Here is a 143,129-nt window from a genome sequence, read left to right on the forward strand (position 1 = left end):
GTGTTGTATTTTCTTCAATTCAGTCCTGATCCAGGTCTAGGAAAAAATTATTATACATGTCAGTAATTATTAAATAGAATTTAATAGAATTTAAGATTGTATGAATAAATTCCATCCAATGTTTTTTATTAGATATGTGCAGAAAACCAGGATTTGCCCAGACTGAAAAGTTACCATCCTTATTTTCTGAAAACCAAATCTGAAACCTCAAAAGTAAAGAGTTGGGTAATTTTGAAAGCTGCAAATATTTGAAATGATAGTAAGCTTGCAGTAATTGAAGGAGAGATGGCTCTTGTAAGTAATGTGCAGTGAGTAAGTCACTCTATTTCGTTGCCAAGGAAATAAAATGAGGCTCTTGGTAAAGGGAAGCAAGGAGGAAGACATTGCAACTGGGACAACTGTTACCATTACATAATCCACCTGGCATGGTGTGGAACCTTGTGGATGTAAGTTTGATAGAAAATATCAAATAACTCCTGCATTTCAGTGAGAGTTTGTACTATTGATATGGTATCTTGGAGATTCTATAGCCTTTGTGTGATTCCACCAGTCAGATCATGTGTTCTACCACAGCTATAGATGAGGATAAACTGGGCTGTCCATTTGAGTATATAATTAGTTATGATTTTTTTTATATTTTAATAAATAGTTGAAGGCTTCCAGAATTCTCAGAATATTTTCCAAAGGAAGCACATGATTCACTTGCCTCTTCCTTGCTGACTGATGATAATGAAAAAGTAAAACCAAAATTATTTCATATTTGTCAAATCCCTTCTTTTCCTGCAGAATAGGGTACACAGAAATTTTGATAAGCTTCTTGGAAATATATTTGTGCAAAGCTTACAGACCATCGCTGTTCTTTACTCACTTCATTTAATAGCAATGGGTAGCTAATCTGTCACAAGCTCAGGGCCAAAGATCACTTTGTGATGGCTGAATACACACAGGCAGAGAAAGAAATACTTACATGCAGGTGTATCGAGCACCCAAACAGGTATGTGGATGGAAAAGAAACATGATCTGAATTTTGAAGTTGTGAAAAATCTGCCAAAGTTTGGAGGTCCCAGTAAGACACATCATGAACACCACATAATTCCCTAGAATTCAAGCAAGCTTGAAATCATGGGACGGTCTTCAGTGAGACATGAGACAAAATTTAATTGCCATTTTATTTACTGCCTCTCCCTCTTTCTGAATAGCTGATTCTGGACTAGACAGACAAAGCTCTCAGCATTGGAGCCTTCCCAGTGCTATAATACTAATTTTTTTGGTGGTAATTTTAGTGTGTTTAGAGCATGAGAAGGGTAACTTGGGTATCGTGTTCTGTTTCTCATAAACGGTAATGGAGAGATTCACCAGGAATTGAGTGTTTGAGAGATGTGGGAGAGAACACCTTCGGACACTATTTTTAAATCAAAGTTCTTTCATGTTGCTCTTGTTTTAAAGGACACAATATGTAATCAGCAAGTTCTTATCTGTTATTTTTATGGCAGAAACTTCCTGATTCTTCCCTGCCCCTTTCTTCGGGAGAACAAAGGGGGAGTTTGCAAGAGAATATAGTCAGTCAGAAAGGAATTCTAAGGCAAACTAGATAATAGTGAAATTGATAGCCAAATTACCCTGACAATGTTATCAGGTTAAAAGACAGAAGTCACCTTTGCAAGCTCTTCTGGAATTCTGTCCCAGAAGAATGCATGATCTGCAATGGAAAGAAAAAGGCAGGCAAGGTTGGAATTAGAACTTGATTAGATTTTGTATATATTATATTTAGTGCCATTTGTTGTTTTCAAGATGTTGGATTTACTGTCTTAAGTTAGTCCTTCAACTGACATCACTAAAGTAAGAGAATGGTGCTGCAGGGAATGAGGCCAGCTGACCTGTAGTGTTAGAGCCAGAGTTACTCAAAAAAAAACTACACATCCAAACAACCAGGTTGTTTAATATCTGAACTCCAGCTTTGAAGACCCATCTTGCATTATGTGAGTACTTGGGGTGAAGGGCTTTAGAGTTCTTCAAACAGCTTACTGAAAATATTATTTAGTACAAATATAAGAATTTAAATAATTCAATAATGATATATTTATATTTTCCATTAATATTTAATTTAGTGAATTCTATTAGATATTTTCTAAAAACTGTAATTATACACTTAAAATAAGAACTACTTACTGAAAAGAGACAAAAATAAATTCAACCAGCTTTTAATCCTCTTTGACACTGGAACAGAGAACATATACTTCTAGTACCATGAATAGTAGAAACCTCTACTGCTGTAACTTCAGAATTATTTTATTTAAATGAATTGGATTATACATGAAAGATTTTGCCATCAGTAGCAGGGAAGATTTTATTATCACAGCTTGTATTTTTAAACACACAAACTACAATTAAAAAGTTCAAGTCAGAAAAAAAAAAAAAGAATTTAATGAATACGCTGGAAGTCACTCTTTGAAAAATAAATTTTTATACAGTTTAAATTACTAATCATGAAGAAAACATCCTGCTCCCAGATGGACAAAACTGGTAAAACAGGAATACTAATAATAATGAAAAAAAGAGCTGGAACAACAATTTCTGCAATGAAGGGAATAAATTGTACCTAAGCTACAAAATAATAGACTCCAAGCCAGCGAGCATTTAAGCATATGTTTAATTGTAAACAGGTGAACAGTTCATCTCCCTTTAATGAGACAACTGAGAAGTGAAATGCACTTATGGGGCTGAAACCTAACATAGTTATTATTGACTAGAGTATTAATCAATTAAGAAAGCCATAAAAAAGCAGTGGTGGGTATGTACGTGTTAAATATGCCTGTTTGTGCTAGAGTGTTTGACAGATTTGCTTTTTCCCTCTGAACTGTGGAAATGAGTCATCCTGTCACCAGGGAGATGGACTACAGGTGGGTTTCATAACCCATCTGGCTTTCTTAACTTTAGCAATTTAAGCTATTCAGATAATCTCCCTCTGTAGCTAAGGGGGGAGATGTTTCTGGTTTACCTTTTATCAGCTTTGGAGACACGGATTCCTCTCTTTTGACTATAAAAGGAACCAAGGTGACTCAGCTTAAATTAAACATATTTAGCTGGTTACAGTCAGGTGAAATGATGTGTTCTGGGGTCTAGTGTTAGAATAGATTAGACAGCTATGCACATATTGAACTTAAATGAATCTCATTGCGGGAGATACTCATAAGCATTGAGTTTGATTTATTTTAACTCCATTTGTGCAGAATCTGTCACTAATGGCTTCGAAAAGGTTTGACATCTCTGTCTCACCATGCCACAAAGCATAAACAAATATAAGCGTATGTTGATAGCCTGTATGTTACTACATGATTGCACTGCAGTCTAATTGAAATAATTTACATTTATAACCTTGTGAAACACAGTAAACTTGAGATAGAACAACGGTGGATAGATGTGGGACTGAAGCCACCCTTGTTCACAAAGGAACAAACTCCTGCATATATTACCTGGCTGAAATGGCTTATGTGGTCATTCTGTTGCATGGCCACTCATAACACAAGGGTCATGCCAGGAGAGTACCTTTTGTAATACACCTGGAGCCCAGCAAATGCTTTGCAGCTTTGGTGCTGATCCAATCAAGCACAGAAATAACTGTGAAGTGACTCATGCTGAGAGGTGGATACTTGCTGTTAATCCCAGCTTTTAAAGTGTACACAGTTTGTCATCATTTTTCATTGTGGTGAACGTGTGTGTCTGGCGGCTTTTGTTTCACGATTGTCTGATGTTTGCTGTGGACTCTCTTTTCAGCTGCAATCATTTGCTTTTCACTTGAAGGGACTTAATCAGACAAAAAATCCCTTCGAAATCGGTTTTACTGAAGAAAAGACTTAAGCAGGAGAAGTAAATATATGAGGTAAGGTGGAAAGGAATGTGTTCAGACCCTGATACATCTGCTCTTTTAAACCTGATGTTACAAATGTTTAACCACATGTGCATCTTTCAACCTGAAAAGCTCAGCTAAGATGGGGGAGGTGAGAATGAGAGAAAAATTACAGATGATACCCAAGAAGAAAGGTAATATGAAAATAACTAGTAAGGCTGAACTTATGGAAAAATCAGATGCATTTGGGACAAAAACTAAGAAAATGAATACTAAATTAATACTAAATACTAATCCTACAGAAAGATGCATGCTAAATGTAAAGCCAGGAAGTAATTGAATAAATTTGCAGTTTCCAATACAGATTGGCATCATGGGTACTCACACATTGAGTATGTCTTGTATCACTGCACTTTGCTCATCCACAATTGAAACACATGCCCAAATATTTTATTAAATGGGAATAGCATATCTACTAACATAATTGAAGTATATTTTAACTGGATTCAGAAGGAAGGTTTTGTCATTAAAAAAAAGCCATTGTCAGAACAGGCAAGAAATGCAGAGGCACTGTCTCATGAAGCCTTACAAAGAGGTGTTGACAGGTTCTCTGCCCACAGTTTCTAAGGGCTCTGGCAAGACAATGGTTTTTATTTTGTTTTTATTTTTATTTTTCAGAAAGAGTACTGAAGCTGAAATGGGAAACAATAAATAACAGACATATATGTTAGAAGACCTGGCCTAGCTCTCTTAAGTTATCACCTTCAACATTTATCTGTTGCTTTACGTTGGAGTAGTGCATGCTATGCTATTCCCTGTGTGTGTGAAACTGGAGATAACAGTCTTCATCTGGAAAAGTAATGACTCTGTGAAATGGTCTGGGGACACAGGGAGGTTTTGGTCCCATTGTTTAAGTAAAATAGGTGTTTCCATCTTAAACAAAGGTAAATGCAAGTTTGTTATATATCTCCATTTTCTGCAGAGCACTGGACTGGTTGGCACTGTACAGAGTACTGAGAGCACATAGTCCCAAGCTCCCATAAAGAACTGGGATGAGCGTGCAGAAGCAGGATGAGAAGGAAGGAAGCTTCCCTACCACTCACCCAAGCCCTGGTGTATGGTACTGACGGAAGCTTGGGGGCAAGTATTAGTATGTGAATAACAGTGCTGAGGTGGATTCCTGTATTCCAGGAAGCAGAACTTTGTCCTGACGTGTAAAGGAATAAAGTTTCACAAAAGGTATTTGCCCGGTAGATCTAGCAATGCAAAACCAAAGCCAGGTGGCCAGGAGGGCCAATGGATGGCCAGTGTGGCCACCAGGAGCAGGGCACTGATCATCTCCCTGTACCTGCCACTAGAGAGGCCACACCCCAAATCCTGTGTTCAGTTTTGTGGCCACTCAGTTCAGGAAGGATGTTGAGGCGCTGGAGTGTGTCCCCAGAATGGTGAGAAGGCTGGTGAAAGGTATGGAGGACAAATCCCACGAGGAACAGCTGAGGGAGCTGGGAGGATTCAGCCTGGAGAAAAGGAGTGTCAGGGAAAACCTCATCACTCTGTGGTCACCTGAAAGGAGATTGTATCAAGGTGGAGGTCATTCTCTTTTCCCAGGTAACAAGTGACAGAACTAGAAGAAATGGCTTCAGGATGTGCTGCGGGAGGTTTAGATGGGATATTGGGAAAAAATAGTTCACTGAAAGTGTGGTCAAACATTGGAAAATGCTGCCCAGGGAAACTGAAATCACCATTCCTGGAAGTGTTCAGAGGATGTAGGGAATGTGGCATCTAGGGATAATGGTTTAGTGGTGAACACAGTGATGCTGGGGTAATGGTTGGACTCAATCACCTGAGAGGTCTTTTCCAACCTTAATAATTCTATGATTAGAGGATGGAATCTTCTGAAATTTCATGTCACTTTTTAAAATCAGGGGTTTGATTCACTTCTAGGTACCTCCCCTCAAGGAGTTAAATTTCCCCTTTGTACTTGCAAAGATCCAGGAGTAATTTGAGAAGTACCTTTGTCCTATGAATTTGGACAATCGGAGATGACGATTAGTGGTACAGATTTCTCAAAAGCGTCGTTTTGCTGCGGGATGAAAGACGACCGCAAACTCACTCTGCCACCTGAGATTAATCCCTTGCGATGCTTGCCAGACTTTCCCACCCTGTTGGCTTCCTCTGGGACAGGCGGCGGCGGGGACCCGGAGGAGGCAGGCAGGCAGGCAGGGTGGGGGAAACCCGTCCAGAACCTGCCCCATCCCTGTCCGTGTAAGGCAGCACTATCCCTTTAAAAGGCGGCCGGCGGGCGGCGGCGGCGGTGACGGCCGGGGCCATCGCCTGCCCGCCGGCTTTTCCCCCCCTTCCTGCCGGTCCGTCGCTCGCAGCCCGTTAAAAAGAGGAGGCAAGATGGCCGAGCTGGGCAGCAAGGGGGTCACGGCCGGGAAAATCGCCAGCAACGTCCAGAAGAAGCTGACCCGGGCGCAGGAGAAGGTAGGGGAGAACGGGGGCATCCCCGGGATGCGGGGCCGGGAGGGGGCCGCGGGTACCGGGGATGACAGCGCTCCCCGGAGCAGGGATGCGTCTCGCAGTGGGCGCTTCGGGGGGTGGCAGCTGCCTGCCGTGCCTGCGGAATGAGGGCCCCTTCGCCCCCCGGGAATGCCGAGTGTTGGAGCGGGGAGCGCTCCCCGGCCGCCTGCGGAAACATGGCATCGGCTTCGGCCGGGAGCGGGAGGGAGGACGGAGCGCCGCTCGCTCGTGTTGGATCGGCAGATGCTTATTGTTTCAACAGGAGGAGACCTTCCCGTTGGGGCATTTAGGTTGTGCTTTAATGCAGCATCTTCCAGAGCGGCTCTGTGTTTTGCCATAGCGCTAAATGCGTAACCTCAAGGATGGCGAGGGGAGGGAGATGGACGCTCGCCCCTGATCTTCCAGCAGCATCGCGTGATAGCCGCTGCTTGCTGCGCTGACCTTGAGCTCCTGGCTTTGGAATGCTGCTGCAGCCAAAGCCACACGGCCTTTAAAGATTGTGCCGATCCGCTGAGAGACGGGGGGATTTTTGAATCCCGGGAGCCCTTTCGCTGCTCTCCGCCCACCCCTGTGCCAGCAGAAGGTGCCAGGAATATGCAATGGATACTTTTCCTGTTCATCTCTCTGGCATGCTGCATCTGATGCCAGATGCCTGCTCCGTGTAGGGATTATCGGGCGTTTTACGCAGGGACATTGATCAGCTGCTTTTATTGCAGGCACGCTCGTCTTGGTTTTCAGTGGTTTGCTGTGAGATGACATTGACTGAATAAGGACTGGTGCATCTTGGTGGGAGGGCGGGCGAGCAGATCTGCCCACTGCTGCTCGTGTTTCCTGGGAGTTATCTTTAGCAGCTAGATTTAATCTAGGAGGGTTGGGATTAAATGCAGTGCTGGCCTGAGCCTTGTACCAATCTCTGACACTGATCAAAAACGCTGCTGGGTCAGAATGGCAGCCCAAACCACTTGGATTTAATGTTGTATATGCTGCATCCAGTACTTTTAGCTCAGTCACTGAGACTAGGAGCATCCCTTCCTTCAGCTTGTCCGACTGCTTGGAAAAAAACCCCAATGACTAGCAGATCCAGTATGGAGCTGCAGCAGCAGGGTCCTGCCTTCACTCTGTACACAAGAGTGAGCATGGCCACATCTGTAGTTTTCTTTACCTTACTGTTGTTCCAAAGGGGACAGGACAGGGAAGCTGGTCCACCTTGAATTCATCACAGATGCTATCTTCATTCTGTGTTAGCCACCAGATGGCAACCAGATTTGTAGTTAATATTAGGGTAGGTGGTAGAGGCTGAGCTTCGGGGCCTGTTGATGAAGTTATTGTATTTAGCAGCTTGGAACCAAGTGTGTCCTGCCAAGCCCTGCCCTGCCTCTTATCAAACATACACAGGTTCTTTTCCTAGCGAGGATTTTCCACACATTTCTGTCAACTGTTGATCTAGCTCACTTCCTTGCTCACGCCCTGGTGGTGTTTGGGGATGTGGGAATGACAATAATAATTGAGACTCAGCTGTGTATTTGCACGATCTGAAAACAGTTGTTTGTCTCTTTGGGAAGAGAAAAGCACAGCTTGTTTTCCTCTAAGGAGAAAAGGAAAACAATCCCAAAGCACTTGCTAACACAAATTCTAGACCCTTCACCTGTTGTTATCCTGATTCAAACAGTATAACTTTAATCTCTGGGCTCTCGAAAAAAAAGAAAAAAAAATGGCATTGCTTACTTCATCACCTCATTTGCCTCTTCATACTGCTACAGGATTGTCTGTAACAATTCCTCTTTGGTGAAGCATTCAGGATTTTACCCATAAGGGACAGACTTTCACTGAGGAATATACGTCCGTGTTAACTTTCAGGTCGTGAGGAGAGATACAGCTGAATATGAAGTGATGTGGAAGCACCAGTGGTTATGACACTCTACACTTGCAGTATTTAGTTATAAATTGAGATACTTTGTTTAGCAGGAAAGCTAAACTCTGTGTCAGGAGATAAGGACCAGGTGTTAAATAATTTAAAAAAAAAAAGTAAACAGAAGTGTGCAGACGTGGATCTGGTAACAACTTAAAAATGTGTTCAATTTTTGTGAATATATTTTGGCTAGAGTAGAGCTTTTCCTTTTTGAGGCTTAAACCAGCTGACTGTTCCTTTTCCATATTGTATTTTGATTTGAATCAAGGATAAAAGCTATTGCCTTGAGAATATCTCCCTCTCAACTTAAGCCCTGAGGCTTTGACCTCAGCAGTTTTCTTCATGGTGAATTTCAGCCTTGTGTTAAGCAAAGAATGATGTCTTTTTGTTCAGTGCAGAATTCACACTGAAAAGCTGTACACATCCTTTTTTCCCTTCTGAGATGCCTATTATGTAAACTATGTAAGATACTCCTTCAGTAGTGTTATTTGTTTTGAGCCTTTCAGCAAAACTGTTGGCTATTTTTGGAAGACACTTGTGCAATTCCACAGGAAACATACGATGGAATGGTCAACAATGCTTTTTAAAATGGGATGGACACACATTTAACATCCATCTCTACTCAGAGGTAGCCTGAAGTACAATACTTGGAAATAATTTGCCAATTGTCCAGTGAAAGGTATCAAACAAGTTGATGCTGCTGTCCAGGTAGGAACATACCTTGCAGAAGGAAGTCATGCAACTGTTTCTAACTCATATAACCTTTTTCAACTAATTAAGAAATTTAGGCTGGAAATTGTGATCTAGTCGTCCTAAACTTAGCTGAAGGATTTTCAGACTGAGATGTTGAGCTCTGGACTTTTCATAATTCTAAACTTCGTAAATATGAGTAAAAATGTAATGCCCCCAATGTCAGGGTATCTTAGAGGAGAGCCTGATTTGCAGCACTTTTAAACTCTTCCACTGAGGCTATGAAATTTTTTTATTCTTTATGTCTGTAATCCATCATCTTGGTTATAAAGTTTGTTTTTCTGCTTTGTGACCAGTTTTTATCTTAACACTTGTGAAAATTTAAAAAAACCTCCCCAATTTCCACAATTCCCGTTTTCCTCTAATAATGTCCTGTTTCTGAATGTGTCTATCTGCATATGCACGCTTCTGCTTTGGACAAATTCAAACAGCTTCTTGGTGACTTGATGCAGTCCTGGTGTGAGGGTAACTCCTCTGTGAGGTTTCAGTAGGGAGCTGAGCTCAGGGAGCAAAGGATTTGGGGTTTAGTAGCTTGGCTGGCAGTGAGGGTCCTTGTCACAGGATCAGGCTCTTTGCTTTCCTTCTGCATGTTAGGCTGAGGTTCAGTGTGGAAAGAAGTTATTGGCTGTATGGGCACCAACTATTGATTTAAGCTGCATACAGATTTATAGCTTTGTCTGAGGAGGTGAACTGTAAAGTTGACATCAGAAAGAAAGATTTTTTAAATTTTTTTTTTCCTCCTAGGGAGCTTTTTTTTTGCGTGGAGTAGAAAGGAATGAACTTATTTTTACTTAGATTGAATGTGGGGAGTTCTTACATGGTCGTGGGGGTCTCTCACTCTCTTTGTGTTATAAGGCTGGGCAAAATGAGGAGTCTGTGTTCTGTGACATGAATAGACTGTTGTATTTTGTCATGGGTTTCTGCTGATGTACCAACAAACCAAGACATCTCCTTTTTTTCCCTCTCCATCCCCAGTCAGAGGGGAAGGCTTTGTTTTCCATTCAGGACCTGGCAAAGTTTAGTTTGGACATCCAAACTCCCTTGTGTTAGGGGGTCACATTTAGGTCATAGACTGCGTTTATAGTCATGGACTCTGACTTGCCGTGTTGCCATGAAATATCACTTCTGCTCTCTGTTCTTGGCTTTGTTAATTCCACAGATGTTTGCCCACATCTGTTTGAAGTTCTCCTGCTTAAACCATCTGTCAGAGCAAAGTTCTGCTCTCCTCTGGCTGCACCGTTCAAGGAGGCTGGACTGTAGTCTTGGTCTCACAGATTGTGGTTTGGGTGGAACAGGGTTTGCAGAAGGCATGGTTTGCATTTTGAGTTTGCCCTGATAAGATATTTTTCCTCCTTCTAAGTCAAGCTCCAATAGGTGGAGTATCGCAGGAGGAAACACCTGGAATGAAATTTCAGCCCTGTTGAAGCAGGAGAGAGTCCACACTAAGGAGCAGTACCCAAGAACCTTAAAGCAAATTTAAATACAGCTATTATCAGGATTCACCTATCAGAGGCTCCCTGCTCTCTAGAAACTCTGCAGATGGGGAGGGAGCCTTTCTATAAAAATAGTAGATACAGAAAGCTCTCTTATTAAGAAGTATGTCTTGACTGAAGTTCCTTATTGGTTTTCCTTTGGGAGGGTTCCTTTTATCTCTTCAAAGGTTCTATGGTTTTTTCTTGCCTTTGCATAGGGTAGTGTGGTTTGGTGGAAGTTTGCCTTGTTGTGTCAGTGAAGAACGAATAGCCTGAAGAGCTACAAGTATTGTTCACCTACTGATCTGGCAGGAAAATTGATGGTTTTGTTTTTTTTTTCTGGGGGACTCTCCAGATGACAAAGATGGGGCTTTTTACTTTGTTAGCTTGCTTTCTCAAGAATGCAGGGCTCAGGGGACGGGTAGAGTCTCAAAGGTGCTTCATGCTTAAAGGTTGCTGGAAAACAGGCACTGGATACGAGAGGAAGATCTGAATTAATGCCCCTAATGTTCAGATGATTCCAGTATGAGCTCAGACTGTATTACGGGTATCAGATAATCTGCATGGTACAGGGAGGAGGTGAAATAGGAAACCAGGCTCCACATGTCTCCTTGCCCATGGAACGGTTTGGTTGGCAGGGCACTTACAGTGCCGTGCTGAAGGTGCCCTTCTGTCTGGCTATTGGCAACAGATTTCTTATATGAGGTAGAATCTCATGGATGGATGAATTTTCTGATTGGAAAAGGCCCAGCCCTATTCCTTGTCACTTTCTTTCCTGTAAGTTCTAGTCTTGCAAACAGTCCTCTTCAGTGCAGTTCTTGTGAGATCAGGTTTATAAAGCAGGATCTGAAGATCTCTTTTCACTGTGGACTTTTAAAGAGGCTCTAGGCCATACAGAGTTACAGACCTCATCTCTCAGAGGGTGGCATCAAAGCTTGTCTGGCCTCTCCCTCCGTCCTGCATGCTGTTAGGCAAGGTTTGTATTTCCAGGCACAGATGTTTGTTTTCTGTGCAGCATCCTGGTTGCTCTTTGCAGGTGATTAGCAAATGACAAGGCTCTGGCCAAGGCACTGGGGAGAGCTGGGTGCATCCTGAGATGTTCAGCATCTAGCCTGGACTGGGGTCTTTGGGAATAATGCAAGTTTCCCTTTGTTCATGACTCTTTAGACAGAGACACAAGACCCTTTTGCTTGGGATCAAATATATAATAAAGCTCTGGTTCTAGAAACATTTGGAATGACAATAGGGTCCCTTAGGTTTACAGGTATTATTAGGGTGCCTGTTTTTCCCTCTGTAGTGGTGGTGGCCAGACACCTGAGCTGCCTGTTGTGCGGGTTCTGCAGCTTTGGAAGGATCATCTTACAGTCCTGGCTGTCTACCTGTACACAGAGGGATCAGTCTGTCTTCCCAGAAGTTCTGTGCTGGCGACCTGACATGATCACAAAGCCAGTCTCAATTTGCCAAGCAGAGCAGGCAGGTCTGTCACCCTGAGCTGGCCACAGCTCAGCCCCCTGTATGGGCTGGCCCATTCTGGGTGTGCACACCAGCAGCTTCTAATGGGGGATGTGATTGTGTTAATGTTGACCAGGAGACTGTGCATTCTCTACCCCAGAGCAATGAGATGGGAACAAATATTAAAATAAGAATAAAGCCTCCTTGGAGCACTCCTGGCAGGTAGAATAGTGCAACAAGGTCCATTCTGACTTCAGTCTCTATTTTAGCCTTCTCTTGAGGGAATAGTAGTATATAGTGAATGCATGAGTTCCAGTAAATCCGTACCATTCTGGCATTTCTACTGCTGAGCAAAAGGGGACATCTCTTACAGGAAGGGGTTGGAAGAGGGAATACATTAATTTTCATTGTCTCACTAGTCAAAATAATTTTTAAATATGGTATTAATTAAGTGCTTAATACTGTCAGAACAGGAGAGAGGAACCTCTGCAGATTTGCCTGAACTATTGGACGTGGCACAAGGATGAATAAATCTTGTCAGGTGTCTTTTCAGCAGGTGCATCCAAGTGACTGGTGTACCTCAGACAGTTTAGGTTTCCCTGGGCAATTTCCTAGCTTCTGAAGCTGCTTGATCTTCACAAAGCTGGCAAGTACTGCAGGGTAGGTCCTGTGCTGCATTCCTGGAGAAAAACTTGAAATATATTTATTAGCAGAAAATAGGATTGATGAGTTTTGGGTTATATTTTCATCATGCCATCTTGCTTGCATAGTTTTGTTTCTTAACTACTACTCAGAAAGTACCTCTCTTTAGATTTGTAGATTTGTGATCTGGAGGAACAGAAGAAATCCTTCAGCCTGCTGAAGCTGTACAGTTTAATTTATTTTTTTTCTCCCTTTTTCTCTCTCTCGCTTTTTTTTTTTTTTTTTTTTTTTTTTTCCCCTGGGTTTTTCCTTTTTTTATGTTGGGAGCTTGAGATCCTGAATAGGAAGGGTTTGCCAGAGCAGGCAGTTGCATTTTGTGGAAAACTTGGAACCCAGAGCTTGGGGCATTCACAGACCTAGACAGAGGTCTCACAGAATCAGTATGAAGCAGCTTTATGAAATGAGGAATAGGTACTGTGTTTGCTCAGATCTCTGCTAGTACACATGTGCAACACTGAATTTTCTATTGTTTAGGCTGGGTTGGAGTGAACTTTACTCAGAGCTGTGGCTGGGAGGTTGAAGTTGCCGAAAGTCGGCGTTTCCACAGAAGTGCTGTTGGGGGAGTCATGAAAGCCAGACAGTGTCGCCTTTCTTGTTGTCCCATCCTTTACAAGAAAGGAGAAGTCTGGATGGCAGTGTGTTCTTAATATAGGCTGCCAGGCAGGATGGAGAGTGCAAACTTCACCAGTAAGGAGGAAAGCAGCGCTTAACAGCAACTAATCCCTCTATGAAAACCACGGGCTGTATTTAATCTCTTGATATGCAGAAGTGCTGTCCTCTCTGCAAGGATTTGACAGGCAGTTTCAGAAAGCTGGTAACCTGTTCTGAAATTCATTATTTTTTGGTGATTCTGCATTGATCCTGTTTAATTTGTTTATTTTAAATTGGTTTAGAACTTTTTGTTAAGCTTGGTTTAAAAGCCGCATTAGTTTCTCAGTTGTTTTCAAAGTTAACTCTTCAGGAGGGAGATTAGAGGTTGATACAGCTGAAGTACAAACATTTTTCACTGGGCAATTGCTAATGCTCTGCTTTGGAACTGTATTAGACAGAGCTGATGCTTGTTTGCCAGCAGGGATGGAAAGGGAACTTCAGTGGTACGGAAACGACAGTGTTTGAAAACACAGCTGAAGTGTTTACTCTTTTGTTTGTTTTTTGTTGTTTTTTTTTTCCTTTGTACTACTACTTTGTACTACTTGGCTTGATTGCACATTTTATCAGGCCAGAAACAATAACATGTGACTTAACCAACTCAGTTCTGAGTTGGATGGTATTTGCAGAGTGAAATAGCAATTCTTCCTATTGGATTTACTTGGAATGGTGTAGCAACAGATGTAAACTTTTACCTAGGAGAAGTAAAGACTGACATTTGAAGAAAATGTAGATCTCTGCATCTTTTTATTTAACAGATATGCTGGTTTTGTAGCTCTCCAGTACCATTGTAGGTGAAGTTAACTATTCCTGTAAGTTGTTACAACTTCTTAAGTCTTGATCCTGCCAGCTCTGTGAGTCTTGAGTGTGGAAGGACCAACCTTATTTCCATTCTTGCTTCTTCAGTCATTGTGGAGAAAAAACGGGCAAAACCTTGAGGGGAAAAAAAGAGTATGTTTTCTACAAATACAGGAAATTCCTTTCCTGGAATTTGAATGTTCAGCTGATTAATTTGGAATTTTCAGGCAGTAAAGTGTTGTCTTGGAGAGCTACTCTCTTTCCCCACCGTGAGTGCAACATGAACCCTTGGTCCAAGAGTTGAGTCTGACACGCAAGGCACAAAAGGGGTTTGAGTTATTGTACTGAGGGACAGCATATTTCAAAGGTTGCTTGAAAATATGTTTTTGAAAAAATTCTGTTGAGAGAGATGGCAGTTTCTGTAAGAGGAACAGTGCTCAAGGAGAGTGTAAAATCATTCAGACAGAGAAATACACTTGGGTTCTGTACTGAAACACTCCTTAAGGTACAGTTTCCTCAGCAGAGGATTGAAATGGCTATTCTTCAGCGTATTAAACCGACCTCTGCAGCAGAAGGATACTAGGGATTTTTCTTTTTTTTTATCTGTTTAGACTGGACAAACATTGTGAGAGGCCAAGCTTAACTGTGTGTTAATAAACTTGAGCTATTACAAGTGCTCACTCTGATAATGTTTCCTACATCATGCATGCAGACAGTATGATTATTTATTAGTATCTGCAGTGTGATTGCATTATGTATTGCCAAAAAAGGCCATTCCCTATTCTGAAACAATTCCAATATAAATATTGGACAGTCTCAGTTAATAAAGATAATTCTGGTTTGTTTCAGTAAAAGTGTATTCCAAAAGACTTAAAAGGGTTTTCAGATATTTTTGCAATAGTTTAATATGGATTGTTTTGTATGCAAAGGTGCAGGACTCTTTGAACAGTAATATTTTTGTCAAAATAGCTGAAGAAAGTGGAAAGGAGATGGTCTTTCTTTGGAGAGGAAGAACAGTTTATGTGCAGGGCTGTGAGGGTGGGGTTTGGAGACCTGAGTGTGGTGGGAGTCAGAAGGTCAGAGGGGTGACGTGATCCATCAATCACAGAGCTCTGGAATTGTGTGCTGCACCCAATTGCTCATGGTCTGGGACTTCTCTGTGAATGGATATCAGAGTCAGTTGCCAGACTAGAACTTTTTGCCAAGCTGGAGGCTTTTGCTCTCCTTATTCCATGACCCTTGGTGGCCATAAATAATTCAGGGTGGAAGTGTGTGTTATCAAGGCTGGATGCCCTTACCATGAGGCTGTGGATATAGTAGGTTAAAAGAGCTGCTTTGTCATGCTGGATGAAGGTGACTTAGAGCTGGAGTGTTTTAGCTGGAATGTCTTCTGAGCTGGCAGTCCCAAGTCCCCAGCTGAGGTCTTAATGTTTGAGGAGGCTCTTTGGGGAGCACTTTGTGGTGATTTTCCTCTCCAAAACCAGTGTGGCCCAGATTCTTAACAAGTGCTCTGGCAAAGAAGCAGATGGACTTAACACTCATTCACTGCTGAGAACTTGCCTTATCAAGCCTGGTTCTCTAATTTGCTGTTCCTTGTCCTTCAGCTCTGCCGAAGGAAAAGCAGTCCTCTTGGGTGAAAAGGAGAAGAGCTGTTCAAAAGCTGCTAAGGAAGAACCAAGAGCTGATCATCTGTTGATCCATATGTTCACACTTCAATGGGACAAACCACATTCTGTAATTCAACCTGGCCCTGGAGGGCACTGTTCTAAATCCCCCATGGCTGATCCCTTGCAGCTATCGCCTTCCAGCGTAGGGAATTCCAATAGCTCATCCAAATGCCTGTGTCTTTCCTTTGCCCCATTGTGCATGCCACGTGTTCCAAATCTTTTGTGCATTTGAGAAGCTCTCATTGTTCAGCAAGGTGGTTGTGAACCCATGAAGGAGCTTCACTGGCCTCTTAAGGGCTCTGTGTCCAGCCTGTCCCTTCTGGAGTCCCCCTCTAGCGTTGTTTTGCCTTATAAGAGCTCTTTGGCCCCTCTCCCTCCTAGCATGCACCTGCTCCTTTATCTCTTTCTCCAGCTCAGTCATGGCCTCAAATGCCTTTTATGTTTTTTCCAGATTTGGTTGCTTCATTTTGCATCAGGGCCTGTGTAAAAATAAAAATACCTCTTGCAAAAGTATCAGCATTTAAAATGAGTGTTGCAGAGGGGGAGGAAGAGGAATTGAGAAGGGGAATTTGTGCAAACAACACTATTTATACTATCTATTCCTCTTGCTAGTGTTACTGTTGGCTATAGATAGGGTTTAATTAAGCTATGTTAAATGCCTACCCAAGTAATAGACGTTGATGTTGTTGAAGTCCTGTTGCCTGGAATGTCACATTGATGCCAACTGAATTAAATGATGCCATTTGGCTTTATTAACTACAGAGCTATGATGTAGTTACTGTCTAGCTCCACAGTTGTGCCACTTTTTTTGGTCTCTGATTGGTGTCTGCTTAAGGCTGGGGCAAGACAGAAGGGAGGGTGGAAATTTACCTTCTTTCTCAAGACTGAAATTTCCTCCTTCTTTATTTTCAATATGTATAAATACATATTCTCTCCAATTTCTGCTTTGTTGAATAGCATGAACTCGGGAATGCAGCATTTTTAACTGCATTCCAGCTACTTAATTTTAAATGCTAATTTTAGCATTTTAGCTACCTGCTTTGAATAAGAGTAGAAAAAAAGTAGAAAAGTAGAAAAAAATTGCCCCCAAAGTTATGAATTAGGCATACAACTGCATATGGTTAAGATGGCCAGGTGTCACCAGCACACCTGAGAGCTGAGAGGTCGTGGTATGTCTCTGGGGCAGTTATGTGGCAGAGTCTTGGTGGAGGGGTACTTATGTGCAGTTTGTGCACCCAGACTTGACAGACTGAGGCTGACCCTAACAGAGCCTGTGTCTCCTGCTGAATCTGTGTTTTCAGCACCTCAGGAATTGGGCCATCTGCTTAAGGTGTCAAGGTTAAAACATTCAAAGTCTGAAAACTCTGGCTTAAGCTCTTAAGATTCTTAATCTCCCACACTTCTTGATGCAGGTGCCTGCTTGTGACATTGGTGTGTTCTGGTGGGAGAAGTGACCACTTCTGAATGGTTATTTTGCTGCCCTGTCTTCTGCTCTATGCAGCTGCTGCTGGAGCACTTTCTATGTGTCTGCATCCCCCTGCCTTAGATAAAATCTTCTCTTTACAGACTGAAGTTTAAACTGACCCAGCTATTCCTGCTGAGGTAGCTGCTTCACATCACTCTTAAACCACCTCTACCACTGAGATGTGTCATCTCTAGCTGTACCTCTTCCTCTCTTCTGGGGGACCAGAGGGCAACAAAAAGTGTGGGAACAGGGAAAAGACTAGCAATCCACAGGGCAGTGGGATGGTTCCTGAGCTGGGGCATTGGCCTCTGTCCCAGCTCAGCTCAACTAGATGTGTAGCTATCACCCAGCTTCTTAATTTAATATTCTCTTTAGCTTATATTTTGACACTCTGAAACCCCTGACTGAAGGCTATAAAATAGGTGAGGAAAAAGTTGGAAATAAAGTTTAAATCACATTTGCCAGGATTTGTTTTTATTCTGAAAAGCCTGGGTGGTGAAAAAGCGGGACATTTTCATGTCCTTAAAGATAAATTTGGGGGGGAGGGAAGGTGAAGAGTAAAGGGTAGAAGAGGGGAATATCTATATCTATATATCTAATATATATATCTATAGAGGGGAATATCTAATATCTAATATCTATATATCTATAATCTTTTTAACTGCTAAAATCTGTAAAGAAAAGGAAAAGATAAATAAATAAAACCTTTTTTTTTTTTTTTTTTTTCCTAATAAGCTTTTCTTTAGCAAGGCAAGCTCATGCATTTATAGAAGGGAGAAAAAAAGTCCACTAAATAACACAGTGAGTTAGACCTGGAGGGAAGATGACGTATCAGTTGAATAATTGGGGATGGGTGGAAACATAGATATATTTAAGAAAGAAAAAAGCAAGAAATAATTCTTGTTTCAGTTTGTTATATAATGGTTTTAACTGAGAACCAACCCTTGAATTCATGCTGGAGTACAAACATAGTGTTTGGGCTATACCTACAGGGCAGACATAATGCAAAATGACCTAAAGATATGAGAGAGAGAGAGAGAGGAGTAACATAACAAAATGAATCAACTAATGTAGGAGGAGCCTTTAGAAGGAACCTGCTTTTGAAGGTGCTTGGATGGCCTCGGGGTAGGCAGACACTGAACTGCATTGCAAGTGTGTGAGTGTAGCACAGTGTGACTGCAGGGACCAAGCATCCTGTCAGGAAGGAAGGGAACTGCTTTTCCATGCTGTCTGCCACAGCTCCACTCCTGCTGTAGCATCACTTAATTTAGACCTGACTGACGATAGGAGCTAAACTGCAAAAACAGTGGGTGAAGAGGGAGGGAGGAACAACCTAAAATGTTGAACATAGTGGAGGGACTAAAATCTTCATATAAAAAAATCCTGTAATGTCAGGATTTGTGTCAGTGCTAGACACACACCAGAGGCCCCAGCCAGTTTACCGTCTCGAGGCTTGTCTTGTTTCTAAGTGCCCTCTGTGGAAGAGGAGATGCTTGGTTTGAGTCTGTGGTTATAAAAGAACCTTTAATCTTAACTGATTGGCCACGTGCAAAGAGTGCTTGCAAAACATCCGGAGAGACGGGGATTTATTTGTAGCTTTCTGTAAACATGCTGTAGATTGCTTTGAGGAAAATAACTCTTGCATCCTGGAGGTCTGTTCTTGTGTTTTCATAAACTGTCAGTATGGCTGTCTTCTAGAGAAAAGTGGTCCTTATAAAGGCTGCTATTGGACATATAAAAGGTACATTAATTTTCTCTTACAACAGTGAATACAGACTTTTAAGAGAAATCTTTGCTTCTATACAGATTTCAGTTTAGGTCAAACTATTCACCTATTTCCAAGGCTGGCTTTTTGTTGCAGTGCTGTTGGGCCTGTCTTTCACTTGTACTGGCCTTTTTGTTGTTGTTAGAGCAGTTTCAGAGGTTAGTGCTATATCTCAGTCATTTCTGAAAGTCACTTGAGTGATTTTCATGTAAGAAGCCACATCCTTAATGCTAGTGTCCTAACCTAATTAGTTTTGGTTTGTTTTTAATGTTATGTGGCAGTAGAAATAAATTTTTACTGTGGGATGAAAAACATTGTTTTTATCTTTGGTTGTTGAATTCACTGAGTCTGAGCTCCTCAGGCTGGCAGGAATGGGTGAAAAACCTGCCCCCCTTCCAGACTATTCATGCATGTGGTGAGCTGACTGAGACCTGCTGCCCAGAAGGGGAATGAGGGATGAGGATACAGTGGCATTGATTAATGAAATCTAACTGTCTCTTTTCCTGGGACAAACCAGAGAATTAAATGATGTTACAGTTCCTTGCCACCTTAATTTCAAGGTATTTGATAGGTGCTAATAGCTTTCTGTTTCTGCTGGTTCATGGTGCACCAGTTTGGTTTCTCCTGCAATGGGTGCCAAAGCCTCCTTTTCAGTTCCTGCTCCAAGGTCAGTGCTGCCAGGGAGTCAGCAAAGCAGATCGTTGTGATGGGGAAGAGTCCCAGCGTCCTTGGTGTTCCAGTGCACTGACTTTTTGGCAGCTTCTGTATAGTATGGATGCTAATAACAACTTACCAGGTAAGGAGGGGAAAACAGTGCTTCTAGCTCTTCTCAAGATGATAGTCTTTCACACAGACAGAAATTATTCATCCAGTGTCACTCTTAAATTAGGTGAGATGTCATCCAGGGTGGTTGGAGGAAGGGAGGGAACACTTTGATTTAGGACTGCAGTAAGTTGCTGTCTAGCCAGGTGTATTTGAGTATGCCAGGAGACTCAGCAAAAGTGCCTTTTCTGCAGTAGTCATGTCCTGTTCTGGGGACTCCTCTCCATAAATGGATTATTTGGAGGCTCTGGAGCATAATATTCCCAGTCATGTTACCTGCAGGGTCACCATGCCCTCTAACACAGCTTGCAGACAAGAGAGTGGATTTGCCCTGTGTTATGTGTTTAAAGAGCATTACTCTGAATCCAGGAGGGTGGATTAATGGGAGTTAATAGATACTTGAGGAAGGAAGGAAGGGAGAGGTGCTCAGGAGGTGAATTTGAGCTGGCAGACTTGTTAGCAAAACAGTGCAGTCTGCTTGGGAAAAAATCAACCAGAGAAGCAGCTCTAGGGAGCTGATCTGCCCTGAAGAACGTGAGGGAACAGTAAGGTGCTTGTGTGGGAAGCTGGGTCATTAAAACTGTCACTAGTGAGTTGTAGTGATGTTTGAGGCACCCAGTAGAGTCTCCTGGAATAAAACAGGAGGAAAATAAAAGATCCTTCTGTCCTGACAAAACTTGGAAGCTAAACTGGAATTGCTCTTAAACCTCTGTTTCCTATTTCCAGCCCTCTCCCATGGTGTAAGGAGCATAGTCTTACTTGGGGGGACACTGGGATCTCAAATGGGGGGCAGTTGGATGCTACACAGAGCCAGATCTCTGCCACCTGTGAGTGGGCAGGGCTGGTGGGGAGCTGCCCATCTCTGGGGTGGACAGAGGAGGGAGGCCCTGTGGCAGAAGGGGGTGAAGGAGTCACCTGGCCATCAGAAACGTTCTGATGTTCAGTGTCTGAGAGCAGCACACTGTGTTGGGAGTTGCACAGGCTGCTTGAGGAAGGGACTGGAAATGTTCTTGTCACAGGAGAAGATCTGATTGTGTAAAATGAACAAACGTGTTTTAGGGAGAGGAATAGAAAAAGAGGGTCCAACTGCACCAGGGGTAACGAAGAACAGGAGAGAGCAAGGGCTGGAATGGGGCTTCCAGGGGAGGAAACGAGGCTTTTTTCTTTAGGGTAAGTGTCACTAGTGCCAGCTCTTATCTAAAAAAGTGCTACTTTAGAAGGACAGGAAAGAAAGGGATTGCCAAAGAAATCCCTAGAGTGCGATGGTCTGCCTTGTTTTTCTGCAGCAGGTGGTGGTGAGGGCTGCGTTCTGCTCTTGAACGGGTCCTCAACACCACTGCTGCCCTTGGCAGAGGCTGCCTGTGCAGTGCCCCCCGTGCCTGTCCTCACAGCCCTGTCGACACAGATGCTGAGCTCCACAGTCAGCAAGGAGCAGCAGCACAGTTTGGTTGCCTGGGTGAGTTAAGGTTTCACCACCATGAATGGAGGAGCTGTGAATGAAAACCAGGATGGGACAGTGGAGTGGCAGGCCTTGGGAATAAAGGCCTCCTTGAGAGCCTGCAGTGTCTGCCTGCCAGCCTGCAGTGGTGGGCTGTGGGAAGGAAAGGGACAGCTGACCTCTCTGTTGAGGGAGGAACCCTGCAGCACATTCTTCGAGCCCAGGGATGGCGTGGGCCCGAAGCCAGTCATGCTGTAGGTATGGAACAGTATCAGAAGCCTCAATGGATATTTTTAGCCAGAATGAGTAGGGGCAAGGGTTGAAGGGGCCAGAAAAATATGAACTATTCCTGCATTTTCAGTCTCCTGATGCTGAGGAACCAGGTGTCCTTTTTAAAGGATGACTAATTCCTTGTTTCATGGAATGAAGAACAGAAAGAAAAGCATTTTTTTTCCTCATCAGATGAAACAAGTACTTGTTTTTAGAGGTGAATTTGTCATGTTTGGAGCCTGCTGCCTTTAGAGCTTCCTCCTCTGTTCTTCCTTGAGCTGTTGGTGGATCTGTGGCACTAAGACATGTCTTTGTAACATAAACATCAGTTCCCTCCCACATGGAAAATCAAAAGACTTGAGTGATGTCCCTTTCTTTTTAAAAAAAAGTAGGGTTGGAGTTGGAGGGAAGGCTGTTCAAGCAGAGAGCATCATTCATTTGCTCTGGTCTGTTACTGTAGGGCTGGTTATCAGTGCTGGGCTGTGCATAAGTCCTAAGTCCTTCCTGTTCCCTCCCTAACCTGACCCCTCCCATTCTTCCTCCCATCCCTAAGATTTTTTTCTGTGATTAAGCTATTGGGGAAGATGCAAAAATGGGAAACCTGGGGTCTGAAAGATGTTCAGTCTCCCGTGCCATGCTTAAAGCACTCACTTGTAAGGAGTCTCTGGATGGTGGGAGATTAAAATGTGGAAAGGAGGGTGTGTGTTGAGACAAGAAACTCTTCTTTAATTTCTTCCTTCTGCTGCTGCCTCCCTTAGTTTTCTGACTATTGTAACCTTCTGATGATATTTTTATTCACACGATATTTTCGCCACTAATCATGGTAGCCCTCTAACCCCATGTGCATGTACCAACCCAGACAGATTTTTAGTGTGTTACACTGAAACTGTGGCCAGGATAAGCAGGGATGCTCCTTTTACAGCTATGGCCAAGTTACTTGTTCTCTAGAGGTCTCATTCTGACATCTTCAAATAATGAAGAGGAAGTGGTTTTATGTTGTAGTGGAAAAAAGTCTTTGAACACACGTGTGTGCCGAACCTTCTCACGTAGCCTGTTCTCCTGCTGGCAGTGCTGCTGTCATGTGGGTGAGACTGCCCTGCTCTCTGTAGCAGAAATGTACTGGGTTTGTGTTGTCTGTGCTGGTGAAGATTGGCAGAGACAGACTGCCTGCTTTCAGTGAGCATCTTTGGTTTATTTGTGTCCCTGCTCTGAAGTCAGAGATGAGAAAGAAAGTGTTTTGTGCTTGCACTGGGGCAGTACCAGTGCTGTTGTGTGATGTGCTTGTTTCTTTTGATGCAGAAGAAGGTTCTGTGTGTGTTTCAGAGGAAGATGTCCAAGCATTTTACACTCGGCTGCAGGTGCATGTGGAAAAAATAGCTGCAGCTGGATCCTCCCCTTCACAAGAAACTGATTATCAGCTCTGATTCTGAGTTATTTCTTCCTTTCATCTGCTTAGCTAAGCACCTAAAGCCTAGATAACATCAACTGTGCATCATTCAAGTTCCTACTTCCAGTCTCACCTTCCTTTGGATCCCCCATGGTAATCCCCAGCCATCTCTGCCCCTGGCAGAAAGCCAAGGGCTTAAGGCTCAGATACCCTCCTCAGCTCCTGAGAAGGGCTTTCCCCACAGAGATCCAAGGGGAGCCCTGGGAGCCTGGTCCTGTCTGTGCTCCCAGCTCCTTTTCCATGTCACAAAGGGTGCCCCTGCTCCAACTGTGTTTTCCTGCTCTTGGAGAACCTGAAGCTGTCACATCAAACAACTCCTCAGAGCTTTGTGTCTTCTAATCATTGACTAGTCAAAACACAGGCAACCCTTCCTCTTCTAAGTTAAGATTTCTTTCTCAGGATCTGTGGTGTTCCACAGTAATATCTATTTAGTTATTATTCTAGGTCTTCCTTGTACTATTTTTTTCTTTCTCTTCTCATCATCTTTAGCCTTTGCTTATGGCAGCTGTGCAATCAGATCAGAATCCAGATGAAGCTGCCTCTTTGAACCTAGCCTGCATTTAATAAAAGGGCTCTGGTTCTTACTGAGGAAATGACATTACTGGGTACATTGGCTATTCTTTCATTCAAAAGTTTAATTAGTGATTTGGGCAATATAGAGTCATTTTAAGCTCTTAACTTCTTTCCAAAGTACATCCTGACAGCAGCTACCACAATTGCAGAATGTTCTCATCAGCCTGAGAAACTGTCTGAAAAAGCTGCATAATTCTAAAAACTTTTTAGATATAAGAATAATTCTGTACTAATTTAGATGATACCTCTTTAAAAATCTGATAATAATGAAGTCTCAGAAACCCAGTGCTCAGTTTCTTGGAAGGTTTGTCCTGAGTGGCTAACAAAACCTACCCCAGAAATGACATGAACTGTAAAGATATGTGGTAAAGTTGGTTTGGAGCTTTGCCATTACAGTTTTATCTCCATAATATTGGGTCATACTCTGTGTGGCTTAGAACAGTAGATTAACACTTTTTTTTTTTTTTAAACACTTGAATCTCAGTGAGAACTTCGAATCTTATAGAATGTGTAAATACTGAGGTTTGGAAATTACTCCTAGTGAGCAAAGCCAAAGTTTTCAGTCAATTAACTGGTTCCTAAACCACTGAATTTGAATGTCTCAAATTCATCGTCTCAAATTGTGGCTGACTTATCTCTATTTTCCTATAATTAAGAGTTTAAAAAAATTTGAAATGCTGAGACCAGAATTCAACATCTTATCTTGAAAAATAAAAAGGCTTGGCAGTGATTCTCCCTCTTTAGGAATGGGTGGGAAATTTTTAGTGTTGAAATACAAGTTTATACGAGTTTAACAAGTCTGAAGCTTGTTGTTTTCCAGATAGAAGCAGGAGACATTCTGCTGAAATAGCCCAGCCTTTCTAGTCCTTTAGCCCAAAATCCACCCTCACTGGAGTGACAGTGAAAACAACGGCCCAACAATTTACGAGAGGGTCTAAGTGCAGCAGTGCTACTTGGAAAATCAGTTCCACCCCTTGTGAGCCAGGCTGGGACATCAGAAACCATTGGTTACTTTCAACCCAACCTGTATTGCTATTTTTAATTGAAGTTTATTTCTCAATCCTGTTTCAGCATTAAGCCCTTGTATTCTTGGGCTAGCACAAGGAGGGACAGTGATACAGAGGCAGGAGAGGGAGTGGGAATTGAGGCTTTTTCAGTAGTCTTCTTGGGAAAGCTTTTAAGTATTCTTGGCCTTTGCAAACTCTGTGCTTTGTTAATTTCTCCAGTCTAAGGCAATTTTCTTTCCATCCCTTGAGCAGGATAGTTCCATTGTGGAGATGAGGATGGAGGGGATGCTGTATACATCTGTGCTGGAGAATGTACTTCAAAGGAGGGTCCTATTGTTTCTTGTAGGAGATGGATTAAAGCAGAACTTTGACCCTGGTAACTGCTACCATCGGGTCTCTCAGAAGTGATTAGGTGGCAGTATTTATGAATGTTTTGTATATTTAAACTGTCTACAGAAAATGGATCCCATGTCTCATATCCAGTGCCTGAATGTTTTTAGGCTGGTATTTTTCTTAAAAGCCAGGTCCCTTTGATATGCAGCTCCCCCAGTGCAAGTCAGAGGTGCACAGAAGGTAGGAACAGCCCAGCCTATTCTTTCCTGCCCCATCCTGTTTCCCAGCGCTGCTGGAATCGATCCCTGTTGATTCTGGCACAGTTGTGTGAAAGCCACCAGGGGACAAAGGCTCCTTTTGTTGGGAGCTGCAGCCGGGGCATGGACGTGCTTCTCAGCACTTGCCTCTTGCTGGGGCATCACGCAGTGGTTTCAGTGTGATTTCAGAGCCTTCTGGCATACTTCTGTGTCTTAGCTTGGAGTTGCCACACTGACCTGAGAGTGTTTCCTGTTGTTATATTCTGTGAGAGGAGAAAGGGCATGAGTGAGGTCGAGGTTTGCACAGGAGGAAGCTGAATATCAGGTGAGTGTGACCCTTTGTGGCAGGTAACAAAACAGTGAATTGACAGCGACAAATAGATGTTGTTCCCTGTTCCCTTCTACCTTCACTCTTAAAGATACTTTATGCAGCTAATCTCAGTTGTGTGTGGTTTTGGGGTTTTGTTTTTCCTAAGCCCTCTCTTTGTTCAGTATTGTTTTTCACTATTGAAACTCTGCAGGCTGCATATCACTGAAACTGAAGTGTGGTGGCTGGTGGGGAGAGGTGTTGGAGGAGCAGGCTGGGACTCCAGGAACGAGCTGGGGAACACCCACCTGTTAGAAGTTCTCCTCCCTTCTCATGTTTCTGTTCCCCTCCATGGGAGCACTCCAGTTCCTGTCCTTGCTTGGCTGTGGTCACACAGAGCTGTTTAAGGAGTGGGAAGTGAAACCTGTGACAGGATAGGATCCAGCAGGGAGGTTTTGTTCTGTGCCCATGACTGATGAGGAAGAGAGTCAACAGAACACCTCTCTTGCCAGTGAGAGCTCAGAAGCTTATGTTTAATCTTTGAAACAGTGTCCCATGCCCGTGAGGTATCTGCAGCATTGTCCAGTATGGTGGGGAATGGAGCAGCTGCTGACAGCAGCCTCAATGCCTGCCCTCATTCTTGCAGGTGGTAGCAGAAGTATTTTAGGTGATGGCACTTGCCTCATGGGAACAAAGGCACAGACATGTGTGCACATGCCATTTTTGTGCTCCTGAGCTACCAGCACGGATAGCCGCAGCCATGAAACGCTGGTTGCTGTCATGACTCATTTTTATTAAAACCATGCTGAGCCAAAATTAGTGTGTAGGAGCTGCCCTGGAGGCTGGTGTGACTGTGCTGGAAGGACACCCGTGTGAGCCAGCTCACACTGATGCCTGCAGCACCGAGGGCTGAGGTGCAGTGGCCACAGCCATGACACTGGTGTAGCTGTAGCTGAATGCTGCTGAATGTGGCTGAGGCAGGAGCCTTACTGGATGTTGTGTTGTGTTAGTCTTAATGAGGTGCTTGTTCTTTTGTCAGACACACCAGATACTGGCTCCTGTTGGAGGGGTTAGACCTGGAAGATTCTGAGTTATGTCTAAGATGAAGGAGGTTTTTTCTGTTCCCACAGCTGAATTGTATGTGTCAGTGGTATTGAAGGAGGTTCCCTTAGAACCATGGAGGAGAATGTACTTGATAAAAAAAGTCTCATCCATGTATTAGATGAACTAGGGCAGGGCTTCAAACCTTTTCTTGAGTCATGGGGCCTTAATTTTCTTTTCCAGGGATCTGGCCTTGTCTGTAAATGCTGGATATACAGCTCACTTTCCATAGTTGTTCTTCATTGGCCTTGAAGTCTGCAGACCACATGCTAAAAATCACGTGACATTCTTTTGTATTTATTGCCAGATCTGTAGCCTCAGCCGAGTATCATCTGGCCTTGCTGTCTAACTCCTTGTGATGTTTACAAGAAAAAAAGTTGAACCACCATGCTGCAATCTAGCATGACTGTTACAGTGAGCTCAGACATTTTTTTCCTGACATCGTCTCCTGTATCTGGAATCCTGCACTGATGTAACCGATTCGTTTGTGACAATGGTCTGAAAAGTCAGTGTGATTCTTTTCCCATTCTGAAGAAGCTGGATGAATGACAGTGTACTTTTCATGTGTCCTTTGTATTCTTGGGATACCTTTTAAGTAAACCCTGGCACCCCCCTCCTATGCTGTGATGCTGTGTTGAACCACTGGAAGCACAGTATGTTGGTGAGAGCTGGACACTTCGATCCAAACATGAGTAAAAGCAAAATTGCCTGCTCAGATCTGGCTCCCAGAGTGGTGAGATGCCTTTGCACTGAGTGCCTCCCTCGTTGATCCCCTTGTCTCTTCTGAGAAGGGTGATTTTTGGTAATATATGGTGGAGGTTGTTTGCCTGGCTGTCACTGTTCATCTCACCTCCTGACTGACAATCGCTTTCACAGATAATCAGAGAAGTAAATTCTATAGCAACTCCCATGTGTCATCTGTGGCTGCTTTCTGATGCTTCCTACAGTGCCAGATAATTTGTTGTGGTTTCTGCCTTATTTCATGTATTGAACCCTTGCCCTTCCTGTTCCCCTTGAGCATAGATCTAGACTCTCCTCTGCAGGGTTTGTTCTCTGGGAATTTCATTTTCTGAGTAGGTGAACAAAACCTTAAATCACTCTAGTCACTGAAATCTTAGATCCCTTCTTTTGCTGGTTCTTGCTCTTCCCTGACTTCAGCAGCAGCAAGAACAGAAGCAGGCTCAGGAACCACCTGGATAAGGGGGTCTATGTCAAAACAAAAGTTAATCTTAAATTACCTATGGAAAAAATCCATTGCAAGGAACTGAGCAAATGGAAAAGGCCTGTGTTGTATTTCATGTGTGGGATTAAGAAGGGCAAAATCACTTGTGTGTAATTATCTGGAATAAAAATGCTTTAGATGTTGACTTTATAGTAAAGATGCAAACATGGCTCTATTCCAGAGACAAGCTTTTCAAAAAGCTGTTTGAGAGACTGATCATTACACAAAGTTGTACATGACTGTCTGGAGACAGTGTTTAGATTAGTCAGGTTTTAGGATAGATAACTTGCCCTGTTTGTTGTAACAAAGCATTTAAATGTATCCTATGGGACAGAAGTACAAAAGCTTGTTTGGGTCCTTCTTTTTATTTGGCTTTCACAGTAAATTTTGTGTAACAGAATTGAGTGGAATGAAGTGCTGGCATTTAAGTGGCCCTACAGTGGTGAATCTACCTGAAGGTCACAGCTTTGGTGCTTTTGTCACTGTGGTGGTGACCTGTACTGACAGTAAAACTCAGAACACTGGACAGGGTTGTAATGCATCAAAGTGTGAGTTAGAAAGTAGACTATGCTGAGATTGCTCTTGTTCCAGTGTGTGCAATCAGCTGTTTGTGTCTTTTTTACAGTGCCATTGAGTCTTTCAGCAGCATTGCACAGCCAGCACTGAACAGAAAAGGAGTCTGGCCACTTTGCTCTGAGGGCAGAGTTGCTGCAAGGCTGGGACATACATGTCAGTACTGCTGCAGAGTGAGTCCAGGACTAGAGATGTATTAAGTTCTTTGGTCCAATTTCTTAAGTAGATTGTGCACTTGAATCCTTCCTGGTCATCCAGCGTAGTTCAGGGGTGTCTATTGCATGTCAATTCAACATTTTGGATATTAAATGTAATGTAAAAAGATGTGAATGCTCTTAGATAGCAGCAGGGACTTCTCTGTTCTGTGTGTGTGATGTAAAGTGTGTAAGGTGGGGTTTCAAGGGACTGGCTTTTGGCACTGCAAAGGGAATCCAGAAAAAGAAAAACACAGAAATCTTGGCATAGAAGATTTAGTGACTTTAGACTTGAAGATGTCCTGATGGTGTTCTTGCAGCCCATGTTGAATGTTAGAGGGGACTTTACAAAGCTGTGCAGTTGGTGGTGGCATAACCAAAGGTGGGCAGCAGTGAACATGCATGAGAACTAAACAGGAGTGATGTGGCTTGCTGTGATCCAGAGACAGCTTGGGCTGTATCTGGACTTGCTGGCTTCTGGTAACCCTTTACAAATAAACTCTTTTATCTGTAAAGGAGGCAAGAGGAGATAAAAGCAACTAGATGCAGTTTCAGCCTTCCTTTTGTGAGTGCTGCTAGCAATGGAATAAATGTGCTTTAACCACAGAAGGTCAGTGAGGCCTTCGGGCTCCAGACAGACATTATGATTTTATTGTTAGTCTGTATAACAAGATTAGCACCAAATGACTCACAGAACAAGCCAGGTGGTCTTTAATCTTCTGTATCTGGGTTGGTATGAAGACATTTTCATTATCATGACAAATGTTGTGGCTGAAAACTTTGACAAAATCAGGTCTTCAGTGACAAGTGTTTTCTGTGGGAACTCTTTATACAGTATGACTTTAATAAACACAAATAATTGAAAGACTAGGTTTTATTTTTGTTGTTTCTGTTTGTTTGGTTTTTGTTTTGGTTTGTTTTTTTTTTTAAAGATGAAAATTCCCACAGGGAACCCATAAAGTTTTTGAAATTTTTGGTGGGAGAGAAATCTCTGTGATGAATCCAGAGGTGGTGCTGAACTTCCTGACTGAGGGGGCAGTGGATATCACAGCTGAAGCTACAAGTTCTGTGAGATTTCCTTCTGGAATGCAGGTTCCTTTCTGATTCCTGGGATGCTTTCACCTGTGTGCCTACAGCCTGCAAGCTCCTAGTGATTGCTCCAGCATGAAGATAAAATGTTTGTAGTATTAAAAAGTAGGTGAATCCTCATAATAAATGAAGTCTATGCTAAATAGTTTTGCTTTAACAACCTAGATATGGCCCTTTCTATTAACTGTTCCTATGATTGTGGCTGACCTTTATGCTGCAAGACTACACAGCAGTTTTCCTCCATGCAGGAGAGAGCTCAGATCCAAACTGGAATATCTTTATTTTGTCTCCATTTCTGTCTTCCTGTCAACAACACAATTGACAAAGTCAAAGGAAAAAATCAGAACCACCCTGAAAATACCAGTTTATATGTCATGTTACAACTGTTAGGAAGTTTTGAAGTGAAGTTAATCCCATCTTTTTTAAATGAGAAGTATCAACCCATGCAAATACTGTGTGGCTTTTGCTTATCAAATACTGTGATAGAATGGGGAAAAGAGTTGTATTTTAAAAGCTGAGAACCTGGGTTGACAATGAAAATTCAATTGGAGTTAATAATTTCTTGCCAAGGTAACTTGGCCTCCTTGTAACTTTACCTCTTTCCCCTTTTCCTTATTATTTGGTCATGGTAACTTTATGGTTCATTGTAACAGCTCAAGAGGTATGCAAAAGACTTCTATTTTTATAGCTTTTGTGGGAGTGAACAGGGAAACCCAGACTCTGATCCCTGATTTTCCAAGAGGCCCCTTAAACACCTTTTGGAAGTGTGCTGAGGGCAGAGCCAGCTGTGCAGGAAGGATGAGAACTGTGTGCTTGTCTCTTCTTGCAGGAGATGGTGCCATTTAGAACTGTGGCACCAGAGGTACCAGATGTATACAAAAAGCATGTGAAGATGGTGAACAGAAGAACACAAGCAAGAGGGAGGCCAGGACAGAGTAGTGGGGGGGTAGCACTGGGCATGTGGGTGTCTTGGCAACTGTTATGATTCTGACTGATATTAGTATAATTTTAATTATGACAGAGGATTGAAGGAATGGTGATGGTGTTTGTAGGTGTACAGGTGCTTTTTGGTGGATAAACAGAAAGATAAGTAATGTGGTGGGCAGGGAGTGCTCAGGCCCTGGTGGCTGTAGTTCCAGTGATATACATGCCTAGGGACCAAGGTGAGAGATGTAACTCCTCTCCTTAGGTACTACCCAGCTTTGCTCCATGCAAAAAAACACAGATCATATCTTCTGGTTACTCTGCTTTTTCTCTAGGTACTGTCTCTGCTCTGCTTTAAAAGGTCTGTATTGGAAATTTTAAGTCTGTACTGTATAACAACACATCCCCTTCTTTATGCCCTTTCATATCCTAGATGCAAAATAAGGATAGTTTTGTCCACAAGCACTGCCACAAAGCTGCAATCAAGTAAAAGCAAGGGGGTTTGCTCCCAGGTTACGGAGTACCCACCAGCTTTCCAGAGAATCTTACGTTTTCATTGAGCCCATTTTGAGAGATGAGAGATTGCAGGTGCCAGGCTGCCTCCGTGTTACTCTGTAAAATAGGATGTGACTGGGATGGTGCAAAGTGAATTCTGGTTCTTTGTGATGCCCCCCTGAGTGATGATGCAGGTGAACTGAGCCCGTGCTCAGCTCAGTCCACTCATGTGCTGCTCTACAAACCAGGGGTGGCAGCTGCACTGGTTCTTAAATTAAATGTTCTTGTTTTCTATGAATCCACTTGAAATTTCAGGCTTTTCCAAGTGAGGCTGTAACATCAAGTGGTGGCACGTGGAGCTGGGCTTTGGGAGAGCTGCAGGTTGTTGACGGTTCCCATGTTATTAATGGCCACAGCAAGGGCTCACAGATTCTGAGAATAGAGCCTGCTTTTGCTTTGGGAGAGACAGCTGACAATGGTGTTTGATACACCAATATGTCTCTGCCTGGCCTTTGATTGACAGTAACACAAACTTGTTCTCCTCCCAACCATGGCTTAAACCCGGTGACATTTACAGCAGAGTTAACTTCTCCAGTCTAAGTTTAGATGGTGATTTTGTGTTTGTCTGCATGCATGTGCTTAATAAGATAGAAAAACAGAGGAGGCCTTCTGCAAATTAAAACGTAACAGGAATTTCAAACCATGGCTGAATGTGAAAGAGGGAGGTGTTAAACCTGCATGGATTTTCATGGACTAGTTGCCATAGATTCTCATTTAAGATACTGGAGTGTTGAAAGGTTATTACCTATTTTGGCACATTGGGTTTGCTCTCATTAAATGTGTGGTAAATATTCATAACTGTGGGGCTGTCAGTATGAGTGGGTGGTTTTGGGTTTTCTGGGAAAGCTGAACCTAGAATTGGCTGGTAGCCTTAGCCCCACCTGTGCACAGCTAATGACATGTTTTGTGGGTGTATGTCCCTAAGCCATCTGGAAACAGCATGTGGTCTTAGCTGGCTGCTGAGATTTCATTTCTTGCCTTGCATCCTTGTTACTCTTCCAGAAGAGTCTCCTGTTAATGAGCCTTGTTGCAAGACAGAAATTCTGCCTCCCACAGCAGGCGAGACCAAAAGAGCAGAGCTGGACTTGAAGGATGAGGAAGCTTGTTCTATTTGAATCTTGAAGCAAATGATGCTGAAGCACAGTGAGAAAGGAGCAGATCCTTGTCCAGTGATGGCTGAGCCAGAAATGTCCTGAGCTTATGCATAACTTGACACCATTAAATGGTGCATGAGTGAGAGCACCTTTTGGCCACTATTGCTTAGAAGGCTGTTTCAGATGGATGGCCCAAAGAGGAATGGTTTTGTCTTCCATTACAGACCTTGGGTAAGCTTTCATTCTTTCAGGAACATGACTTTCTTCTGATGCTGTCTTCTCCAAGGCCTGGTCTGGAAGCAGATGTTTAACCCAAATAGAAGTATCTGTCTCTTCAACTAGGCCCTGACACTTCATATCCTCCACTGAATGCGCGAAGGATTTGCACCACTGTTCCCCTGACATTATGGTGAAAAATGTATTATAAAAGCTGGTGGAACTCCTCAACCCTTTGTGAACATCATGAACAATTTACAGGCATCATGTTTCTGGAAAGTTGGCCTGTCACTTCAGACAGCGCTAACAGTTACTTGGGCAGAAAGGGGTGGTTTTGAGTGGTGTCCAGAGAAGCCATATGCATAAAGCACATGAACTGAGAACACCAGCATTTAAAGAAGTGGTTCTATCCATTCTTTATAAGACAGGAAAGCTCCTGGGTTTGGCTCCTTTTCTGTCTAAAATGAAGGTGCAAATGGACAACCAGGGTAGAGGGACTGGGTTGCATCAACCCCCTCAGAACTGCTCTGTCATGTTAGCAGTCAACATGTCTTTCTGTCCACCTTACCTCGCTTCTGTGTTCCTGGTCAGAAACAATTGGATGCTTATGACAGGTGGGAAAAATTTGCTGGAAAGGGTTTCTTATAATTCCTTTTCCCCTCTGTTTCCACTTCTTTCAGTCGTTGCTCTTCAAGTTTGCAAAACTACATTTATGTAAGCAGTGCTAGGAGTGTTATCCATTGTCACTTGATATTTGTGGAGTGAGCTGCGTCTTTTGTCTGTAGGAGACTTGAGGATTTTCAGTTATGTGTGCTTTGCAACCCTTCTGCCCTGTGCTAAGCTGGACACATGGTCGAGTTTCATTCTTGTTAGTGTGATGGTGCATTAGTACTGCAGCACTTCTGAAGAGTCAAACTCCAGGGCTGGGATCCCACTGTAAACAAATCAGGAAGGGAAAGGGAAAGGAACAAGAAAGGCCTTTTGCCTTGAGGTCACATACGATGATACGCAGCAGACCAAGCTTTTGCAGGTGCACTGATGCTGTAGTCAGCAATCCTGGTTACCTGGATTTGGGATTTTCTGGGGCATGGAGTACCAGGGTGAGAGAGAAGAGTTGGTTCATCAGCACTACTGTGGGTGAAAGGTACTGAGTTGTGATTGATACAGATATTGATACAGGTATCTACGATTTCTATCTGTCTGTCTGTCTATCAAGATATCTACGATTGGTACTGCCTTTCTTGGAGAAAAAAAGAAGAGGAAATACTTTTTCTTTCCACCACACCTCATCAAATAAAGAGATGTTTTGAGCCATTTCTAGCTGCATAATGCTCTCCTTGCAATACTTTGCAACAGTTTTAAGTTGTCATTCCTGTGTTGTTTCATGGACCTCTTTTAATTTTGATGAATGTACAGTGTACAGCAGGAATAAAAACAATCTGAAGATCTTTTAACAGACCCCCCTCCAATTGATTTATAGTGACCAAATTTCCTCAGTGTGCCATTTTCTTCTCCTTAGGGAGTGGCAGCTCATGTCCACTTGTTTGTAATATATTCAGCATCTGTCGACACCCTTCCAGCATGAAGCTGAGCAGAGCCATCTTGTCCAAGGCTGGTAACTGAGCTCTGAGACTGCTCAGTCTCAAAATAAAGCTGCTGAGCTTGAACCAGATCTGTCTATCTGAGAACTGGAAACTCTGAAGAGGAGAAGTGACTAAGTTGATAACTCTGAGCACCACATGCTTTACCATGTACCATATTTAAGGATTTAGCAAACAATTGTTGCTGCTTTAGCATAGGAAGAAGCCATCTCTCTTTAAAAAACAGGAAAACCAAAAAAGCAAAAACACCCTGAGGTGCCTCTCCCACTCTGGCTTCATCTGCCAAACTCACAGGATGCAGACACTCAGCAGTCCCTGCCGTCTGGTGCAGGTGTGACAGAAGCTCAGCACAGCACCCTTGCTGCCCTGTGCTAATGTCAGCTGAGCTGGGCTCTCTCAGCAGCTCTTGGCATCTTCTAATATGAAAGAAAAAGACACTTGAGAAGTCTGCACAGCTCTGTGTTGAGGACATAGTTGTAATCCTTTGGGAAGAGGGGGCAGCTGAACTCCTCATGTCACTGCCTGCTGTGGGAACATGTGTGACTGGTAGCATGGGGACAGCATCTCCTTTCACACTGCTGGGAAATCTGTAGCTGATGTCGGCAGTGAAACATGGAAGGGGCCTCTTCTCCCCAAATGCTGCAATCAAGAAATGTCATTTATATTGTTCCTGATACAGGAGTGGTGAATGTCCTTTGCCTTGATTTGTGCTTTTGGGAGAAAACAGTGAAGCATTCTGGATCTGACCACTGCAGATGAAAACATTTGCTGCCAGGCCAGCCAGTCTTCACATAGTCTCTTCATGGTATCTTCCTTCTACAGATCTCCAAGTTCAGGGTCCATCTTGCTGGTATCTAACAGAGCAAATCTGCTTGGTGCACGTGTGTTCACAGGAGTTGTTGTTGGAAGGAGAGACCTTGTGCTTGGCAACCTTTTCTTAGATGGAAGAAAATCTGGGGACTGGTCATGTGACTTAAAGAAACAGCTGATTTGTTCAGAAATGTCTTTTCACTATAGAGACAGTGAGACAGTGTTACTTTAGGTTCTTGAATAAAAGAAGGCTTCTACACTGCCAGTTTTAAAAATCCTTGCAAGCATATTTTAAGCTTTTCATAGGATAGCTAATAAAAAATACTGGACATACTGTAAAGGGAGCAATTCTGTTTATGACTTTTTTCTTTTATTTTTTAAAAAAATTACTTCAAGTAACATTTTAGATGGAACAATGAGCTTGGGGTTTAGCTTTTAAATAGATCCCAGTGATATTGGGGAACTCTTGAGTTTGAGGTTTTGGTTTTAAGTTTGCACTTTTTTGGTTTGTTTTGTTGTTTTTTTTCTCTAGAACTCAAATGGAGCCATTCAGGAGTAATATTTTTCCCACTGAAAGTGATTATTTGAAGTAAAAGCAAAGGAGGGCATATAGAGCTTGCCCATTTCTTTAAAGAACTTGTTATTTATAGGCTTTTTGCCAAAGCTGATGCTACAAAAAATTGACTGAGCCCCTGGGTTTTGTGTATGCTCGAATGTCATCTTCATCTTTTTCCTTAATGAGTCTGTAGGAGACTAGAATCAGCACAGATTAGCTGCACAGTACTTGCTGTGCCTTTTGGTTTAGAATTCTGACCTGAACAAGTCCCACTGCTGTGTTCTGGGAATCCAGGAACCAACCCCACTTAGATGTTGTAGCCCAGTTCTGTGGGAAGTGGCAGTGGGCCTTGTAGTAATGTAAAGGACTATGAATATTTTTTTTAAGCATTACTTGATGATGCTATACTACAGTTAGACAGTGTTAGCAGATAGTGAAGGCTTCCCAGAGTGGGAGTGTCATTAAGGCAGGGAAATGTCAAAGCCCATTTTAGATAAGTGGTTTCATCACAGCATGGAAGTTGAAGAGAAAGTGTTTGGTGCCTTTTTCAAGAAGAACTGAGTGTTGTCAGTAGGGTGGGAATGGCCTGGGGAGAAACTGTCATAAGTTCTACTCCAACAACAAAGATGCTTTTAATGTGGATCCTCAGGGATGTTGGTCTTGCTGAGACAGAGTGGGGTCGGAAGGTGATATTGCAGATTCTGAGAGCAGTAGGAGAAGAAGAGGTAACCAGGGAAATGAAAATCAACTTGGCCTTTTTCCTAGTACAGAAGATTAACTGGGCTTCTGGTCCTGTGTCCAAGAGGGCTTTTTATCTTGGGCACAGGGTTCTAACTTTGGGTATAGCAATTTTGACCAGCCAGGCAGGACAGGAGTTCTGCAACAATAGCATGGAGGAGAGGAGTCTTGAGCTCCAGGTGCAGGAACAGCCTGAGATCCACTAAACCCATGGAGGCAGTTGTGGGAGGAATGCCCCAAAACTGGGATTAGACCTGATTCTTCATTGTGGTCATCTATAGTATTAGGACACTCGATGTCCCGTGTATTTTAAGATGCTGACTTCAGCCTGGTGGAACATGTTGCCATGAACTCTCTCTTGAGCCCATTATGGGGAAGCAGGTTTTCCAGGAAATAATTCTGAGCCAGAAAACTGGAACTTTATTTTTTTCTATATTGGCTGCAGAGTGAGAGAGAAGAATGAAGCATGAAAGGCATCGCAATATGATCGCAGTGAGTCATATTAAACTTGAGGGATGTGTCCTGAAGGTGCAGGTCATGGTGAGGCTGCTGTTTAACAGCTGTCAGAGGCAAATACTTGAGATGAGCCTTCAGGGCAGTGCAGCATGACTGGCTCCTACAGAAATACAGTTTTTAATATAATGCTATTTAGGGAGAGGTGATGGTTCTTTGACACATACGTGGTGTTTCTTTGGCTGTAATATCTAATCACACTTGGGTTTATGTTACACTTCGTGTTGTATGGAGGAAAGAATTAGATCTTTTTAAGTAGTATATTTGTTTGGAGACGAAGTGATTTAACTTCATTGAAGCTGTCGTTTTTGGATTTGGGAAAAAATAGCTTTGGAAGGGCCTTACAAGGTTTGACTCCTTTGTAGAGTGGGATCAATCTGGCTTAAATCACACTTGAGATGCTTATCTTAAAGTCTTTCATTAGCAAAGGACTTCCATGCAATCTATCCTAATGATTTAAATTCCTCACTGTTACCATATTTTTGGGGGATGTGTACAGAAAATTGTCTTTCTAGTTGTTTGTGTTTTATAATATGGCTCTAAGCATGCAAATTCTCACACAGTTTAACTATAGGAACACCTGTGCAAATCAGACTCATCTGAGCACTGAAAACTGGTCATGTCATCTCTCCATTCCTCCCTTTCCCATTTGCCAGCTGGAAATGCCAGGGATAAATTTTGTGACTCTGTGACATGCTGACCAAACACTCCTCCTTACAGTGGGATGGATGTGGCATTAGACATGGCTTTTCCAGGTCATTCAGGAAGTCTCTAATGAAATGCAGTATTGGACTCTCACTTCCCAAGACTTAGTTCTGTAGCAGAGGCAATGTCCTGTCTCTGTGGGATCTATTCAACCTTGTTAGCAAGTAAGAAGCAAACAAGAACTGCTCTGTCTGTGCCAAGTTTGACATTGCCCTTTCCCATCTTCCGGTGATCCAAGGGTCTTGGTGATTGCTCAGCTATGGGAATAATTTCCTCAATTTAAAATGAAGTGTTCATGTTTGGAGTTTCTTCCTCTCCCCCCCATCTTCCTTTGTCCAATTGTTTGAAAGAAAGACTTAATTGTGCCAGGCTTGCATGAGGAAAGCCAGGCTGTCCCCAAAACCAGCCTGGAGTCAGGCATGGAGGGCAGGAGGACGTGCCCTTCTCCTGGGGAGGGCTGGAGGGGGAGCAGATTCCCAGTGCTGCTCATGCTTTTCTCCCCAGATCTGAATGCAGTAACCAAAGTATTCCATGAGCACAAATCTACTTCATTGAACAAGTCACATTGCATCTGGGCACAGAAGAAATGAGGCTTAAAAAAGCTTATGAAACTTCCTTTGTCTGTACCTTATTAATTTATGTGGCTTTGTGCTTTCAATCTGACTTAAACACTATTTCCTTCTCCTCCTCTTCCGAGTAGAATGTCTTCCATGGAATAGCAGGCAGCAGCCTGAGATCAAAGACCTATTTGTTCTGTTGCTAGTTGACCCATTGACACATGCCAATTTCTTGCAATTCAGAATTAGTCATGGTAGTTACTGGCTCAGTGCCCATTAGGTACTTGGGATTATGCACTGGAGTTGACAGACACAGCAACAGTCAGAAGTGCTGTTGATAAGAGGTGGAGAGGTCAGGAGATGGAGATGAGGTGGGCTCATGTCAGTAAGTGCAGCCCCTCTGTGATACTGTGGGGAGTAAGATGTGGACTTGTAGGGCTGAAGTTCCCCTGGCTGCGGGCTTAGTGACTTCCCCTTCATCAGGGGTTGATGAACCACTCTCAATTCAGATGTTTCAGATTTAGCTTTATTTGAGATCCACAAAATAAATGCATTTATTTTATTGCCTTCCTGCTCATCACTTGCATTCCCTAAGCTGGTCTTTGGCCTGGGTGACCCATATGCCATGGAAAGTAGAGTTTTAGTAGGTTATTGGTTCACATAGCGAGCCTACATGGGGTTTCAGGGCTTTTGTTGTGTTGTGGCATTGATATTTCAAAAGGGAGTGAGGGAAGGTGCTGACTGAGAACTGTGGCTGCATTGAGCAGCTGGCATATATTTATTTATTAGAAAGCATAAATGTGTTTGCAGTTGCTTTTTTGAGCAAAGCAGAACTGCATTTTAGTTGGTCTGATACTGCTTCTTGGTGCTGCCAGCTGCTGCACTGCCAGCAAGTGTTTGTCCTTACTTGGGACTGCTGCTCTGTATCAGAATTTGGTGGTCACAGGGCTGATGTCCACATCTCCATTCCCTTCCCACCCAATGTCTGAAGCAGAGCTCTGGAGACCCTATGCTAATCAGTGTGGGGGCTTTTCCTTCAGGAATGTTTCCTCCTGTACAAACCTAGGAAAAAAACGGTAAACTGCAGCCAGATAAGATGCTTCCTTTTGAGTTGTAAGACTTGTGGTATTTAGGTAATGATCAGTTGTTGTGTGACTCTCATGGTCTTTGAGGAAAACCTGCAACTTGGATAGCCCAAAGCAAATGCTCAAATTTGCTAGGAACAGCTGCTGTTTTTAAAGGCTGTTTCATGCCTTTACTTCTCTGACCACTGCTAGTAAATGCCACATGTTCTGGTATGAGGATTTTCATATTTCCCTTTCACTTCTGTGTTACCTCACTTCCTGAAGTGTAGCAATTCCAAGTTTACTGCAGATGGTTCTGCCCACAACAGCAGATTACAAACACATCCGTGATACGAGAGGAACGTGATTATTCACTGATTTGTTAATAGCGTCTTGCCTTCTAGGTTCTTAGAGTGCTTCAAAAACTTCAGGCGAACTCTTGAGTCTCCTTGTTTTGTTTGTTGCTTTTATTCAAGTGCAGGAAAAACTGAGGCTCTACTGGCTTGCTTTGCAGATGCTACAGTAGCTGGTCCATGCCTGTTGGTCTTACTGTGTACAGAGCATTTGCAGCTCTAGCTATAGTTATTAGAAGAGACCTGGTTTCTGAGAAATGCTGGAAAAGCTATCTGGTGCCTGAGGCAAAAAACACTCGCTGGGATGACAGCCCCATCCTGTCATAGTAAATCAAGACTGTAAATCAATATATGATAGTAAATAATTTTGTTGCTGCCATAGTAAATCAAGACTCTAACCCACAGCAACGGTAGAGCCTCCTCTGAAATCCGTTTTACAAGGAATTTTGTAGGATTCAGACAAAGTATTCCCTCCTTCACCCTATCTTGTGCCATCTAGAAATGGTCCCTGTCCTTATGCAGGGCCAGGACTCCTGAGGTCAAGGGCAGACCAGGGAGCCATGGTTGCTGCCTAATCTTTTAAATGCCAGATCCATGCCTGCTTCTGGTGTGGTTTGCCGCCCGACAGCAGCTGACACATCACACCATCTCTGATCCACCCCGAGATTTGGGAGCTGCAGTGGAGCCCTGTCTCCTACCCTGGTAAATCTGCTCCATTAATAGCTATCAAAGAGCCTGAAGTTTCCATCCGAACTTTATCTGGCTTTGCAGTGAGCTGGAGGATTAAAAACTGTCGCAGGGGAAGGGAGGGAGCAGCCGTGGCTCCCCCGGAATAGCCTGACCTATGACGGCACGTACCAGCCTGGGGAGGAGAGCTGTCCTGTGAGCTCATGGGTTATTAGCAGTGAGCACAGACATGTCTGCAGTCAGCAGCACACCCAGGGCCAGCTGCTCCATCCCTGCCTGCTTCAGGGAGTCCAGGGGATTTGGTAGTACAACTTGCCAGCACAGTTCTTTGATGGGGGAGCTGGGAGGAGGCTTGAGGGCCAGTGTTGTGGCGCCAGCCCTCTGTGCTGCTCAGAGGACTTTGGGTTTGACCTCTGGGCTGGTGTGTGGGGCAGATCTAGTTATGAGGAGGAGCATTGTGGGGAGATAACCACTGTCCTGCTGCAGCTCAGGGCTGTTGTCTCTCTGCTGCATCATAGCACGTAAAAAAAGGGATCGTTGCATGGCTAGGGCTTGCCTGTAGGACCAGCAGACATGGGGCACAAGCTTTCATCTACCACATGGGGAGTAAAAATTGAAATACATGAAATTGAAATACACAGAAAAGCCTTTTGCCAAAAGTAGCTAAACAAAAACATGAAGTTATATCAAACGATGTATTAGTGCTTGTTAGTTTTCCTTGCTTGCTTTTGCAGTGCAAAGATGCCTGTAAATCAACCAAAAACAAATATTTAAGTTGCTTTAGCCAAGTCAGCAAGCTCAAACAACATATATTTAATGAATTCAAGCCCAGACAAACCCTTTTTTGACCCTGAAAAACAATTATAAGGTATTGTAACCAAGAAATAGGTTAGCTTCTAATGGATAGCATTGAATGTAACATTTTAAAAATCTCACCCTTCCATGAGACTGAAAATGCACTAAATTCTTTTAAAGAATCTCAGTTGCCCCATCTCTGTAGAGCTAGGATCTTCCAATAGTGTAGGAAGCAAGAACAGAGTTTTTTTTTTGTGTAGTCAGGGACTGATACAGGGACTTTCTCTTGTACCTGGTTTTGTTTTCCTTGCTTTATTTCTCTGCAGGCATCTCCAATTCATCTGTTTCACCCACTCCTTGTCACCACTGTGGAATCACGCAGGGTTCCTTCTTCTTCCTTATTAAGAGCTTCTCCTCACCTGAGCAGGCTCCTGTTACAGCAGGAGCTTTTTCCTTAGAGATAGGCTGGGAGTTGGAGCCCTTTGCAGTGCCCAGTGTTCTGCAGGAATTGTGCAGAGCATCTCAGCGCAGTGGAACAAGATTTTCCCAGCTGGCCAAATGATCCCAGACTAAGTGTGCATGTTCCCCAAGGGGCAGTAGAATTGGAAATTAACTCCTTGGATATGATGGAAACAGGCAAGTGTCTCCCTAACGAATAGTCTGTGAGTGCTGCTTAGTGTTTTACACCAGGAAGCACTGAGGCTGTTCTAAACCTTTGACCCTGGTGACATACTCCAGATTCCTCCCAATCAAATGCTCCCCTCCCCTCCAGGCATGAAAGCATCACAGCTTTTGACTAGCCAGACAGATGCATTGCCCTGTAAAAATCTCCTTTGTATCCCCAGTAATTCTATTCATCTGCACATTGATAACATAATTCTGTTTTGGAATTCACAGCTTGCATGCTTTATTGTTATCAGTGATGGGTGCTGTTGGTGTGCCTGCTCTTGGAACACCCAGAAAGTCACCCAGCAGGTGGGAAATCCCTGCTCCATAGATGTGACAGCCTAGGGGAGTGCAGCTGAACAATATCTGGAGGAGTTGCCCATACCACTTGATGAGAAAGATGAGGCCATACTGAATCCTTCTCTCCTGCTGGCATGGCAGAGGAATGTGTTACCTCAGCAGCAGTGTTGGGATGGGCACAGGAGACACCAGGGCCTGGTGTACAGGGCTCCACCAGCACAAACAACATTGCCCCTTCTCTCTCCAACAAGCTCTTATGTGCCAAGGGGTTGTGAGGAAGAAGGGAATATTCATGCTGTCTATATCCTGCTGTGTAGACAGATTTACCAAGAACATCAGGCATTTGTAGCTGCAGCGTTTTGTTGCTGGCATTTGAGCTGTAGAAAGTTGTACTTAAAATTCTGGTGGTTCTTGGTGACAGAGACGGCACTTTTTGTCTGTATGTCCTTTTCCTTCCTTTTGCTGACACTGGAACATCTCAGCAATTTATGGAGGTGAAGAAAAGCTGTTGAACAGAGGGAGAATGAAAAACAGTGATTCTCTCCTAGACATTTAATCCCAGCTGAAATAAGGGGATTTAGGGGCTGGATGCTGAATGACTGCACTGATTTATCACATCTTCCACTACAGTCAGTTACTGTGATCAGGGGTGAGATGGGAATATCCGTTCATGTATGGGGGAGAGAGGGACTGAGATTAGTCAAATAGGCATAACAGGTGTCCTCCACCTCAATAGTATAAAAAAACCATGATAGTGGGCCAGTAGGAGCATGGCCAGTTGGACTAAATTGCTGTTGTAGGTCACTTCAGATTGAAAATACTCTATTCTACATCCTGCTGCATGATCCTTTTCAATTACATTTTGGGGACTAATCGTGAGAGATTGATCCCTGCCTTGCAGGGGAAAAATTCTCTGTTGCTCTCTGAGAAGATCCATGGGTAGCAAAGGCAGCTGGAGGAAACTGGTTTGGGTGACTGTCATGGCTCTCTGGCAGTTCCTCAGATTCTGGGAGCAGTTACTAATGGTCTGCCTGAAGACCTGATGTCAGTAACAGGGACCTGCTTTTTTTTGCCTTAATCCCCTTCTTCCCAAAAGGGGCTGAACATGATAGCTGGGTCTGTGGGTAAGGGGCTGTTCTGCTGTGCTCAGCAGAGCAAGGGAGCCTTCAACTTTCCAATGCTTTCTGGCTCTTGGGCAGTCGTGCCCTTTCCAGACAGGGCTGCCTCACTTTTTTTATTTTTTTTTGGCATGATTAGGTTTTAGTTTTGATTCAGAGAGATGATATAATCGGCCCTAACCAGTTACAGGGTATATCCCAGTCTCCTTACAGCTGGAGTTGCTTGGGGCATGGAAATAAATAGCTGCTGCCCTCCTCCACAGATTTTCCCAGACTTCTTGTGATGAATGTACCTGCCAGCCCAGAACATGAAATGCTGTTTTGTTCTAAGCCTGAGAGCAATCCACTTAGCTTCATGGAGAGGAAACTAAGAGAGAAGGGTGATAAGAGAAGTAGTCTGATAAGGATTTTTTTACAGGCTGTGGAGAGCTGTGTTGTGCAGGAAGGTGGCTGCTGACACTCTCAGAAGTGACACTTGGACTGAGTGTCACACAGATTAGTGGTGTAAGGTCCCCAGTGGCTCTCAGCAGCCAGCTCTTGCCAAGCATGTGCATAGTGAGAAGAGGTGGAAGGAAGGTGGGACTTTCACTGCTCCAGCCACCCTCCCTCCCTGAGATCTCTGCACAGCTTTCTGTGTTTGAGAACCATCCAGCTGTTCTGGGAGCAGAACCCCACCCTGTCTGGACTAGAGACTAATGTTAAATCAGGGTAAGTGTAACTACACAACACAAGGCAAATTAGGGATGTGGTTTGTGTCTTGGTTCAGGAGAGAACTGGATTGCTATTGCCTTGTCTGCAGAAAGCATTAGATCAGTGAAAGACAAGCCTCAGTCATGCTTTTCAGCACAGCAGAATGTAAGAGGTCCAAGTTCTTCTTGACTCATCTGTAAACTTGTTTTCAAACTATGATGTGTGGAAAAAGATCCTGAAAATTTTGAGAACAAGAATAAGGGTGACTTTTAAACTTTTCTCAGCCTAAGGACTGAAAACATGCAACTGTTTCTTTGTCTCTGCTGTATCTGTGTTTGAAGTCTCCTTCTTCTCTCTCCACAGGTCCTTCAGAAGCTTGGTAAAGCAGATGAAACAAAAGATGAGCAGTTTGAACAGTGTGTGCAGAACTTCAACAAACAGCTGGTAAGATAATTTGCAACATGTAATTGCACCCTGGGTTTCAGTATTACCTTCCAGTCATGTGCTGCAATGTGTAATTAAAGGCTATTAAGTTAAACAATGTCATAAGCCTATTGAAGTGACCCATAACACATAACTTTTACAAGAAACGACACTGTGACTCCAGGGTCCCTTTCATGGAATCAGTGAGAGAATCATAGAGTGTGCTGAGTTGGAAGGGGCCCATTGTGATCATCAACTCCAACTCCTGGTCCTGTGCAGGACACCCCAAGAGTCACACCATGTGCCTGAGAGCATTATCCAAATCCTTCCTGAACTCTCTGTCTGGTGCTGTGGCCACTTCCCTGGGGAGCCTGTTCCAGCACCCAGCCACTCTCTGGGTGAAAAACCTTTTCCTCATATCCAGCTTAAACTTCCCCTGCCTCAGCTTCATCCTGTTTCCTCCAGTCCTGTCACTGGGCATGAGAGTGAAGGGATTGGTAAAAATAATACTTGCTCCAGACCCAGTTTTTGAAAAACAAATAGTTCAACCAGAACACTTTCTTCAGTTAGCAGCTGCTTTGTTAAGTAATTTTTGCTCCTCCGCTGGAAGTGGGGATATAAGAGCAACATTGTGTCCCTGAAAGATGGATAGGGTGGGAAACAGAAATAAAAAAATAAAATGAAACAAGGCAGTTTCAGTTTCCTAAGCACAGTAAAGGACAGAGGGGACAAAGAAAGCAAATGGTGAGAAGGGAACATCCTTCCATGGCTAAGAGCTAAATCTGACTTCCTCCCCATACTTGCACAATCACTGTGTCAGGCCTGAGTCATTATTCTTCTGCGTGTCTGCCTCATCCCCAATATTTTAGTGCACAGAAATATTTTAACAGTGTAGCAATTTTTCCCCACCCTCCTACTTCCACAGCAGAAGGTTTTGATCTTCAGCTGGGTGTGTTTTATTTTTTATCTAGAGCCTTCAGCCTCCAAGAAGGAAAAGCACCAGTTACCTTGTGGGTTTTGCTGGTGCTTGTTGTTAGGGGAAGCATTGCTTCTGTTTTGTGGCAGGAAATATGTGCCACAGCATAGCTCAGGTGGTGCTGAAGAAATCTGTTACCCTTTTGTGGCCTGACACATTTAGGAGCTTTTTCTAGAGCTGGTAGTGGCAGCTGCATCATGTCTGTTGAGACTCAGCAGATGTGGTTGTGTGTCGCAAAACCAGCTGAGTAGGGATTTGCCACAGCTGAATGTAATGAAAATCCTTCAGTCTGGCTTTGACTTACGTGTAACCAGAGCTGATTGCAGATTCCTGGACACTAATTCTTGTTCTCTTGGCAGTAATAGTAGCTATTGCTCCTGAAGCTCCTGCAGCATGTCTGTAGAATGTCCAGCAATGATATTCTCTTGTACATGGCAGAATACATTTTAATTGCTTTCTGACAACATGACATTACCAGATGTGATTTTTTTTTGGTATAATTTTTAAGCAATTAAGAAATAACCTTTTTAAAAGAGAAATACAAAAAACCTCAAATCCAGATTTCTAGATGTGACTGTCTGGGTTGGCTTTTTCAGTTTCCAGAGCTGTGAGTTCCAGTGGTGCAGTGAGGAGCCTGTTAAAGGCTGCATCTTGTATCCCTTACATCTGAATTTTTTTCCTGTTTTATGGAGCAGACCATGAACTAAATTCCCCAAATAATTAATCAAAGAAGCTGGAGAATGCTCTGCATTTGTTACTTGGGGTGTGCTGGTTTTACTTAGGCCCTCAGTTTCCTTACTACTAAAACAAATGCAGACAATGCCTGTTTTACAGGGCAAACCATGAGTGTGAGTCAGCTGGATTCTTAAGATATCCAGAGCTGAGGACCAGGGGAATAAAAAATCAGCTATATATACATATATATATATAAACTTCTTTATATTTTTTTTATGTATGAGGTGTATGTAGTATAGTTATCTTTGAGATTTCTATGACCTTTCATTACAAAGTCTGCTCCAGTGGGGAGTGTAAGCCTGGAGGAAAGCTGACCTTTTGCTGCAGGCTGGTGACAGAACATCGCTGCTCTCTTGTGGAACTGGCTAGGGTGTGAGCAGACAGTGACCTTGTTCACTGGCAGATTAGAGGTTCCTCTGACTCTAATGACTGTGTTGGACCACTTTGACACGTGTTTCTCTGTGTAGGCTGTTGAGGAATGTAGTCCTGGTCTAAACATCACTTAAACATTTTCAACCAAGGTATATGGTTCTCTCAAATAGTGGTTGAGTGGACATAAAGGAGGGCATTGCACTTCTTAGATAACTCTCTGTCATCAGGTTCATATAAGAGCACCACTCTGAGGTCCCTGAATGGTATGAACTTTTTAGCTCAGATGGATTTGCTTTGTGACAAAAGAGCTGGACACAGCCATGCAGGTGCAGGGCATGCTTATCTCCTGAAGGCTTGACAAGCAGCAGAACTGCCCCTCATTACTCCCTCATGGAGATCTCTTTGTCTATTAACCTACCCAAACATCTCTTTGAAGGCTCTCTTCCCCTTCCCTTTCCCAGTGTCACTTGTGTTCAGTCATTGGCACAAGGATCTGTCCCAGATATTGTCCTTGCCAACCTGGGAGCAGGAGTCCTGCTATAAAGGTGCAACTCAGCCCCTGCCTGAGGTGTGCCAGGCTTTGGCTTCTCTTGCCCTTTGCTGAAGTGCTCACTGCAGGGACAGTGTGAGGCTGGTGGCAGCTCTTACACCTGGCACTCTGTGTGCTTCTGCCTGGCAAAGCAGCTGGGTTTTGATACCAGCTGCCACATGTGTGGAAGTTCTGGGCTGGTTTACAGCCTTTCACACCAAGCACAGGAGAGGGAAGCTGTGGCTGGCATGGGCTGCATCCATCTCTGCCTGCACCACGCTGTGTTGGGCACAGCCCCTGCTGCAAGGCAGGCAGTGGGGACTGCATCTTCCCTCTTGCAGAGCAGGTTCCCATTACAGTCAGTAGCTCAGAGAGAGGGTTTCTTCCCAGACAAGAACCCTTCACACCCAGCAGTTTCCATTTCAGCCCTAGGTGGCAAAACAAGTTTAACAGCCTCCTTGTGGTACCCCAGGGTGGGACTTCTCACCAGTTGTTCAGGCTCTGTGTCTTAACAATTCTAAAGTTTTGCTGAGTGGGGGCTTACCTGGAGCTGTAGTTTCACTTCTTCCCCTCCCTGTAATTACACAGTCTGCTCTTCTAGCCCTACATTAATCTAATGTGGAACAGAACATTACCTCCTGCCCCCTCACATGTCGAACATCCCTGCTGATAATAAAATCCTTCCCCCTAGAACTGCAGAATCAGAGAGCTTATGTAAAGGGCTTGCAGTCTAAAATTAGGATGAAATAATTCCTTTTTAAGATTGGGGGAAAAGGGTTCTAGGAAACCTGTGGGCTACCAAGAAGCAGCTCTACAGAAAATCACATACTTAGCTAGGGCTTGGTTTCAAGATAAGAAAGCACAGAAAGATATCAAAACACTTTAGTGTTTCTTTTAGTTTTTCTTTCACAGAGCTGTAAGTAATGGGTGGTTCATTAGGTCTTTGGGGAAGGGAGAGAGGTTTTCCAGCCTCCCAAGCATAGCACTTTTAAATGCTCATCTGTACACTGTCCTTCCTGTTATACCTGGTTGTGTTACAGGCTCATGGGTCTGAATTACACTGACTGCAAGTATGTCAATATCTGCTCAAACAAGATGACACTTGTGTGTTTAAACATCTTCATATGAGCCATATCTCTGTAATTTCCCTCTGCACATCTTTCAACTCTTTGATAACTGGGAAGTTGATTTGTTTTTGTGGTTCCAGTTTGACTCTTTTCCCTACTTTTTTACCATCTGGTTTAAGAAGCATCTTTTAAATGTGCACTCAAGAGTGTTGAAAGTTTCTGTTTTGGATTGTATTTGACAGTGTCTTAACTGCATTGTGAGAGGCATTTTGGAGAGAGAATTGGAACAGGCTCCCCAGAGAAGCCATCCCTGGAAGTGTTTGGGAAACACAGAGATGTGGAACTGGTTTAGTGGACGTGGTGATGTTCAGTCAAAGTTTGGACTTGGTGATCTTGGAGGACTTTTCCAGCCTTGATGATTCACTGATTTATGCAGAATTGTGGCAGTACTTGAGAGCTTACTATAGGCTGCTTGAAGAAAGCAGGTGCTGCATGCACAGAGAGAAAGCAATGGTCTTAAAGTTACCCCAAAATTTTATGGGAAAGCATTAATGCTTAAAATAATTTTAAAAAAAGCCTTTGTGGCAAGGGAGCTGCTTTACTGGTGGACAGGAAAAAAATCAACAGAAATGCCAGAGAGGAAACTGGACAGGAACCACAGGGCCTCAGGGGAGCAGGGAAAACAGGATTCAGGGCAAAACTCTCAACACGGGTCTCTCATAGAAAATCTTTCTGCTTATAGATCTTACAGGCTATGAAGTCTGTTAGCTCTCTCTGTTAGGCTCAGTACTTTTAAGAGACTTAGGTGACTCCATAATGGCAGAGATCAGCTGTAACTCTGAGTTTAAACATCGGTAAGAGGTGACTGAGACCACTCCATCTGCAGGATGCAGCACCACATTCTGGTGAGGATGCCTGGAGAACACAGAAGGCTGGTTCTGCTTTGCTGCAATTGCTTGCTCCAGTTTTCAGCCCTGACTTGTAGGTTTTTCAGGTGATTTATCTAAAAATATTGATTAGACATTTAATCATGGCGCTGGCTTTCTGCTCAGATGATACTTTTGTCTCCGTGGCTTTGGAACTGGGTATTGAGACTTGAGGAGTTCTGAGTTTGGCTTGTGTCATGTGCTGGTGTGGCAGGGTTAGGGCAAGCATGGACACAATTTTAGAGGTGGTTTCTGATTTTAAATGTGGTAGTTTTGAATGTTACTGCTCCAAACATTGCAGTGCCCAAGTGTGTAGTGGGCAAGTTCTGCAGAGGACATTCCCTGCTGGTAGTTTTTGATAACCTCCAAGTTGTGAGTTCAAATTTAGTTATTAAAAATGATACAGCTGCAGGATGATAATGTATCCATTGGGACTTTGCATGTCTTTTTCAAAACACGAATGCAGAAAAGACACCACTGCACCTCACAGCCTGCTGTCATTCTTCCTCTTTCCCAGTTTGTGCCCCACTGAGGGGGCACCCCAGCATAATGAATTTTGACAGCTGAAGCCAACTCCAAAGACAGGGAGCTCACAGGACATCTTCAACAGCTGCCTCAGAGCTACTGACTTCAAAAGATGTTTCCCATCAGCTCTCCCCACCACTCAGGCACCTCTTGTCTCAGCTGAGCTCATGCTGAGATCCTTTGTGCTCCCAGTGCAGCTGTGCTCTTTAAGCAGAGGCTAAATCTGCCCAGCTGTTGAAGTTGCAGTGATAACATAGCTTTGTGAGAAATCCATCTGCTTCCAACAGCATGGCCCAAGTTGTTTTTCATGCCTCGAAAGTTCTGGATGAGTTTGCATTTGCTCTTTTCCTACTGCCATCAGCAAAGGAAACAAGGGATTGGAAAGAGCTGGCCAGTTTTACAAACAGCCTCCTAGTCTGGGGAAACATTGGGAACTGACCCAAATAGAGTACAAGAGGAGAGGAGTTATGAGTACATTTGCTGCAAAAGAAGTTCCTAGAACACAGAGCAAAAAAATGAAAAAAATGTGATAGCTTGAAGTTTCATGGGATCATAGGACTGGTATCTAGCCCGTATTCAAGACCAGTTTTCTTTAATTGGAAATGCTTGAGGGCTTCTTACACTCTTTTTAGCTGAGAGAATAACTGATGATCTCCTTATGTTCACAGTCCGAAGGCACGAGGCTGCAGAAGGACCTCCGAACTTACCTGGCTTCTGTCAAAGGTAAGGCCTGCACGAGCAGAGGCCTCTTCCCTCTAATGCTTACCTATGCAGTGAGGTTTCTGCAGCCTTCCCCTTCCTGGTGTTTCCCCAGGCACGAGCTGTAGGACAGCCTTGTCTGGGGGAGGATCTTTCAGAATCCTTTGGGGCCAGCTGGGATGGAATGGGGTTGTGCTTTGATGCCAAACACGTGGTGCTGTCTTAGCAGATGGACATTCATGTGTCCTTCTAGGGGAGGATGAACACAAAGGGTTGATGCAACTGCACTCATGGTTCCTTTCTCCCTCTGGTTACCTTCCATCTCTGTGTCATCAAGTGTCAGACTCAGCATCTGTTGTAATGCTCCTGTGTCTCCATTCCTCAGCAAAAGGGTTAAATGTGAGGTACACATTATTTTCTTCTTTGTCTGAACAGTTCTCTCTTCTTTCCTAGCTATGCACGAGGCCTCCAAGAAGCTGACAGAGTGTTTGCAGGAAGTTTATGAACCAGATTGGCCTGGGAGAGATGACACAAATAAAATAGCAGAGGTAAGACTTTGTCTAGGGTGTGGGGATGTCCTGCTCTGCTCTGCTCTGCTCTGTCAGCAGAAAGGAACTTTGGAAGCTATGTCTGTGCACCACGTTTTTTCAGGCATATGACTTTGCAGAAGAATTGGAGACAAACTCAGCACAGTGAAGAAAGGAAGGCTGAAAGGATGTGGCCCATATATTTGTAGGAGATTGTTGCCAGGTGTTTGTACATTACACAGAGCCATACCCTTATGCCAAGAAGCTGTTTGTTCCCCCCAGAGTGGCTAAATGGGGACAGAGGATTCCAAAAGGGTAGGGTCAACTGGGTGTGCTGCTTATATTCTGTGTAAGAGAAAGGGGCAGATAAGACCATGGCAAAAGCAGTCAGAGCAGCCAGTTGTGTAGCTGCACAGCCCCTCATGGCAGTAGCACCAGCTGCCTTGTTTCAGTTGTTCCCTTGTTTGGCTGAGCCATGTGTCACCCCAGACTGCTGTTCTCATCCCTTGGCAAGGTGATGCCTGCCCCACTTGCCCAGGTGTTTTCTGGGGAGCTTAGGGCACAGCCTGTCATTTGGCAGTGTGGATCCCCCTTGGCATGTGCCTGTGGTGGGTCCAGCTGGAGGCAGCACCCTCTGCTCTCTTGCTCAGCTGTTCTGCCGAGCAGCAGCTGTGGCAGTTCAGCTTCTGGATTCATTTGCCATGAGGCTACAGGACTGGGCTTATCTGCAGCTGTCTGTGGCATTGGAGGAGTGGTGAAGGACTAGACAAGAGAGCAGGAGGAGGATTTTTTCCTTCCCCTTCCTTCTCCTGCAGAAAATCTCACCTGAAATAACATCTGTATCTTGCCCAGGAAATAATGACTTCAAAGCAGATAATTCAAACAAAACCTGAATGTTTCCAGGTTGATTTTTTCATTAACGTGGAGACTTTGCATTAGGCAGTACTGTTGCAATAAATAATTGAGTTGTATTTCAGCTGGTTTGGCTTCACAGTTGCTGTTGGCTTTGTTTAATGTTAACTCATTACTTTTGTTTTTCAGAACAATGATCTCCTATGGACGGATTTCCATCAGAAGCTGGTGGATCAAGCACTTCTGACTATGGACACATACCTGGGCCAATTTCCAGATATTAAAGTAAGATTCTCTTTAAACTATTCGATCTAGAGAGACACAGCAGACAAAAAGCTCTGAAGATCAATTTCTTACATCCCCATCCTCTTTAGGAGAATGTGTGCTGCCCTTCTCCAAGGTCTTCTTTGAAAGCAGCCAGATCTCTGCAGCTCTGGGTTAATTGAAAATGTTTTGTTCTATTTTTGGGCTTAAAACAAGAGTGAAGAATGCAGGGGAAAGATGATGAAGAGAAAATATAAGTGTGAAACAGGAGGATCCATGAAATTCCCTATTGCATCAGAGTGCAGGGAGGGCAGTGTCAGCAATAGCTCAGATCTCAATCTCTCTTTTTGGCTGTTTTGTCTTTTAAATTCCTTGTAAGCAGAAAACATTGAGGAGGCAGTTAGTATGTACTAAATGTACTATATGAGTAGAGGCTGGTGTGGAGGGCAGATTTCTGTGAGGCTTTGAAGTCCTGCTGTGTGTGTAACCAGCCTTTTTCAGGGAAGGGAGAATGCTGGATAGGTGTCTTTTTGGGAGAGATTGTGTCCAGGGACTTGGGTTTGAATGATATCCTGTGACCTTCCCTTCCCCCACAGTTATCTCCTCTCTGTTCATTTAGAGGTTATGCAGGAAATGTCTTCACCATATGGAAGCACTAGTAATGATATCAACATATGGGAAGTATCAGCTTGGCTACTTGCCAGTGAAAGCAACCCTTTCCCCACCACATGTCTCTTAAAACGTTTGTCAGTATTTGTTGCTTCAGGAGGATAGTGCTGTATCAGATGGGGGCAGGTCACAGGCTGGTAAAATGAACACTAACAGCAGTGTCCTTATCTCCTGGGATTCCCTGTTTTTGCTTCATTTTTCCAGCCTCTTCTGCCCCTGGAAGTCTGAAGTGGGGAAGGGCTGTGGCTTTCCACCCACTGAAGGCTGTAGGACTGATCTCCCTGGGATGTGATTCCATGTGCCTCAGTCAGAAGTGCAAGCTGTGCTGCTTCTTCAGCAGGATGGCTTACTTTGGGCTTGCTGTAGACTCAGATTTTGGCACTGCTTTGGACCAAGTCTCATTTACCAACCTCTCTGGCTGTGCATTGGGTCATCTCAGAGTGTCACCTTTTTTCCATGTTAAGTATCTTCAGAATTTTTAAATTCTGCTAGAATCCTGCTGAGGTTTTACAGTGGGATTTTAAAAGGAACACAAGAGTGGGAGCACCCAAATTTCACTAAAACTCAAGGTATTAAGTACTGAGCACCTTCAAATGCATTAAGATTTATCCTGCTGAGAAAGAATAATGGGTTCCTGTTGGCATTACTATCACAAAGCCTGTGTGTAGGAATTAAAAGGTATGCAGTGAAAACCATCACACATGCCTGTAAATGCTGGCCGTTTTCTCTCTTCACCCATGGGTCTGAAAAGTATGGGAATAGGTATGCAAAGATGAATAAATATTAAAGTATTGCTAGAGGCAGCTGATTTCTGGATGGGTCACTAGAGAGTTTATTACTAATGTTCTTTCTCAGTTGTCAGATGATGCCCTAGAAAAGGTGAATTTGATGTTATTGCATAAAAGCAATTTAATGTGCAATTCAAGTAATGTTTTAGACCGCACTACTCACCTCTGTTTCCCTTCCTAAAACAAGTGGCTTTATGTTGGTTCTTAAAGTAAGATATGGATGTGTTTTGCTAGAGTTGACTGTTCCTTTAAAATGGACTTTCAGTGGTATGAACCTAAAAAGGTCAGTATGTTCTTATGGGTAGTTCAGCTGGATGCAACATTCTCTTTACCCCAGAGCAATAAGAAGTGTTCGAATTCAAATACATTTTTGTCAAGTGGTAGAAACTCCTAGAAATGCAGTTGTTGAGCATTGCTGTGCTTGAACAGAAGTATAGCTAGGCCTCACATAAGGAATTAGAGTTCTTGAGATTGTCAGGCAAAAAAACCCCTCCGGTCTTATGTTATTTACAGAATATTTGAGTTGTTTTTTGTTGTTATGATAATAATTTCCTGCTTTTTGTTTTACACGAAATGAAATTTTCTGCTTTTACTGGAATTCTGGCATTACTCTGGTAAAATAAGTTGATTTATGGAGAGAAGAGGGTTTTAATTTAGTTGTGAAAAGGCTTGTTTTTATTAATGGCCCAGTAACTAAAATGTGTGATGAGTTAGATCATGCATGCATTATATTTTTTTACGTTCTATCGTGTTCTGAATCCATCTTTACTTGAGGGGCTGTAAAAATTCCCTTGGATTTTTTGGACTTGAAAAGGGATCCACAGCAGGAATGTGAAAACAGAGCATGCCTTTATTAAGGAATTTTTGTGTGTTAAAGAAAATAATTTATCCAGTGTTGGATGTTTAGCCCTGAACAAGGCTTCCCCATCTTCTCTAGCTTGACAAATGGGAATGCAAAAAGTACTTTAAACTTTCTTTGCAGGTCAGCGTCTGTACTTCTTGGAGTAAGACTCTTCTTGCATAATCTTTAACATTTCTGAGTGAGTTTTTGGTTGGTTTTGCACAATATGCAATAAGAGTACAGGCCTCTGCAGTGAGGCCAGAGAATATGATAAACTACAGCCCAAGTTCTGAATAGCTGTGGGACTGGGGATTTTCTGTCTTGCACAGAACACTGGTGCTCTGCTAGCTGTAAAACCAAGTGTCAGTAAAGAAGGGTGTGGAGAGCAGAAGTTTTTTGTGATGGCTTGGCTTTGGTTTGGGTTGGTTTGTTTTTTGAAGGAGGCTCAAATGAAGATGGATTTGTTGCAAAGTAGTAAAGTCTGTGGGAGTTCAGCTGGTACTCTGGGGGGTGTTGGTGGGTGCCTGCTGCTGTCCCAGGGTCATAGGAGGGAGCCCTGCAGCCTTCCAGGGCTGGGCTAAATCCTGTTAGTGCCATCACAGGCATTGGTGTGATCAGTGGTCATGCCAGGAGGGCTCGCACCCATGTGGGGGTGGGTGTTAGAAGTCTGGGAGCTGCATAAACACGGAGGAGTTATTTTGTTTGAAAGACGGGTGACATTGACTCAAACTCCCTGGTGGGGTAGCCGGAGAACCTGAAGTGGCTGTGGGCCGTGTCAGAGGTGGGGAAAACTCCAGTTGTCTCTGCCAGGCTGACCTAGGGGCAAAATGGTATCTCTTAAATGCCAGATGGGGCCATGTTTCCTCTGGAGTGTTTGTAGGATGCATCACCTTGCATCTCAGATCACTGTGCAGCTGGAAGCCCCCTCCAGTACCTTGTCTCCTGGCTGGCACTGCGATGACTGGGAGGTGTCTTTTAGTGACCTCGACTGTGGGGTGGCTCAGCTTCTTCGTGACTCCTCTCTTGGAGTGAGCAGAGCATTTAGAAGAGAGTTTGGGTGTGCATGTGGCTGAGATCCTGCAGGCCTGCTGTGACTCAGCCGGGGCTGCAGCAGCGTTTGCTGGAAGTGCAGAGGAGCATGTGTGGGAGATGTGCGAGCTGCTCCCAGCTGGTCTGGCAGAGAGATCAGCCCTGAGTGTGGTTTTGCAGTGTATCTGCAGGAGCCTGGGGAGAGGAAACCACAGCTCCCTGCCAAGCACAGGAGAGAAGAGGATTCTGCTTTTGCCATTAAATCCCAGTGCTGATTCCTCATTCTGCACTTTCTGTGTCCCTGGGTTTTGTGGTTAATTAGAAATCCTCCTGGCTCCTTGCCATGCCTTTTCACTCTCTTATCCAGCCTGTCTCTGGACTGCTGATTACTGACGCCGGTCCAGGCTCTCTGATCTAGGGGGAAAGTGTTATGGTCAGGCTGGGAAGATGTGTTCTCCAACCCAGATAGTCTGGAGTGCTTGCAGACTGTGTTGGAGTCAGGGGGCTGAGGGGATGTCTAGTTCCTAAAACAGGGAAGCCCAGTGGGCTAGAGCCTCGATAAAGTTCAACTCTCCTGGGAGAGAGAGCCTGAGGCTTCTCACTTCAGGAAGGATAACACAGGATCAGGCCACAGGCCTGACTGTCTGTCCTGGATTCTCAGCCATGGATTTGTCAGGACTCATTTCTGAATCTAAGTCTGGTACACAGCTCCCTCCTTGTATTTGTTTTGGCTTCAGTGTTGCGTGCTGGTGACCTGGTGCTGCGGGTTCTCCTTTGCATTTCCTGTGCTTATATGCTGGTGACAGACCTCTGCCTGTGGCTGCAGTCACTGCTGCCTGCAGCTTCTGTTACAGGGTCTAGAAGGCTGTTCATAGCATATCCTGAGCATGTGGACAAGTGCTTCTGTTGTGCTGGCAGCAGAAATGCCTTTTTTTATTGTACCTTATCTCTCAGGCTTCCACATGAACTAGTGAGCTGGTTAGTTAGAGACTGGCTGCAGCCCTCAGGAAGCCCTGAAAAATAATGAAGGAGCCTGTAGGATGGAGGCACACTGTGGGGCTTAGGAAGCAGTTGAGCTAAAGTTCTGAAAACATGCATGTCAGCCAGAGGTGGGGCCTGTTGGCTGGATCCCTTTGCCTTCCCTTGGTGGGTCCTCTCTCCTCCTGAGGCACCTCTGAAATGGTGCTTGCCACAGATGGCTCCCAGGGCCTCCTCTCTGGGCAGCCTGTGTGAGGATCTGGGGAGAGTCCGTCTGTGGGCAGAGCGTGGGGTGTTCTGAACTTGGGTGAAGAGGAGGGGTTTTTTCCTGGGAGGTTTTGCAGTTTTGGCTGGCGGGGAAGATTGGTGTGACTCTTTTCTCTGTCTTTCTAGTCTCGTATCGCAAAGCGAGGAAGGAAGCTTGTGGATTACGACAGTGCCAGACACCACTTTGAAGCCCTGCAAACTGCAAAGAAGAAGGATGAAACCAAAATCGCAAAGGTAAAGCAATCAGGAGGATTTGCAGCCTTCCTTTCTTTTTGGGAGGTCTACGTTTGCCGAATGAGCAGCTTTTAAGTTCACCTGTACCTCTTCATTGTGTTTTCAAAGAATTCACTCATATTGGAAATGACCTTTAAGATCATTGAGGTATTGTGAACTGGTGTGGTTTTGCTAGGTATTTCCTTCCATTTGTTTAGTTTTCCTGGAAGGCAGGATGGCCTCTGTTGGGTTGGTTCAGACTCACCATCATCAGTCTGCATGTCTTGGCCAAATGCTTGGGCATGGGTTTTACCACATGCACAGGAAGAAAAGCCTCTGTGCCCCTTGGGGAAGAAAAATCTAGCAGCACTCCAGAAAAATGTTACAGTTGGTCTGCTTCTTGGGGCTCTATCTCCCCATTCTAAAGAAGTGGTAAGAATGTTTGAGTGTTGCTTGAGGTTGGTTGTGTTTGTGAAGTCCTCTGATATACTAGGAGAGAGACCCTTAGGAGTGTGAGTGACAAGTACATTGATGGAAATGCACCCTATGCACACTTGATGAATGTGTTCTGTTGTCTGTTGGTCGCAATTACTGGATAATAAACATGGTTAAAAGCAGAAAAATAAGAGTTTTCTCTTGTCAGGTTTCTTTCCTGCCTGTGATAGCTTGATCCAGGGTTTGCCCAATATTCAAGTGAAGGATTTTATTTTAATGAGATTTACTTTAATTAAAAATAAAGTTTATATTTTTTAATGTAGCAGAAGAAAGATAATTGTGCTAATTTTGTTCTAGAGTAGGTGCATGAATTGAATACTGCCCCTAAAATGAGTTAGGGATTCCTCTTGTACTCTAAATGTATTTGAACCCGTGTGCTTCCCTTCACAGGGCACTTCTTGGCACAACAGAATAGTCCAGGTCTGGGGAGACATCTTTAATTCTCTTCAATGTGGGCCATGGTAAATTGTGACTCTTCAGCGTAGAAGCAGTACAGGAAAGAAAGACCCTGGATCTGTATCTTTTAACCAGGCTGACAAGGGTTGTCATCCTTTGCTTAGGGTTATTTTGGTACAGGGGAATAGGAACTATGGTGTTTTTCCTGCATAGAAGAAATTAAGATACATCTCTACCCTGAGTGAAAGATGTGCGTTTAGTGGCCACAGTACTTTTATTGTTAAGCTGCAAGTCATCAGTGATCTACACTGCACTGCATGCACTGTGATTAACCTTGACAGACAAAAGCGAAGAGAGATTGATGGCCCAAGTGTCATTGCATCACTTGTGTGGCAAAGCAAGTCTTGATTCTGTATGCAAGGCATGAGGCCCAGCTGGTTGTGCCTTCAGTTCAAAGCAGTAATTCATTGTGTTTGGGGTAAGAGCAGAATTTCCCTGGGGCATGTTATTTTATTGGTGCATGCCAGTGGGATCTTTGCTGCAGTGGAGACAAGTTTTCCTAGGAATTGATTTACTCAGGCTGGTTCCTGGTGCTCTGCAGCAGAGGTTTGCTGCCTTTATCACTGCTGCACTCATTGTTGCCCCAAATGCTCATCTAAGATGATCCAACAGGTATGTAAAAAAGTACAGTTTGAAGAGTGAAATACTGAGTTACGAGTTGGTGCTCTATTCATGATGTAGCCTGTGAAAGGGTCTCTCAGCACCTGATCATACTCTTCTCGTTAGCCAAAACATGCACTGGATGAGATCCTTCCAGCCTCTGTAATTTAGGCCCTAAGCTCATGCACAGGATAATACGTGACACATTGCACTGTCCTGCTCCTGCAAAGATGGGAGCAACAAGTCCCAGGGAGTTATGTATGTGTGGCCTTCCCAAGTGGGCAGTTTCCACTGCCCAGCCTGTGATCTGGCATTTGCAGGCACGCAGCTCTGCAGGGCTGTGGGCAGCAGCTGGGGCTCAGCGTGCACTCAGCTGCTGTAGGAAGTTCACCTCTCTGTTTCTGCGCCTGGAGTTTTGCTCTTGTGACCTTTAAATTAGGATTGTTCCAGTGTAAGTTACTTTGGAATGTGATGACGGACCCCTAGGAAAGAGAAATCTTGTTTCTGATACAGGATACAAGTGGGAACTGCCTTGATTAAGGTTTCATGGTATAGTAACAGAAACAGCAGTGCAAATACTTTTTGGCACTGCATGGTCTCTTTATTCTTGTCTGATATATGGATGTTCTTTTCCCACCCAGGACCCCTGCCACTTATTGCTAAACTTACATTCTGCTATTAAAATAAATCACTGTGGACTTTCAGCTGTTGCATGCAAATAATTATGATGGTTAATTAATCCTGACCTCTCTTTAAGGAGCTCCAACTTCACAGCCATGCCTTGGAGTAGGGTTGTCTGTGTGCTAGGTCACTAACAACTGTATCTGTTGCTCTTACAGCTGCCTGGCTGGTCTGCAGTATCCAGCCCACATGGGAACATTAATTACTGCTAAACTTGGCATGCTTCAAAGGATTCATAACTGATCAGTCCCAGGATGTTTGTTTTTTTCTCTCGCCTTGGTGATACTGGTTTGGCCCAGCCTCTAAATACTCTCTGTTGTGATTTTAATTTTTTTATCCTAAAAGATATATGTTTGTGTCTCTCTTGTTCTCTGTTTATTTATTTTTCTTTTTTTTCCCCACTCAAACATGCTCCCTCCCCCAGCCTGTTTCGCTGCTTGAGAAAGCTGCGCCTCAGTGGTGTCAAGGGAAGCTACAAGCTCACCTCGTTGCACAAACTAATCTGCTCCGAAATCAGGTGACTGCTGATCTACCTGGCTCTAACCCTGCATGCGCTATTTTGGGCTCTAGATTGTACCGTGCAAGTAATCTCTAGGCAACGTTCACTCTAGTCCTCTCTGATAAGTGTGTCCTTGACACTCCTTAGCCACGGTGGGCACCTGGAAGTTGCTGCCCAGTGAATGAATCTGTGCCTGCCCGATTGATTTCTAGTCAGGTGTGTCAATACTGGACTGTTGTTTTCTCCCCCTGAAATGAAATGTAGATGAAGAAAGGCTGTGGAATAACTCAAAGGCAGAGGGTGATGTAGTACACAGTTTCTCCAATTAGTGCTTCCATTTTGCTCTAAGAGAAGCAGTCAATTTTTATTGTTGCTGTTTTGAAAAAAAAGAAAAAGAGGAAATGCTGAAAAATTTGCCTATGGATTCATGTCATTGAATAAAGCCACAAAAAAATAACATTGAGATTTCTGTGGCTGCTGAGTTAGCTTGCAACATTCTTCTGTGGTAAAGGTCACATTTCCCAAATGAGCGCTGTCCTGGCTGTTGTGGTTGAAAAGAGCCATTTTTAAATATAATTTTGGTCTGCACAGGAGAAGAGATGGGTCTAAATCAGGCAATTTGCACCCTGTGTGTCATCTTTGAAAAATTGTAAGCTGAGGTCAAGGTGTTGTCATCTGGCAGAACTTAGGTTATAGCATCTTGAGGGACATGATCAGCTCAGAGGAACTGCTGGGAATAAAAATTTCAATCCTACTTGCATAGAAGTGTGACTTTCTGATGAAATCTTGGTCATTGTTTCCATTGGAACACCTTATGGGGTAAGAGAGAGTTGTCAGGAGACAGTTGGTGAGAAGATAATGCTTTCAATGAGCAAGGGATAATAAATCCTTACCCAGACTGGGAGAGCATCAGGTACCTGCTCACAAGTTCCTGGTGAGCTCATATGTTCTCAGTCGAATGCTCCTATGTCTTCACATTCCTTGTCCATGGATGAATTGCAGTTTAGAAATGCCTTTCACCTTATGAAGCTCCTGGGTTTTTCACACTTACTTTTTTACTTTGGATCAGGGAAAAGACTCTATTACCACATCAGTGAAGCTTGGGGAAAGACCAGCTGTTAACAGCCCTGCTTAAGATGCAGAGCAAAGGCAGGAAATATGTATTCATTCTTGACTGAAGGGAGAAGGACAAATGGCAGGCTGCCGGGGGCTCTCCCTGTGCCTCTGCTGGCCCAGCCGGGGACTACCTGCACACTTGTGGTTCCTGATTGGTCTGTTTGATTGGTGGTATTTCTGGAGGACTAGCAAAAAAGTTTCTCAAGTCACAAATAAATATATATACATACAGTCTATCAGCTCTTGGGCATTTTTCCTCTTCTCAGACTTGGCTGTAGTGACTGCTATAAATGCAGCACGCATAGACTGCCCAGAGAAGCAGTGCCCGTGAGTGCCCTCTTAATCCATTGCCTGTGGATCCTAGGCTACCAAGAGTCCATAATTTCACTGTACTGGGTGACTTTGCCCTACAGCATGTGCAAGAGACTGTGTAATCTTTCCACCCACTGTGATGTGGGGGTGTTAATCTCCTAATACATGACATTAATATTTTCGGTGACTACAGATATTTATTTTCAAAACAGGTCCTTTTATTCCTCAGCTAAGTAATGCTATTGCCAACCCTAATTTTTTGTTTCTATTTGTGTAAGTATTTGGGGTTTTCTTCTTTGCTTTTTTCTTTATTTTAATTTTACTTTTGGTTGGAAACTAACAAAAAAACATAATAAAGAACATTAGTTGTATTCTGAACCTGTAGGTTTTCCAGCTTGCCTTCACAAACATTAGTAGATAGGCAGAAATAGGCTTCAGTTTTTGTATTTGTATGATTTCAAGACTGAAGGTGTTAATGACAGCCCTAAATGTCATTAACCTCTTGATGAAACTGGGAGGGCTGATGACACTGGATTTGTTGAGAAGTCTAAAATAGTCTCCTTACACCAGCAGCTGTGTTGCTGTCTCTTCTTGCCTGATAATAGCTCAATGCATAAACGGGGTCAGTGAGATCTAATGCTTCTACTGTAAAGCAAGGTCCCTTCCTCCAGTGTGCAATCTTCTGTCTCTTTAGGCCTTTAGCAGATAGTAACAAAAACAACACAGTGGGGATTTTTTTGGGAAGTCTGCTGTGGGACTTGATATTGCACACTCCTAGTTATAAATGTCAGTGACTGTGCTTTTTCAAACAAAGAGGAAAATGGCTTAGAACAGCAAATTCTTGCTTTTGACTAAGCTCTGCTGACATGTTTAATGCAGACTGAAAAACAACATACTTGGTGCTGCAGTGATAACAGAACAATATCTTTGTTTGTAGGAGAAAGTTAACAAGTTGAGTCCTGAGAGGCAGGTCTGGTTAGGACTGGTGGGGCTCAGACCTGGAGGGAGTCTCCTGTTGTCTTCCTTATCCCTGCCTCTGGGGTATCTCAACTATTTACTGAGCAGTGCCTAATCACCACAGTTCACAACATAGTCTTTGAAGTGAAATAGTCAAGAGACTGCCTGAAAACAACAGGCTGGACATAACCAGACACTCAGGAGGGCTGAGATGTCTGGTAGGGCAGAAACAGTGTGGAAAAATTGCCCCCTGCCACAACTGAACTGGTTGTGCTTGGCACTCTGAGCTTTGGCTGAGTGGAAGATCAGGAAAGCATTTGTTGTCCATCTCCTGCTCAAACCTTCCCCCTTTCAGGCAGGGAGAGGAGAGAAAGATTTTTCTGAGATCATATTTCATGGGCATGGGCATTAAGTCCTGCCTCGGTTTCCCCTCAGGGTGGCGAGGATGGCAGCTGAAGCAGAAAGTGCAGATGTGGCAGTGGGCTCTTTCCTAGAACCTGTCTCTGCCTTTCCCCACCTCACTCCCTGAGCTGGCTTTTTCTCTAGAAGGGTTTGTGACCAGGCTGATGTCCGGCTTTAGCTCTGGCTGGAAGCAGTCAGGCCTATCAAGTAAGTGCCAGGATTGCAGCTTCATTCCAGCAGAATGAAATCCCAGTGGTGTGAAGGTCCCTGGGCTGACTAAGGACTGAAGAATTAGTTCAATACTCTACCTGGGGATGAGAGCACTAGCTGAGCCACAGGCCCTGGATGGATCCCTGATTCCTACACCTACTCTGGAGTGAACGTTGCCTGTTGATTTTGCCTTTGCCTTGGGATGTCACAACATCCATTGCATAGAACTTGCTTTCTAGGTTCTTTGACCTTATAAACAGGTAAACAAGAGAGGGGAATGTTAATGATATTCACCACGTCTGAAAAACTAACAGCATTCAATGATGCCTCATCTCCCAGCTTTCACATCTCCTGGGTTGATTGTGGTTCCAATGTAGTTTGGAAGTTAGAATAAGATAAAGCCAAAGGGTGGACTTGTTGGGTTGGTTTTTTTTTTTTTTTTACTCCCTTTACTCCCTAATGGTTGCATTAGAAACATTCATTCATAGAGGTGTTTTAAAGATTTAGTCTTTGTGATCATTGTCTCTCATTCAGCATAAACTGTGTCTCTGTTTAAAAGACGTTTTGTTTGTTTTGTGCAAACCCTCTTGAAATGTTGAGTTTTTCAGTGAGTGTAGCAGCGAAACAGGGGTTTCTGGGTGGAAGCATCATGACCCCTTCTCCCCTTGCCTGTTCCTCACCAGGTCTTAATTTTTGAGTACCTCCCGGATGTGTCTTTTTTGCAGGGGAAACGTTTTCCCCTGGTCTTGAGGACAGAGCCTTAGCCTTACCTCTGGCAGCAGTGAGCAACTCTTTGGCAGGTGAAGCTAGCTGGAAAGTAGGAGCTCCTGTGGTTTGCTCTTGAGTCAGGAGAGAAATGGAAAGTGAAAGGATCATTCCCTGTATAATAGAGAGTGATTCATGTGAGGAACAGGATTCTGAACTGCAAAATATTTTTAAGTCCTTTCTCCCATCATTCCTGTTATTGTATGTAACTATCACTAAGGAGCAGTAAGCAGGATTTCTGTAATTAAGCTGACACAAAGAAGATAAAATCTGATTTCATAGAAGGTGTAGGAATCTGACTGTAGGCTGGTAGGGAGATCAAGCTTCCATAGCTTGTGGGCTCTTTGCAGAGGCCTGTGGTGGTGTGAAATTCCTGCTGTTGTTGTGTATATCATGCAAGGATCTTTCCATTCTACATCCCACTGCATGGCAGAATGCTGTGCTACTATAGACTACAGGATAGAAACATTTTAATTAGATAACTTTAAGTCAGGGCACTGAGATGAGAAAGAGGTCACCTAGGACAGATGTAGGAAAGGACACGTGCTTGTTGCTGGTGTCTACTGTCAGCAACAGAAATCAGGAGTGTCCTTTATGTCACTGAAACCTGACAGAATTCATCCATCGATGTTGGGTTCTGTCAGTGTCTAGGTCCAATGAACAGATCAAATTTGAGCTCTCATATGGGAGAAGGAGATCTGTTTTAGTGTTGAGGCCGACAGCTAGCCAGGGATTGCACTTGTGTGAGACCACTGAAATCAAGACGTGCTGCTGAAGCCCTGCAGCCTGGCTTCCCGCTGGTACAGCTCATGCTTTGCATACCCTTCCTTGCTTCTCCAGTCAGCTTTGTGGGAGAGCTGTATCAGCCAAGGATGCAGACCTCCTCTCTTCCTCATAAGAGATGGGGTTTGGCATGATCTTACCTCAGCAGAGTCCCCATGAGGAAGGATTCTTCTCTAATGCCATTTGGGATGGATTTCAACTCTTTCTGAGATCTGGCAAGGGACAGAGATTATCTTCATCTGTATCCAGGCTGGAGGCTGAACTGCCTGACCAACTCCATTCAGTTTTTGAAGTCAGGGAAATTTAAAGTACTCAAAACACAGCAGTGGTTGTGAATTATTTGCTGAGTTTATAAATGGGGAAATCCATTGAGAGAGCCTGCGAGGAACACATTCAACCTGAAGGGTCACCTGTGGTGCAACCCTGGTCCCTGGGAGACTCATTTGGAATGCTGGTTACCTCATGGCAGAGTCTTGCCTGGTCTCCCAAAGATGCCAACAGAATTACAGCTGTTCCAGCCCTGCAGGGTACTTGTCTGTGCTGGAGCTGACAATCTCCCTTCTCTGTTACTAAGGCTGAAGAAGAGTTAGTAAAGGCTCAGAAGGTGTTTGAAGAGATGAATGTTGATCTGCAGGAGGAGCTGCCTTCACTATGGAATAGGTGAGTGCTGGAAGTTTTTACAAGGTTGGAAGGAGATGAATATCCAAGCTCTTGGATCAAAGTTCTTCTTAACCTGCACTGGGTGTCTGCTCTTTTTTTGGCTGAATTGTCTCCATCTGCCCTAGGATTCCCCCCAGACACAGGTTCACTATTGTGCTTTACTTCATGATTTTCCTGAAAAACATGATTTTACCACAAAGAGAAACTGTATTTCTCTGCTTTGTCTGCTTAATCCCTTTTCCCTACCAACTCTGCTCAACTTTCTTGAAAGACTTGAGAGACCATGGGTTTGCCATACCAGTGATTGTGGTGATGAAAAGGGAGGTGGTTTAGCTTGGGGATGAACTGTAGGGCAGCAGAAGCTGATTTATGGGGGCAACACAGTGGAAAACTGGAATAATCTTCCTAGCAGTGTCCCAGTTTCTTATTTTTAAATGCAGTGGTCATGTTCAGGTTGACAGTGCTGGTCTGTGAGGATTGAGAAAGTAGGCAGCAGCGGGGAGGGAGAGCAAAGTGCTGCTGTTTGCCTTCACTCTCCTTTCCACCCAGACTGAGTCAGGACTCCTTTCTCACAGCAGCATGCAGGCCTGGCTGGGGAAGGAGCTGGGAGGGACACAGGCATCTGGGTGGTTCCCTGTGCAGAGCTATGACGCTGCTGGCCTTGGACAGCCTCTCTCTGCTGCTGGTAGAGCACTCTCTGTTGGCAGCTGGCAGGCTGGTGACAGGCAGCTGTTGGGATTTTAAGGTGCCACAGGTTTTTCACAGGCTCTTGCTATCCAGCTGATCCTTCTGCTTCCTTGCTGCTCTCTGTGCTATCCTTTGCTTTCTTACTCTTTCTGTTCCTGAAGCAAACAGTTCATGCTTTTGCTTCCCTGGTGTTAAGGGACTTCTGGATAAATTAATATCTGTCCCCCTGCTAATTCCCCCAGCTCTTCCAGCACTGTCTGCATCACAGCCTCTATCATTTTTTCTTCCCATCTTCCTACTACTGGTGATTTTTATTTTTACCTTCTTTTGTATTTTTTCTTTCTTTTTTTCCTCCCCTCCCTATACTTCCCTCTCCCTTTAGCCAGCATAAATTCAGATCCTGTCCTATTTGGTCTCCTCTTCCCCTTGGACATGTTTGCCCTGTGCCTAGCCTTTGCTCCATTATTGCCACCATCTCTTCTCAGATGTACCATACCTGACAGAATTGAGTTTGCATGGGAATGGTGGGTGGGAGGTAGCAGAGGGGGCAGGATTGAAAGGTTTTGAGAGAGCATTATGTCCATTAAATTCTTCTGTCTTGTTTTTCATTTGGCAGTCGTGTTGGTTTCTATGTCAACACATTCCAGAGTATAGCTGGCCTAGAAGAGAACTTCCATAAAGAAATGAGCAAGGTAAGGCAACTAACAGCTTATCCTACTTATCATCTCTTCACTGTTAATAAAATAAAAACAAAACCCAAGATCCAGCAAACAAACAAAACTCAAACAAATAAAAACAAAGAAAAACCAACCAAACAAACAACCTCAAACAAACAAAAAACCCCCCAAAACCTCAAGCTAAAAAAACAACTGGAGAAAATGGCCCTATGTTGGAGCATAGTTTCTTTCTGTCCGCTTGGGACAAAAGCAGTCTGACATAGGAAATGTAAAGGGATGAAGCACAGGGAAGAGACCACAGGGCCATGGGAAGCAGTGGGGAGTTCATGTCACTTGACAGCACTTGTTTGCAGGTCCACAGAGGAAAGGGAAGCCACTCTCAGACCTATCTCTTGCTACCTTTCTTAGTTCATGTATATTATGGATCTGTAACCTACAACCTGGTCAGGCTAAGCATGGTATCTGTTTTCCTCCCCCTCTGTTGCCTGGCAGCCTGTTGCTGTGTTACCCTCATTGTACCCAGGTGTGGGGTTAAAACCAGCAGGGAGCTTGACTTCAGCAAGTCAGCTGAAGACTGAGACATGCCTCACTCCAGTCCTTCAAAAAGGCTCTCCCCCCCAGTACCTCTCTGCTTTAGCTTCTTTCCTGCCCTGTGACCCAAAAGAAGGCATTTAAGTACTTAGCATGGGCCTTAAATGGGCTACCAGTGTGCCTTGATTTGAGATCCACAACAGAAGGAAGTGTTGGCAAGACAAATCCTGGGGCTGTGGGGCAGCTCCCAGAGGAGACCTCAGGACCAGTGTGTGGGGAAGTCCCCCATCGCCACTGTCATTTATAAATATGTTCTTGTTCTTTCAGTTAAGAGCCAGAGAAATCCTGAGTTCCTTAGGTCTGTATGCTGCTTGAAAATGTAAATGTTACACTAATCTTGAGGCAGAACTGAGAGTCCAGCTGGAAAGCCCTTATATTCCCTCTGCTCCTTAATGTCATCCTGACAACAAAACAGCCACTAAGCAACAGGAAACATTATAGTCCTTCAATTCCCAGCAGTCAGAGGCCCTCTGCCTTGGAGTAACACATCAATTTTGAGCCCTGCTGACATTTTATGGGGTCTTTTCCAGTTAACAGCCTGCTCTTCTCCATGGAGGGATGAACTAAGTGTTAAGAATAGGGAGGATTGTTATAATTGTTTTACTAGTTTGTTGCTGTTAACTTATATTCAACAAAACATAGGAAAGATGCTTGTTAGACAGGAATTTTCTTCTATGATTTTTCTTGTCAGGATTTTGTCTTTCTTGATGAACTTTGTATGAGAGCAGGGCTTTTGCTTTGTTCCATAAGAACCATCTGTTTCTTATCAGTGCTACAGCATCCAAATAATTGCCGGAGTTGCCTGCACAATGCCTCCAACCTTGATTTCATGGGATCCTTCCTCCTACCAGTGATAAATCTGGCATCTTGTCTTGTTTATGGATTGGCTGTTTCAGAATAGGAGTGTCTGGAGTGACTTTGGCAGCCTTTGGTTCCAGACAGAGTTTAACCCCTAATACTGCATTTCTGCAAAGACATACAGGTTCTGCCCAAGCCTAGATGGCCCAGGCAGCTGGTGAAGTTAAGAGTTGTTCACCTGAAGGCCAGCTGCCTTTGGCTCCACAGCTGAAATGGCCATATCCCAAGCTTTGGTAAGCAGGCCTGAGAAACATCTTTTGGCTACAAATCCAGAGTGAAGTTCCAGCTGTAGCACACAGATCTTAAGTAAACAATCAACCTGCCTCTGCAGTGGTACCTGGCAGCACAGTGGTGGGCCCAGGTGATAGGGAAGTAAAGAGGATGATCCCTAAGGAAGACAGCATTCCCAGAGATGCCAGCAGCTCTTTGATAGCTCAGGTGCTATAGCACTGCATACACCACAGAGAAGTGGAAACAGATTTAGGGTTGTCCTCTCTTGGGATAGCTGAGGAACTGTGCATGTCCTGCCACAAGCCTGCGTTTGGTCAGTCTGTGCAGGCCACCCCAGGCTCTCTTCTGGCATCTGAGCTCTTTTCTCATTCTTTTTCTGTCTTCTGTTTTTGTATTTTGCAGTTGAACCAAAATCTTCATGATGTCCTGCTGGGTCTAGACAAGCAGTACTCAGGCAATGCCTTCCCTGTTAAAGCACAGCCCAGGTCAGTAACTGTGGGTAGTGTCTTTCCCTCAGCAGGGGAGGTGGGACAGGGATATCTCTACCTACCCAGGGGTATTGAAACTCCAAGTTGTCAGTTTCAAGTGATTTGCCCAGCGGCCGTTGCCCTGCTGAGACTTCCTAGAGCCATGCCCAAGATTGCACTTGGCACTGGGTGATGCAATGCAATACCTATTACCTTTCTAGGATAGCATCTGGAGGCCTAAACTTTCACTAGGTGCTGATATTTAGGCAACTGACCCTCAGCTCTGCTTTTAAAGTCTAATTCCAGCTACTGAGCTGCCCTTCCTTCTGGGTCCAGTTGCCCAACATCTGTCCTGTTCTTTCCCTCAAAAGCTCCCACCATGTACCTACAGCTTCTCAGCTTGAGCACCAAGAGCCCATTTCCCCAACCCCTTCTTTGGCCCTCCAGACTTGGAATCACCATTTTGCTAAAGCCATATGCCCATCCTGTGTACCCAGCAGAAGTGTATTTCCCCTTCCTGTGTGTTGTGGAAGTAGTTGCAGCATCAGTAATACGAAGCCTCCTGAACTCAGAGTGCTTTCAATCCATGTGTGTGCAAGGAGTGAGTGTCCTCTGGGCCTTCAGTTTTCTTTCCTCAGCTGGGTCCTGTCCTGTGTGTTTAAGTGCAAGTTTGCACATTCCCTAGCACTGAGAAGGAAGGGAGAGGTTGAGCTCTGGATTAGGCTGACTGGCTTCCATCCAAGTGCACGAGTGATGAAATAGTGTTGGGGTCTGTCTTCCAGCTGCTGCTAATCCCACATGCTGGGTGAGCAGGAGCACAGCCCAGGTCCTGAGCTGGTGTGTTGATGGAGGGAGGTGATGAAGTCAGCATGAAGTAAGGGCTAGCTGTGGTCTGTGTGAGTTGGTTTAGAAGGGGTAGATCAGCTGAGACCTCTGTGCTGCTTATGTCTCCTCCTGGTTTAACCTGTTGCAGTCACGCACAGATAACTTGCATGTCTTCTCCCAGCAATTCTGGGAGAAACACACTGGAAGCAGGGGTGTGTTTGCCAACTCCAAAGAAAGAGAAAGTTTGACTTGAATTTGGCCCCTGAATTCTGGATTGCTCACAGCAGATTTTAGTGATGCTGCTTGGAATGCTACTTGTGAGAATAATGTCTTCTTCCCAAGTTAGCATCACAACCCCCCCAGACTGGAGCCTTGTGAGGAGCCTGTGGTGCCCATTCTCTTGCTGCCATGGGCTGTGTCGTCTCTGTCAGCAGCATCCTCCAGGGTCCTTGGAGGAGGATGAAGTAACAGGATAGATGAAGGCTGTAGCTATTGCTTTGCCCAGCTCCTTCTTCCTCCTTTTCCTATTCCTTGAAGAACTGATTGTAGGCAGTAGTGGAAACCTGTCCTGGAGACGTTCATTGCTGTTGTGGCAGAAAGTTTCTGGCTTTAAAGAGCTTTTAATGGACAAATTACCTGTTTTTACAATTCCTGCCCCATCTCTGTACAATTTCTGTCCCTCCTCCCCAAACTGCTAGCTTCCTCTGGAGCTGTAATGAGTGTCTCAGCTGCAGTTCTGTGCCCTTTGCCTGGCTAGGAGACCATGTGGCCCTAAAACCCAAGCTGAGTGCATGCACAGAGGTCCCTGTGTGGGCGGCAGTCTGAGTGCTGCTGCTTCATCACCTACTTGCTGCATCTCAGCTGAGATGTCAGACCTCTCCCAGAGTGGCTCTCTTCCTCCTGAGCACAGTGGAGCAGGGTGCTGTAGGAGGATATAGCGAAGACTTGCCAGGGTAGTTTTGCAGTGACCAGGAAATGCTGTGAGGCGCTTCTGTGTCTGCTGCACATCTGGCCTCTCATTGTGGTGCAGGCTGGGGTGAGAGTGTGCAGGAGGAAATAGCCCTCACTCATCTGATGGCTTATTGTGTCTGCAGTAGGAACAGATGCTTCCCTAACCATTTTCTACTGGGAAGGGGATTGGAAATTGATACAATGGCAGGAAGTGAATGAGGAGGTGTGAGAAGAGAGACAATTATCTGTGCACATCGTTAAGGCATTCTTTCTGAGGCCCTACAGAAATACTACTGTGGCTGATGTATCTGGTGCTGGCAGTGTAGCACAGTAGCAGAGAACAGCTGGTGTATTTCTGGGAACCTCAGGCATATGTTTGGGATTTGCTTCTCAAAGAGTTTGAATGTTCAGGGCTCAGATGCCTCGAAGACCGGGGAGATCTGTGGGATTATCCTGGTATGATTGGGCAAACTGGGAAAAGACGTGGTAGGAAAGCTGGTGATTAGGTTCCATGTATAAGACTGCACAGACTGCATAAGAAAATAAGATTGGGGAGCTTGTTTCTTTTGCAGCAATATTCACAGGGGAGAGTGAGGAGCTGTGAAAGGACATTTACAGTACTCTAGTGGTTCATACAGTTTCCTTCTTCTCCATTTGCACCCTGGCCCCATGTTCCAAAGTGCAGGGAAAGTTCTAGTTTGCTTATATATATATATTTTTGACAGGCATAAAGAACCTTCTTCTACTTTCTCCAAACCTTGCCATAGCTTTCTAGTAATGAAGGAAGTGTGTATGTGTGTATTCATGGGTGTGAATGAGAGAGAGGAGATCCTGACATCTTAATTACAGTGAGTTTTGTGACACCAACTGAATGGGTACTTGGAAGTTTAACTTTTCCTCCCTGGTTTGACTGTGCTATCCTGTAACTGAAATGATTTGCGTGCCATCCTCAACAGAAAGAAAACTAAACTGTTCGCCAGGCTGAGGAAAAAGATGAGCAGGTACCGGTATGGAGAGCAGCATTTCGATACATGTTTGATTTAGCTCCTAAGACTGGAGAGGCTGTTGCTGGACTCTAACAGCCTGGCACGTGTTAACCTTGTGGTGGGAGAGGGGTCCTTTGCATGATACCATGTGTTCATGGCCTGCTGGGTCCTGCTGAGATCTCTCTGTGTCTGGGTAATCCCATTAACTGCTTGTGTGCCTGGTTTGAATCCTTGCTTCTTTTCCTATCTAAGAGGGCAGTGTGAAAACTCAGGCATTGTCTGTCCAGTTGTTTTTGTGTGATGGAAAATGCGGTGCTGGGTTTTCCATGGGAAATGTAACTAATTTTGGTGTTTAACAGCTTCTAGTTTTATCTAGTGGGTTTATCCTTTTGAACAGGTCTGAAATGCTGCATTCTCATCCCCTGCCTGGCCAGGGAGGACCGGTAGGCAGGTCTTTCATACTCAGAAGTCCTATCCTACTTACCTGTTGCAATTGGGAGAATGATGAGATGGGAGAAGGATACTTCTGGCTTTGCTCCTTATTTGCTCTGTTCTTGAGGATCCTCACTATCTTGCTCCATCCATTTAAAGTTTTGTGGAGGGCTGAAGGTAAAAGGAAGCCTCTTGTCTTGTATAAAGACTAATGTCTGCATCTTGCCTTCAAAGCAGTGATGGCATTGATTAACTGGATTGCTACAATACCTGGTTACCATAGGTCAGGGACTCTGACAAGAACATGCTCTGGAGCAAAGTGGGTACTACTGCATAGTGGCATGGAAAATTCCTCTAATTCTTGTTTTTCTAACTTTTTGTGCTGGTACTCCCTCCATGGGATCCTTACAGGAAGAAAAAGAATAAATTGTAATCAAGATGGTGTCCTGCCAGCAGTAAAAGAAAGTGGTGTTGGATTGCGACCCTTGTCTTTCCTGATCTGGTTTCCTGCTGACTAGGGCAAGTCATGCAGCCCTTCTCTTTGAGTCTGCTGTGCATACCTTGTATAGTGGGAGGTTGGAGAGTGAAGAGTGGTAATTTCACAAAGAAGCTGATGGGCAAATTTAGATATTTATATCTTCAAATGCAAGTAGTAAAGCAATATATTGTGTTGCTACTATTCTGAGGTTTTCTGCTGTAGGAAAAGGAGAATTCACTGGAGTACTTCTCTGGATGTCTGTCTCTGGTGTTGGTTGGACTGGTGTTGTATATGTTCCAGGCAGGAGGTTTAATATTTCAAATCACTGAGAGTGGATGGATTATACAGCAGAAGAAGAGCTAGTAAATCTCCCCTTGGTGAGCTCTACTCATTATGGGCTCCTGCTCTGCCTTGGTAAAGTCCAACAGCCCCAGCAGTTAAGATACCTGACCTGGGCTCTACTGGGAGTTTCTGCTGTCAGAGCAGATGCTGGGGTCACAGAAATGTGCAATCCCTGGTGCAGAGAAGGACGATCTGGAACTTGTTCAGACTGATCTGCATCAGGAGTGTACATTGTGCCACCATATGTTTGGGTATGTAGGTTCTTTTTTCCTACTTTCTCCTACCCGCTCCTTTCAGATTTTTTTTTTATTTCTAAAGAGTTCTCCAGCATGCTCTGGTGGTAAAAAAATTAATTACCTTTGGCTGAAAGGCTTAGTGTAAGCCTCAACTGAGATGGCAACATTTTCTACTTTTTTAACTTGAGAACTTGGCAGGACATGACTGATCTGTTTTTACCATATTGGAAAGTAGGTTTTATCCTCCAATGTAGGATTGTTACAAGTGCAAGGGAAACTCGTCTGCAGATGTTATTCTGCCCTTCCAGAACAAATGAGCATCATGGAGTATCTGGGAGCTCAGCAGCACTAAAAGAGGCTGGGGGATTTTGACTTTCCCTTCAGCTGCATTAGACACAGCTCTCTTTCCAGCTCTCTGTTAGCATAAGAAAGTTGACACCCCTTTCCCTTCCTTGCCTGATATTCCTGGAATAGGCATCACTTCCCATTTGCTTTTGGGAAGGAAAAAGAGCAATGACCTTGTTGTTTTGGCTTGCTTTTACTGTGATGCTCGTGTTTGCTCAGTAGGTAGAGTCCCTACACTCTTGCTTTTTCCGGTGTTTCCTGGGGCAAGCAGTTAGCTGGAGACAAGACTTTGCTCTGTGTGGGCAGTGTGTGCTCCCTGGGGACATGTGAAGGACAGAGATCCTGGTGACCATCTCACTTGACACTGTTTGCACTGGCTAAATTCAGCAAAGTTGCAAAGCAACAAGTGCAGGAATGAAGGTGCCACTCAGGGGGCTGAAAAAGGCTCAGCCAAAATTAGCACTGGCATTTTCCTAGGGGGACTGGCCAACACATCAAACAAGCTGTAAATAGTAGTGACTTAATGGAGGCTTTAGTGTGGGGCCCTCACAGCCCAATTCTTCCTCTCATCCTACAGGGGCTGACTCACATGGGAGTCTTTTACCAATATATCTCCAAATTAAGTCTCTGCCAGGCACTGGAAATAAGTCACTACAAAACTCTTCCATGGCCTTTAGAAAATAAGTCTCAACTCCTTTCTCACTGGGAGACTCACTGGAATTTTCAAGTCCCTAGAAAGAAAAGTCTACCCTTGTCTTGGTAGCTCAGCTGATAGCCAGTAGTCCCGGTATTCCCAGGGTAGTCTGGAAATTTGGGAAGTCCTGGCACTCTGGATGTAGATCAGTGTGTCCCCCGTCTTCTCCAAAGTGCCTTCAACTCCAAGGGAGGTAACATGTCCTTTTTTCTCCCCAGCTCTAGTATTAGAGTATGTTTTTTAATGTTTTCTGGTAACTCCTGTTTAGATCAGGACTTTACCTTCATCCACCAACCGTGACTACTTTGAATCTGTAGCACAACTTTGTAAATTTTGCAGAATTCTTTACAGAACCCATGTATTGAATTTATTTCTGGGGATTTCTGAGGAAGGACACTGTTCAGTCAGGCTGAAGAGCTGCAGGGGTTGGCATACGTGTTCTTTAGTCTCTCCTTCGCTTTTCCTTCTTCATGTCCCTCTTTGTCCCTTGGTGTGTGTGCCCCTGGTTGAGAGCTGCTGGCAGAGAATGTCACTGGGTTTGTTGCATCATGTTGGTGTGCTGTTGGCATCAGTGTCATCAAATATATCCAACCTGCATGTGGACCTGAGAAAAAAGTGCTTTGTGGGGAAATGTGTGTGTGGGGTATGGATATGGGGGGAGAAAGTTGGGGGAATGGGTGAAGGTGAAGTGAATGAAGAGGGAATGGGATGGGGAGCTTGAAAGCTGGAATGCTGAGCAGGGTGAGATGCTTGCTTGTAAGAGGAGGTTTGTTGAAATGCTTTGCTATCCCTTCTTCCTCTTGCCATCCCCCACTCACAAACAAATGTTTAGAAATGAGGCCATCATGCATGTTGGCCAGTGACCACCACAACTTGGGCATCCCAGTGTGTATGTACATGTCTGAGGCTCTGGGCTGTCTTGGGACAGAGCAAAGCAATAAATTACTTGATCTCCCTGCAGAATCAGATCTGCCTTGCTTTAGTGCTGGCTCTATGCCAGGATTTAGTGTCTCGAGTTGTAGGACAGAATATGTTTCTTTCAGCTTCTCTCAAGGCCTTGAATTTCACAGGAACTGTGACTTTATAAGTAGAGTCAAGTATCACTCCCTGTAGATGAGGTTGCACAGCCCTTCTGCAATGTGCTCTGATATATTTTCATCTGTGTATGGTTTTGCCAAACTGTAACCACTTCTGCTAAAATATCCCCCAGCAGTGAATTTTCCCTGTTGAAATTCTCTGGTAACCAACTTTTTAGTAAATCCCTCATGATTCTGTGTTTTGAAGCAGAGACTTGACTCACAGCCAGGGCACGCCTGTAGGGAAAGGCATGTGCCTCTTGCCATTCCTTTGAAAAATCTTCCCAAATCTGTCCAAGCTGTGAACCAACAAATGCCACTGGCATATGCTACTTGCATCTTAATTCCCTGAAGAATCCCTCTTGACTGTGTCTCAGAAACAGTCTTGGAATAAAGACCAACTAGGGAGACCTTTCATAATAGAGAAATGTTTATTAGTAGCCAGTACCTCACTGTTCCTTTGCTGTCTGGAATGATCTGTGAAACCTCTGGCTACTTTGCCTCTCTACTAGCTTAGTCAGTTCATACCACATCAAGGAATAAGATATTCTGTGATTGCAGATTTAGTTCAGGTGTTGTGAATCTATTAGTCATAATCCCTGCAAATGTCCATAGACCACCACATAGAAAAATTCTAATCTATGGAATTTAAAACTAAATGAGCAGCACTGAACTCCTTTCCTCATCTGCTTCCCCAGTATTAAAGACTATAACTTAATGTCAGGCACTTATATATTTTAATGTAAGCAAAATTAAGGATGCCTGGTTGTTTTGTTTTTGTTTTTCTGTGTTTGAGGCAAGTATATCCATTCTGTAGGCATTGAGTGAGTAGCCTGCTGCAAAATAATGCTGCTGCAGTGTGTTGGACTGCGAGTGACTCAGCAAAGATGTTTCTCAGAAGCTCCAAATGTCTTCACTGCGTATCTGGGCAGTGAAGCAAAGAGATAAAGGAGGCCACTGATCTGTGGTGGTTAGCACAACTCCTCCTAGGTCTGGCTCAGACTTCTCTCTCTTTTTCTTTCCTCCTCTCTCCCCCTCTCTACCTCTTTCTCTCTCCATTCCTTCAGTGACAGCACCCCAGCGAAAGCAAATAAAAGCCCTTCGCCTCCACCAGATGGATCTCCCATCACCAGCCCTGAGACCAAGACTGTCAACCATGAGCTGGAAGCATCCACTTTGGAAGCACCTGGGGCAAGCATCCCAAAGTCACCGTCTCAGGTAGTGTCCCCATGACGTTGACCATGTCTCTGATAATGGCACAAGCTCTGTGAGTCAAAGACATCCATCAGGTTTTTTTTTTAGCCCTTATCCTGCTACTGAGCACATGGAATATGACCTGATGGTTGTTCTCTTCCACTGGTTCCTGAGAAAGTTCCTAAGAATCCAAGTTGCTTATTTGCTGTCTTTGTATTACAAGAATTGAGTGTCTTTGAATGGCTTCACGGGGGAAGGCCAGTAATACATTTTGCTGTCTGGGAGGATGGCCAAAAAGATCCAGGGAGGATGGAGTTGTAGCTAGGCCAGGAAGTTTGTTCTTTACATTTGAATTAACCTGTGGAATTCAGGGGTACATTTCTTCTCAAGAACTTTAGTAGTTGAGAAAGTTTAAAATGAAAAAGCTTAAGATTATAAGGAGAATATCTGTACTTTGGATGATGTTTCACTTTACTATCAAGATATAGAATATTATGCTAAAAAAAACCCAAAAGGATTATATTTTTATGCTATGAAGAAATTAGGTGGGTTCCAGGAAGAAGACAGTCCATTGTATGGAGTCTAATACCTTCCTGATGGCCTCCATTAGGCCTTTCCTTACTTAGGAAATATCCAGCAGTATGTGCAAAAAAGTAGATATAGCTACTTGGCACAACATATCATGTATGTCTTGCTTTGGGAAGATAAAACATTTATTTCATTTTCTTGTCCCTCTGTTGCTGAATGGAGGAAAAGCTTAGTAAGGAAAAGTAGTAACTAGGCCAAATTTACATTGGGTTCCAATCCTTGTGTCTCAGTAAGTGGGAAACTTAATCTTCCAGGAAGGATTGAAGCTAAGAGGGGTTCTGGCCAAACTGGTAAGAAAACCCACTGCTTCTGGAAAGAGATGGGTGCAACCCAGAACTTCCTTGCTGTTCCCACGCATGGTGGTGTGATTCCAAATCCAAGCCTGTGGGGTAGTTTTTCCCCTGTTTCTGGACAGCATCTCACGATATTTTTATCTCCACTGCGTATTTGATTTTTAGGATTTTTGAGGGACAGAAAGGGGATGTGTAAAAGAAAAAAATTTCTTTTACAGCCCTGTGAGATGTGCGGATGCCTGGCAGTGTCTTTTCAGGGCTTCTCCAGGGTCTCTGGACAGCTCAGCAGTGCAGAGCTTAACCATGGCTGTACCACCAACCTGGTTAGGACCTTTGGAGTAGGCTGTGTGTATGGAAAGAGAAGATAGGATATCCAGAATTATCCTTCTTTTGCAGGTTTTTTTTTTTTTGTTTTTTTGTTTTGTTTTGTTTTTGGTTTTTTTTTTCCCCCTCAAAGATTTCCAAAACTTGACTAAAATTTGGACCAAGAAATCATAGAGATTTATTAAGCTGTTCACAACAGACTTCACTCACCCTGCCTGTGGACTTGTCTTGCTGAGTTTGGACTCTTCTCTTTCCTTTAAATAGCACACAAAACCCTTGTTTTTGCCAGCCTGCAAGTGCTTTCTCCTTCGCTTGCTGCCTGCCTGCCCGCAGGAATGGGGCCAGAGGCACCCCTGGAGGAGCAAGCAGGAGATTCCAGCACAGCCCTGGCTTGGATGGGCCACAGGCAAGACTGAAATGACATTTGCAGCAAATGCTGCCACCGCCTGGCAGCTTCACTGCTTAATTCATCCCCCGGGCATCACTGCCGTGAACAGCAAGAGCCCCGCTCCACGTTCCCATAGCTGCTCAGAGGTGGAGCTGGCTCCAGAGGCAGGGAAGACAAAGGCAGGAGTTTCACACTCGGAGCCAGCCTGGTGTCTGTATGGATAAAATCTAGAAACCAAGTGTATGTCAGCTTGCCAGGCAGCTGGGAACACAAGCGTCTGCTCTCTCAGCAGTGCCCGACTTTAACACTGAAACCTTCACAGGTGTCACTACTCTTGACCTTTGGGTAAGTGATTTATTCAGGGGTCCTCCCCCTCTTTGGGAGGATGGAGCATAAAGCAACAAGCAAGAACAACTCTCTGGACTCTTTGTGTCTGAAATACCAACACAGAGTGTAAGCCAAGGCTGTGGAGAGAAAGGCAAGACCAGGAGTGTTCAAATAAGGGCTAACTAAAATTTTGAACTGTTCCCTATTCAACCAAAAAACACCCCAAACTTTTTTACTGTAATTTAATTGTTAAAAACAGTTTATTTCTGTCTTTTGGAAAAAGTGAATGCTCTCAGCTCTCCACAGAATAATTTGATGACGACACAAGACTTCAGGGGGTCTGTGAAACTTAAAAGGTCAGACTTCTGCTCTCAGTTACACCACTGAAACTCTGTAATGAGACTTTAGAAATCAGTGCAACTGTGCTGAATTTGGGCAGATAAAGCTCTGTGAGATCCAAGTCAGCAGAAGTATTTTAGAGGATTTGTTTTATTCTAGGCAAGAAAGTTGTTAGTGCATGATGAATTTATGGGTATAACCCAACATCAATATGCAATTATCTTGTCTTTGAAATGTGGTTTTAGACTGTTGTTGGAAGTAATGCTGGATAGTGTGGAAGTGGCAGTTTCCAAGACACTATTGCATTGGAATGAAGGACACTGACTGTCTATATTAGAGGAATAAATAGTAGAAGAGTTGTGATATTTTTGACTTGAGAGTTAGTAATTGGAGCCTTCCATTTCTGCAGAGGGTGGTTCTGTTCTGAGAACAGCATTTCCCTGAAATTTCTGGTCCCATCTTGCAACTGGTAGGCAGGGGGTTTTCAGGAAGGGATTGTTCTCAGGGGACATGGACATAGCACCTTCTACAAACAGTGAAAAGTTGGAAGTGAAAACACTTGTTTTAATTATTTCTCCTAGCTAGCTATTCAGGAGGGAAAAAAAGTGTGTTTTCATACACAATCACTCTCTCTAAAGTAGGTTAATCCAGTAGAAAATTTGGCATGTCCTTAGAAATCTGAATAAAGGCTTTGCAGACTCAGTTATGTGCTGGAGGAGTGTGAAGACAGGCCTAGGAGTAATGGATCTCTGTGTTTTAGATCTGGGCTTGACACTGATACACTGGGTGCAGATTGTCAGGTCTCTGAGTCTTGCTGCCTTGAATGCAGTGAGAAGATCAAGTAGCTAGAAAACTTCATTGTAAATGGAAGGCATTGTCATTGCTGAGCATTGCTGTGGTGCTGGGGACTTGTATGGCTGATTTTTTCCAACACAGCAGCAGCTCTTCAAAGTCTGATATGATCTAGAAATGATCATTAAGCCTTGTTTGCATCAAAATCTGAAAAGTATGTGGATGGGTTGGTCTAGGCAGGGTTTACCACAACTTCCATGGAGTTGTGGATACAGTGTCAGGCTGAATCTTTAGCATGAAGAGGAGTATTAGAACGGGTTAGAGTTACAGCGTGAGGTGGCTTTATGTATTCACTGAGATCTCTGTCTGGGAAACATGACTTCATTACTGTCAGTGCTCACTGGTGAAACTGAGAGCAGAGTTGGGCTCACAGCAATCATGGCTTCTCAGGAGTTTGAGTTGTTCTTGCCTAAAGCTGAGATGCCATCAAGAGCTCCTGTAGGCCTTTCTTACAGCACACTGAAAACCAGTGCACCAGGGAGCCAGTACTGGGCAGATCAGTCTGTCCTCATGGCCACCTGCCCATTGTAGGACAAATGGAGTCTGTCCTCTCACCCCCTCAGGTATGGTAAGTACGGAAAAGGGAGGCAGTGCTGGCCTGTTCTGTTGGATCATGTTCTCAGTAATTGATCTGCTCCCTTCCCAGTGGTTCTTTGGAAGGTTGCACATGCTTTAATTATGTATGCATGTCCTGTCAATGCATATTAATTGTGTTACGCTTCTCCTCTGCAGAGGGAAACTTGCCCACGGCTGAAGTGTAACTAATGGTGCCAAACCTTCTCTGGAGGCGTGTGGTTATTTATTTTGTTTTGTTTCAGTTCAGCCCTTCACCCCTTCCCCTCTCTCTTCAGATGGAGTTGATTGGACCCTGCTCTGTGCCAGTGGTTGTGATTTCCCTCACCTTCGGTTTTTGTGACTAACCTGGTTCCTGTGTTTGGTTTTTTTGGGTGTCGCCGTCTGTGCTGTGGCCATGTGCTCACTTGCATGCAGTTGAGGAAAGGGCCTCCGGTGCCTCCGCCTCCAAAAGTCACCCCCTCCAAGGAGATCAAGCAGGAGAACATCATCAGTCTGTTTGATGACAATTTTGTCCCCGAGATAAGTGTGACAACCCCTTCGCAGGTTAGCTGCTATGCCCTGCCTAACTTTTCTCTGCCTCTGAACTCTTCCTTCGGACCTTTCTTCTCTTTGGAGGTGTTAAGCCATGAAACCTGGTCAGGTGAAGGAGGAGAGCAAGCTCAGCATCGGATCTCAGAAGGCAAAGGATTACTTAGGAGCTGACTTAAAGGGGAGAGTGTACCTAAAAGGCAATGACATGTTGCCCTTTGAGACCTTTCATTCATAGAAAAACAGGAGAAATGTGCCTGGTCAAGATACCAGAAAGTAATCACTGCATTTGTTCAGCAACAGTGCACATGGATTATGACTCTCTTCATATCCTGTGGTGTGGTATGCTCTCTCCAAACCCACTGATCCTGAGTGTGGATGAAACATGTTTTTTCCTGCTCATGTACATCCCTAACTGCTGACCTTGGCATCTCTGCCAGTTCTGGGAGAAGAGAGTTTTGTTCTCTCTGTGCCTTCATCTATAGGCTTTGTGGTTTAAAGCCCATGTCTGCACAGAAAAGGCCAAAAGGAATCACCAAAGTTCTCTTTGCAAAAAGTAGCTGATGTAGTCAGATGGGCAGGACTGTGCCTGCGGTTAAGACGGCTGACACAGTCTGCCAGTATTGTCAAGTGGCACCTTCTGAAGCCCTGGAAAAGAAAAAGCATTTTCATATTACAAATTTTTTTCTTCATTTTCCCTTTGATTTTTGCCAGAGAGGCTATCCAGGTAGGAAGTTCTCTGTTGGATCTAGGAGAATGGCAGTCCTTATATAAACATAGGAGCCTGACCAGATTTCTGGCTGTATCATAAGATACCTACATCTACTTTATTTAAATATATATATACATGTGTATATATACATGTGTATATATATTTTCCCCAAATGCTTGTTAAAGCACAAATCATATCTCTGTCATCTGTGACTCATTCCCTAATTTCTCCTTGCATCACACTGCTCCATTGCCTCTGGTTTGCCACCTTCCACTCAGCTGCTGAGGGGCAGAGACGGAGTGGGGAGGGAAGGAAGTCCATATTAGATTTGGCATTGCAATAGATAAAACATGCAGAGTGGAGAGATGATTTGACATCAGCGTTGGAAGGCGGGGACTGCAGGCAGCTGAGCAGCTCTTTATCATTTTCTGTGCTTCCTTCTCCTTATATTGTAATGGACAGTTCTGTTTTCCCCATGGTCTGTATCATGTATTTCCATGTGAATGCCAGCCCTTAGACATATTCTTCTGCACCTGATCAGTGCTCTGAGCCAGGATGGGATCTGCTGTGACTTTTGACCAGATGGGAGTTCTGAGGGAGGACTTGGGTTTCCAGAACAATCTTCTTTGAAGGTCCCAACAGCCCCTGGCACTCAGTTGCCCAGGGCTGTTCCTGTCAGATATCTTAGTTTCAGTGAGCTGTCTTGTGGGAGATTTGGGTAAAGGCAAGAGGTGTTAGCCCTTGCATTCAAGTCTTGAAGGACAGGTAAGGCTATTCCATGGCTGCAGCCTTTGATGTCTCACTACCAAACAAAGCTAAAGATTGGGGTTGTAACCTCTGGTGGGTGGCCTGGATGTGCTGGAAGAGCACACTAGAATTACTAGAAAGCCAGTTGAGTTTTGCACACTGGTCAGGGCTCATTACTGTGAGATGGATTAGTTTCTTGTCCTCATCCTTGTGGATCTCAAAAAGACATGTTCATAAGGCAGAGAAAAATCTGTAAGAGAATTAGGGTAAGAGAAAATCAGAAGAGGTGAAAGTGATGGTGGTATTCAGAGGACTTACCTTAAATGGTGTCTCTTGCTACTTTCCAGAAGCTTTTCCATTGTGGAATTTTGACACAGCTGTGGAGACCAACCTGCCAAATTTTGTTATTGAAAAGGTGGCTGAAGCAGTAGGGCCAGTGAGCAGGGAGGTCATAGGAAAACAGGAGCAAATCTTCCTGACCTCCCAGAGACAGCAGCTTCCCCTGAAGCTGAGTAGAAAGCAGTATCTTCTTGTGGTTAGATTAAATCTAAACCACCATAGTCCAGTTTTAAACTCTAATAACTTGTGTCCTTTGTAGTGGCTTCTTATTAATGGTAATCAGAAAATGCGGGATCACTGTGTTTAGGCAGAACATTAATCACTCAAAGGGAGTTATTCTGCTGACTTTGAAGAAAGAAGCAAAGCTTCTCAAATTTATGTTTTTTTTAGAAGACTTGTATATGTAAATTTATGAGATGCCCAGAAATTAAAATAATTGAAAACAGCATTTTTGAACTGGGGAGGGATTCAAATCCCTTAGCTAGGGTGAGCTGTTGTATTTTGTATTTCTGACTCAGAAGGCAGGAGGAAGTTTTGGGAGTTAGCTCTGAGGTCTCTCAGACTTCCCTTCCAGCAGTTTGAATGGTTTTCTGACAGGATTTATGTTCCTGAGTTAGTTTGCATGGATGGCAGCTCTTTTATACGTGTCTGAGGAAGTCAGTCTTGGTCTGTCAGTATGAAGGCAGCTGGGTGAGCTGTGGGGAACAGAAACACATAGAAGAGCAGCTCTCCTGACTCATCAGTGGCAGTGATCCTTTTGACCATAGCAGGTCAGGTGCTCACACCATATCAGCTCATTTGGCCAGGTGGGAAGATGAATGAGTGCTGTGGAAAAGGCTCGGATTTGGTTTACAGGGCCTCCCTGTGAGCTGCCTGTGATTGTGGGCACCAGGCAGTCAGGAGTCACATCCAGTGCTTGCGCTGCCACCATTTCTTCTGCGCTTGCAGCCTCAGCTCCGGGATGTCACACATGCTCCCTCCACCGTGCACGCGTGTCTGTCTAATGCTCATACTACTTTTCTCCCTCGCTGCTGCCAAGTTTGATGCTCCTGGGCCCTTCCAGGAGGGAGCCAGCCTGTTGGATCTGGATTTTGATCCCATTAAACCAGATGCCACTGTGGGGAAGACCCCCACACCCGCCTCCCAGGTTGGTTCATATTGCCGTTCCTTTCCCTTCATAAGTGACTTGTTGCCATGTGTGGTGTGACTTGCACCCACCGGAATGATAACATGGACCTGAGCTGTGGGTGACTGGGCCTTGGGTGTGGGTGCCCAGGATGGGGACCTTGGTCTTCTCTGCTGGATGTGTAAGTCCAGGAAGAATCAGGTGGCTGCTGGCCTGGCCACAGTCAGGCACTAGGTGTTTGTGGGGTGCTTGAGCTTTGCTCTGATGATCCACTAAAGGCATGTCCCTCCCTAGAGCAGCATCCTCTGTATGCTGTATGTATTTGAGTTGTTACTCTGTGGATGGGAATTCAGCCTGAGCTCTGTGCTCCTGCTATAAATTGCTCTCAAATGGATTTTTAATTTATAGACATTTTGATAATCTGCAGTTACTTAAGATGAATGGATAAAAAAAATAAAGCTGTAAATGGATATTCAAGTGACATGAAGCCCTTTTTTTCCTGTGTATTCACAGCCTGCATCCATAGCTGTGAAGCAGCTTCCTGCCTGTCACAGTGTGGTTTCAAAAAGGAAGATGCCTAATTCTGTTCTGGCCTGTACCTGGTCCTGTCCTCTGCCAGAGGCAGGTGGACTGTGCCTCATTTTATGTCTGAAAGACTGGAGGCTTTGAAGTGCATCCTGAATATGGTTGTTGTCCTCACTGAGACTTTCCATTTTATATGTATGAACTGGTTATTTTTTGCCTGTGGATGCCACTAAAATCTATAATAAACATAATTGTGTTGTTTATAGTGCATCTCCAGTATCATCATGTTAAGTAGGTCTGTATGGCACAGATTTTTGTAGGAATAAGACTGCTTTTGTCAGAGAGATCAAACATTAGGCATATGATTCTCCTAAATTAAAATACTCTCTCTGCAAGATACTAGTTTTTATCATAATTTGATACTCACCAATATGGCAAAATTATCCCTTTTTTTGAATTTATGTGGAGACATGGTGTCTGCTATGTGCCTTCCAGGACAAGCTGCATATCAGGATAAGCTTTTTTTTTTTTTTTTTTTAAAAAATAAAATTACTTTTAATTTTTTTTTTTTCTGAATCACTGGTTAGAACTCAGATAATTGGTTATATTGACATAGGATACAAGTATAAATTTGACTTTAAATGGAATTATTACCCTTCCAGCAACCAACACTAATTGGGTTTTTCAAAAGTGCTCAGCAACAGCATATTTATTGTTCTAAACTAATTATTATTAGCTTCAGAAGTCATTAAAAGAGAGTCAAAAATCAATGATTTCTACTCGTAACCAAACTACAAAACATAGTGAAAACCACCTACTTATCAAAACAGTCAGATTTATTTCCTATAGGGTGGGCAGTATGGCAAAGTGGTTATGGTATTTTACTACTGATCCAAAGACACCACAAAATCATAGAATGTTAAGGGGTTGGAAGGGACCTTAAAGATCTTCTATTCCCAGGGATGGATAGATTCATATACTAATATATTCAAAACATGCAGAGATAAGTGCTGTTGAATGTGTATGTCTGCTTCAGTCTGATCAGTGTCTGTAATGTTTGTACTCGCTGAAATAATCATGTATAAATATGTTTTATTTTTGTTGCTCTTTGACATGCTTAGTCTTTACCTTGGGATTTATGGGAGGTAAGAAATTCATACGGCTTTTGTCTCTCATCACGTACTGTTCACGTGCTAGTGCCATCTCTGTTCACATGCCTGTCTCCTTTCCTTCACTGCCTCTCCTTCCTGCACACCCTAGACCAAAGTTGCTCTGTGTGCTGCTGGACCCTCTTATGCACCTTGTATGAAGCCCCAGGGCCAACCACGTTTGCAAGTCTAAGACTTACAATTCTACCAGTGCACATTGCCTTTCCCGGCTAACCCACTCATCTCACACTTGGCATAATGCTGTGACCTTCACCTCATACTTAATACCACTGTGGCATCATCCTTGCTCTCCTCAACACAGTTCCTAAACTCTCTATGTCCTGTTGGTCTTGTGTGCAGTGCATAAATATCCCAGCTGCCCCTCACCATTTCTGCCTGTACCATTAGATATATACAGATCTGGAATTGTCTGTGGTGTTTGCTGTTCATTGACCATTGTTGTCAGAAAGGCTGATGTGAATTCGCTCACCCTGTGTCTACACTGGAAGTTAACTGCAGGCCCAAGGCTTGCCTGGCATCTGCCTCAACCTCAGCTTTGGAGCTTGCTGACAGGGAGACTCTGCACATGCCCTGCATCTGAGCAAAGACCTGACCCTCATTTATGCCCTCTCTACACATCTGGCCTGGGCAGGTCTCAGGTTGCTGAGATTAACCCCTTGAGAGATATTTCAAGCACAACTACTTTTGAGTCCCTCTGGACTGACAGTGCCAGCAGTGTGGACAGAAGAATGCTTGATCTGGGTACTTAGGCCTTCTGCTGGAGCTGGCTGTATCCACTGAGTAAACTCATGGCCTTGGCTCATGCTGGGGAATTTAGTCCTGACAACCTTCCCGTTCCTGAGGGCCAGATCACCCACTAGAGTTAGTACTTGGGAGGACGTGACTTAGTCCTGGCCTAGGGACTCGCTGTGGCCACTACTCTCCTTCACGTGGGCCTAGGGGATGTCAGGAAAGAAGGTTTCCCCTGTGTGTTTTATCAGCCATCACTGTTTAACTTCTGTCATTCCCTTGTATGTGCATTGTCAATCTGTCTTTGTGGGGAAGAAGAGACTGGTTTAGCTAGGAAAAATCTCATTCCTTTCAGGTGAATGGGTAGGAGTGAGGTATGACTGTATCTGATTGAGCTGTGCTTACAGTCTCGGCTGTAAAAAGTTTTTTTGACTACATCTGTCATCCTGCAAACTGATTTTACCCAAAGGAGAATTTGCTCAACCAGTAAATACTACTAGTCAAGGTATTCACACTGTACCAATTCCCACCTTGGCATACCATACACAAAGAGCAGAGCTTCCTAAAGCTGGGGAATCTTCCTCTTCAAGTCTTCTGAAGTGTTTTTGTTATACATGTTCTTAGCTGTTGATGAGAAGAGACTTTTTTGGTGGTTCCTTAGTCCCATAGGCCATGAGGTTAACAACTGCATAGAAACTTGAGTGCAGCAGAGCTGGCTTAGCTCTGCACAGTGGGAAATGTGCATTTGGTGTTCATGATGCTGCTGTTGGAATAAGCAAAGCTTTTAAACCTGGTAACAGCAGTGAGCAATTTTCCTCCCTGTACTATCTTTCCATGACTGTAAATGCTTTTATAGGCCTCAGGATGCCCTACAGGTATATAAACTAGGGAAAAATAGTAGCTGACATGAAAATGCCCTTTGTTGAAATCCAGAGGATTAATTTAGATCAAATTTCTCTGATTTTTCCATACTATTTTTGCAAATTAGCTGCTTTAAAAAAAACAAAACAATCCCAAGCCCTCACACTGAGCTCCTTTTCACTTGTCTGTATAAAACTCATGCTTGGTCAGATAGAGCTGGCCTGGCATCTGTCCCAGTTTCAGTTTCACTGAATCCAAGTGAAAACCTGGGAGTGAATCCAATTAAACAGGAGAATCCTTTGTAGCATTTCATATGCATATATTTACCTTAGCTCTGCCAAAGCTGCTGAGGGAATCCTCTGTAGTATGGGAACAGCTCTACTCTTTATAATATCTTCTGGCAGTATAGACCTGTGGACATGAGGAAGGGTGTGATAGAGAAGGAAAGCATGTGTTAGATGACACCACTGGAGCAGCTGAAGGTAAAGTAATGGAATTTTATTAAATCAAGGATTTCTTCATTTATTTTTTGCTGCTGTTATTAGAATGCTGCTTGGAGCATTGTGCTAGTAGCCAGATGGCTGGACATTTAAGGTTTACCATGGTGATTGCTTTACTCTGGGGTTTTGTAAGGTTGTGACTATGAGAACTGCAGAATTAAGGAATATGGACAATGCCTTATTTTGAATATGATTGTATTCAAGGGTACATGTGTCTTGATTTAATGCCAACTGGAAACTAAGCACCACACAACCCCTTACTTGTTTCCTTCCCATTGGTGGGATGGAGGAGAAAGTTGGAAGAGTAAAAGTAAGAAAACTTGTGGGTTGAGATGAGACCAGCTTAATTAAAACAAAATAATCTTAATTGTAATGAGAAGGAAAATAACAGAGATAAATGAAACCAAAAAAAACCCAAGTGAGGCAAATGAAAAACAATTGCTCAACACCAGCTGACTGATGCCCAGCTCATTCCTAAGCAGTGCTGCCAGATGAGCTTTTCCCCTAGTCCATACATGAGCATGATGATATTTGGGATATCCCTGTGGTCAGCTGGGGTCAGCTGCTCTGGCTGTGTCCCCTCCCAGCTCCTTGTTCTCCCCAGCCTCCTTGCTGGCGGGGTAGCATGAGAAGCTGAAAAGTCCATGACTTGGTGTGAGCACTGCTCAACAACAACTACATCATCAGTGTTGGCAACGTTATTTTCATCCTAAATCCAAAACACAGCCCTGTGCCAGCTATTAGGAAGAAAATCAACTATCCCAGCTAAAGCAGGACAACATGTGTTTATCAAATGTATGAGGCATGTAGGCATGCTAAAGCTGGGTGTATCTATGTATTAAAAATGGCAAATCTTGGGAGTCTTTCCAGATGCTGCCTGGTCAGTCTCCCACGGGGCTCATTTGCAGCCTTGGTGCTGCCAGATCCAACATACGTCCTGCATTGTTGCAATTTCTGGGAGGGGCAAATGAATATCTTTAATTTTGTGTTAAAAAGAATTAACCTGACTTCAGACAAAGGAGAATAAAAACTTGAACTGCTGGAAGCTTGTCATAGGTGTTTGGTTGGTCTTTTGTTGTGCACAGAAACCCTTTCCCCAGGCTTTTTAGAACAGTCTTTTCCAGGCAGTGATTTGTGGGTGATGATATTGAATCTCCTTGGTGGTGACAGCTTTTGTGCAGTAGAGAGTTTCCATCAATACAAATGTGTTACACACCCCATCTGGAATATTCATAGAAAATTCTTAGTAATAGAATATTCACAACTCTTCCAAATTCACAACTCTTTGGGCCTGTCTGAAATCGAAGACAGCGGAAGTTAGCGCAGTCCTGTTTGATTCAGTGCTTATGTCATGTTGATGCTGGGTCTGGACTAAATTCCATATCTGGACACATTATTACCATGCTCTTCTGTTTCTGGGAGTAGGCGAGTACTTAAATATTCTGTTATTGTTGATCCTTGGAAGCAGACCATGGAAAGAGAGATCCTTGTTCTTTGGTGTACAAGAGAACTTGTATTCTCTTACAAGTGGGCAATTGAGATCTAACAGTAAATACTGTGTGTGTAAAGTAGGTTTGCACTTTAGATCATGAGGAGAAAGAGGCACGAAGAATTTTTGGCGTTTTGTTGATTGCCTCTGAATTACTGCCTACTATGTGTCTGGAGTTGAGGGATTCTGGCTTTGTTGTGATTTCCATGAGTTGCAGAGAAAGGGGGAGACAGAAATGTAGCCAGACCCTTCAGTGTCTCACGTGTTAGTCAGCAGATGGCTCAGGCAGTGGCACAGAGCACTTGGGCAGGCTGGGCTGCACTTCGCTGTGCACATGTGTAGCTGGAATGAGAGTAACTTCCCACCGGGATGACTTTTGTATTGCAGCCTGCAGAAGCAGCCCGTGCAGGAGCTGAAGCAGCTGGATCAGAAGCAGCAGCTGGAGCTGAAGCATCTAAAACTGAAGCTGACTCAGGATCGGTAAACACCTCAAGGGACAGCAATCCCTTTTCTCCATCCCTTTCTTACACAGCTCAGGTGGGAGGCTGGGCTGGGAAAAGAGCTGTGTAGCTGCTTGGAGAAACACATCCCTGCCACTGGAGGAATTACAGTGCTCTTATTCAGGGATCAGACTTTGTTGTTGCATTTTATCTGTGCTTAGGGAGAAGTTCTGCTGGAAAATTCAGTGAAAGAATTGTCCCTTCACCCACATTATGAAGTCAGCCCACAGCCCATGCTGTCCTAAGCTGTGTTGTCAGCTGGGTTCCCCCTTGTTTGCCATTTACTTTACCTGCCCTGTCCTCTGGGCTCTGGCTGTTTCTCCTGAATATTGAGGTTTCATCTTTTTGGTGACACTGCTGCACTTTTAGGGGACAGGCGTAGGTCCCATCTCATGGCAGATTGGTGCCTACAGGCTGTTACGTTTGAATTGTCTGTTCTAGGGGAGCTCTATGAGGTTGCATTGTGACCACAGCAACTGGGAAATGCTGGGTATTATGGTCTCAGGAAACCTACAACTCATTCCTGCCTTTCTGCAGCCTTAGGCAGAGACAGCAGTCACCAGTCCTGCCTTCTCACTGCCGCCTTTGCTGTCCCTTGGGGTGTTTTTATTGCTGACTGTTGTGCTGGGAAAACCCACTGAAGCCATGGGATAGTTGGGGTCTGGATCATCCAGGGTGGACTTGGAGCTTCAGTTTTGGATTCTCTTTTCTCAATGGCTTTTTTTCCCTTCCTTGGCTGCTACTGCCTACCAGAGCTCTTTGCCTGCTGTTGTTGTGGAAACTTTCCCTGCAACCGTCAATGGCACTGTGGAAGGAGGTGCATCATCTGAGAGAGCTGACATGCCCCCAGGATTTCTGTTCAAGGTGAGTGTGGGGTTGTGCAGCATCAAGTTCCTGGTGAGAGTTTTTTCCTCCCCTGTGAGACAGTAACTGCCTTCACTCAGCATGGCCGTGGGCTAAGCCACATTGAAAGGCAGAACATAAATTGAAGGAGAGATAAACTTTCCTTAGTTTGCAGCTTTCATTCAATGCAGCTTAATGCAGTTCCAGATGTTTCAAAGGATTATGTAAGAGCATCAGCATCTAAAGGTCTTGTACTGTGCAGCAAAACCTGTTCTCTGCTGCAGAGGTTTCTGTCTTGGTGTTGGTCACAGACTCTGGGTAGGGGATAAAATGTTGTGCTCCTGACAGGAAAAGTTAAACTTTGTTACAAGTGGCAAATTGAGAAGAGCGGGGAACATCAGCAGGGACAGAGGACTCTGTTTTTGGGGAAGTTAGAAAGCCAGGATTAACAGAGAAAAGTATAGGACTAGGCTGGGAAGTTGAGTGGGTATTCTGAATATGCCAAAGATCACTTGCAGCAAAGGTGTGGAGGAAGGAGTGATTTTGGGTGAGGATAAGCCACAAATTTAATGTGCATAAGGGAGTATGGTAGCAAGAAAACACAGATCATGCCCTGAAAGTGAGAATTTACAGCATCTTACTGTAGGAACACTTCTCTACTTTAGTCATTCCCACTTTTTTCTGTGAGTTCTGCTGAAAGTGGAAGAATGGCAAAGCCCTGAGGAATGTCAGGAGGTTCATAACACTTAGTCTGGTTTCAGGTGGCATTAGAGGCTATAGTGCTCAGTTCCTCTCCTGTCCCTGCAGGTCCAGGCCATGCACGATTACACGGCCACCGACACTGACGAGCTGCAGCTGAAGGCCGGGGACGTGGTGCTTGTGATTCCATTTGAGAACCCTGAGGAGCAGGTGAGTGGGGGAGGCAGGCTGTGAGCCTGAGCCTGGAGCCAAGGGGGTTACCTGAGCTGCTTCTTTCTTCACTAACAGTTGGCTGGCTGGATGCTGAGCCATTAGTTTGTGGCTGGGAGCTGGCAAGAGAGACGGTTGTCCTTGAGCTTGAGATTGGCTTCCTGCAACAGAGGGGAGGGCTCTGCTTGTTACTGGAAAGTGGAGACATTATCCTGCATAAAACATGTGGAGTAGCCACGAGTTGTTGTCCCTATCAGAACATTTGAGTCAATACAGGGGCTCTCTTGATTAGGGAGCCAAACAGAGCCCATACTTTGCCTCCTCACTTCCTCTAAACTTGATGCACATTCCCTGTGACCACTACAGCACAGTCTGTGGCATTGAAAGAAGTGACTCATACCTTATGATGTTTTCTTCTCTTTTTGACAAATGTGGTAACTCTGAGAAAAGAAGCTGGTGGTGGATGATATCTTGCACTTCAGCACAGCAGTGGCTGTTCCCAAATGACTGTGTTTGGTCAGGAGATGGCAGCAGAATCAAAGGCTAGAGCAGGTCTCGGATCCAAAGAGCAAGTCTTGCCACCCATCTTCAACCTGAGTTTACTTGTTCATGTTTTTCTTTAATTTGAGCTGTTTCTAGAAGCCTTGAGTAAGTCCTCCTCACTTTCTGTGTTTGAGGGCACCCACCTGAAAGTCTGCAGCAGTTTTACTACTTTGATTGAGAGAGGTGGTGAGTTTATAAAATTAATGCTCACATCTCTATGTTTCTATTTGAAAAAGGAAGAGAAATCTCCAAATAGATTGAGCAGTCATCAGCTCTTTGGGTTTGGCCAAGTTCAGATAAGATCTGGATTCCACAAGCGGTAAAGGGAAGGTGATGTAGTTCACTAACTCAGAAAATGTGGATCCTCTTTGTGGCCCAGCTGTTGGCTTTGTAAATTATGTAGGCAGACCATGCTGATGCTTGTGAAATGGAGCTATGAAATGCCAACAGTTCCCACACAGCTAGGGGAGGAAAGGTTTTTGGGGAACAGGCACTGGTCCCATCTGGATATTCCCCACTGGGTGGGACTGCCCTGCACAAGCATTTGTGAGCATTTTCTTCTCAGAAAGCTTTCTGGATGGGAAGCAGCCCTCAGTTTCTGTGGTAGGAGATGGTGTTTGTGGAGCAGATGGCGTTTTTGGATCAGAGTTTTTCATTGCCCTGTGTTTGCACTTTAGCTGGATGTGGGTGCAACAGCCATGAACTCAAGACTCTCCAAGCTACAGAGGGTGAGCTCTGAGTGTTGCTAACATGACTCTGTAGCTGCACTGAAGCCCTCTAACCCTTCTACAGTGTATCCTGTGCTACAGCTCATTTCCCTAACCTCAGCCATACCCAGCCAGGAGGTGCTGGCTGTTAACATGTGCATGAACTGTGCACGTGAGTGGAGGGAGCTTAGGATACTAGACTGATTCACGTCCCTACCTTGCAGCTTAGGTGTTGGTTTGTGGATACATCCAGGCCTGGGTTCACCTCTCTTGATAGAAGAAAGGGTTGAGGGCAGCAGCACTTCTAAGCTACCACTTCAAGTGATGTGATTTAAAATAGCCGAGGTGCCATCTGGGTCCTTGTGTCTAATCCCTACAGCCAAGGAGATCCTTCCTAGCAGGATGTGGTGGGAGTGATGCATGCATGCTGTATGGCACAGCACTATGTGCAAATGGATGAGCTTTGATGCCTGACGTGCTGTGAGCTGGAAGCTACATTCTAGACACTTGGGCCCCCTGTCTTTTGCCTCGTTGTTTGTCTTCCTGATTTATGGCATGTCAATCCTTCTGCAGCCCCTGCAGCTGGCTGCTGCAGATGGGCTCCCATCTCGTGTCATTCCCATGATGTCTCTGGAATGTTCCGATCTAAGGCAGCAGTCTAAGTGAGCCTGCAGGCTCTGGGAGCTGGGCATCTCTCGTGCCTCACTCTAAACCATAGGCTGCCCCACTGCAAAGGAGTGGGGTGTGTGCATGCTAAAGGGGAGCTTCCATGGTGGCAGCTCCAAGGCATGCAGAGAATAGAGTGGTTGTACACCTGAGCTGCAAGCTCAGTGCAGCTCTCCCAGCTTGAGTATCTTGAATACCTTGGATATCTCCCTCATCCCTAGGATGGAGAAGAAATCTCAATGCCAGACAGCCTGCAGGCAGAGGGTGGGAAGTCTGGGTTTGCTCACGAGCAAGTTCTGCCAAGCAGGGTTCCTTTTGCCTGAGTGAAAATTCACCTGTGTTTATAGATGTATAGGTTGGAGGCTAGGGAAGCCCTTATTGAGAGACCTAAATCATGTAGCCAGAATTTGAGAGTTTTGCTCACGTCACCTTGCATCGAACCAAACAGACTGCTGAGTTTTGGGAAGATGGGTTGGGTTCCTCTGCTCCCAGTTCCCATAGATCTGGATTTTGGCATAGCAAATAAAACTCATTTGCCGGTACCACCTCCAAAATGCCGATACCTGGGCGCTCTGACTGGAGCAGGGATGAGCACCTCCTGGGGCTAATTCATCCTTTCCAAAGACTTGTACCTGAGATGGGTGAGGTGAATTACATGTTGGAGGTGTCTGTCTCTTATGGCTATGGAGAATGCTACACCCCTCGTGTGTGCATTGTGAAGGGTGCAACAGGTGATCCCATCCTGTAGCTCTGGAGTCTCTTTTGGCAAAATTTCTCCTGCTTCAGTGGGTGTAAATTATGACATGTTTCTGTTACACTTGCTTATTTTTTACTAGGTCTGCACAGTCTGGGTCAGATGGGAGCTTTGTTATGAACTCTGGTGGGATGTAGCTTTTTATCTGTTTAAAATGAAACAAAACCATTTTTTCCTTCTCCTCCATACTCCTCCTGGATTGTCTCCAAGCCAAATAAGAGCATGGCTTTGGTAATGCTTTGACACCTCCTTGGTCTGCACTGTGTAAGAAAAATCCCTGCTCACATCTGTCCCTTAGCATCTGATCTCTGTCTTCTCCTCCAGGACGAAGGATGGCTGATGGGTGTGAAGGAGTCTGACTGGATCCAGCATAAGGAACTTGACCAATGCCGAGGGGTTTTCCCTGAGAATTTCACGGAACGGGTGCAGTGAAAGTTGAAGCCCACCAGCTGCATTTCTGCTGGAAGAAAGCAAGTTTTCTGGTAGATAATTGAAAAAGAACAACAAAAGCAAAAGAAGAGAGAATTCTGAAGGAATAGAAGCCTGAAAAACAGTCAACTTAAAGGGTGTGTTCTTCTCAAAGGGCAAGATTTCAGAAGTTTATTGAAAATCAAAGTGTTATTGAAATATATACATATTAATAATAATAAGGCAATTCAGATACCCTCTTCCCCTTTGGTTTAAACAGCATTTGGATTCAAAGGACTGATGCAGAAGCAACTCTGTGAGGTTCTCCAAGTACTGCATTGACTGAATGGTCAGATGTTGGTCTGATTCCTGGAAAGGCAGTATTTGTCGAACGGCTTGAGAGTAGAAGCTGCATTTGCTCTTGGGCAGGTTAATCTGTTTTGTCTTGAAGGTGGCTTGCATGGCAACCATAAAAATTCAGCCTTCCCTACATCTTCAACCTACAGTAGGCCAAACTTTCTGTTATGCTGTTGAAAAAAAATTTAGTGTAATAGTGTTCACCACTACAATGTATGTGTGTGTGTGTGTATTTTATTTTCTTCCTTTAAAATAATGTTACATAAACTGTGATTTTATACATGTAAAGATAGAAGAAACTACATGGAAAGGGCATGAAGAAGGTGAAGTGTGTGAAGTTGTGCTCAGTCCAAAGCTCTTGCAAATGCAGACACCTAAATTCTAGCAGTAGTGTTGGCCTGTGAAATCCTAAGGGGAATGGACAAATTCAAGAAGAGAAACAAGAAAAAATGAACAGATGCCGCTTGGATGTCTCTGAAATTTAGGACAGGGAATCCTCTAACACATACATCCCCTTCCCCTAACCCCCCAAAAAACCAAACCCAAACCTATTGGTGGTATCATGATTCATGTAGATGGAAAATAGCTCTAAAATCTACTGGTTAGAAAATTTGCTTTTAAAGACAGAGATAAGGGAAGAATTTTTTTTTCTGTAAGTATATCAAAGAGAAAACACTGATAAAAAACAAATTACCTTCTGTGCTTTTCATTGGCATTGTTTTTTGTGGAATTGTATTTCTTATTTTCCTTTGAAGAGTTCTGTAAGTGAAATATCGTTAGATCAGCTTTCTCCAGTGCTGTGCTGGTGATCAAGTTAACCTCTATGAAAACTGGACTCTTGAAATGCTCGTTTAAAATGGCTGTGTGACTTCATGCTATTGTAATGCATTAGAGAGGAAGGCAAGAATATCAAAGTGTCAGTGTCAAGAAGACACTCTGCAGTCTAATACTGATGCTGAGTCCCTTCCTTTACCTTTCCTTTGCTTCTGTTTTTGAATTTTGTTTTTTTTTTTTAGCTTAGACAAGCAGATGACAAGGCTGTTTCTAAGTGCATATTACACTTGTTAATATAAGCCGGTCTGACTCTCCAAGACTCTAAAGTCCCACAAAGGTACTTTATAAACTTTACTTGAATACTGATGCAGCTGGCAAGCAAGTCAGGCTATTTTAATTTTTTACAGCTTCCCCTCCTCCCCATCATCATTTTGCCCTGAAGGGATTTTTAACAGTGAGGTTATGTCGTGCTCAGGATCATTCTGAAATAATCTTCCAAACTGGAGGGAGTTGACTTTTGTCAAAGCTGCACAAAATGCCGATAGAGTACTGAAAATCTCACCTTTTCAAATCTGTTTGGATTATTTGTAGAGTAACAGAAAAACATTGTAGGGCAAAAATTATGTTTGTTTTTTAAAAAAAAACAACTTTGTTTGGAGGAACAGATCTGATTTTGATTAGAAAATATATTCTTATAGATGCAAGTATTGTTGGAGTTCCTCTTGCTTTCAGCTTGGGAGATGATCCATGCTAACTATTACAGCAATGTAACAGGCATTAAATCTGTCCTATATACCCAAATCCCTTCTTCTTTTTAAAAGAAAAAATGTGCAGGAATTTATTTTCCATCACTGTTAGAAACCCCAATTGTATTCAGGAGTAACTGCTCACAGTACAGAAGGACTGGACTCCACAAATTATAGTATGGTGAGCTGTTTCTTTAGAATACTGCCCTGTTTGACTTTTTTTTCCTTTTTCATCAGGGTTGTCTTTATTATTACTCTTTTTTTGTTTTTCAAAATATCTATTTTTATGCATTTGTGATTCCCATTACTCCTTTAAAGATTATTCATATAAAAATATACATTTAAATATACATAGAAATATATATATATTAAAAAGCGGGTTGATCCAATTAACATAATGCTGTCAGCTTAAAATGTTTATTTTTATGCAAAACCTGTGGATAATAGCTTTGTTTTTTTAAGAAAAGGACAAGATTCTAAGTTACCAGAGCTGTGATTTTTGTCTTGTAGTAACTGTTCTAGACCATTTAGAAAACTGTGCTGATACCTAATTTATTGTGGGATTTTTTTTGCTATTGTTGTCCTCTGCTGTGCTTGAACCAGATGACTGTCCCAACAAAGATCCTTGTAAGGCCTTTTCATTTTATTGAGCTTGCAGAGCAACTATCCAGTACTGTATTGTCCCTGCAGAAGTGGTAACACTCTGCAAAAAAGGGATGTTGTTTTTCAGGTCACCTGAGTGATGCTCCAATGTTCCTGGTGGGGAGAGTGTTATGTCTCTCTCCATTTGCTTCCCCTGACCCCAAAACCCCCAGGTCCCCTTGCTTTAGAGCAGGTTTGGGTGGGTTACCTGGATCTTGCATTGCTCACAGATAAACGGTGTCAGCACATCTCAGTCAGGTTCTGAAAGTGCAGGATCAGACCCACAGTTTATAAATTGCCTTATGTGAAAGTAGGATGGCATAGCAGGAAACTTGTAGATGGCAGTGTTCTTTAGAGCCAGGAGATCTGTCTCCTGGGTCGTTCAGCCCCTTGTAAACAACCATGGCTTCTCCCATTTTCAGTGTTTTTACGTCTCCTAAATACCTTGATTCTGATTGGTATTACCTGGTGAAATGAACTTCCCCTTTTCTTTGGTTTAGATCTGAATCAAATAGAAAGAGGGACAGTAAACTCCCAAGTAGGCTGTGCCCACCTGGTTTTTCAGTTTGCAGGCTGAACTGAAAAATCTGAGAAAAAAACGTAAGGGTGACCTGAGACAATTTTGTTTTTTTCCATTTCTCACTGGAATGAAAAAGGGAAAAAATGAAACAAACAAATGAGTCCTTTCATACCAAAATGAAACATTAATTCCTAGGGTTACATTTTAACTTTTTAACAAATATTATGTCTTGGGCTGTAACAAGTTGCTTTGAAGCAAAAATGTGAAACCTTCTGTTTTGAAAATGCTGAAAGAAAATGTTTTAATGTTAATAGTCTTTTTGCCTTTTTTCTTAATTCGATGACTGGTTTCAGTTAATTCTAAACTGTATTTTTTTCCAAATACATTATCCACTGAAGAGAACCCAAAGAAGCCCAGTTCTGCTCCTGACAGATACACTGGACGCATTTCAGGGATTACTTGGTATCTGGCACATCAAAGCTGCTGTTTTCCCCATTTAATAATCTCCCACTTGAGTGTTCTATTGGGTGAAAAATAAAAGCATCTCTCATCCTGTGCCACTGACTGGTTTTGTAGCTGGCCTTAGAAAGACATTCTTACTCAGTTGGCTTCAGATTTTTTTTTTTTTTCAGATCTTTGGTTACAGATTTATGATACAACTCCAGTTGAGCCTAATCCTAGTATGAGGTGGGAATTAATATTTACCCAACTGATAAAAAAGAAGTAAGGCACATTGCTTTTTTCCCCTTTTTCTATCTTAGCAGTGTCAGTAATATATCTATTTGATAGAATTAAGGAAAGGTCCCAGGGCGAAGAAGAGTGTGGTGTTTCAGGTGAGACTCCCACATACTCTTTGCTATTTTCCATGGGCATTCCTCAGCTGTCTGCTTTTATCACCTTTGTTTTGCTTGGCTGTTGTGGTGATGCAGTAAATGGGGTTGTGCAGATTCATTTCCAGCTGCTCAAAGCTGGTAGTGCTTCATGTGAATTGTGCCACAGTCCTTGAAGCTTTGTTCACTGTTGCAGAACCCTTTCCTGTCCCAATATCCTAAGACTGTGGCCAAGGCAAACAGCCCCAAATGAAAGGGGACCTGGAACAGGAGTGAGTGCTCCATTTTCTACCTGGAACTGGGATGTCAGCTCAATTAGGTTTTGCAGTAGCCCCTTGGAGGGAAAAGGCCCAAGGCTAAGGAGATGGGGGAGGATGGAGGGATGGTCCATTATCTTTTTCATTTTGGGTTGATGCAATGACTCCCTCACCTCTTAGTTCCAGGGAGAAACTACATAGGGCTGAGAACAAAATATGAATGTCCGAGAAGCATATGTTCAATCTGATAACAGGTGCTTCTTGCCTGCCTGTGGCACCGAGTTCAGAGCATCCTGTTTCCTGCTCTGGGCCAGACAGATGCAATGTTCTGCCACAGGTATTTTGGATGCTGTGCAGTCAGTGCCCCAAAACAGTGAATGTCCTTGTCTGAAGGATGCAGAGGTGTCTCTCAGCCCTTTCTAGGAAGACCTATGGATCTCCCACAAACAAGGCCTGTGTGCATCTAACACAGCCGCCTCTGATCTCAGGACCTGTGTGTGTCTTTCAGCACTGGCCCCATTCTCCATCTCCTCTCACTTCTCAGCCTCTCCCATGCTCTTTGAGGATGATGGCAGCATCAGGCACATCCCACCAGCCAAAAAGTGCAAAGCTAGAAGGTCCAAAATATGTCCATCAGCAAATCCTACACAATGCAGCTTTGATAGTGCTGAAATCAGGAAAACAAGCAACAGCTTTGGGCTGCCAAAGGGAAGCTACTCTTTGCCACACAGGCGCTGTCACACCTGGTACTGGTGCAGACACCTCTCTGTTTGCGTGCTCTGGTTCACACCTTTTTGCGTAACTCCTGATGGAAAGGAGTCCTGGGTGGTGCCCAGAGCTGGACTGTGTCACCAGCCCTCAAAAAATATTGGGTCTACTTGACACATGGGGGCTGAGAATTAGAAAGCTCTTCTGGAAATTTTGCTTACTAAACTAAATGGAGAAACTGCAGCTGTGAAAACTGGTCTGTATAAGCCTGTACTTTGATGTGTCCTATGGCTATAATTCCTTCACCTCCTTTTGCAGCTTATTCTGCTAATTGTGACCCTAGTCTGCATTTCATGTAGAAGGTCCCTACTTGAAGCTTGCCAGATGCAGTCCTGGGCTTATTGCTTCTCTAGCTGAATTAAGTGGGAACGACTTTGGCAGTGTATTAGCAATCTCTTTTCCTTCTGTTAATTCAGTCTTGAGTTTAATCACAATGACCTGAAACATGTTTGGGGGTTGAGTGGTTTTTTTTAATTAATTTTTGTTTTGTTTAAACAAAGCTGAACAATTCCCATTGTATTTAGAGCTGTAATGCCCAGTTCCACAAGTACTAGATGAATTTGTCCCATCTTGTTTCTTGGTGATGTTCAGAAATATAATTTGTGTCATCCTAAATCCTGCGTCAGTTTCTCTCTCTATTCTTTTCCTCCCTTTATGTTAAGAAGCTGAAACAATTCAGGACATTTTTCTCCCCACAGAGGTGAGTAGCTTCATAGATTTTTGGTATCCAGGCACCTGTAACACTGAGAGTTCTTACAAACACATGGAATGGAGAGGGTGGTATTGGTCCTTACAGCAGCAGAGTAAGCTCCTGTAGCAGCCTGTTCCAGTTGATTGTGATGCCAAATGAATGTAGTAAAAGGAAGGATTTGAGATCTTTCCTTTTTATTAGCTACTGACCCTAAACTGCTGTGACCTTCATCCTCTAAGGCAAGTCTGTTGGTGGGACTGTGACACCACAAGGGCACTCTGTGCCACCTGGCCAAACTTTTCTCAGCTCCCTCTGGCCTGCTGCCACACCTGTGTGAGCTCAGTTTCCAGGCTGGCTTTGGGTTCTGCTCTTTAAATTGGACGTTTCCTTTGTAGGTAGAAAAGGGGTGTTTGTGCCTGTCAGCCACAGGGACTGAGGGACAGGATTAGAGGGGTTCACAATTCATAGCTGACTGGTTTTGGGGCCACTCTCTTGGATGCCTGCTTCCAGACAGGCTTGGCACAGCTGCACTGGGACTCGGTGTGTAAATAGCAAGTGCTGGCCAAAGGCCAGACTGGGGTCTGATGTAAATTGCTGCCAGTTAGCACCTTGATGGATGGACTGCCAGAGTTCTCTGCTTTAGGATGCAGCTCCACAAGCCCCAGAGCCAGCTCAGGGAGCTGGCCAGGCTGTGCTTGTACCATTCCTTTGCTTCCAGACAGCCTGGAGGGTTTAGTGCCTTTCAGCCTCCCACCTCTATGGCATTGGGATGGACCTGAGTCACATCTTGTTGCAGAGGGAGAGCAAGAAGCAGGCTGTGCCCCTGGAACTGTCACCTCAGTTGGTGACTCAGGCTCTGCCTTGGTGTGGTGGCTCCTGTGAGGCTGAGCTGGGCCAGCTCTGCTGCAGATGGAAGCTCACAGTGCAGGAGCAAGACCCAGAGGTACCCTGTGCATGCCTTCTGCTTGTCCTGCCTTACAGTTTCATTCCCATCACCTAGAAATACAAAGGAAATGGGAGGGGAGAAGACGGATGAGTGGGAGCAGCGAATAATTCAGTCAGTCTCTGCTCAGCTGCTTAATTCATTCCCAGTGATGTTTTGTTGCTCCAAAGAAGCAGCACTTGGTGTCATTGCAGGCTGTGGCCACATAAACCCTGGCAGCATATCGGGAGCAGGATCAGGCTCAAGGGGCCCCGGTCCAACCTCAGTGGACCTCATCACACTGAGGGAAGATGGGGCTTCCCTCTGGGAATGCAGCTGGAGAAGGAAGCCTCTGAAATAGAGGAGACACATGTGGCACCAGGTGAGGCTGGGGTGCCTGGGAATGGGCAAGGTGAAAGCCAGGGCATTCCATGCTGCAATGGACTGGCAGTGACTGGTGTCTGTCACTCCATGACATGCCCACATGAAGGGACAAGTTGGTACCGGGGCTGTCCTTCAGTAGGAGCCCATGCCACCTGGGAAGACCCTGTGACAGGAAGCTTGAGCCCCAATGTGGAGCTAGGTAGTCAGTCTGCAACGGTGAGGAGGAGAAGATGGGAGTTTGGGGCAGCACTCAGCAATTTCTCCTGTTTGCTGGCTGGGTGAAGCTGGTGCCCTTTGCAGAGCAGAATTGCTGCTTCAGCAGGTGGAGAAGCCTCTGCTGCGTGCCCAATCCACAGAGGCATTAATAACAGTGTGGGAACAGGGATTCAGCAAGTGCCCATGATTAATTGGCTCATCATGGGCAGTTAATGGCCAGGCTGCTTTCCTTGGCCCTGTGGTGCAGGTAATGGAACAGGCATCACTTCTCACTGGATGAGGCATAGTCCCCTGCCAGGAGAGATGGGCAGACTCTGTGAGCTGTTCTGATGTGCTGCTGAGAGGTCTTGGGTGAGATTGTTTTTTTTGGATGCTGGGGAATAGATCTGTAAGGGAACTTGTTATCAAAGTCAGGTAGGCAACTCTGGCACAGCCCCAATCTAGTATCAACTTTCCTTTACCTAGCACTGGTGTTATCTCATGTCTTGCTTGTGCTCCCTCTTACTGAGGCTGACTCCTTCACACATATTCTGCTTGTCTCAGCACTTCCTCATTAATTAATATATAGAAATTCAGGTGCCACCTTATGCTGCATCAGGCACTGGAAATGACAGAGCCATGCTCATCGAGGACATGAAGGCAAGGCTGCTTTTTGAAATCCAAGTGATGAGGAAGCAATCCTCTCTACTAGACCCTGCCAGGGAGAGGGCTGAGCTCCACCAAGTGCAAGTGATTGCCTCTGTCCCAGCTGCTTAGTAATAAGATAGGAGAAAGAAAAGCTCTAGCAGGAGTGCAAGGTATAAAAATTAAATTGCACACCTTTTCATCATTTGAGCAACATGACACAACTTAAGGTGTGAAATGAATGTGATGGGAGTGAGACTGCTGCTGTGCCAGCAAGGAGTGCAAGCCTTATTCTGTGTCCCAAAGGGACATGATTGTGTGCCCCTTTAGGGCATGTTCTGTGACGGTCACAATGATGGCTATTACAGCAGAAGTGAAGCATGTTCAGAAACCCCTGTGCCACAGACTGTAATTTCTCCTATCTCCAATTCAGAGACCTGTGAGAGCTTCCTGGAGTGACTTTCCCTCACTAATGTCCAGGATTGCCTCTGTACATCTCTATTAGAGGCCTCCGGGAAAGACCTGACTATTGATTTTGCACAAAGTGCTGCATTTGCTGTTGAGAGCGATGCTGCTTCAGGAGGCCACACGGAGGCACTCGTGGCATCCCTGCCTCAGTATGAAACATCCCGAAGGTCTGAGAAACCCCTTCTGCATGCCAGACTTCTGGCTGGCTCCTCTGAGGAAATCTGAGGAAAGCTCAAACTCAGCATCTCTGCTGGGAGCAGCCACAGTGTTAAAGTGGCTGGGCCATGGCATTGCGCTTGATGATTACATTAAGCAGAGATGCTTCCAGCCCTCCAAGAGCTTTCCCCATAATGCACAGCAAAAGCTGGCTTTGCTTCTCTGTGACAAGTGGCCACCTTCCTAAATCCTCAGCAAGTTTCACCTGGAGCTATCTCGTGAAGTGTCATGTCCATCTTCTTCCTTCTAAGCTGTCCTTCCTGTGGGAGACACATCGGGGAAGGCTGTGCCTCTTGCCCCACAGAGGCAGTGATGTACCATACCAGGAGGACAGGTATTTAATTTGCCTTGCTCTGCCCTCTCTGGTAGCCCCCAGCATTGCTCACCACTGTGTCTCAGGCTTTCTGCTGTAGCTCTGACAAACTGTTGCTCTTTCCCATATGATACAGATGTTTTTTGCAGGACTGTAAATTACTCCCATCCAATAACTCTTTTATGAAGCACTTTTTCTCCACACAGTAAAGAAAAATGCAACTGAAGAGGTAATTAAATGTTTACTGTTAAGTACTTTATATATTATATACTATAGATCATTCCATCCATTAAACAATCCATTTAACTCCCTCTAACAGCATTATTGTCTATTATTAGGTTAATCAGCATTCACATCCTGTAACTCTGCATTTCTATCTAATTATCCCTTCTTTCTTACTTCATATTTCTATTTAATTAAGCTCAGAGCTGATTTTCCCATGCTCAGCACTAGCAGAGGATTTGATCCTTTCAGTGCATGAGGGGCTGAGGGGCACCAAGCTTTAAGCAGCCTCCTTGGATATCTGCTAAAGTTTTCCTCCAGAGTCAGTCCCTACTTAACTCCTGAGAAACTTGTGTCCTTGTAAGAAGCTGTAGGTCTGTGACCTTCTCAGTTATCTCAGATTATCAAAGAGACCCCATAGGTGTGGTGGCTGCAGCTGGTGTGTCTGCAATGATGCCTGTAGCATCCAGGCACCTCACGTGGCACGGTGATGGATAGGGATTTCCTTTACTTGCTGACTGGAAAGGCAGGGAGTTTGTGTTGTCAGGGGCTCACACTTCACTCTGCATGTCAGGCTAAGTAAGGATCAGCAGCTGGGAACAGCCCATTTCTTACCTGACCAGGGCAAAAATGTACATGCTGCTGCTCTTCCACCTGGGTTCTGGGTGGGGCAGGACAGTGCCTGCCTATAGCGGGGTTTGTCAGCCTGCACCCATTTTAGATGTAGCTCTACAGGCCCCTTTGACAAACCTTTGCAGAGTTGCTCAGACTTTGATGTGCAGAGGGGTGCACTTGTAAGTGGTGTGTTAGTGGGCTGCTGGCCCTGTCCCGTGGAATGTGTGGGTGTGAGGAGGCTGTGACACAGCACGGGGCTGCCTGAGGCTGCTGCGTGTTGCAGCACTGCTGGGACCTGAGCTCACATCGTGCCTGCTGATAACGCGCTCCTTTGGCATAAACACGTGCTCTGTTCTCAGTCCCCAAGCCCTGGAGTCTGCTACAGGAGCATGTCAATTATAATCTCTCCCCCTCAGACGTTTTTGGGGATACCCAAGGCATGCAACATGACAGCATCGCTGGAAAGAAGATTAAATAGCAGACAGGGAACACCTTGCTTGTCACCACTTAGCATCCAAGCTGTAATGGCTTTGAGGAATTGTCTGGGTCCTTCCAGAGTCCCTGAGCAGCTCTTTTTGCTAGTACCAGTCCAGAACAATCAGCAAATTGAGTTCTTTTTATTAACTTTAAAAGAAGACATTAGCCTCAGCCAGGAGAATAAAACCAATTTATGAGGCAATTAGCTCTGCAAAAACATTTCAGTCTCCCCAGAGCAGCCATCTGAGGAGCATCTTATTCCAGCTGCACAGCTTCTTCCGGCCTTGGGTTTACAGCACACTTCATTTATCATAAATAATAATAATAATAATAATGAATAAACAAATGCCTTCCTGATGAGATTGTGAGACAGCCAAGAAAGTCTTCTCTGCCTGAAATTAGAATATATTTTTGACTTCCTTCTTCCAGGTGTCATTCTTGTGGCCTGTTGCTTGATTGTGATTTATTTTGACAGTCAAGCTCTTTATAAGTAATTTTATCTTATGTGAGCTTCTTGTGGGATCTGCAGCAGGGTCAGGTACAATTCAAAGGACCTGGACCACATGGAGGTGTCCTAGCAGCAGACTTGGAGAGCTCTGTTTGTATTTTCCAAGACCCTTTGTAGAAATTGCAGCTTTCTCAAGAACTGCCTATTAATGCTGGGAATTTGTGCAAAAGACAAGAATAGGATCTTCTTCTGCCATTATTGTTCTGATACAATAAGTTCTGGGTGATGAAGGTGGTGCAGGAATTAATGTGGTGTGGAATTAAAACAAAAGTTTGATTTTCTATTTCTGGGCTAGCCTGAGATTTCCAAATTTGCCTTAAAGGCAAATTGAGATTGAAAGTTCAAACTCAGTTTCAGTGAGCTAATGCGTAATACCAGTCTTCCAAACACAGCACTCCTATTTTCTGTATTTTCCTGTTCCAACTTTTCAATTTTTATTATAAACATCTATTTCCTGATTTTAATCACACAATGCTATTGTGGAAGTGAAAAGTAGAAAATTGAAACACTAGAACATAATATTTCTACTACAAATATTCTACAAATTTTACACTTCTGTTAATTAAGCTTTTTCTTTTTTTGATGTAAGGTGATGCAGCTGTTGACTAGCTTTGTTTAGCTTATATATGGAGCATTCCCAAGTAGAGCCCTTGGCCTGCACCATTTTTATCACCACTAGCAGGAGGGAATCCTGTAGATCTTAGTGTGTGTAAAGAAACTTAAGGGGAAAGAAAGTGCAACTGCTGTAATCTTATTAACATATCCAGAAAAAGAAAGAGCTACATCCCAAGCTTTTCAATAGGAATCAACATGCCCAAAAGAGAATTTCCTATTGAGGTTTCTCAGGTATTAAAGTTGGGTTGCCTGTACCACTGTTTCTCTCTGAGCTCTGTTTCTGAACCTCAGGAAATACGTATCCAGGCCTGAAATGCAACACTCCTTATATTTATTAGGCTAAAGAGCATGAAAGGACAGGGGAAATTGATGAAAGCCAGCCTTAAGAGTCACAGCCAGCAGCAGTTCTTGTTGCTGTGACTCCTTGATGCAGCTGTGGATACAGCACAGGATATAGCATGAATACCTTTGGATTAAAGACCACCTGGGATTTCTACCTCAGGCATTGTGCCTGCAAGTCCTTGAGAGGTGAACTGCTTGGTGTCACGGGGTCCTTAGCTCTGTTTTGTTATTAATACCATAGTTATTGTTATTTACTTGGCTTATTATACATACTAGTAAAGAACTGTTATTCCCATCCCTATATCTTTACTTGAGAGCCCCTTAATTTCAAAATTATAATAATTCAGAGGGAGGGACTTTACATTTTTCATTCCAAGGGAGGCTTCTGCCCTCCCTAGCAGACACCTGTCTTCCAAACCAAGGCACTCAGAAGAAGGCAGAATGAGGGATCCAACGTGCTCAAGCCTTTTGCAGTAACTTCCCATGCAGTTTCCAGTTGTGCATTTGCCTCATGCTCCACAGTGAAGATGGGATTTACAGCCACTCAGCAGTGCTGCTGCCAGTAGCTTGACCAGCTTGAGCTATTTAAAGTCTATTGGGGCTTTAAAGGAAATTTTTTTTCTTTATTTTTAAAAATCCTTTCCTGCTCCACTTCTTTCTCCATCATTGAGTTAAAGGTCTGTTAGCATCTCCTTTGGAATAATTCTGCCTTTAAATTTTGATGAGTCAGTGAATCCATGCAAAGCTTTTTAAAAGCTTTTAATTCTAAGCTTTGGGGGTTTTACACAGCCAGTTTAATCTGTAATGACTTTTTTTTTGTTTCCACTTGAACCTTCTGCTGTTCTGGTACTGTTCTGGTGCTCTTAAACTCCTGCAAGGCCTCATTTATGTTCTGTTGAAACACTTGCACTAGGAGACAAATGGTTCTTCCAATACCCCCTTTTCATTAATGTGTAGGTTTATAAATGCTGCTGCCACTGAAGGGAATAAATGTAGCTTGAAGAAGACCTAACCTCCTAAGGGGTGTTTGCTGTTATGCCTGCACCATTCTTTGGGGAGTCTGTAGCAACTGAGCTGCAGCCTCTGTGTGTGTGTGTGTAACAGACTATGTGTGCACAGCACTGAAGTCATTCCTGCATCTCCCCTCCCTGTGCACAGCAAGATTCATCCAAGCAATTTTCACATCTTAGGGAAATGGATGCTTCAACAAAACATGCCAGCCTTCCTGGAAGGACCTGACCCAGCTTAGTTTTTTAAACTGAGGGTTTGGTTTTGTGCTAAGGGATGGTGCCAACCATCACACTTGCTGAGCACAATGATCTTGAGCTGCAAAAAACAAAATTGGAATTTCCATGGCTAAAGGTGAAGGGATACATTGTCACAACAGTAGCAAAGAGAGCAATGTTTCAGCAGCCCATCTCTGCAGGACAGGTAGCCAGGCCAAGCCTTTGTGACACATGGAATGTCTCACAGCAGCAGCACTCCTAAGGCATCTCTGCTTCACCTGTCTTCAGGTGTGAGGGAGACACTAGGCAGTTGCTTGAGTGGAGAAAAAAAGGAAAAATAAGCAAAGAAAATGAGGGGGAAAAGGGTGATTTGTGTTGTACTTTGAAACCATCTTCTGTTATCTGTGTTGTTACATGTCTCAGCTTTGATAGCTGCTTAGTTATCTTCTGGCCAAATGGGATGGTGTACAAAAGCTGTCCCCCTTTTGATACTCACACAAACGTAGGCACTGCTGTAGTGGAAGCAGCTGTCAGCTGGGAAATTGCACAGAGGCTGCTGGGGTTTCACGTCAATTATGCAACTATTTAGACATCCTAGTGGGAGGCTACTGTGCGATATTTGGGCTGGATTTTCTACGGTGTTTAGGTGCTGGAGGATTCATATAAATACTTCTGGGGACTGACTGAGAAGCTTCCATGCCTACATCCTGCTGAAATCATGGGTGTTTTGCTGTCAGAGGTGCCAAGACACTTCTGAGAAGTCTCTTTAAAGAAGAAATGTTGGTCGTGTGTCACAGAGAGCTGGCAGCTACAGAAATACCCAGTACCAAGGTACAGTAAACAAGATAAGTGTATAATTTAGTGTCCTTGCCATTGATAAAGAATTGTCTCTGGAACATTGAAGATCATCTCTAAGTAAGGGTAGGTGGGTCAGGAAAGGAAGCTCAGCTGGACAGGCTTCAGGAGGGCTGGCTTTGGTCCTTGCCCTGCCCCAGACCTGCTGCATAATCACAGGAGGTCATGGAGTTCCAGGCTCTTAAGAACACAGCAGCTGAGGTTGGTTTATAGGCCTCTCACCCCACCTCCTGTTTAGTCCCTGAACAGGTTTTGGTGGCCACTGTGTTCAGTTTCTGTCAGAAATCACTAACATATTAGGCTTCCTGTGGAATGAGATGGACTTCTTATTTCCAAAAGTAATATTATTCATGTTTTCTCAGCAGGAAACCTGTCACAAGAGTCTAGGGGCTGATTTTCCTTTTGGAATGAAAAATGTCCCTGGAAGGAACATGTCTCTCTTATAACAGCCATTGCAGAAGGGACAAAGTGTCAGGGTAACTAGGGACAGCACTGTATGATTTTTCTTCAAATTCAAGACCACATGGCAGCAGGCCACCAAGTATTGGGTATGAGAACAAGTAATGTCCTCCCCTTATGACTTCTTTCAGACTTGATTCTTCCTTATGACATTCAGATCTTGCTTTTCTGCTACAACCAGGGTCCTGGCTGGCTCAGGAGCTGGCTTTGACAGGGATGAGTCCTTGCTTGCAAACCATTCCTTTACAGCTCTTGTAGGAATTGCTGCTCTGGCATTTAGGGCTTTTGCTATGATCCTGCTACCATGCAGCTGTTTCTGCTGAAGAAAAGCACTCAGCAGAAACAGCTCACAAAGACCTCAGCCCTGCTCTGTTGCAGCCTGGCTCTGAGTTTAGGGGGAAAAAAAGAGTGAGATGGAGGCTGTGGAGCCCCAGCAAGAGGCACACTCCTCGCATCCTGTCTCCTGCTGTGGCTGGAAATTGTCTTGCAGGTGTCACTGGTCCATGGGATGGGATGGAAGAAAGCTAACAGGCCCCATCTCAGCTGGGGAAAAGAGTTTTGTAATTAGGATAAACCCCTACAGCTGCCAGAGTTATCATCTCTTTTCTGCTTTCTTACTATTGGGATCAAGCAAATCCACTCTTCAGAGGATCTTTTCTTCTGTTGGATCTTCTGAGGATGGATCACACCCAGGAGTGTGGTCCAGCCATCAGATGGAGAGGGGCAGAGCATAATGGCAGCTGGGCAGATCTTTCAGCAGCAAATAGAGGACAAGGCCAACCTCTCTGATGAGGAGCTGGTGTGTGTGTGTTATAGTTATTAACATGGACTTTTTAAAAGAACCAGCAACTCCCTGTGTTTTTTTAAAGTCCATTCAATAGCACTTAATAGCCCTGGCTCTCTGCAGAACTCCCTCAGCCTGTTTGCAGTCACTCCCAGCAGTGAGACTGGTAGATTTATATGACTTTACAGGGGTATAGAAGAGTTGCTTTGCAGTGCAGCACCATTTCCCCTTAATGGACTCTGTGACAAAGCAAATTTTGGTGATGTAAAAGTGCCTGGTCTGCTAGACTAAAGTACTCCATTTGCAACACCCTGTGGTGAGTGAAAGCCACAGGACTGGTTATAGCCATGCTGAAAAGTTGTGAAAGCACTGATCACACCAGGCACTTATAAAAGCCAGATTTATAGCACTGACCCATGCACTATAAAAAATAGCATACTTTTTGCTCCTAAATTCAGCCTAATGTTAAAGAATCAGTGTGCTGAGTGTTGCACAGAGCCTTGCAGACAGGGTATCTCCATGAACACTGCAGGGGACTGCTGTGTGTTACTGACATGCTTGTGCAAGGGCACATTTCTTCCTTCAAGATGGCTCAGCTCCTATGAGGAAGCAAAAGAGTTCCTGTGAGGTGGCCAGCTCCCCTGGGAGCAGCACGACCCCTCTGCCATTGGAAAGTTGCAGGAGGCAGGCTGTGAGCAAGGAAGGATGCTTGAAGGGTGGCCCTGGCAGAAGAGGAATAGTACACTGTGGAGACAGAGAGGAGATCCTACAGTCAGGATTGAAACACTGCCACAGTTTGCAGATAAATGTCCAGGAATGGGACTTTATATCATGATGCCAAGCAAAGTCCTTCAAACACTTCATGTTGCATTGTTTTGTTTTGTTTTTTGAGCTGAAGAATTTCTGCCAATGAAGAAGGCTGGGAGGCTCAGCAATGGCTCTGTCACAGGGAATCTGGACTGATGGATTGGTGTCACAGCTGACACCTGGCAGGCTTTCATCTAGACAGCACAGCCATGAGTGCCATGACTGCTTAACATATTGCTTGGGCTTCAGGAATGAGATACATCTATTCCACTTTGGTAACTTGTCTGGCTGAAGCCAAAGGCAGCTTGAGACTTCACGGCTATGGGAGCTCCTGCCTAAGCCAGGCAAGACAAAGGTCCTGTTGCCTTATGCAGCTGAGCTTGCTGCCTTGCTGTGGTGCAGCTCCGCAGGAGCAGCTCAGGGTGGCAGTGTTGCCCTGTGATTTGCGCTGTTCCCCGTGCTCCTTCCATTCTCTGGCTGACACACGGGGGGTTGTAACCCCAGAGGGAGCATCGGGGGTTTCATACAAAATAGTCCACAGATGCAAACTGCAGAAATCTGTGTCCTGCCATGCTGGGTTTAATTAAGGGCGCTCTGGAAAAGTCCCTGTTTGGTAACATCTCTCTTTCTTCAGTCACAGTGTGTTGGAATTCAAGTGGCTTTATGGCAAGACTGAGTTTGGGCTCACATCTGGCAATATTAAATCACTGCCGTGTAGGAAGAGAAGGTCGTTTCTGTTTTCTCTGTTTTTTGCATTTCAAGTGACCACATATGCCAAACACACATTTCTGCCATAAATGGTAGAAAGGAAAAGTGTGTAACCTCTGTAGGCAGTATCAGAAAGGAGCACTATAAAATGCCAAGCCACTGATGGTTAGCGCTGCCTAGTCCCAAAGGAAAGTGTCACCTTTGAGTGACAGCTCTTCATCCCGACATCATCTGGCTGAGAGGGAGCAGTGGCACGTGAAGCTGGAACAGACACAGCCTCATGGTACACTGGTTGCTGTTTCATTTGTGCTCTCAGCACTGACCTCTCTCCTGGGGATGACTGACAGAATTTCATGGGTTTGAGAAACTTCAAGCAGCCGATATAGGGACATAAAATCTGCCTACTAAATACATTTCATTTATTTTCCTGTGCAATTTGTTATCTGTCAAATCTATTTATCCCATATAACCTACCTAATTAGACACAGTTGTATAAATAAAGGAAACGGAACATTACGTTTTCTTCTAGGCATTTTATTCACAAAAATAATTGTTCAGTTTGATGTTAAGAATTTTCCTTATGTTTCCTGGATTTCCAGTGTAGTCTGACATAAGGTACCTAAGATGTACTGTTACTTCTTCCCTGACAACATATCTGCTGTGTGGATGCTCTGTGCTTTTGATGTGAAACCTGTGGCCCATGTGCTTAAAAGCATGTATATCTGTCCAGGGGCTCCCAGACAGAAATAAGGCAGCCTTCATCATGTAGAAAGAGATATAGAAATACATTTACCTGTTTATATATGAATCATAAATCCACCCTCTGCTATTCACAGTGTCATTCTGACAGTTTTGCAGGGGAGAATTTCAGAAGGCCTGGCAGGGAGGTGTCCTGTCACTGGCATCCTGCTGGGTGGCACAGCATAGGTAAGTACATATGTATATCTCCACTCTTCCTCTCTGTAATACCTCACTCAGGGTTATCCCAGCCTCAGAGGTAACATCCCATCCTGGTGAAGTGGCAGATTTAAGGCCTGAGATATCCTTGAAGCTTTGGTGATTTGGGAAGCAAAGAGTCTCCACTTGTTCTAGATAGTATCAAGGCTTCCCCTGAGCTTTGGTTTGCCCAGGGCAGCTAGCTGGATTTTGAATCATTATTTCTTCTACTCATCCAGCTGGAGGCTTCCCTCACCAGCTCCTTTCCCCTTGCTGTGCTTTGGATCTGCTCCTTGTACAGAGAAGTAACTCTGAGCCACATGTGATCTGGTGGTACAGACACAGCAGAGTGTCAGCAGGGCTTGGGCAGAGCAGGTCATGGTGGTGGACAACATCTCCACTTGTTTCCAGATATGGTTTCTATATCTCTGTGGCTATGTGGAATCAAGTCCTGAGTTGCCTAAGGGGAAAAGAAGATTTGCTTTCTGTTCCTGTGTTCACTTCCCCTAAGCATTAACAGCAGGAATATTTTACTGAGGTTACAGAGACTTTTCGTCTGGAACTAGGAAAAGGCAAAACACAAAAAATAAAGACAAGTAGCAATATGTAAAATGGAGCCAAATACAGTTTCCCAGGATCTGTAAACCCCACAAAATCCAGGCAAGGCATTTTATCCATAAGAACAAGGACAGCAGTTGCATTTTTTGAGGATGAGATATTCTGTTCACAGGTCTTTGCTGCTGTGTCTCTCCTGCTGCTGCTAGAAAGGGAGCACAAAGGCTCCTGCTTAGTAGATATGGCCAAGAATTTCTCCAAAGCATCAGATGTCAAATCAACATTTTCAATCTCTTCTCCCTGCCTGAGTTACTTTTCCTTCATGTTCCTTTCACTGTTTTTCTCCTTCTAAATCCTCCCCCTCCTTCTCACTTCTCAGTTTCTCTCATGGCAAACATCATTACTTTAGCAGGTGAGATGAAATACGCCTCAGTCTACCTCAATCCCAGTGCAGACAGAAACCCAAGAGAGAAGGGCAAAGAACAGCAAATAAGGAGGTTTGCAGAATGCCAACACAGCAATGACAGTGAGAAATACAAGACAAAGCAGTTAACCACACAAGGAAATAAATGCTCCTGTGGGAAAAATCATACACTAATGCCTATTAGCTTAATAGCTGTGTGGTTTAGGCAGAGGGCTGAGAGACAGGGGGTCTGGGCTCTGCGTGCTGCCGTGCTGCAGCCTGCCTGCCACTTGGGAGGCTGGATCCTCGCTCTGCCCTTGGCCACCTTTGCTTTCAGCTTTGCTGCTTTCCACAGTAAAACAGAACCCTTTTCTCCTGGGGCTCTCAGACACAGGCTGAGGCCAGGAGCACCTGCAGGAACCTGCACTGCTGGGTGAAGGATTTCACCAGATGTATGCACACACTTGTGCAAGGGACAGGTCTGTCTCTGTGGGTGGTTCCTCCTCTCCCATCTCATTCTCTGTCCAGAAGTTGGAGGTGAGTGAAGGTCTCCAGCACTTGTCTTCAGAGACTTCACACAGTCCAAACCCCAAGTGCTCTGGTGTTTTTCAATTGGTTGTTGGGAATTTGGGGGCTGAACCTCAAAGCAAGAAAGGTCAAAGCAAAAAAAAAATAGATTAAATGGAAGCAAATGGCAGAGCCAGTCCAACAGAGAGCAGGAGATAATCAGCAGTACAAGTTTACCAGGAAGGTTTATGAGGGAAAGAAAGCAAAGATTCCCTTGGAGAAAAGATAAAGAGGCAGATTATGATATACTTTACTTCATAGTTCTTCCTGAAATGGAGCTGAGGGCATTGTTTTCTGCTTTAATATATTGTGTTAAACATTAAAGGAATGAAGGCAGGGAGCCCGAGTAGCAATGAGTTAATCTGGAAAGCAGACATTTTTTAGGCTGGGGAGTAGAAGAAAGCAGAGGAACTTTATTGGCTATTATTAGACTTTTCAGCTTACAATGGACAAGTCAATATTTTTTCTTTTGACTGCTGCTGTTTTCTCCTTTGATTGTTAAATCCCCTCTCTGCCTAGAAATACCTTGCTTTGAACAGAGTCTGCTTGTATTTAGCAAATGGCCTGAGAACACTGATCACTGAGTCCATGGGGCACATGACTCAGTCTGAGAACTGCAGAGGCTAGATTTGGGCAGGTTTTGGGTTAATAAGAGATAATGCCCCTGCTCTAGCTCTTAGCACAAGAATTTGGGGCAGGAATGTATCAGCTCCCAGCATCTTTTTGTTGTAGGAAGGATAAGATTTTAGGATAAATAAGGGGATGAAATTCTGTGTTATGGGTTATGAATATTCTGGACAAGAAATTGTAAAGGAGAGTGGTTGAATGCAGGTCCTACTACCAGCAACCCAAAGTGATGCCTAAACACCCCAGGGAGAAGAGAGGTCTCTAATGATGATGATGCTGCCAAAAGGTTTTATTAAGACAAATATTACAATTAACTGTTGTTAACTACTGCTCCTTACATTGCTTAAGAGGGAACAACAAGGTTACCTATACCTATACCTATACCTTGAAACTTTAAAGGCATGGGGATGAATTTTGAGTAGATATTTAAAAAGAGGATGAAATATTATATGTTTCCTCTTATGACCATGCCACGTCAGATTTACTGCCTTGCAGTGGCTGGCAAGAAACTTATTAGGAGATAATACTGCTATCTCAGAGCTGGGATATTAATTTTTAATCGATTACTTCTTTGTGATGATGATGGAAGTGGAATATCAAAGATTGGTGAATAGTGTAGCACATGCTCTTGCTCTTCTGGAAGCACATGCTAAGCTTTAAGCTGTTTTTAGGGCTTTCCTTTCCCAGCTGGCCAAAATAAGATGTGCCAGCCTTCTCCTGCATCCTGCTGGCTTGTGAGCATCTCCCAGGCTCTAATGCATTCTTTATCACCGTGCCACCACAGATGACAGATGGGGAAGCAAGGGCAGGAGGAAGAGTTAAAGCTTTTGATTCCAGCAGGAATGAATCACTGGAAGATGGTTTATGATATTGATGGAAATGAATAGAAATCCCCTGGTAGAGGAATGAAGCAGAATTTGCATTACTCCATGATCTGAAGGGGAAAACCAAAGCATGGCACAGGAGATCCAGGCTTGTCTTGGAAGGGAACTGCTGTGTGCAAGTACCACCAGAGTGGCTCGAGCAGGGGAGCCTGGCTCCTGCCACGACTGCTGCACTGGCAGCCCAATGCCACTTACCAAGATCCAGCTCTTCTGTTTGAGTGTCCTCAGGCTTTCCTGTGAGGTGGGTACCCAAGGCTTTAACCAGGTCCAAACAAATGCTCCCCAAAGACTCTGCTTGGAAAAGCAGCTGCTCTTTCCCCCAGGCTGTCTTCTCTACCTGCAAAACATGTTATTCACTGTAAAGCAAAGCATCTGTTGCCTACACATGGTAAGACTGAAAAGCCAGCGTCTGAGGATAAAATAGGAAGGGAAAAAAATTGCTCCAGTTGCAGCTGCCAGTGGGGAGCAGCATGTAGTCAGGGAGGCTGAGAACCTGCCAACACCAGCTCTCAGGCCTCAGGGCCTCTCTGGGTAAGGGCCCTGCTTGCCACAAATGGTCAACAACTGCCTTGCTTTTCAATATTCCACCCAAGGAAATGGCTCCTCTATGCAGCTCCTAAAGCTGCAATAATTTGGCCACTAATGTGAATTAGGAATGCCATTTTCCCAAAGCAAGCTGTAGCTCTCCTTAGAAACTTCATGAAACAGCTATGAAGCAACAGACTTTGGCTTTCAAAGAGCTTGTACAATCAGAGTTTCTGGTGGTGGGAGGATGTGCACATATATGCACAGATGTTATTTACAAACAAATTAGGGCTTGTTTTCCAAAAGGACTTAACTCCTGATTTGGGTGTGTTTGGCTTTGTAAATTTAACAGATCTTTCTAAGGTAGCAAATTCCCCCGAAGAGCTTTCAATCCCCCTTAATCTGACTCTGTTATCTCAGCTGCACAGCAGTCCACTTCAGCAGGGGCTGAGGAGCATGGTTTTCAGCCTTCTCTGAAAAACACAGGAGGAAAGAGCCCATTGCAGCTGACAGTTAGAGATTGATATTTTGTGATTGTGTGTGTACACCCATGTACATTTCAGCCTCAGAAAACACACATCTGCCACCTGCTTGGAAGCCTGCTTTGAAGCCTCAATAGCAAGGCAAGCAACAATGGGAAATGTGAAACCATTTCCCCCACCCTTTTTTTTTTTCCTTTTGGCCTTTCTGATTCATAAAGAAATCCTCCAGTGAATGCTCTTTAATTTGTAGAAGCTTAGTTAGCAAAGGAAGGACAAATTAGAAGTAATGCAGTGAGTTGCTGTTGGAAGCCTGTTTCTATTCCTGATGGTTCTTTGTAATATCCTGGGTTGTAGGAACACAGTGTGTTTCACCCAGGCTCACACTGCAATCTCTTTCCCTCAAAGGCAGGTGTTGGAGCTCAAAGAAATCACAAATCCAGCTCTGCTCCCACATTGCAGATGTGCTTTTAAGGGTCACAGATGGAGGAGAAAGAGGTAATTATGTTTTCAGACCCTGCTTCCACTGGGCTCACAGCAAGCACTAACCCAGGCTGTGGCTCCTTGCCTGTTACGCAAAGCAAATATTAGTGCATCTTAAACTCTGTGCAGTCACAGACTCCAGCTTAAAAAAGTTCCCAGAGGGGCTTGTGACTTAGCACAGGCAAAAGATCACAGCTGGAGGAACCAGGGGACAGTCCTCTGAGAAGAGTCCACAAGATTTGGTTCCACCTGAGAAGGGTCTTTCTGGGAAGAGGAAGCAACTTGTTGCTTTCTTTTTTTCAAGAAACACAAATATGGAAAAGCCTCCCCAGTTCTTGTCAGTCTTACCTCTTTGTCTGACTGCTAGGTGCTTGTTGTGGGACTTAAACCACAATGCGGATCACCTGACTCCAGTGGGAGCTGGATTTGACTGCTCTGACTTAGCTGAGTTAGAATTTGTCTCCTAGAAACTGTAAGAGGGCATCATCCATTAGTGTCATGTTTGGGTTTGGATTGATGAGTGTCATCTGCCCACAGGGACAAAGCTGTCACTGGTCAGTCTGGACCAGAAGCGAAAAGAAATCTTCTGTGGTTTCAGAGAAAGGAATATCTACTGTCTGGAAACTAAGTCTGCTAGGTTCTTCAAAAAGTAGCTTTTTTTTACTGATTCATCTTCCTTTAAAGGATAAAAACCAATTCAAGAACAAGAAAGAGGGAAAATAGAACTGGAACTTATAAGCAAAAGGAGTCTATTGTATTGCGGGACTGAACCCATCCTCAGGTTTACATTTCCCTGCTCATCTTGGGGCAAAATTCAATCCTGAGGTTTGCCTTCTCCTCTGCACTGAACACAGCGATTATGTTCATCCTATTCAGATTTCAAACTCAATTTTCCTTTTTCAAAGGCCTGTGCTGTTATTTTCCATCTATCCATTCTTACAGTTAGAAAACGTACATTTTGGAGGCTGACTTGATTTGCTCTTTCCCTTGGGGAATAATAGATGTCATGCTGTTTAGAAAAATGAAAAGGAAAAGAACCCTTTCCATGCACCAAAGGGTGTGGGGAGAAAACCCTATTAAAAACCTGCATTCTAAATACTGTTATCTAACACTGACAAAGAGGGTCACGGACTTATTTTCTTCTTCAGGCTCAACTTTCCTTTGACTGATACAAAAATTTCTTGTAGCTCCTGTCTCTCCAGGGAGCTGGACCAGCATTGTCTCAAGCTGTGCTTTCCTCACTATTAATAGGTAACAATTGAGTAAGCTCTGACTCTTTTTGTTAATATTCTAACAAAACAGATTTTCCAAACAACCACAACTCTTTTGTCCCTTTCAGTCCTGTCTGATACTCATTGTAGGTGTCCATGAAAGGCAAATAGACATCTGTGGAATCTAAAGAGGAGCTCTGGCAATTTTACACAGTCCCCTACTGCCTGCCTCCATAATCTGACAATAAAATTGGATTTTTGGTATCTCTTTAACACTCCAAAAAGTAAACCCCTTTCATAACATGTATCATTTTCCAAGGTAATTTGAAGAGAATACCTTTCACTTTCAAATTGCCCTTTGGCAGCTTTGAAACCACTGTTGTTTTGTGAAAGCTCTTGGCATTTAAAACTGCTTTGTAAGGAAGAGGAGGAATAATAATAATAATAAAAAACTCCCAACCCTGGCTACTTCATGATCCTTCTGATCTGTCCAGAGCTTTTCAAGTGAATGGGAACACGCCGACAAATGCATTCTGAAGAAAATCTCATTTCGACCCTAAATGGTTCTTCACAATTTCCAATTCATGCTGTTGCCATTTTTGCAGGAATTGATGGCTGCCATTGTTATCAGAGCTGACAGGCCCCAGGTAGGTTGCACAATCAGTGCAACCTGCCCTAGCCTTTCATTATTCCCAAGTGGCAGGTTCTTATGATATCTCTCTTTTATAGGCATTGCTCATTTCTATTTTGCATTTGACAGGGCTCCCCCACTCGCTCGCTGCTGGGGTGCCCAGATAAAATGGCTCCTCTGAAGTTAAAGGAACAAAGCTCCCACATGTGCCCAAAGTGGTTGGCAGCTCTGTCCTTCCAGCACATCCCAGATCAGAGGCTGCTCTGTTTGTGGCAATTAGCAGTTGGGTAATTGCCCAGCACGTGGGTCCATTCTGCTCAGCTCTGGTGTTCTGGCAGTGCTTTGCAGACATGCAAGTGTCCTCTAAAAGCAAATCCAAATCAAAGGTTTGGGGAGCTTTTGTGTTCATAAAAATAAAGAGGACAGTGTATTTGTTGAGCTGTTTTTTTCCTATGAAAGTCTCTCTCACTTTATCTCAGCTGGAAGAAACTGAAAGGGTGCTGAAACATCCCCCAAATGACCAAACTGGCCATCAGACTGTGAAACAGGACGAGTGGGAGAAGGGTGACCAGCTCCCCAGGAGCATGAAGGAGCTGAATAGAAGATAAACAGCCAAGAGCTGTCTCCCTGCATGAGCACAACTCAGGCAACCTTAAAGGGTGATATCCTCCTCCCTTACACATTTTCTAGTCTGTAAAACTCCAGCTAGAGGTTCTGCTCAAGCCTGTATTAGGTCTATGATTGCATGAGTTTCTTGTGTGACAGACAGCACTAAAGGGTAAAAAAATAAAAGGCCTTTTGACTACACCTTGATAAACCTAATATTTCAGGATTTTACTCTGTAAGATTTGCATGATGTCAAATAGGTGATTCCTGGTAGATCAGACAGGAGATCTTCCATTATTATCCCAAGGGCTTTGTGTTTGTCCTTACCAGATCCTCACAGAATTCTTATCTTGCCTTTGCCTTCAACCCCAGCTGTGCTTTCAGACTGATTTTGGTGGTTTTTTTGTTTTTTTTTGTTTTTTCTTTTATTATTTAGATTGGAATTTAACTTTGAAGTTGTCCTTTATGAAGATAACTCTTTGTGAGAGGACCACAGTGGTTGCCAGCTGTGTCTGTCCTACACAGAAGTGTAGGATCTGATCTTCAGTGGGTCTCTGGACTTGGGGTCAGCTCTCTGAAGGTAGGAGCTACCAACTGGTGTGTGGGACCAGCTGTATAAGTGTAGTTCTGCAGCTGTTATGTGTTTACACTTACACAATTTAGAGGGAATGTGAGGAGGAGGGATCTCTTCTTCTGCACCAAACCTGGCTTCTCTAGATTTAGTTGAGTTTAACCCAGCCTCTGGTGAGTATTGTAAGTGGAAATCCTGAGGAAATCACATTTCTCCATAGGAGAGTGCCCAGTGAGAGATGTGTGTGGTTGCAGCTGTCAGTGAACACCACATGGATGGAAGGGAAAGCGGGGCACAGACCAACAAAAGCTACTCTAGCAGAAAAAGCAAAGGAAACATCTCCCTCATCTTCTGGCCTTACATCATGAAGGCAGACTAAACCCAAGGTTTTTATGGTGTGAGCCTTCTTTCTTGTTTCTGGTGCTTGGAAACATTGTCACAAAAGATCTATTGCTAAATAGATCTTAAAAGAAGAAGCAAAAAACAGCCTTGCAGGTAAATTAAAAAAAAATATTATGAACATATAAATTAGTGAGCATATATTGACAGATAAGTAACTCTACAGCCCCTAGTAATGTAATCACCATAAATATTTGAGATAAAATTGGCAGACAGGGATAATATATTATCTTATTAGATCAAGAGCCATATCTAGAAAAAAAATTAAGAACTGAAGGAACTGGTGGGCACAACAGCCTTTCCTTGGGACTAAAGCACAAGCAGCCAACTTTTAGGTAAATAAATGTTGGGGACAATTGCAATACTTTGATTTAATTACAGCAATCAGTGAAACAATTAGAGTGAAAAGGGCTGCTAAAATCTCAGAAACAGGTGGGGACATGCAGGTTTGATTTCCCAAGTCAAGCATTCATGATGACACTGAGTCAGGCACTCAAACCTTTCCTTCCTCTTGCTGTTCCTGGTCTTACCTTTGCTGCAGATAGCACCGTCTGTGCAAAGGTGCTGGAACAGGGTCAGAGAACCAAGTGAATTAAAGAAGAATTAATGAAAAAAAATTAAGCTCTTTTTTTTTTTTTTTTTTTTTTCCTTTAGGCCACAGGACAGCTGTAGAGGTAGAAGGAAAGGACAGTCTGCTTAAAATTTCAACCCATGGCCCCACTGCTTCCAGAGCTACTGCTATGAACAGCTGATGTCTTTCTGGCTCAGCTGGACCTGGCATCGCTAGAAATTAGCAGGTAGTGGGAAAGGGTTGTCTGGCCACTGTCAGTGCTCATCAGACACACAGTGTTGTGGCATGCTGTCCAAAGGCTGTTTGTCATGTGAGCTGGAACTTAAGCTGTGCCCTAGAAAGATCCTGAAGACAGGAGGACTTTTAATGATGGATGGTAGAGAAATAGATATATTTGGTTTGTGGGGGTAGGGTTTAGGATAGACTGTTACTATTTGCTTTCTCAGAATTGAAGAATAATGCCCCACCATGTAATTGTGAGAGACTCAATTTTAATAAATGGTTTTGATATCACTGGAGGCCAGATGTACTATGAGGATAATGGGCTCTTCCCATATTGCAGCAGCTTTGATAAACCAGATCTTGCTCTTCTGCTAAAACTCAGAAGAAAACACATTCCTGATGAAGCAAGATAATGGATAAGTTTCTTTCTTAAGCGCTGATGAAAGATCCAGCATGGGATGGGTTTGGACTATTTCTCACCTGACAGGAAGGCATGTGGGCAGCAACTAACACAGACTCAGAGCCTATAAACAAGCCAGGTGAGCAGACAGCTCTACACCTGCATCCCCTGCCTGTTTCTCATCTGTGGAAATTCTTGCTTGTAAATTTCCAGGGGACATGCTGGAGTCTCCTAGCTTGACAGAAAACTGGTAGAGGATGCTAGTTACAGATTCCAGCTGCCCAGGGCACTCTACTCACATCCATGTTCCCTACCATTCCTGCTGGGAGGTAGCATCAGCAATGAATTTCACACTGTTCACCATCAGAGAACAAAGTGACAGCTCCTTATTTGATGCATAAGGTATCCCCTTTCATGATGTTGGATGCTTAAACACACTACTCAGAGATGCATTCTTCTTTGTTTTAAGAGGTTTCACTATTTTTAATGTGACAGATAAGCTTATTCAGAGGATAAATATCTTGTTTAGAGGATAAATCCCCTGCAGTGTACAGTTATCTGATAAGGAGAGAAAATATTTTTTCATGGTCATTCATCCAAAAGTCCCAAAATGCTGTGGACACAAATCCAATGTGGTTCCAGTCCATGCACTATGAGTAAAACACAGTGGCCAGTAATCTATTGCTTTCATGGACATCCCACAGCAGCCACAGCTGTTGTTCACCCTATAAGTTTTAGAGAAAGGAAAACCTCTGTGCTTTGTGCTTTTGATCTGCCATGAAGTAAAGCCCTGGCCCAATTTTTATCTTTAGTTCATTTGTTGTGCTGCTGAGATGAAGAAAGTCTTCCATGTCAGAGATTAGTTCTTGTTTCACTGAAGCCTTCTGCTCTGTGGGAAGCATTATTTAGATGAGTGACCAAAAGGTGATTCAATGCCAGGTATTATGGGTAAGGACTTGAACAAACTGGTGCCATGTATGCCTCCTCCTGCACGCTGCTCCTTGTCTCATTCCTGGGGATTTCCTGTCCTTACCACTTGTCTCTTCTGTTTCCTCTCACTGTTAATGTGACTGGTGGACCATATATGAGCCTGTTACCTCTTCCTGTGGTTTAAGCAGCAAAAGATCTAGGCTGAAATTTCCATTAAGTGATTTTTTTGAAGGACTGTAATTTATATTGGGTTAGAGGCAAAGTGTACCATGCCCTGCTGTCTGCCCTCTCCCTAATCCTGATCCAAAATTATTCCTGGTTTGCCATCAAATGCAGTTTTAATGGCATTTGCTGAAAAGAGTAATTTTATTGGATGAAGTAGTTAGAGCTACAAAGCATCATTCTCAACACTCAGTTTGTCCCTATGAGTCTGTTTAGTTTTTTTTCCAGAGCAGACTGGAATACATTTAGATAATTTCCAACATGATTCTGTGATGTCCCTTATAGCTCTCTGGGATTTTACCATTTTTTATCTTCCAATACTGAAAGCTCCTAATACTGGTCATGGCTACACAAGAAATCCTGCCTTTCATGTGCAGATCCAAGTTTGGACAAGGTACATTTGAAATATTTTGGCCTTGAACAGAGCTTTTAGAACCATATACCCTTGAGCTTGCAGCCAGTCATGCTGACAAAGGGGTTGTACTTTGTGTGAAATCCAAGAGCTGGAATGTTAACTCACGTGAGTCTATCCCATATCCTGCCTGATTTGATATTTTGGGGAATATCTGAAAGAGAAGAGACTTCTAAGCTTCTTTCAGACACTTATAGACAAACCCAGAAGGTGTTTTTGGAAGATGCTTAATAGCACACTTTAGCTATTTGTAATCTACTGTGTCAGTAGATTAAAAATATTAGCCCTTTGTAGTTACTATCTTCAAAGTGACAATAAATGAGCCAGATTGGCACATCTATAAGTAATTTGCATTTTGTGTTATTTTTGTACAATTACGTGTTTGAAGAGAGAATGATTTTTTTTTCCCTTCTTTTATTTTTTTACCCTCCCCTTCCAAAACTCCCTTAATTACTTTCAGTTCAGGTTGACTTACCATCTTATTCTAGGTAATGAAAGTCAGATGGGAAATAGTGAAACTTAGTTTAAAGTCAATCAGTTTTTTAAGTTGAATACAAAATGCACTTGTGGTTCATTCACTCTTGGTAGGGAAAAAGAGATGCTGACAATTCCCACAGAACACCTTGAGAAGAAATGAAAAAATAAATCATTAAAGCAAATATCAACATTGCAGATAGGCGAGGGAGCAAACGCCATGTGCACTCGCTCTCTGAAGTGCTGCTGCATTACAAAAGCACGGGAAATAGTTCACATGAGTTTCAGAAGTTTCTATCTTTTTTTTTTTCTTGCCTCCTGCCCCAGAAGCTCCATCAGCCCAGATTATGTGTGACACAAAGAAACGCTGCTGCCATTGCAATTTGCATATTCCTGTGCATGAGACTAAAGTGAAGTCCCCATGACTAAACCTTTCTAGAGCTGTGGAGAACCCTTGGAAGGGAAGTGATTTTGTGGAGGGGACTCAGCTCTGTCTCCTCTAGTGCAGAGGCAGAGCTGGGAGAGGTTGTGATATTTTGGGCTGTTGAAAATAACCTGTATGCTCTTGTGCTTTCAAGCTCTCTTCCCTACCCAGAGGGCTGTAATTGATTGATAGAGGTCTCAGGCAGAGGCTGGCAGCTGCAGCTGGACCTCAGCAGCTTGTCAGGCTATTCTCACCACCAGTAAGTTGGCAGACAACTTTCTAGGATACTCCTGTCCCCCAGCTCCCTTTCGAAGCAGCATGGGCTAGTGGAACTGCAGACTCTGCCTCTTCAACCCTGATCGGGTCAAAACCTGTGTGCATGTTCTTCCTAGACATGGGACTCAGAAGAGACCCATTTTAGTGCCTTTCCTTCTTGTGCTTCACTTTCCTTGGCTATAAGACGAGGGAAAGATTTCCAAACTTGTGCAAGCAGGTATTCTGGACCAGCTGCATGCAGAGTGTCACAATGAGGTTAATTGTGCACTGGCTTTCCCAACCTTCTCAATTCCTTAGATGGAAAGATCTGTCTAAGCAGAGAAACTCTCATTTTCAGTTCAGAGCCTGCACATTAAAGCTCCAGCAAAATTTCCAAGGTAGGGTGACATATGTAAAATATTGTAACTGCTGATTTCTCTCTGGCTTGCAGGTGTTTGGTTTGTTTTCGGCTCATTGCCATTAATTGGAATGAATTTTAATGAGTTCATGTGGCTTAGAATTGAGACAGTTATAACTAATTCCATGTGTACATGCCAGATATATGTGTATTAGAAATCTCATGATCAAATAATTATTTCCTTGCAGGAACAAGAGCTGACAGTGCCAGCAGCTACCTAGTACCAGCCTGGATTATACAGCCTGAATTAATCTGAGGCTTCAAAACCAACTCAAATTACTCCTAATCCCTGGGACCACAGGCAAGGTCCCTCACCATGATACACTTCAATTTGCCCTCTCTGCAAGGATGTCAGTGCCAGGAGCCACCTTTCAAAAAGGTTTTTGAGATTGCTTAACAAGCAGTGCAATGTGATCAAATCCAGCTACAGAACAGTCTTGGTCAGAAGTCCAGTCATTAGCCTAACACTGCCAACTATGTCCCTAAGTGCCACATGTAGGCAAAGTAAGTGGCAATCACTCCAGGAAATGGATGACAGCTTAGCTTTCCATGACTATAATTTAGTGGCATCTGTGAGAGGCAGAGCATGAAGGAAAATTGCACATCTCAGCATCTCTCACAACTGGGGGCTCCATTTACAGTTCTCATAGAATATTCTTTCCTCATATGAAAAGACAGGGGTGGACAGGTGGCCCTGTGTTAATTTTTCAGGCTTTTTCTGCCCTTTTCTTGTGCTTGATTTTTCCTTTTCAGAGGCAGGGCTTTGTGTTAATAGAGATTAAAAAGTCTGCCTTGGTGCAGGCACAGAACAAGTCAGTCGGTGTCAGTATGACTCTGGCTTTCCTCAGCCCCTTGTACCAACAGCCCATGGTCTCACGGGGAAGAAGATGGGTGGCTGCTTGAAATGACCCATTTGTCTCAGAGGCAGAAGGTGTGAGAGGCTCCTGGATGTCTGCAGCACACACGTGTTCTTATAGGAGTTGGGAGTTAAACATCCCTTTTAATAAGGATGGGACACTTACATTTGCATAAGTGTCAGCCTTAATGGGCTTTAAAATGTATAAAACAGCACAGGGAGCACTCCTGTACAATTGGAGAGGCTGGTGAGATGGGCTGAGAGGAATGGTGCATGTGTCCCTGTCATGGAGGGTAATGCTTGTGATCTTCCCCAGCACCTGCACAGGAACCTTAACAAACTGTGCTCTGTGAGATACCACAAAACTGCCCTAAGCTACACAGCCTAATATGACAAACAGCCTCCAGCATGCATATTAAAAGAAATACCATGAAATATGGGGCTTAGACAATTTTCCAAATTAAAGTGGCTCAGTATGTCACTGGGAGGCAGCTGGGCACTGCTGACTGCCCCTCTGTTCACATTGTTTTGATCTGAGACTGAAGCAGCATGATGTAACCTTGCTTTTTCCTGGGGATAAGCTGTTTTGTATTATCTGGGATGTTACCAAGGCTAAGGAGGAATACAATTATTGTATCCCAGCTGCTGTGTAATAATGTACTGATCATCAACATGATGTTCTGCTCCAGCCTGGACTTTGAGTGTGATTCAGTCTGAGTGTCCCCTGGGTGGGTTCACAGCTCGCTATATTTTACTTAAGCTTGGGGAGGACTTCCTAAGACATATCGGTTTTCTTGCTGCCCTGGCTCTGTGCACTGGAGGATGTGAGAGCCTGCAGGGGAGCCATGCTGACTTTGACATGATGGACCAAGACAGGTCTCAGCAGGAACAATGTAGCTGAACTTGATGTTGGTCCTATGGCAATCCAGTATAGGAGTTTCTCTGAGAAGATGAGAAAGTGAGTATCCACCAATGGCCAAGAAGAAAGGGTCTTAATGAGATGTTTACCTAATTTATCTCAGGAAAATGTTCCCAAAGAGCTGCCACAGTCCCTGACCGGACACTGACAGAAACCTGCCTTTTTCTCCCCGTGGCTACAGCTACTCTTGACCTACCATAACCCCTCTTTGGGGATCTCAGCAGGACTGCTAATTCTGGCTTGCTACTGAGCTAAAGCAGGAATGCAGTTTCTAAAAGGCTCCAGTAAATCAGAGGGTGGCCAGGGGGCTTGGATCCAATCCAGCTGTCAATGTAGACACAGCAAATAATATATTGACTGAACTTGTCGATGTCCCTTTGCAGAGATCAGATCCTGGTTCCTGCTTCACAACTACTAACACTGCTCTGACAGGAGTGACTGATGCCTTTAGATCCCAGAGTCACAGTTCAGCTCATGTGCATGACCTATCCAATGGACTGCAGCATGGTTTTGCAGAAAACTGTTTCATTGCAGTATAGATTTGGTTTCAGATTCTTACACGGGAATGTTAGTGCCTCAGAAAGGTTATTTTGTAGCTGCCTTTATTTTTGTCAAAGGAGTTTTTTGTTTTTCATTGGATCTGCTCTGTAACAGCTATGATTATAAATCATACTTGATATAATTTTCCAGTGCCTTAAAATTCTGCTCATCTGGCCCCTGGTTTAGCAAGCTTTGATCCCACAACACCCCTTATTCCTTTTCTTGATGTCAGCAGTAGCCGCATTAGAGCTGGAGTCCAAAAGGTTAATTGACTAAACCATAATTATTGAGTTTCTTTTCCCTGGTGTGAGCTGGGGACATCCCACACTAGTGATAAGTGAGTACTCAGAAAAGAAAGCTGGATAGCTGGGAGATAGCTTGCTCATCGACCTGGTAGCCCTGTGTGAGGTGATAGATTCCTGGTTCTGTAAATGTTTTCAGGTTCAGCAGCCTGGATACTGCCACAGTCTAATGCAGCCCTGTCCAGCTGGCCTGAACACAACTCCATCTTGCAGACAGCCTGATTCCTTCTGCAAACTTTGTGTTAATAGCTAGTGGGTCCCTGAGGCAGGACCTGGTAGGACTGTCCAGCTCAGAAGTGCAGGTGGTCACCGTGCTCCCCTAACCCTGCGTGTTTGTCTGGAGCAGTTCTGGGGGAGCACGTGGGGCCATGGTGTGGCTCAGGATGTATGGATTAGGAGCCCAGGCACCATGACTTCCCAGAGAGGTTTCCAAAGAGTCAGCAACAACAGGTCCTGGTGCATGGTGCACTGGACTTTGTGACCTTGAAATGAAAGTGTCATTGTAACCTCTCTTCTTCAGTGACAAAGAGCAACATGGTGTGATGCTACCCTGGGATTTGCCCCCAGCTACTGCAGAGGGAACCAGAGGTAATGCCTTAAACTCTGCAGCTTTTCACATGGAAGGCTGAAGAGTGAGGCTTGGAGGCTGCTGGTGGTAGGACAGATGCTGCCCTCCTGCTGTGAAACCTTGGTCAGAAGTGGAAACACATGTGCCTTTTGAAAGAGAGTCTGTAGCGTGGAAAAAAAAGGGAGCAAAAGGACTCTCTCTGTCTTTCCTTCTCTTTCTTTTTATTTTTTTTTTTCCCTAAGAAGAGAAAAACAGCTGTCTCAGCCCAGTAAGGTACATTTGAAATGTTTTTGAAAGGCACTGTGGGGAGCTGGACTTCTTCCCTTTAACAATTTTCTGCAGCTAAATAAGAAAAAGTAACAAAACCTGAAACAACAGTGAGGAAGTCCAGAGGTTCCTCACAAAGTTTGCTGGTGAAAGGCAGGCTTTCCCTGTGACTGAGAGGGTAACTGCTGGCCAGAACAATCATTCAAGCATCTGAGCAAAGACAGAAGCATATGTGCATGTGTGCATGTGTGAATCCTTTGGACAGTTTCAAGTGAGGAAAAAAGCCTCACTGAAAGTGGCAGGAGGCAGTGTAGGAGTCTACATCATCAAATGCTCCCCCTTCTTCCATTGAAAAATCACACCAGGCTATGAACTTCCCTCACAGAATCAAATGAAAATAATGGGTTTTCTAGTGTAGCCCACATGGAGGTGGGGGAGGCATTTTCTATACATACTTGCATATTTCTTATACATAAGTACACAAAAAATACATATACAAATATAGTCAATATGTGTACATGTTGTAATGTATACATACACTATATGTATGTATATATGTGTATGTTATACATCACAGATATATATGTACATGCAGATATGTAATTTATATATACAATGTATAATAACATACATGTATATATATATGTACATGTATATAAGAAATTTTAGACCATCTATTTAGCAGTTTCTTTTTGATCCTATACTTCCCTGTGCTTCTTTATGCTTTTTTAAATGCTTTTGTTGCCTACTAACAGATTTTCCATCTTTTCCCCAGATCAGAGCCTGTGTGGCCAGGTCCTGTCTCTTTGCAACCAGCCCACTCAGAGCCAGAGGTAAAGAAACAGGACATTGTTTATTGTGAAAGATTTTCTCATTTTCCTGGATAACTGAAAATAAATAGTGATTAGGTTAAAACAAACAACTATGCACTCCTGTACCAAACTACTGAGACTGGAGCTGAGAAATGGAGGAGATTGCTGGTGTGGGGCTGTAGTAATCATAGCTTGGCATGATGGAGCACCCTTCAGGCAGAGCAAATAGACCCCCAGCTTGCTGTGTGTTTTATGTTCCGACCCTGTGGCGCTGTGCTGATTGAGCATGGCACAGGAAGCTGTGTTTTCAGACGTGTGTTAGCAAAATCAATTCCCCCACTCTGGAGCACAGCAGGGGCTCCATGCCCTGAGACATGGAGGAGGTGAACACATGAAGCTGGTGGAACTCAGGATGTAACCAGGCAAGTAGGAAACCTCTGCAGTGATTCTGGTGATGGCCGTTCCCCTGGCTCCTTGCTCACCTGATGAAGATCAAAAGCTGCCTTATATGTGGCCATTTCTGTCCCTCAAAACAGCCTGCTCTGACAGGCTTTTTGTGGGGAGCACATTATGACCTTGTGGCCTTGACTTTTGGAGCTTGTAACGGGGGGTCCTTGCTGATGAACACATTCAAAGACATTCAAGGTGAAGCGTCCCCAGCTCCTCTCGTCTCGTGAGATAATGGCAGGAAAGGCAACAGAAACCAAGGTGATGGGAGGAAGATGGGAGTGGGTAATCTGAATAAATAAGAAATTCTGTGAGCAATGAAGTGACTGAAATGTTCTCAATCATCTCTTTACCCCTTTCTTGCAACACTGCAATCTGAGCAGACTTTCAAATATATCTTTCCACACAATAGTGCTATGGGGCAAGGAAAAATTCAGCATATTACTTGAAGTGGAGAGAGAACTTTCCTGAGATGGGACCAGTGGAGTTTGCAAGTTAGCTGAAAACACAATGAAAATGCACCACTTAGGGAATGTATAAATAATTCCATAGATTATTCTATAGCACATCAAAACACAGAGCCAGCCTCACACGCTTCAGCAGTTTTTGCTGCTGAGTATTTTAAATGAGCTTGAAACCCTCTCAGATGCTTTTCTTCATAGGTGAATGGCTATCCAATGTACCAAAAGCAAAAATGTAATTAAACTTTAAACTCTTAAAATGCCAAGTACCACTGGGATAACACAGGGGTAAAACACAGTAATTGTTTATATTTACTCTACGTCTAGTTACCACTTCTTTTCAGGTGTCTGCCAGAACTGCTAGCTTGGGAAAAGCAAAAAATGTGAGAATCAGTTTGTCTTTGTAAAGTCAGAACTTCAAAGTCTTCATTGACTTTCAATGTGGTGTGATCTCATTACCTGCCTGCTGAGAACAGTGCTCTACTTGACGCTGGTAATGCAGGGGGGCTTCTTTCCCATATATTTCAAAGCCCTCCCTTCCTCTAAAGCCCTGGTAGCACTGCATCCTGTCTCAGAGGATCTGAACATGCTGTGTGCCAGGCCTTGAGACTGCACTTTTAAAAGAGAAAAATGAGTCTCTGCCCTCTTTCTCTCAAGTCCGTTCCCAATTTCCCACAGCCATGGCCACTTCAGAGGCATAGGAAACTTCTGTGTCCTGGCATAAAAATAACATCTCTGTGCTATGTTGTCTGTTTAGTAGGAAGTAAGGAATAAAACTGTTACAGGAATAAGAGCAAAGGAAAGGGTATTTAAATTGCCACAACAAGGAATTTTTTGCTGCCAGATCATATGGCAAATCATGTTAAAAGTGTTAAAAGTGTGAGGTCTTTTGTCTCAAGTGTGATGATATAGATGCACACACAAGAACCAAATAGTCCTAATAGATTTTAAGGGACTTGTATTTATGAACTGACTGATAATCTCAAATCTCAGCTCTGTTTGAGAATAAATATTTGTTACATTTCCAGTTCTGATTTTAATACGTTAACTTAAAAAAAATATGTCGGAGAGAAAAGCAAATATGAACTAAAGCCCAAATTTCTTGATCATTGGCTTAGGTATGAACTTTTTTGCTCTTTTAAGGGGTTACTGTGTGTGTAACTGGCAGAGGCCATGTAGGGACTTTGAGGAGGAAATTTTTCTCCTTTTATTTCTTTCCTATTGTAAGATGGACTTTTCCAATAAGCCTTGGTTTCTAAGCCGAGGTGTAATGCACAGGATGCCTTTTCAACTTGGCCTCAGCCTGCTTTTGAGCAGATGTGAGTGAGTCAAATTTTCATACTAATGGCTGTGTTGAGCTTATAAAACTTTCAATAGAAAACTGTGATAAGCCATCTTAGTAGCAATTGTGAATCTGTGTTTTGCCAGGCTTCTCCAGATTACTGACAGTTCAGGTGGTCCCATGAGCTCCCAAAAGATCTGCCTTTGCAGAGCAAGCTCTGCTAATGCTCAGATATTTCACAGTGAGTACATTGCAGACTACTACAGAATTGTATCTGTCTTTGTTTAGAGGCAGACAAAAAGCTTGTATAACAATCCACTCTAAAGATCAGACTTGCAGTGTGTTTCTGCAAACAAGATCTCTGGAGTGATCAGAAAACTGGAAAAGGCTTTTGGAAAGTTTCTGAACTTCCACAGACGTTTGATTAGTTCTCAAGGTGGAAGATTCCCTTCTGCATGTACATTCCCTCCTGTTAACATTTACTCTGGATTACCTCAAAGAGCTGATCACTTGGGTAAGGATATTAAAGCATAAAATAATCCTTTTACCCCCACCCCCTCTTTATAAAATGGCTTGTGATAAAGTCTTGCAGTAAAGACCAGTGGAATCAGCACTGTAATGATAGTAAGAGTTAATTCCAAAGAGTTTTGGGCGGTTTTTTTTTTTTGTTTGTTTGTGGTATTTGTTTGGTTTCATTGCTGCTGGTTTGTTTGTTTGTTTGTTTGTTTGTTTTCTTTGTTCATGTTGCAGTTACTGGAGCTCATTTAGCCACCCAGACTGTAGACATCTACATCAGCCTGTCTGTTGTCACTGTCTCCCTTAGCAGTGAGACAGTGAGAGGTACTTTCAAGGGGGTCGTTCATGCTTTAGGGAGTGCTGCTGGTGGGAGGGATTAAACCAGCTCTGTTCCCTCAGGAGCTTCTGTATGAAATATAAATGATAAAACCACAAGGCTTTTAGCTGTGTGGTCTGGGGACCTTAGTTTAAATTTGGTAGCAGTTTGCCTCTAGACACAATCTGCACATACTGCAGAGGCTGGAGAATATGTATCAGTAGTCCCTTGGCTTGATCATAACAAACCTGTGGCAATTACTACTTCTAGGTGTAATCTCAGTCTGTCCATGGAGAATGGGAAACCAATTGCTTTAGAAACCTTAGTAGAATGCTGTGGCCCAGTCTTTCATTTCCAGCTTGCCTAGTCAGAGATGAAAGACCTGTGTGCAAGAACAGGCTCATCCATTCTGTGAGCACTGTGCAGCAGGGCAGACAGAAAAGTCGACTGAAAACCAGCCTGCAGAAAGGTGGTCAGACAGGCCAGAGAGAATTCTTTCCTTTGAACACCAGGGAGTCTGCAGTTTTCCACTGCTGTTTGCTATTAACAGTCAAACAGCAAGACAGAAGAATCTCTGCCCTCTCTCCAGGCTGGAGGGTGTTGATGGATGGGTTTTGGGTGAGGTGAAAGGTGAGCAGTATGAATGTATCCACCAGGCTTGTTCCTGCCAGCTGCTCTGAGCCAGGCAAAGTGATATAATCAGAGAGTGCAGAGGCAGATCTGAGGAATCATGGGTGTACCCAGCTCTAAGCATCCTGTCATAGAAACTGCCAGGGCTGTGGGGTTTGGACTTCTAGAAAGGAGGGGATACTTCTGAGTCAGAGGCTCCTCCCTAGGAGCAAAGTTCCTGCCCCAGAAAAAGTAAGCTGGGAAAATGTCTAATATCTTAATGCCTTTTTTGACTTTTTCTCCATGGTTATGGACAAAGCAAAGGGAGAAACTCTTGTCGAAAGCCAGAACAAAAAAGAAATTAAGGTGTGAATGCCTCAGCATGCTCCCTTGGCTTTCCCAAAGGATCACATCTCCTGGGATGTAATGAATTTCTTTTCTTCGCACCCATTTCTTTATTTCTTTCAGGTCTTCTCTGTCTTTCTACTGGAATTCACTTCCCCTGTCTCTTTTCAAATTTCTCAATACTTCTTCTTCTCTTTCCCCATATTGGCTTTCTCAGGTTTTCTCTACTGACTTTACACTTCAACCATTCTTGTCCTTTTCTTAGAATACCTGCTTTCTCCTCTCATCCCTATAACTTCTCTTTCCTAGCTTCAGTTCAGTATGTTGGAAGTCTTTTTTCACTTTGCCCATGTTCTGGTCAACCTTAAGCCCACCTATACAGTTTTCTTCACCTCTCATATGATGACTCCTCTTTATTTCTCTTTAATTTTAGGATTTCTCTCCTGAACGTTTGGATTCTGTCACATCCTGAGCTCATCTTTCCTACATTGCTTCATTGCAGGGAGGCTTTGTAGACTCTTTATTGATCAGCTTAGTCTTACCTTCTCAACTTCTCTGTAACAGGGGCTAAATATATTCGATGTGTAATATGGGTTGGGTTTTGTATTACAATGCTGCTGAAATGCTGCAGCCATCTCAGGCTCCATAAAGGTATACAGCATTCTACTGTATTATAGCTTTACAATATAATCATGTTACCCAGCAGAAAGGCTTCAAAAATCTAAGATTACACTTCTTCCTACTAGGTGGTGAATTGTGATTAGAGAACCCCACAGAAAAATTGGGTTGCTCCATTTAGTCCTGCTCTCAATTCATCAGCCTGAGAGTTAATCGTTTGCCTGCAGCCACGGCAGACTGAAATAGCACCATTTGTTCTGGCAAGTGGGCAGAGAGGACAAGGCTAACCTGCTGAGCTTCTCTCTGCCAACTGGCTGCTGTTTGGAGATGTGGCCTGAAGTGAAGATTTGCTTGTCTGTGCTTTGAATCTAATTGTGTTTGTTGACCTTCTGACTTTTTCTGTTGTGAATCAGATCTAAACCTGGAAGCAAAGTGCTATTTCAGTAGTCAGGCAAAAAGGGCTGCTTAGGTCCTACCTGTATCTTTGTGTGCCTGGGAGTAATAATGAGTGCTTTATTTTCATGAGATCACAGAATTAGCTCAAGAGCAGCATGAAATGCTTTAAAAAATATATCTTGGAGTAGATAACATAGTATTTGGCTCTTAATTAGTTTTTGATGAGGTTTCTATAATGCAAGGCAGCACAGATCGATGTTTCAGGATTGTTATCATTATAGTTTATTTCATGAGGTGAAAATGAGAGTATCCCACTTTGTTTCTCCAGTACCTTACATTCATTGCTGTGTAGTCTTTTATTGAAAAGGGCTAGAAGGGTTACTCACCTGGCTTCTGAGAATCATCCTGGGTACGTCAGAAACCTGTCAGGTGACAAATGTTAAAAGATGGTATCTGGATACCCAACTTCCCAGTAACTTTTGTGCTTTCTATCCACACTCCAAAGTCTTTTAATCAGGGATGAAACCCTGAGTTGTGCCTCTCTGTTTCTCTGTGGTTTGCTCACTATTAGGTTTCAATGAAGTATCAAGAGAACAGGTCTATGCCATGCTGTTAAAATTCAGTGTTACCCTTTCAATTTAATATGGAACTTTTATGGGGGTAAATGGAAAAAGATTCAGACACTTGATCTGCACCACATTTATACCATCTCTCTCTATACCCTGGAAATACCGTCTTTGTTCTGGTTTTCATCACAGATGAATTAGGTCCACTTCAAGCTGTCTGCTGTTCTATATTTTCAAACCATTACTAGTAAGAAATTATAGTATATTCTGTTTCAGTGAACTGCGTTTCAGAGACAGATAAAGAACTCCTGACTGTCAGTTGAAGAGATACTAATTGTGCAAATGTGAATAAATGCATGAATACATATATGTAAATACAAATAGGCACATATCCACAAAATCAGAATTCCCATTTTCAATTTCTAATGGTACTGCTCTAATGAACACTGCTTCTGTCACATAATTAAAAGAACAGTGGTGCCTTTTTTATTTTATTTTTTATTTTATTTTTATAATATTATATTTGTTATATTTATTATATTTATTATTTTATTTTATTTAAAAAATACCTTTTTTACTGATGATTAATTTATGCACTGAACAATTAACTGGCTTCCTAAAGACACAGGAGGAAAAGTCACAAACTAAACCTAGGTCCCTTGGCTACTTATTATTAGCTTTATATTAGCTAATTATCGTTAGCATTATATTAGCTAATCAGCTAATTGTCTCTTCTCAATAAGATCAAATTCCTTTCAATAGCTTATGTATTCTGTATTTAAATTTAACAGGTTCTCTAATTATGTTTGTATGTCCATCTGATGCTGCTGGCAATGATTTTGGAGTAACATCTTTTGTTAACAGTTAAGAGGAGGAATCAACTTCTAAAGTTTCTAACTATTTAGGAATTTTGTTGTTTTGCATTACAGGAATAGGAATCAGCTACTTTTAGCCAAGTGCTTTTCCTCCAAAATGCAAATTGTATCTTTTATCCAATGCTTTGGGCTTAAATTCTGTTAATTTGTTCAAATGGAATATGTTTAGAGGATGACAGTAGGGTGAGAAAATCTTGTTGAGATAGTTGGGGCCAAGTTGTTTAGACAGTCAAGTTTTTTATAAGATATGAATAGATCAAGTAGCTATAAAAAGTTTGGGAAAACATTTTAAAAAACATTGTGACCTTAATGATACTAAAATTGTATGCTGTTAATGTAGATTAATTTTTAATGACTGCAAGAAAAACCTTCATATATATCTAAAATTATAATGAACTAGTGCTTTATGAGAACTACTTGGTCTAAGTTCTAAAAGGGCTTGTGTAAGAAGTGGTTCTTTGGGTTTTTCTTTAGTATTAAATTTCTTTAATAACAACAGCTCACCTGCTAGACTAAGAAATCAGTGAATATGGAAAGACTAACAAGCTGCTTGCAAGTTTTTGTTTTGTCAGATTATTATTTTTAAAATATTATTTGTTTTAAAAATAAAGACCATTTAGACTGCTCTGATCATTTTGGGACAGGGACTTTCTACAATGAATGGGCATCATCAAACCCAACCAAAACAACAAATGTTAATTAAGTTCTGACTAATGTCATGCAGTATAATTGTTGCTACTCTGTTTTACTCTCTCCTCATTCTTGCCCTCATTCAAGCCCAGTCATTGAGCATATTGGATACTTCTTCCTCACAAGTCCCAGCTACAGTCAGGCAATAAGATAATCTATTTCATGTAAAAAAAGGCACAAAACTATGAAACATTTTGCCAGAGATCTAAAAAACAAAGTGGAGAAGTGAACAGCTTTGGCTACAAATCTCAGTCCCGAAGCAGAATACAGAACATGGATGTTTGGATAGTGTTTTTATACTGCTTCAAATTTGGGGCTATTCCATTCACTGAACAGTGTAAGCTTTCAGGGGTGCTGGTTTCAGGTCCCAAAGGTCATGTGCCCTTCGTTAGTCTAAGCTGCAATTCATCACTGTCTTACTAGAAAACAAACTCTGTGGTGAATTGACAGTCTGAAACATTTCCCTTTTCACTTGTTTTCCTTTTCATATTGCAAATCACCAGCATTCACAGATGATGCTGAGATTTCTGATACTGGTTTTCTGGAAAGAGCTTAGCTTTTCTCTTTGTAACAAAGTGGCAGTGCATGAACAAGGTGTGCTTGGTCTCAAGCCAAGATCAGGTGCAGGTGAAAGCAGTGCTAGACCTTCCATGGCTCAACAAGTTGTCACTGCCCAGCTGATCTGCAGCACATGGCTGTGGGTCCTGAGCTCAGTGCAGTTCCAAGCCATGCTGCTGGTTGGTTATTAACACATTTAGCTGTGCCCCTGGAAGAAACTTACAATGGTCCATGACCATGGATGGTGATGGAAGGAAAGGGAATGCATGGAGGGGCTGTAACACAATCTCAGGTAATCCACTCACAAGGCAAGGCCCCCTTTGCAGAACCAGTATGACTTTCATTCCAAAATCAAGCAGGACAAGCTGGTGTGACCACATGGTTATGGTTTTGCCCTATAGTACCTTCATATCTCTGTTTTCTTCCTAAAATATTAACTGTTGCTTATCAGCAGCAATTTCTAAAAATGTCATAGGTCTGCAGCAGTCTGGTGTCATGCTACAATGAAATTTGTGTCTAAATAGACCTTAATTTCATGCTAAAGGGGCACTGTGACTACCTGCTCTTCTGTTCTGTTGTGTCTCTGGTAAGGACATTATGCTTTTTAGGAAGCTGTAGCCCAGGTTCAGTCAGTTGTTGTGATTGAGAAGTGGTGGACAGCAAAAAGAGGCAGTGTCAGTGACTAGAGCATCAGGAAAACAACAGAGCTGTGGTGGTGCATGTGTGTGTAGTGCTTTTGTATTCATGACAACCTATTCATTTGCAAAGAGCACAGAAAAATCAATCAAAATCTATACCAAACAAAGAAATGATAAATTAATCAATAAAGCCATGGGCTAATCAAATGGCAGTCTCCTCAATTACTCTAATAAAAAAGGAATAATTGCTGGTTCTGGCTCCTGATTTAGAATGACAGTATTTGCAAACAAGTGCTGATTCAGACTTTAGTTAATTAAGTCAAGTGAGCTGTATGGAATGGGATTCCACTTCGGGTTTTTTTGGTTTTTTCCAGTTAATGAGATAAATGGATTCTATTTCCCAATTTCATACACCTTTCCCAAAGACTGAATAAGAATTTGTGAGTTTATACACAGCTATATGTTGTGAAGGCAGGACTACAGGTCACAGAACAGCTCTGTTCCACTGCAGAAATGAAAGTTTTTACACTATATAATCCCTGTCATACATCAAAACTCAGCTTCAAAACCAGTAATGTCTATTTGTCTTGTTCATCTAGCTAGAAATTTCTCCTTCATCTACTAGAAATCATTCCTAGTTCCCAGATTAACTGCCTCTAAATGACCTAGTACTTAGTTCATTCCGAATTATTCAGTTCTTTCCAAAAGCTGAGTGTCTGTGCTTGGGTTATCTTCACTTGTGTCTGATGCATAGCTGGGGATGCAATGGTGGGCATTTGTATCACAGAGAGAATACACCTTGTCTGTCAAAGGGCAGGCTTTGGTCCAAATCTTTCTAGTCCAAATCTTTCTCAATTTACATGTGATACTCAGAAACAATATTACTCTGTTCATCTGTCATAGTATATTTCCTTGTTCACTGTTCAGCTTTTTGTACAAAAGCAATGAGAAAATTCTTGTTCCAGCTGATTGGAGCTGGGGAGGAAGAGGTTGTAAAAGGAAACTAGATAGGTTTAGTCGTGGGCCATTACAATAATTTAGGGAAGGATTTTTGTGTGATCATACAAATTTCTTTGGCTTTCGTCCTCCCTGAGGAGGCAGAGCACTAATGGATTTGATTCCTCCCAAGTCCCTGAGGGCTGTAGGACTGCCTGCCAGGCCTGGGCTTGTGTGTTCCATGGGGATAGGTTGGTGCAGAGGTGCTATTTGGGTACTGCAACAGACTCTGTGCTTGTATATTCTTTGAGCTCTGGGGATCCTTTCTAACAGGCGATGAGTGCTTTTACAGGCAGAGTCATCATTGGTGGTACTGTACCAGCCTAGTTGAATGAAAAGTATTGAATGGAAAGTATTCTTCCTACTGTCTCCTCCTGTTCTGGAGGAATCTAAGACTGGGAAACAGAAGCAATATTTGCCTTTAAGCTTGTCCAGAAACTTTGCTTCCACAAAGTGTTCCATGAGTTTTTTAGTTTTAACTTTTTTTTCTTTTCTATGAGAGAGAACCTTGAGTGAAGATAACGAGCTTCATGTATTCAAATCAGTGCTTGAGTGTTAATTAGGTCACTCTTACTAGGATGATTTATTGACCTATATTCAGTATTAGCAGCCTTAAGTTTTCCTACAGAGAATCATTGAAAATCACATTCATCATTCTTTGAGACACAGATAATCTTATTTTTTCTCTATTTTAGGTTTGCAGAGCAGATTAATAAATAATGTAATCCAAGGGTCTGACAGTAGTTTTTCTAGATGTTGAGAGGCCTCAAAAGAGAAAATAAGCCTTGATTTTTAGGTTTTCAAAGCAGATTAAGAAAGATCAGCTTTTGAAGCCTGATTAACTATTTTGAGCTGAACTGGAAGGCTTCCATTAATTGCAGTAGTCACTGGATGATATTAACTATATTGTACATAGAGAAGATGGCCCAGCTACTTACATAGGAAGAGCTTACAAAAGTCTCCAAAACCAGAATCAAATATCTCTGATGTTTCACATTGTGATAGAAAGCTGGTAGAAAGACAGTTCAGACTGAGAACTTTTATTCCTATACTTTTTCTCTTCTGGGTTTCAGGGTTTTTTTTTCCGAAGTCTTGACACGAGGGATGGGTAAGCCAAGTATTAGTAGTCTTCAGATTTGTGTGTGTTTGAACATCTAACATGACTAGTGAGATTCTGATGTTGGTCTCTGGAGTAGCCTGCAGGCCAGATACATTCTTGTACAGACTGGGGTTATTTGTTTGATTTTTTTTTTTTTTTTTATATCTAATGAAATACAACACCATGCCTTTTTCAGTATGGGGGCATGAAACTGTCATGGTGCAGTCTTAGAGAAAACAAAAGGAAGCCATCTTCACAAAATGTATCCTTAGGCTGTGGAGTTCCTTGCTGCAGTTGCTGTAGATGCTAGAAGTTTCCATGCATGTAAAACATAATTGAACAAATTCATCGGGAAAGAAAAATCCTTTGGTGGGTATCCCCTTTGGTTTGGGAAAATCTTTAACAGGATTTCCTGGAGGCTAGAAAAATACTTGAGGTATGATTGAATGCTTGCCATGTTCTAATATGTTTCCTCAAATAACTGGCATTGATCAGCACTGAAGGAAAATCTTGGAACAACTCATCCTCTATTGTGGTGTCCTTAACTTATGTAACTGTGCTTCCTGTGTCTACTTAGGCATGAGCGTTCATCTTCTACTTGCATGAATTTTTTCAGAGGGTTGAATTGTCACCACATTTGGCAGAAGGTAGAAATCTCAAATATAGCCAGCTTCTATGTATTTTGTAAAAATAAGAGACTTGAAGGAGGTTAAGGAGAATTTTTCTGTGTTAGTGCATGATCACGGCTTTTGCTAGACAGTGGAGTCCACATGAGGGTACACTGCTATGATTGCCCAGACTTGGGAAAAGGCTTCAGAACTCACAATCTATTAGACATCAGAAAACTCATCCAAAGACAAAGCAAACCAAACTCATTTAATTACCTTTCATCTCAATGTTTTCTCTGCAGAATCAAACCTGCAGAAATTTACCTGAAAGAAAATTTCCACCTTTTTCTTTGGACCTGATCCAAATGGCAAAAATGGATTCTTGGGAATCCATTTTTGAGGTCCTCTGTCCTCCTCATGAATTCAAGGATCATTAAGCACTCTTAGCAATGATCCAGGATTGGTCCCTGAAGAATCGCCACACCATAAGTTGTATAGTTCAATTCCTTGTTTAGATCTGTAGGAAAGGCCTGAGAACAATCAAGCCTGAAGTCCTTGCACTGGAATACCTGAATCAATAGGGAAATTTAAAGGCTTGTTCTAGCCTATGGATAGGAAAAACAAATACATGCAAGGCCAGGCTTCACATCCTTTGCAGCTTCTTATTTAGCAGGTTTTCTGTCGGGAGCACAGCTGAGTGCAGTGGGATCAGTCACTGCTTAGGCAGGAGGGGCAGAAGCAGCTCTGTAATGGGCTGGCTATAAGGAGGCAAACTGACAGTCCTGGGACCCAAACCAGGCTTGGTGGTACTCCAGGTCCTCAACAAACCAAGCTGGGAGGATATTCCTGTGCTAACAGCCCCTCCTGGGACTGGTGCTGCTACTTTGCCCCTGCACTCTGCGAGCAGGGCTTAAAGGCCACACGGGATTTCCTGGTGGGAACAGGAACTTGACAATGTGTATATGTAATTTTTTAAAAAAAATAAAATCCACCAGTGCCAGCCTTTCTTTATCTCCCTTCACACTGTAATCCCACAGTTTCCATTCTAATAAGACCAGAAGGGCATCTGAACGTAATGAAAGCTTTTTTTCCTCCCCTAGTCAGCTTTCTTCTCCAGCATGTTGATGCTCCTGATAACTGATCATGCCTTCTTATTTATTCATGAGAATGATTCTGGCCTACAGATGCACACAACTGATAGTGAGCAGCTCACTCTGGAGACATGGCTGGACAAGAACAACTCAGTGTCACACAAAGCTGGCAACACTTGCAGCAAAAACACTGCTTTGGGGAGGTTGGAAATGGTGAGAAATGTTATCTGCTCAGGATCTCTGCATTAGTGCAGATGGATTGGCTTTTAGTTAAATGGGAACAGAGAAGAGGGCACTTGGCTCTTTCAACACCAGTATAGATTAACACCAACATGGTATCATAAAGTAACACTGAATTTGAGCTTCATGAACTACATGTAGTTAGTTATTATGTGCAAGTGTTAATGAACACAAAGAAAATGCTAATGACTGCTAATAACTCATAGAGGAAAGGAGTGCCTATGGGAAAGTTTCGTACATGCTCACTTGACCTCCTATGCTGTGGAAGGATACTGGGCTGGACACTTTTTTAAACTCAAACTAACTGTTCTAAAGTTCTCATATAACATAACGGATAATAACTTTGACTAGAAAAAAAATCTATTTTCCTTTCATACATTTGTGTTATAAATAAGGGAGAGAGCGAGATAGATTGGAAAATGTGCATCAAAAAAATGGCTGGCATGTGGAAGGATTTTGGCTCTCTTCTTGAGTGGGAGATGGAGTCATTTGATTTTGTTGATGCATTTCTAGCTTTTTGGCCTTTAAAAAAGTTTCTAATAAAAATCAAATCCCCAAAAGAGAGCAGCAATTTCTCAGAGGTGGAAAATAACATCAAAGTAGAAATGATTTTTAGAGCTGGCATTTCTGGGATGTTTAATGATAAGTCAAACTTGCCAGAACAGAGAAAAGCTGAGCTAATGCACAACAGTCAGAGATTTTTCCCTTGACTACCACAGCTAATATTATCAACAAGCCTGCATATTCCCTGCAAAGAGCAGATGGGAAAGCATCAGTTAATGACCATATATACAAGCTTGGGAATCCCTCTTTTGCAAAAATGCAGCTAATTCAGGTGAAAATTTTTATTCATATATATACTTATGAGTAATTATTAAGTAAAGGTAAAATTCATTGGACAGAATTCTTCCCTTCTTCCCAATTTGGAGCTACTCAAACAGCTGAGTCATGATGGGTGCAAAAATCTGGTGATGCAATGAGTCATCAGGAGGAGGAAATCTGAATTGAGAGATGCAGGGTGATCTGGGACAGGTCTGGCTGGCCGATGGACAGCAGGGCATGACTTGCTGTTGGACCTGGTACTGCTTGTATTTTGTGGCCCAACTAGCAGTCCTATTGGGCAATTAGGTTCATTGCCAGATTTTGGAGAAAGATGGCTAAAATACTGCTGATCCCTCTCTAGTGCTGCACCAGCAGAAGTGAGCAGCCAGTAGATTTCAACCCCCCAAAGACCTTAAATGAAAATGAGAATGAGAATAAGCACAGAAATAAAGGAAATTGCAAGCATGAAATGGAGGAGTTGCAGAAGGACTTCTCTGAACATGTCATTTTAAGGTAGGGTCTGAACTGGTCCTCATGTCTGGCAGAGTGGTCTGTGCAGGCTCACAGCACCTCTATGAAGGAAAAGACCAGAGCAAAAAGGATATTATGTAGATATTTGGTTTTAGTCCAATGATTAGCAGAGACCTACATCCTGGACCCCTCTCAGGAAACCTGTTCCCAGTCCTCACATGGACATTCTGCTTGCTAAAAAAAGTATCATTTTTTAAAAGAAAAACCTACACAGTAAAATGAGAATATGGAAAGGCCAGTTGTAAATGCTAACTTGAAAAAGAGATTTGAGGGAAGTAGAGATTATTTTTGGTCTTGCCATTAAGAGTGGTTTTAAGATTTCCTGTCAGTATTGGGATATGGCATTTATTAAATTAGCAACTGTTTCTGGTTTGTGTGGAGGACATACTGCTGGGTTGAGAAGCTCATTAGCAATATTTGTTGAATTCATATTTATTCCCAGAATCAATACTTGTAACATACTAATTAAATCATCTGTTTAGGACAGCCCCATGCTGTACCAGAAGGAGTCTGTTCCCATCACGACACATGCAATACAGCATTTAGTTCCCATTATTATTAATGAGCACTGCAGGCTTAATTCCTGATGTGAGTCTCTGAGCAGGCATGCACAGCCTCATCCGTCTGCTGAATGTTTTAAGCAGTGCTTTTTCCAGCACTCAGGATGCATTAACCCTCCTGGTGCCTTTGCCTTGGGGTTATGAATGGACTTCAACAGCAACTCCAAAACCACTGAAGCACCCTTCATTATCTTGGTGAACTTTGAAGGAGGGAACAGGGGGCTTTTCTAAGGAGCCCAAAGGGACAAGTTGGATATGGTGGACCTATGGAACTGCATGGAAGAGCAAGAGCATTCAGATTTACTCACACTCCTGGAGGCTGAGTCATTTTAAGAGGAAGATAGTGCTTCTGACTATTGGTTGTCTTGGCCTTATGTTAAAATAATAATGTTTTAATGATATCCTGTTGCCAGTATTCTTTATTGTATCATGAAACATTTTATGACTTTAATTTCTTTAATTGTGCTAGGATTCAAATTTCTGCCCTGGAATTTGGCTGCTGAACTCAGCCTTTCCCCGAGGGAAGAAGATGTGTACTGGTGTCTGTAAGTCCCAGCAGGTCTGTTTTGAGAAAGAGGTTTCTGCAGCACTTCTGCCAAACCCTGACCAGCAATCACAAGAAATGGGTTTGACTTTCAGAGGTTATTAATTCATCAGCTCCAATGGCACCCTTGCTGAAAACCAGGAAGCAGAGCCAAGTCTCTGCAGAAATTGGCAGCGGTTGGACGTGTGTGGGAATTGCTGTTGACCTGGTGCTTTCTTCTCCCACTGCAATTCCTTGCTCCCTTTTTGCCTTTGTCAGAGTGGTAGGGGCAGCATCTCTTCTTCATGAAATTTTGGATTTCATAGCTGAAAATTACTGCAGCAGGGTTGAGTGGCCTCTTGCTCCAGGATTTGTGGCAGCTTCAAGATTTTACTCATTATTGCAGAAATATAAATTCCTCTGTCATGACTAGACCTTAATTGACAGTGGGACAATTTATGTTATAAAAGAAAATACACATGGTTGTCATTGTTCTCATTAATCCCTCTTCTTCATCACTCTTTATCTCTCACAAATGCTCAAACAGGCTCTTTGGGGTTTCCCCCACTCTGGGACTTTCTGGAAATGGCTGAAGCTCTGTGTCTGGCAGAGACATTCCTTTGAGCTCAGGAGAAACCATATTCTGCTGGAGGTGCTTGGCCCAGGCAGCAAGTCTGAGCTGCACAGATGTGGAAGTGGGTGCCCAGAGAGACAAGGGATGGCACTTTGATGGTCACAGTAGATCTGAGAATACTGACTGGGATGATGGTGATGTTGCACTGCACGTGTGGGAGATGGAGGCATGGAGGAGATGTGTGACTCACAGGGCCTGTGAAATGGTGAATTTCTGCTTAGACTAAGCACAGTGCAGGCAAGATTTCTCCAGTGTTATTGCAGGCATGCAGTTTCTGCTCTCCAGTTGGCCCACTTTAAATCTAGACTTTAAGGATGGGATGTGCTGATGTATTAATTGCAAAATCCAGACTTTTAAATGATGGGTTAACAAGGAAAATTCAGTTAAGATTTTTCATCCTGTCTTTGTGAAGATTGCTAGAAAATTGGGAAAACCAGAAACTCAGCCAGAAGGGGTACAAATACAAATATCCCACAAATGTGGGTTTCATTTGTTTTGGCTTGTGCAGTGCCTTTGTTTGGGGTGTTTGTGTGTATGGCCCCAAACCCCTTGTATGTCAAACCCAAAATCTACTGTTTTCTGGGAAATCAGACCACTGCCTTTGATTAACCAGTGTGACTGTTTGTCATGAGGCCAGCAAAGGAGCTATGGGCACCTGGCCAAATTGTCTCCTGGGATTGCTGGAATTTCTATGAAGTTCATCCTGAAGATCTCATTTCATTATGATGAAGGCATATGAGGGAATGAGTGCATTTTCGGCCTCTTTTACCTTGCTTTCACTGGCTGCTTTTCCAAATTCCATCCCATTCTTCCTCTTCTTTTCTTTTCACATAATTCTTAATTTTAAAAAAAAAAGAACAACCCAAGCCAGCCCTGCCTGATGCAATTTGAG

General features: G+C 43.6%; 1 protein-coding gene and 3 long non-coding RNA genes across 21 annotated transcripts; 1 reads left to right on the plus strand and 3 right to left on the minus strand.

Moving 5' to 3' along the window:
* Positions 1–2,273: 2,273 nt before the first annotated feature.
* LOC147652265 (uncharacterized) lies at positions 2,274–6,209 on the minus strand. Its single transcript, XR_015288899.1, has 2 exons — positions 5,861–6,209; positions 2,274–5,410 (listed from the first exon to the last, which is right to left on the minus strand). It is a non-coding gene; the product is annotated as an uncharacterized LOC147652265 (long non-coding RNA).
* On the plus strand, positions 6,036–98,510 carry BIN1 (bridging integrator 1). 17 transcript variants are annotated; one of them, XM_086896412.1, is made up of 19 exons: positions 6,087–6,334; positions 43,937–44,017; positions 49,795–49,849; positions 50,279–50,373; positions 51,394–51,489; positions 56,167–56,274; positions 58,910–59,002; positions 64,104–64,189; positions 65,493–65,568; positions 67,636–67,718; positions 70,433–70,483; positions 75,133–75,283; positions 79,361–79,489; positions 82,312–82,419; positions 84,045–84,068; positions 88,059–88,151; positions 88,925–89,035; positions 89,822–89,923; positions 92,918–98,510. In XM_086896412.1, exons 1-19 carry the CDS (start codon positions 6,251–6,253, stop codon positions 93,023–93,025), a joined length of 1,734 nt encoding a protein of 577 aa, XP_086752538.1. In that variant the 5' UTR covers positions 6,087–6,250; the 3' UTR covers positions 93,026–98,510. The 17 variants fall into 17 exon arrangements, with proteins under 17 accessions (XP_086752552.1, XP_086752538.1, XP_086752539.1 ...); XM_086896413.1 differs by having other exon boundaries at positions 70,433–70,477; XM_086896414.1 differs by lacking the exon at positions 84,045–84,068.
* Positions 42,728–45,116, minus strand: LOC147652266 (uncharacterized). Its single transcript, XR_015288900.1, has 2 exons — positions 45,004–45,116; positions 42,728–44,633 (listed from the first exon to the last, which is right to left on the minus strand). It is a non-coding gene; the product is annotated as an uncharacterized LOC147652266 (long non-coding RNA).
* Positions 83,483–88,601, minus strand: LOC147652267 (uncharacterized). Of its 2 annotated transcripts, none has more exons than XR_015288897.1 (3): positions 88,462–88,601; positions 86,010–86,093; positions 83,483–85,445 (listed from the first exon to the last, which is right to left on the minus strand). It is a non-coding gene; the product is annotated as an uncharacterized LOC147652267 (long non-coding RNA). The 2 variants fall into 2 exon arrangements; XR_015288898.1 differs by lacking the exon at positions 88,462–88,601 and adding an exon at positions 88,037–88,343.
* Positions 98,511–143,129: the final 44,619 nt, after the last annotated feature.

This window comes from Cyanistes caeruleus, chromosome 7, assembly GCF_971803275.1.
Source record: "Cyanistes caeruleus chromosome 7, bCyaCae1.hap1.1, whole genome shotgun sequence".
NCBI lineage: Eukaryota > Metazoa > Chordata > Aves > Passeriformes > Paridae > Cyanistes > Cyanistes caeruleus.

Bases quoted from the DNA above. Each gene is read 5' to 3' on its own strand.
- BIN1 (XM_086896412.1), top strand. From the start codon at position 6,251: ATGGCCGAGCTGGGCAGCAAGGGGGTCACGGCCGGGAAAATCGCCAGC. The intron at 49,850-50,278 runs GTAAGGCCTGCA...CTTCTTTCCTAG, and splicing joins TTACCTGGCTTCTGTCAAAG to CTATGCACGAGGCCTCCAAG. The intron at 84,069-88,058 runs GTAAGAAATTCA...TTTGTATTGCAG, and splicing joins TACCTTGGGATTTATGGGAG to CCTGCAGAAGCAGCCCGTGC.